The sequence below is a fragment of the Fistularia commersonii genome, chromosome 19 (genome assembly GCF_037954325.1).
Source record: "Fistularia commersonii isolate RoL2024-O1a breed Wild chromosome 19, RoL_Fcom_v1.0, whole genome shotgun sequence".
NCBI lineage: Eukaryota > Metazoa > Chordata > Actinopteri > Syngnathiformes > Fistulariidae > Fistularia > Fistularia commersonii.
In genome coordinates, this window is record NC_141302.1 from 2,395,001 (window position 1) to 2,520,000 (window position 125,000).

General features: G+C 44.6%; 7 protein-coding genes and 2 long non-coding RNA genes across 20 annotated transcripts in view; 8 read left to right on the top strand and 1 right to left on the bottom strand.

The window, feature by feature from the left end:
• Positions 1-14,413, top strand: part of znf219 (zinc finger protein 219) — an 18,205-nt gene extending 3,792 nt beyond the window's left edge. The window contains exons 2-5 of the mRNA XM_086165646.1: positions 7,936-8,008; positions 8,222-10,451; positions 10,584-10,724; positions 11,745-14,413. Coding sequence (XP_086021772.1) covers positions 8,225-10,451; positions 10,584-10,724; positions 11,745-12,817 — 3,441 coding nt within the window. The 5' untranslated portion in view covers positions 7,936-8,008; positions 8,222-8,224 and the 3' untranslated portion in view covers positions 12,818-14,413. The remainder of the gene's footprint in view (positions 1-7,935; positions 8,009-8,221; positions 10,452-10,583; positions 10,725-11,744) is intronic.
• Positions 14,414-43,924: 29,511 nt separating this feature from the next.
• Positions 43,925-57,430, top strand: btr12 (bloodthirsty-related gene family, member 12). The gene is made up of 8 exons (XM_086166270.1): positions 43,925-44,014; positions 48,858-49,321; positions 49,401-49,592; positions 49,679-49,774; positions 52,598-52,831; positions 53,689-53,836; positions 54,126-54,152; positions 56,754-57,430. Exons 1-8 carry the CDS (start codon positions 44,008-44,010, stop codon positions 57,290-57,292), a joined length of 1,707 nt encoding a protein of 568 aa, XP_086022396.1. The 5' UTR covers positions 43,925-44,007; the 3' UTR covers positions 57,293-57,430.
• On the bottom strand, positions 56,557-57,979 carry LOC147223399 (uncharacterized). Of its 2 annotated transcripts, XR_015107620.1 has the most exons (3): positions 57,595-57,822; positions 57,458-57,512; positions 57,076-57,344 (listed from the first exon to the last, which is right to left on the bottom strand). It is a non-coding gene; the product is annotated as an uncharacterized LOC147223399 (long non-coding RNA). The 2 variants fall into 2 exon arrangements; XR_015107619.1 differs by having other exon boundaries at positions 56,557-57,344; positions 57,458-57,979.
• Positions 57,980-58,100: 121 nt separating this feature from the next.
• Positions 58,101-65,166, top strand: LOC147223400 (E3 ubiquitin-protein ligase TRIM39). Of its 2 annotated transcripts, none has more exons than XM_086165648.1 (7): positions 58,101-58,174; positions 59,854-60,617; positions 62,604-62,699; positions 62,773-63,003; positions 63,071-63,218; positions 64,191-64,217; positions 64,290-65,166. In XM_086165648.1, exons 2-7 carry the CDS (start codon positions 59,856-59,858, stop codon positions 64,841-64,843), a joined length of 1,818 nt encoding a protein of 605 aa, XP_086021774.1. In that variant the 5' UTR covers positions 58,101-58,174; positions 59,854-59,855; the 3' UTR covers positions 64,844-65,166. The 2 variants fall into 2 exon arrangements, with proteins under 2 accessions (XP_086021774.1, XP_086021773.1); XM_086165647.1 differs by having other exon boundaries at positions 58,107-58,174; positions 59,786-60,617.
• A 618-nt stretch (positions 65,167-65,784) lies between these two features.
• LOC147223401 (E3 ubiquitin-protein ligase TRIM47-like) lies at positions 65,785-71,600 on the top strand. 3 transcript variants are annotated; one of them, XM_086165650.1, is made up of 4 exons: positions 65,785-66,103; positions 68,127-68,709; positions 70,113-70,343; positions 70,421-71,600. In XM_086165650.1, the coding sequence occupies exons 2-4, from the start codon at positions 68,182-68,184 to the stop codon at positions 70,448-70,450; spliced, it is 789 nt and encodes a 262-aa protein (XP_086021776.1). In that variant the 5' UTR covers positions 65,785-66,103; positions 68,127-68,181; the 3' UTR covers positions 70,451-71,600. The 3 variants fall into 3 exon arrangements, with proteins under 3 accessions (XP_086021776.1, XP_086021777.1, XP_086021775.1); XM_086165651.1 differs by having other exon boundaries at positions 65,785-66,003; positions 67,957-68,709; XM_086165649.1 differs by having other exon boundaries at positions 65,792-66,003.
• A 6,355-nt stretch (positions 71,601-77,955) lies between these two features.
• Positions 77,956-78,918, top strand: LOC147223402 (uncharacterized). The gene is made up of 4 exons (XM_086165656.1): positions 77,956-78,009; positions 78,083-78,171; positions 78,276-78,393; positions 78,577-78,918. Exons 3-4 carry the CDS (start codon positions 78,291-78,293, stop codon positions 78,789-78,791), a joined length of 318 nt encoding a protein of 105 aa, XP_086021782.1. The 5' UTR covers positions 77,956-78,009; positions 78,083-78,171; positions 78,276-78,290; the 3' UTR covers positions 78,792-78,918.
• Positions 78,919-80,999: 2,081 nt separating this feature from the next.
• On the top strand, positions 81,000-82,755 carry LOC147223403 (uncharacterized). The gene is made up of 2 exons (XR_015107560.1): positions 81,000-81,500; positions 81,578-82,755. It is a non-coding gene; the product is annotated as an uncharacterized LOC147223403 (long non-coding RNA).
• A 2,056-nt stretch (positions 82,756-84,811) lies between these two features.
• On the top strand, positions 84,812-104,617 carry LOC147223404 (uncharacterized). 4 transcript variants are annotated; one of them, XM_086165655.1, is made up of 13 exons: positions 84,812-84,943; positions 85,467-85,533; positions 86,075-86,129; positions 87,534-87,666; positions 87,852-87,954; positions 88,027-88,115; positions 88,220-88,337; positions 98,852-98,915; positions 100,077-100,287; positions 100,558-100,646; positions 100,751-100,868; positions 101,765-101,944; positions 102,116-104,617. In XM_086165655.1, exons 1-8 carry the CDS (start codon positions 84,845-84,847, stop codon positions 98,857-98,859), a joined length of 672 nt encoding a protein of 223 aa, XP_086021781.1. In that variant the 5' UTR covers positions 84,812-84,844; the 3' UTR covers positions 98,860-98,915; positions 100,077-100,287; positions 100,558-100,646; positions 100,751-100,868; positions 101,765-101,944; positions 102,116-104,617. The 4 variants fall into 4 exon arrangements, with proteins under 4 accessions (XP_086021781.1, XP_086021778.1, XP_086021780.1 ...); XM_086165652.1 differs by lacking the exons at positions 98,852-98,915; positions 100,077-100,287; positions 100,558-100,646; ... (1 more) ...; positions 101,765-101,944; positions 102,116-104,617 and adding an exon at positions 92,368-95,202; XM_086165654.1 differs by lacking the exons at positions 98,852-98,915; positions 100,077-100,287; positions 100,558-100,646; ... (1 more) ...; positions 101,765-101,944; positions 102,116-104,617 and adding an exon at positions 94,319-95,202.
• A 7,623-nt stretch (positions 104,618-112,240) lies between these two features.
• On the top strand, positions 112,241-121,925 carry LOC147223405 (uncharacterized). Of its 5 annotated transcripts, XM_086165526.1 has the most exons (14): positions 112,241-112,376; positions 114,595-114,805; positions 116,174-116,200; positions 116,231-116,337; positions 116,850-116,916; positions 117,000-117,155; positions 117,225-117,313; positions 117,427-117,525; positions 120,064-120,159; positions 120,246-120,349; positions 120,432-120,540; positions 120,623-120,758; positions 120,835-120,861; positions 121,296-121,925. In XM_086165526.1, exons 1-14 carry the CDS (start codon positions 112,353-112,355, stop codon positions 121,847-121,849), a joined length of 1,806 nt encoding a protein of 601 aa, XP_086021652.1. In that variant the 5' UTR covers positions 112,241-112,352; the 3' UTR covers positions 121,850-121,925. The 5 variants fall into 5 exon arrangements, with proteins under 5 accessions (XP_086021652.1, XP_086021648.1, XP_086021653.1 ...); XM_086165522.1 differs by having other exon boundaries at positions 116,174-116,337; XM_086165525.1 differs by lacking the exon at positions 112,241-112,376 and adding an exon at positions 112,439-112,539 and having other exon boundaries at positions 116,174-116,337.
• Positions 121,926-125,000: the final 3,075 nt, after the last annotated feature.

The following is a 125,000-nucleotide window of genomic DNA, read 5'->3' on the forward strand; positions in this document are numbered from 1 at the left end:
GGGGCGGAGGGCGCGGCGGCTCCGGTCCTGGATCTGGAACCCGGATCTCGAGGGATCTTGAGGGTTTTCTCGGCCAAATGCTGATATTAAGGGATCTTTGTCTGATTTGAGGGGATCGTCAGGGAACTCGTGACCAAATATGGCGGCGTCGCTGATTTCTCAGAGATCCCTTAGTGATTTTAAGGTATCTGACGCTCATTTTAAGGGACCTCCGATTGGTTTTAAGAGATCTCTTGTTGACGTTTGGTGGTTTGGAAGGATTTCTTGGTCATTTATAGGAGTCTCTTGGGGAACTTGAGGGAATTAAGGGATATCTTATGGATTTTAAGGGATCTCACCATGATTGGGAGATCCCTTAGTGATTTTAAGGGAGCTCTTTAATGATTTTAAAGGCTCCCTTGGTGATTCCAACTGATCTTTTGGTTGATTTCGAAGGATTTTTGGACATTTAAAGGGGTCTATTGGGGAACTTGAAGGAATTAAGGGATCTCTTACGGATTTTAAGGGATCTCACCATGATCTGGTGATCCCTTAGTGATTTTAAGGGATCTCTTAGTGATTTGAAGGGATCTGACGCTCATTTTAAGGGACCTCCGATTGGTTTTAAGAGATCTCTCGTCGATTCTCGTTGATGTTTGGTGATTTGGAAGGATCTCTTGGTAAATATAGGAGTCTCTTGGGGAACTTGAAGGAATTAAGGGATCTCTTATGGATTTTAAGGGATCTCTTAATGAATTTAAGGGAGCTCTTTAATGATTTTAAAGGCTCCCTTGGTGATTCCAACTGATGTTTTGGTTGATTTCGAAGGATTTCTTGAAAATTTAAAGGGGTCTCTTTGGGAACTTGAAGGAATTAAGGGGTCTCTTACGGATTTTAAGGGATCTCACCATGATTGGGTGATCCCTTAGTGATTTTAAGGGAGCTCTTTAATGATTTTAAAGGCTCCCTTGGTGATTCCAACTGATGTTTTGGTTGATTTTGAAGGATTTCTCGGAAATATAAAGGGGTCTCTTTGGGAAGATCACGCTGATATTAAGTTTTAATATCAGGTTTTAAGGGATCTCTCCGTGATTGGGAGATCACTTCGTGATTTTACGGGATCTCTCCGAGTCTTAGTGGACCTCTTCATGTTTTTAAGGTATCTCTTGATGTTTTGGTGATTTGGAAGGATTTGCAGGTGATTTAAAGTGATCTCTTCAGGGAACTTTAGGGATGTTCTTATCTGGGATCTCCTGATGAATTTAAGGGATCTCTAGGCCAAATAAAGAACATCAATTTCCTTTCAGGGATCCTTTGCTGATACTCAGGGATCTCTTGATGAATTTAAAGGATTTCTTGGTGATTTTAAGGGATCTCCTCATGATTTGAAGGGATCTCTCGCTGATCCCAATTGATGAAGAAATTCTTGGTGATTTTAACCTCGGGGGAATTTAAAGGGATCGCTTGCAGATTTTAAGGGATTTCTTAATGGCTGTAAGGGATCTCTCGGTGATTTAAAGATATCGTGGTGTTTTTAAGTCATCTTTTGCAGATATTAAGGCATCTTGGTGAGTTTAAGGGATCCTTTGGTGAGATCAAGTTATGTCTTGCTGATTTAAAGGGATCTCTTCACGATTTTAAGGGATCACTTGCTGCTTTACGCCACATCTCTTGTTTCTAAAGGTGATTTTGAGATTTTTAGCTGTTTTTTTCTCATCATCTCCTCCTCCTCCTCTTCTTTCAGTTTTGCATTTTTTTCTTCTCCACGTGATTTTCAGCGCGAATTCCTTGACATTGACTCCATTCTCCCGTCTCTCTTCTGTTCCCTCTCTCCTGTTTCTTCCATTTTTGTAGTTTTCCTGCAACTGCCTTGTAGTTGTTGGAATTTTTCCTTGGAATTAGGGGCCGAATTCCTCGGGACCGTACGTCAAATTTACATTGGCTTCCTCCCCGCCTCCGCCGACAGCGGAGACGGTCCACGTGTCCGTCTGGCAGCTCGACAGCGTCGGCGCCTCGGGTTCGATAATCCCCGAGCGTCAATCAGACGTCTTTAAGCTCCGCCCCCTCTTTCACGTCACTCTTAACAGTTGCTTTTCTTTTTTGGACCAATTCTTCACACAAGGGGGAAAAAAAAAATGTGGCCAGTTTGTGTGCATGTGTGTGTGTGTGTGTGTGTGTGTGTGTGTGTGTGTGTGTGTCGGGGGCAGCAGAAAGTTGGAATCGTAGCAGCGAGCGAAGCAGGAGTTCAGGGAAAGGTGAAGTAAAGGAAATGAACACCGTCTGCGGCGAAGCTCGCCACGTGACCACGCAATACAAACTAAATACTAGTGGACCTCACAGGGCGCTACACACACACACACACACACTCCAACCCCCCCGCCGCCGTCGCCACCATCGCTCTATTTAATACACTCCGGTCAGACGCTCTCACACACACACACACACACTCATCTCCGAGGAAACATCAGCTCAATTCATCTCCGGAGGCCCCTGCTAGTAGAAGGTCCAGGCCTGAGACGCTAAAGATGATTGTATTTATGACGGGCACACACACACACACACACACACACACACACACACACACACACTCAAAGGCAGACCCAGCTGCAAAGCCTCAGCCGCTCTCGAAGCCGAGGACGAAGTACTCAGGTACACACACGGCTGTTGACCGACAGGAAAAAGTACTGCTCGAGTACAAATACGTACATCGGCTGAAGCTTTTAAAAGTAAAAGTACAAGTTATGAAAGCTGTGTTATATCATGAAACAGCGTTTTAAAGTACTACTTTGTTCACACGGAGAGTGTTTTCTGGAGTGTACTACATGTGGGTGTGTAGCTTGGTACTATTTAGGTAGCATTTGAAGTATTTTCCATAAATACCAGGAAGTAGTAACAATAAAAAGAAGAGAATACCGTATTTTCTGGACTATAGAGCGCACCTGAATATAAGCCGCAACGGCTAAAAAAAAACAATAAATATATGTGTACATTTACAGGCCGCACTTGTCTATTAGCCGCAGTTTTAAAATGAGATATTTACATTTTATTTTCACTTTTAATTAAATATATAATGGGAACACCTCGCTATCCGCGCACTAAAACCATGTTTGCCATGCTAATGTTTGAGGCTAAATGTTTTAGCGACGTGAAGCTCATTAGCCCCCCGAAAAATCCATAAATTAGCCGCAGCGTTGTTTGAGCGTGTTAGAAAAAGTAGCGGCTTATAGTCCGGAAATCACGCTATTCAAATACTTGATTTTATTCTAAATTATAACTGCGTTAGCGTCCAACGGAGTACAAGTACCTCAAAATTGTACTCGAGTACACACACACACATTCACGGGGGAATGTTCTTTCCTTCGCCGTCGCTGGCGGACGCCAACCGACGGTGCACGTGAAGGTTGGTGTAAGTCAGAGCGAAAACAAAGCAGATATAGGACTTCCTGCCCACACACACACACACACACACACTTGTGCACGTGCACACACACACACCATTAGGTGAAAGGGGATCCAGGCTCATATTTACAATTATAATGTGTAACTTGCCCACATGTTCAGGCCTGCGCCTCCACAATAAAACAGTGCGGCTCAGTGTGTCATCCAACGCACACACACACACACACACACACACACACACGGCCGCCGTTTGAACCACTCCCCCGATCCCCCTACCAGCCCCCCCTCTTCAAAAAAAAAAACTTGTCCGAACATATTGTGCTCCTACTCCCTCTGCAAGTATTTATCATAGATGTGATGTATGACTCAGCAACTCCCCTTCCTCTTGTGTGTGTGTGTGTGTGTGTGTGTGCACGTGTGCGGGCACATACGCATATCGTAAAGCATTCAAAGAAGCATGTCTTTTTTTTTTTATTCGTAACAAAAAATAAAAGGGGGAAAAGTCAGTCTCCGCCATTGAAAGGAAAATAAACCCTGGCAAAGTTTAATTGGCTTAGTTTTTAAAAGATGTTACCCACGCGGTTGCTGGCGCAACCGCGTCGCCGCGGCGATTCCCTCCTCGCCAAATCGTCACGCAAAACAATTTTCAGGGTTCCGGATTCGACGCCTAATCATTTTAAAAACAATTCTCCGTCACAATCGGAGGTCTTATTTGGAGATGGAATTGCGTTGGCACTGTTAGCGTTAGCATGAGCGCAGGGAAAATCATTTGCAGGATCAGACCGGCTATTAAAAAGCAGAGAAGAATGCAGAGATACTCCAAATAGTACCAAACTGATGTATTAGCTTAGCACGGTTCACCCAGGAAGCTACTGTATCCCAAATAAGGAGACCAGATCTTCCCAAGCTTCCTGTCCGGAACTACGACTTTAGCCTCTTCCTCTTACCTCCCTTCCCCGATGGTTAGCGCCCACTTTAGCTGCTGAAGTATTTGGTGTTGTCATGGTGATTTGTCGGTAGTTTAACTCTTGCCTCGGTGCGCTAGCGGAGAGAGATCCAGCTAGCCTGTTAGCTGGGCATACCTAGCTTGCGACAAATCCCTAGCGGCCACCAAGCTAACATCTGACACCAGGTAGCTGTCCTTGGGGTCAAAGGTCAGTGGCGCTTGGGATCAGGCTATTTCCTGGTGCAGGGGCTGGTTAAGGGTGTCGGATTACCGGTGAAATCAACAGATTTGCATTTAATCCCGTTAACCGCGCACTCCATATCTGCTAAGTTCTCCAAGCGCAGTTGTTTTCGACGTTTTGTTTTAACAAGCTTTTTCTCTCCGCTGCGTATCTTTGCATTTCGGCCAAAGCGCGATAAAACAAAAGCTCGTGTGGGGCGAGATAATAAGCTATTAAACCGTGTGATACATGGTTATTACATGTTTTAATTGGAGCGTCGCTTATAACGATAATTATTCAAGGACCGGAAAACTGCTCCAGATCTTTCCGTTCATTTAAAGTAAATACAAGACGTCTCCACAGGAAGTGGACAAAGGTGGCCCTACCTGCCGCCATCCATCCCCCGACGCCGTCGTCCTGTTTCCTCTGTGGACAAACACACACACACACACGCGTTGAAGTGTTTGTGGACACCATTATGTCAACAAGTGTTCGACTTCACACAAAAATCGTGAGTAAAAAGTAAACGTCACGATGACGACCACCTAAAGCGGGCGGGATTAAGATGGGATCTCCCCTCCTGACGCTAAATGCTAAACGCTAAACACCAGACGTTCACCCACAAAGGCCAGAGGTCCTTGCACTTAGCATGTTAGCGATTAGCACCCATTCATGTGTGAAGTCAAGAATTAGAATCAGAATTGCTTTATTTGCCATGTTATTTTGCAACTACAAGGAATTTTCTGTGGTTGACTGCTGTAAACAGACAACATGCAAACAGAGTTCACGAAAAAAAAACAACACTTACCGGAACACCGCGGCAGCCATCTTGGATCTAGGATCCAAGATGGCTGCCAATCGCCACCGAGGCAACTCACGTCACCTTTTTTTTTTCTGCTTTTTCCACACCTGGAGCTCCTATGCTTCCGCTCCACCTGATGTTTATGTAAATATGAGCCTGGATCCCCTTTCACCTAAAGGTGAGTGTGTGTGTGTGTGTGTGTGTGTGTGGGCAGGAAGTGCTACATTCGCTTTGTTTTCGCTCTTTCTTACACAAGCCTTCACCTGCATCGTCGTTGGCAGACGCCAAACGACAGCGAAGGAAAGAAAATTCCCCCCACGTATGTGTGCGTGAACTCGAATACAATTTTTGAGGTTCTTGTACTCTTGTACAGAATTTACTCAAAAAAAAAGAACACGCGCCGCGGCAGCCATCTTGGATCCTAGATCCAAGATGGCTGCCAACCACCACAGCGGCAGCTCACATTTTTTTTCCTCTACTTTTTCCACACCTGGATCTCCTCTGCTTCCGCTCCAGCTGATCCCAGCGTGCCCCTCGTCCTCCTCCACCCCTCCACCCCCCCAGCGAAGCCCTCCATCTTCCCCCAAATTCCCTCTAATGGCGTGACGGCTAGGCCGTCGAGAAAGAGAGAGAGACACTGTCATGGCGGAACAATGCTCGGCGGCGGCGGTGATATTCATATGATAATGCCATCGGACCGCCGCGGATACATTAAGACCCCCCCCTCTTCTTCCTGACCAGATGTATATTTCAGTGTTGACTGTCTCTCTTCCCATCAAATCCACGTTGGCAATCACATTAAACCCCTTTCATTCAGAGCTCCGTCTCTCTTTCTGCGCTGCTGCGTGCCTCCCTCTTTTTTCCCTTTTCTTTTCTTTTCTCCCCTCCCTCCCTCGCTCCTCGCCATGTTGGCAGGACCCAATCTACCAGCTGATATCAGCATTCCCTGGAAGCCGGCCAACTGGCAACACTGCAGGAGAGAGAGAGCGAGGGAGGGAGGGATGGAGGGAAGGAAGGAGGGGAATGAAAGAAAATTAGTGAATAATAGACGGAGGGAGGGAGCGAGAGAATGAGAGGGGGATGGGAGGAGAATGAATCAGGGAGAGCGAGAAAGACAGAAGTGAAAGGAAGACAGAGGGGGGAAAGAACAATAATAGTGGATTAAGAAAGGACCGTGTGTGTGTGTGTGTGTGTGTGAGAGTGTGCACGTGCATGTGCACGCGTCTGATTGATGTGGTGTGATATCCCTGTGAGTCATAGCCGAGCTAAAATGTCAACCGGCTACACGGCAATCTCTTTGTCATCGACACACACACACACACACACAGCAATCCTGCAGATCATATGTGACGGTGCCGCCATGTAAACACAAATATGGACGACACACCTGCGCACGCAGACGCTCCCCATTGTTTTTGCCACAATGATTAATGACATTTTTGTGCAGCGGCGGCGGCGGCGGCGGCCTCTCCTGTGCAGAAAAAGAGAGAAATAATAATAATAATAATAATAATAATGAAATAAGTGCATCTTGAACTGGTGTTGCCCGGAAAATGCACAGCGCCGGGCGGCGTTCACACTCATCTTCGGCGTGTGTGTGTGTGTGTGTTCTGCTGCAGCAAACAGCTGACATCCGTTGCGTTGCGCACACAGATGACCTCCGGGGGTCAAAGGTTGCACACATCTAACACACACCTTCATAAGTGTCCGTGTGTGTGTGTGTGTGTGTGTGTTCATGCTAAAAAGCAGCAGCTACTGTGCAAGCGCACAGGAAGGGCGTGTGGGGAAGTCAAAACATCGCGCACCCATCCTGTTTGGGACAGTCCGTGTCCTGTGGTCGGTGCCCGCGTACACACACACACACACACACACACACACACACACACACATAGAGCAGGAAGCACATTCCCGACTAGTAATCCCGTCGCTGCAGGAGTTGTAAAGCGCGCGGGCGGCGGAAACAGGTGTGCACCTGTTTGGACTTGGAAGCGGCGGGATGCACCTACAGACCGCCGGGGATCAAACGTGCGTCTGCCTCGTTCTTTAAATAAAAGAAACAGACAAAAATATGAATCCCCCCGGTGGCGGCGGGGTCCTAATGACTCCCCGCTATTAGATTTTATACCTTCAAAGGTTCTTGCTGCTTTTTATTTATCTCTTTCCCCCTCGGTGAGCTTGAAAGGTATTTTCTGTAGCTGCCGAAGCTAACGTGCTAACCCGCTAACACTGCACCGGGGTCACGCCGTCTTAGAAACAAAAAAATGGGAGGCGGTGGGGGGGGGGACTTCGAGCCACACTCACACACACACACACTCACACTCACACACACACACACACACACACTCCAAAGTGAAACAGGAAGCATCTGGTGTCCAGCAGTCGGAGCTGTAAAGTGTTTTCTTCTCTTTCTAATGAGAATAAATACTGTTGGTTTTTTACATATGTATGCGTGTGCTTGATAGGTTTTGTAGTTTTTTTTTCTTTTTAACGAGAATATTTTTGTAGTTTATTGCGCACGTGCGGAGCGCGCACACGCACACGCACACACACGTCTCAAGATGCAATGATGTGCCTATTTTGTTTCCACAGAAGGTTGAAGGAGGAGACGAGCCCCCCCTCAGCACAGACACTAGAGAATGGCATAACACCGCACACACTGCAGGTAACACACACACACATACACACACACACACACACGTACAGACACGTGCATCCAGGGCGCCATTTTCATGATTCCTCTCCTCTATTTTGGCCTCTTTCCAAATTCCGCGAAGGTCACATGACAGCGAGAGCTAATTATGCGCAACATGCTAATCTAACCTTTCTGGGGTTCCGACTGTGTGTGTGTGTGTGTGTGTGTGTGTTGTGGCTCCAGAGAATGGATTCTCCGCCCGAGTGTGTGTTGTCCCTCTCCTGTGAGCCGCCCCAATTGCCCCCCACCTTGCCGTCGCTGGACCACAGCCCCCGGTCCTCCTCCCTCCACGCTCCCGCCTCTCCGGAGGTCCTCGCCGCCCGCAGCTCGGCGCCGTCGCCGTCCTCGCCGGACACCACGCCGTATTTCCCGCTCTCCCCCTTCGACGACAGCGGCGCGGTGGCCGCCGCCGATGACGATGAGGAAAACGAGCCGGACGGAGCCCCGCCGTCGCCGACCCCGGCGGTGGCGCTGTTCCCGGGCGGCGGAGGTCCTGACGCCGGGCGTCTGGGCTCCTCCCCGCCCGCCACGCCGTCGGCGCCGCCGCTGGGCTTCGGCGCCCTGGAGCTGGCCCTCTCCTCGGGCCAGGGCGGGAGCTGCAACGACGAGCTGGACCTGCAGCTGTTCCAGAGGGACACCGTAACCAGGGCGACGCACGGCGCCGGCCCGTCGCTCAGGTTCCCGTGCCACGTGTGCGGCAAGAGGTTTCGATTCCAGAGCATCTTGTCTCTTCACGCCCGCGCTCACAGCCTGGATCGCTGCCGACGCGCCTCGGCGCTCTACCGGACCGCCGCCGCCGCCCCGCCGCCGCCGCCGCCGCCGTCCCTGAAACCCGCCATCAAGGCCCCGCAGAACCACCGCCGCCACGCCGGCCAGCGCTTCCTCCCGGGGACCCTCATCCATCACCTCACGGAAGGCGAGGAGGACGACGGCGAGGTCAAAGCGCTGGACGCCGACCTGCAGGCGGAGCAGAACCCGCACTTCCTTCTCGACGCGACGCTCACGCCGCCGCTCGCCGAGGACGCCCTCGCCGCCACTCCTTACGCGGAGATCCGGGAATCGGTGACGGCGCCGCCGGCGCCGGCGTTCCGCTGCCACGCCTGCAAGGGGAAGTTCCGCACGGCGTCCGAGCTGGCGCGCCACGTGCGCATCCTGCACAACCCGTACAAGTGCACGCTGTGCGCGTTCTCCGCCAGCCAGGAGGAGATCCTGGCGTCGCACCTGAGGGAGTGCCACGCCGCCCCCGAGGAGGCGCCGTCCCTCCTCCCCGCTTTCAATTCCAGGCCCGTCGTGGCGGCGCCGGACACGCCGGTGCCCACGCCGTCGCACACGCCCGCCCCCAGCGCGCCGCCGCCGCCGCCGCCCACGCCCACGCCCACGCCGTCCGCCTCGTCCCCGTCGCTCCCCGCCTTCCGCTGCGACACCTGCGGCCAGCGCTTCACCCAGTCCTGGTTCCTCAAAGGCCACATGAGGAAGCACAAAGACTCCCTGGATCACAAGTGCCAGGTTTGCGGCCGCGGCTTCAAGGAGCCCTGGTTCCTCAAGAACCACATGAAGGTGCACCTGAACAAGCTGGGGCTGAAGGCGGGGCTCGGGGCCCTCGGGGGGCCGGGCGGCGCCGAGCAGCACGCCAAAGGCTCCGGCGGGAACCACTCGCTCAACGCCCTCTACTCCAGCCTCCTCCTGGCGCAGCGCGGCGGCGTCAGGGGCGCGCACGGGAGAGCCGAGCGGGACGGCGGCCGGGCCGGGATGAGCTCGGGCAAGTCGGCCATCTTGGGCTACCTGGGGCACCCCGGCGACGGGGGCGGGGCCAGCTGCATGGAGAGGCTCCAGGCCGTCGCCCAGGTGGCGGAGATGGGGAACGGCGGCGCGGACGGCGGCGGGAGGGGAGGCGCCAGAGGGAGCGGCGAGGCGGCGGACGGCGGCGATCAGGCCGGGTGGTGGCAGCTGGTGGCGAGGAGCCTGGCGGCGGCGCAGCAACAGCCGCCGCCGCAGAGGTCGCACCAGCGGGGACACTCTTTGGGGCCCCGCGAGCAAAGCAGGGGCTCCGTGATAACAGAGGCCGAGCAGCTCAGGGGGTTCAGCGGAGTACGGGAGGAGGCGGCGGCGGCGGCGGCGGCGGCGGCGGGAGGCTCATGGGAGTGCCCCGACTGCGGGAAGCTGTTCCGCAGCCTGCAGCAGGTGGTCGTTCACGCCCGCGTTCACAGCCAGAAGCATCTCAAAGGCGAGGAGGAAGGAAGCGGCGGCTGCAGAGGACGGGGAACGCTAGCTGATGATGTGCGGCAGGAAATCCAGCAGCGCGGCGGCGGCGGGTCCCGATCCGAGCCGAGGCCGGATTTGAAGACGCACGGCGGCGTGCCGCACCAGACAGGAAGCGGCGCGGCGTTCCAGCCGACACCATCCGGCCTCAAAGGTACTCCCGTCTTCCTAGCTCGCGCTGCTCGCGTTAGCGTCCCCGTCCGTCCTCCATGATTCGCCGCCGCGCTCGCCAGCTGCTCGTCCCCCTGCCTTTTAATCAAATTATTTATTTTTTCAAAACTCGCAGGAGAGAGCGGCGTGCTAACCGCCGCGTCGTCGGCGCCCGCCAGGGAGCGCGTGCGGGGCAGGGGGATTAAGGACTGCCCCTACTGTGGCAAAGCCTTCCGCTCGTCGCACCACCTCAAGGTGCACCTGAGGGTTCACACAGGTGAGATGGTTTTTCCCAAATTTAGCGCCCCCTCCCGCTAGTGGGCTAGCAAGGAGTCGCGCGGCGGCGAGGGCGCACGCTGCAACTGTGCACGTCGCAGGGAATTAGTCCAACCCCCCCCCGCCGCTCCTCATGGCGCGGCATCAGGACACATATTTATTTTATATTTAGCCTTTTTCATCTTTGCCGTCATTAAAACACGCCGCTCATTTTTAGCCTTCTTTCTCCGACCCAGAAGTCGGACTAATTAGGTCGCCTCGGTGGGGGGGTGGAAACTGGGTCTGGAATGTACCATTTCCGGGGACGGGGGGGTGGCGGTGAAGAGACGTGAAGTGGGACGAGCTAATAGCTATCCCTAGCGTAGCGGCTAACCTTTTTTTCGCTACTTGCAACGCACGCTCAGGGGAGCCGTGAAGTGGGACGAGCTAATAGCTATCCCTAGCGTAGCGGCTAACCATTTTTTTCGCTACTTGCAATGCACGCTCAGGGGACCGGTGCGGTGCTGCTAGCTTAGCATGCACCGCTAACCCCTACCCCCCCGTGCACGTCTCCAGCAGATATGGCACGACGATGGGAGGGGCGTGCGAAAAATCCAATTTTCATAAAAAAAAGGGATAATTATGTTTATAACCGAGGAAGGTCACGTGACCGACATTAACCCCGCCTCCTTTTCCGTCCTCCGACCCGCAATCACGGGCCGCCTTGACCCGTCACGCGTCGGACGGCCACGTGCATTATTCATGATGGCGGCGCCCGCCTCATCAAGTGATTACCGCCGTATAAAGTGACGGCGCCAAATCATCATAACAACCCCCCTGATAGGCCGGCCGCTCTCCAGAACGCCGCCGCGAGTCTCGTCCCCTGATTCCGCGACCCGCCGGATCATCGCAACGGCGTCCGTCCTTGATTTCCCCGTTCGATTTCCAACGCGGTTGAACGCTGCCACCTCCCCTCGCCGACGTGTTACTGCACCGCCGCGTCGGAGAAGCTCACGCCGCCGTGCGGTCCCGCCCCCTCCAGGCGAGCGGCCCTACAAGTGCCCGCACTGCGACTACGCCGGCACCCAGTCGGGGTCCCTGAAGTACCACCTGCAGCGGCACCACAGGGAGCAGCGCAACTCCCTGTCGGGGTCGTCGTCCGGCGGCGCCGTCAACAGCGTGACCTCCGGGGCCTCCAAGCAACGCCGTTCCCACGCCAACCACTGCCAGGGGGGGCGGGGCCAGGCGGACCCCCCGCCGTCCTCCGGGGCCGGACAGCCGTCGTGGCTCCTGGGGCTCCCGGAGCAGCAGGAGCATCGCAAGGCGCTGGCGGCGCTGAGGGACGTGGATTTGGAGACGCAGTACAGGTACCTGTCGGGCGTGATGGGCGCGCTTTACCAGGGCGGCGTGGAGGGAGGGTGGATCCGCGAGTCCCCGCCGCCGCCGCCGCCGCCGCCGAGGGCCCTCAAGGTGTCCAGACGCAAGCCGCTCACCACCAGCCGCATGGTCCCGCCGGGGCCGGCCGCTCCGGAGCCGCTGGATCTGTCTCGCCGTCCCTCTCCGGGGCCGGCGGGAGGCGAGGACTCGGATTTCGGCGGCGGCGTTGGCGAGCGTTCGGTGAGGCTGAGCCAGTGCTCGGAATGCCCCTTCCGCACCTCCTCGGCCGAGCTGATGGCCATGCACCTGCAGGTCAACCACACCAGTAAGTCCAGGCGCAAGAGGGGGTCCGCGTCCGTCGCCGGCGACGATGTCCCCAAGTCGCCGAAACTCCGCCACCGCCGCCACCATCATCATCATGCCGAGGCGGACCCGCTCGGAGGATGGAGGCAGGAAGTCGCCGCCAGAGGATGGAGCTCCAATCAGAAGCGGACCCCAAATGGATTCGGCGAAGTGGCGGCGGCGGCGGCGGCGGCGGCGGGGGATGGCGACGCCCCCGACTCCGACCCCGCCGCGGCGTCCCACGGCGACCCGGAGGACGAAGAAGAGGAGGAGGAGTCCGAGGAGAACCTGGGGAGCAGCGGGCCGGAGGATTCCCCCGGACCCGAGCCAGAACCCAAGACCTCCGCCAGTCTTTCGCCGGCGTCGGCCGAGGAGGAGCGAGTCCCGACCAATTAGAAACCTGGATTACAACCAACCGGAAGGAGGCGGAGCTTCACCTCCTCCGGACTTCCTTCCTTTTGAGACCGTCCGGTCCAGACCGGGATACCGGAGGAAGACGTCTTTTTTTTTTTTTTTTTTTTTTTTTTTTCCCTCTCCTGTCGGTTTTCGGTCAGTGCCTGTTCTCGTTTGTCGTCCCCCGAACCCGAACCCGACATCCGAACGTTCTTTTTCTTCACCGTACAGTACACGTGTGGTTCTAGGGTGTTGTGAATAGTCCAGTCGACGAGACGCGGAATTTAAAAAAAATATCTAAAAAAAAAAAAAAAAAAAAAGAAAAGAGAGCGAGAGAGAGAGAGAAAGAGAGAAAATATTAAAAATATTATACGTCGTGTGAAAAAAAGGTGATGAAAGAGAAAAAAAAAAAAAAGAGTTTAAAAAAAAAAAAAAAAAAAGAAAAGGAAAGCGGGGGGGGGTCGTCGATGGAAATGCAGTGTTTACATTGGTGCCGGATGCGGGTCAGGGTTGCCGTGGCAACGCGCAGGAGCAAAATGGGGGGGAAGAAAAAAAAAAACACACACACACACACACACACTCACGGAGTGTGACGAACCCCCAGCTCCTCTTCCAGACCTCCACCTCCGAATCCCTCGTTCTTCTTCTCCTCCTACTCGTTACTTTAAAGAGACTGAGACAACTGTGTCAATTTTGGAAAAATAAAAGAAAAAGAAAAAGAAAAAGAAAAGAAAAGAAGCGCTCTCCTCCTCCTCCTCCCCTCGCCATCCCAGAAGACGCCCTCCTCTTCCTCCCTCCACAGAACACTAACCACTTAGACGTCCCAGTAGAAGATGTGTAGCTTCTCGCAGGGAAGGAGAAGAAAGATGGTGGGGTTATCAATAGAAGCGATATTGATTATCTCCCTGTGTGTGTGTGTGTGTGTGTGTGTGTGTGTGTGAGAGAGAGAGCTAAGACTAGGCGGAATGTCCAAAACAGAGCACTGTGCAAAGTTTGAGTTTCCAAAGTAGTTTTTTGATTGTTTGACCTTTGACCCCACGCACACACACACACACACACACACACCTTCTCCTCCTCCGCCTCATCCAAGAGGATATAAAACACAAATCAACCCTTCGAACCGGTTGTTAAAAAAAGTTCGACCCCTTAGCCCCGCCCCCGTCGGTGAAATCAACAAGCGGCGTGCGTCTATGTGTGTGTGTGTGTGTGTGTGTGTGTGTGTGTTTAGAGCACCTTATTTTTTTCTTAGCGCTACCAGTCCCTTCGTGGTGTCTCCTGAACGACGAAGCCGCCGTGCCTTCTGTTTCAAGCACTTCCTGGTGTGTTTTTGTATTTAAAAAAAAGAAAGAAAAAGAAAGAAAAAAAAAACTTCACCGAAAGCACTTAGCCTCCTCCTCCTCCTCCTCCTCCATCGCTTCCATCCCATAATCCGCTATTTATCCGACGCTCCTGAAACCAAACCCCCGGGATCGGAGGCGATCGATCCCCGTCCGAGGCCAAAACACGTCCAGCGTGACGCTAAAAAAAAAAAAAAAAAAAAAAAAAGATCCTGAAAGGAAATTAAAAAGATAATTAAATTAAAAAAAAAAAAAAAAAAAAGGATAATTGATCTTTCTCTTTCTTCATCCTCTCATCTTCCACCCGCCACCTCACGCTTGCTCTCCCTCTTCTTTCTGTCCGTCGGTAATCCGTCTTTTAAGGTGACTATCTGGTATCGAGGCCTTTTTCTTTTTTTTTTTTTTTCTTATTAGAGGGGTGGCGGTGGGGGGGGGGGATTTCTGTCGGTGTGTTTGTCCTCCTCCTCTTTCTCCTCCCCGAGATGGAAAAAAAAAAGCTCTTCTTCTAATGATAACGATGATTGTTTTGGCATTAAGGTTTAAAAAAAAAAAAAAAAAAAAAGGAAAAAAAAAAAAAGAAAAAAGAGACCCGTGTCGTTGAATGTTGTACAGATAGCTCTAGAGGTGTCGTGGTGTTTCTCCTCTTTTTATTTCTTCCTTTTTTTTATTTTCCTTTTTTTTTTTAATTTGATTTTTTTTCCTGTTTTTAAAGAGAGCACAAACCCGAGCGATGGTCCCCTCCGCTCCTCCCGCCGGGGGCCCGAATGTATTAAAAAAAAAAAAAATGGCTTAAAAAAAAAAGGTTCAAAATCTCAACCCCACTCTCCAAATTATATTGATCCAAATTAAGCCCCGCCCCTTTTTAGCGTCCGTCAAGATTCCTGTCAATCACTTCAATCGGTGGTACAAGGCACCCGAGGGTAAAAAATAAAAAAAAATATGGATGCTCGCCAGTTCCGACCGGATGCCGCCGAACATCTGGGGAAAAAAATAATTTTTGCACAATTCGGCACGAGAAGCTACACCATCCGGTCTGGAGGCTTGGGGGTCAAAGGTCACGCTGGGTTTGGGCTCTCGTGTAGTTGACTGCCATTGCAGTGAGGGAAAAACAGATCTAACATAGTAGTGACTAATATGACTTTGTGGACAGATTACAAAAGATGAAAAAAAAAATAAAATAAAAAAAAAAATAAATAAAAAAGTAAAACACATTAGAAATAAATAAACACAAATAAACATCTGTGTGCCTCTTTCTTTGCCTTAACCTCTGCAATATCTGGGGGTTTGGCGCCCTCTAGTGGCCAGAAGATGGTACTGCATGTCAGTGCAAAGCGCTTGTTGCACCTGTGTGCGTGTGTGTGTGTGTGTCGGGGGAGCATATACATCTGTGTTTGCTCTCCACGGGTAGAATAACTTAGCTGTCACCATGGCAACGTGGAAACAGCCACAGACAGGTCCAACTGTCTCCCTCATAGCCAAACAACCCCCACCCTCTTGTAAATAAAGTGGGACAAAATCAAACATCCACACCTTGCAGACTCCATGTTTTTGTGTGGGGGGTTTAAACTCACCAGAGGACACCTCCTCCTCCACCTCCTCCACCTTCTCCTCCACCTTCTTCTCCACCTCCTCCTCCGCCTTTTCGCACTAATTATAAACCCGCTCAACTTTGATGTGTAAAACACACACGGGAGGGCGCGCGAAGGCGAGGAGGGCCCCTCGCAGCGCCGCCGCTCCGCTCGTCTATTTTCAACCATCTTATTATTCAACGATTTAATGAGGTTTTTTTTTTTTTTTTTTAAAGGCTAAATATAGTCCGGCGAGGAAGCGGCGGCGGGGGGGTCGGACCTGTCAGTCAGGTGTGTGACGGGAGGAGGGGGGTGGACGGATGATAGTGCGTGATCAGACGTGTGAGGTTTAGGCTAAATATGCTAATGATAATAAAAATAACTTCATTTTATCCGAACACACACACACGCTAAATTGGGTCGCAGTGTTCTCGACTATCTTGTTTTTGTTGAATTGGAATAAAAGATGATCTTTAGTCGTTAAAGGGTTAAAGTTCATGAAATATGTGTGAAATGTATGAGTTAAACATTCAGTCATCGGTTGGTTCACCTTCTGAGGCCGGGGAGCCAATCACAGCTGACTAGAGGTTGAGGACGGAGAACATGGAGAACCCAAGCAAGAGAACATGCAGAACCTCAGGAGGAGAACCTGGAGAACATAGGTAGGTGAACTTGGCAAAGCCAGACAGAAGACCCTGGCGAACCTTGGCAGGGGAACCCAGGTAGGAGAACATGGAGCAGGAGACATTGGAGAACCTAAGTGGATGAAGCCTAAGAACCTTGGGAGGAGACCTTTAAAAACCTAGGAGAACCTGGAGACGTAGGTAGGAGAACCTGCAGAACCTAAGTAGGAGAACCTGGAGAGCCCAGGCAGGAGACCCAGAAGAACCTCGGACCACCAGGAACCACTAGGTGGTGCTGTGGCAGATAAAGAAGGACATCAAGAATACAGAAGAAAACAGAATTACTTTATAGTATGACTTAATCATATCGTGCTGAACAAAAGATGCTAGTTTTGCATGCTAGCTGTAAGCGGTGTGGAAATGGCAACATTTCTCGAAAAGTTCTCTAGAAGTTGCACGATGAGACCTGAAAAGCCAAGGGTTCTGATGCCAGATGAGGCTGAAGAACCCTAAGGGTGGAGAACCGTGAGGGTGGCCATACCTTAGGATGGAGAACCTGAGAGGTGAGCATACCTTAGGGTAGAGAACCCTGTGGGAGGAGAACCCTGGAGGTGGCCATACCTTACGATGGAGAACCCTTGAGATGGGCATACCTCAGGATGGAGAACCCTGGAGGTTGCCATACCTTACGATGGAGAACCCTGGAGGTAGGCATTCCTTAGGGTGGAGAACCTTGGAGGTAGGCATACCTTAGGGTGGAGAACCCTGGAGGTGGACATACCTTAGAGTGGAGAACCTTGAAGGTGGGCATACCTTAGGGTGGAGTACCCTGGAGGTGGGCATACCTTAGGGTGGAGAACCCTGGAGGTGGGCATACCTTAGGGTGGAGAACCCTGGAGGTAGGCATACCATAGGGTGGAGAACCCTGGAGGTGGACATACCTTAGAGTGGAGAACCCTGGAGGTGGGCATACCTTAGGATGGGGAACCCTGGAGGTGGACACCTACCTTCACAACTTCTACGCCCGCTTCGAGAACCCCAACCACAACACAGAGGTGAGTCACAAAACGACGGTACCGCCCGCTGACACCCTGCTCACTCCTCTTCTCTCCCAACAGTATCATCAGACCAGGTACGTCGAGCGCTGAGAAGGATCAACCCCTGCAAGGCAGCACAAGCTCCTGGGTCAGGCCCTCAGAGCTTGTGCCAACGTGCCGGCTGATGTTCTCACTGCCATCTTCAACCCCTCCCTCAGCCAGAACCACCGTCCCCACTGGCTTCAAGAACACAACCATTGTGCCCCAAGAGGAACCCACCCACCTGCAATGACTACAAGCCGGTAGCACTCACTCCGATCATCATGTAGTGCTTGAAGAGAGTGGTCCTGGCTCACATTCAGAACAACATCCCAGAAACCCTAGACCCCTGGCCTAACAGGTCCATCCTGACCCCCATAACCGCCACCCTCCGCTCTCCCACCTTGAAAACAAAGACTCCTACTTCAGGATGCTCTTTGTGGACTACAGCTCTGCATTCAACAAGGTCATACCCAACAAACTCACACACAAAATGTCCACCAGAGGCCTGCACCCCACCCTCCTGGACTTCTTTACTGGCCGACCCCAGTCTGTCGGGATAGGTAACAGGACCTCAGCCAGCATCATCATGAACACCGGCACTCCTCAGGCACGTGTCCTGAGCCCCATCCTCTACACCCTGATGACACCAGGAGACACCGCAGTGATAGGATGCATCACCGGTGGAAATGAAACGGCCTACAGGATGGAGGTGGCCAGCCTGGTGAAGTGGTGTGAGGACAACAACCTCACCCTCAACACGGACAACACCAAGGAGATGATAGTGGACACGAGGAAGGAGAGGAGACCTCATCAGTCACTCTAACTCCATGGTCTTGTGGTTCAGAGGGTGAGCAGCTTTAAATACCTGGGTGTCCACATAAGTGAGGACCTCACCTGGTCCCTCAACACCACGCAGGCGGTCAGGAGGACTCAACAGCAGCTGTACCTCCTGAAGAGCGTGAGGAGGTTCAGCATGTCATCTAAGATCCTCAGCAACTTCTACATCTGCATTGTGGAGAGCATCCTCTCGGCAGCACCGCCTTGGTGAAGACTTCAGAAGATCACCAGAACCCTACTGCCTTCTCTGCAGAGCATCTACCTCCGCAGGAGAGCTGCCTCCTTTGCCAAGGACCACGCCCACCACCAAAACAAACTGTTCACACTCCTACCCTCCGGCCGGAGGTACAGGAGTGTGAAATGTAGAACGATACGATTAAAGAACTTGTTCTACCCGACTGCCATCAGACACTAACAGCTGACACTCATCCACATGTAAAGTCTACTGCCACTTCATTTGTACTCACACATCTTATTGCACTGCCATTGTTCTATTGCACTGTTCATATTCGTATCTATAATCCTATTTATAACAATGTTTACACTCTTCTACCAGCACATATCCTAATGCACTGCAGACAGCAAAGTATGAATTTCACTGTACAGGGAGACTTGTTTCTACACGACACATGTGACAATAAAAGCTTTGAATCTTGAGTCTGAGGGTGGAGAACCCTAAAGGCAGGCATACCTTAGGATGGAAAACCCTGGAGGTGGACAAACTTTAGGGTGGAGAATCCTCCAGGTGCTGAATCCTGAGTGTGGACATAGCTTAGGATGGAGAACCCTCACCAAGGGTGGAGAAATCTGGAGGTACACATACCTTGGGGTGGAGAACCCTGGAGGTGGACAAACTTCAAGGTGGAGAATTCTGTGGTTGGAGAACTCTGAGGGGACACACCTTAGGATGGGGAACCCTGAGGATGAAGAACCCTGGAAGTGGTCATACATTAGGATGGAGAACCCTGTGGGTGGCAAACCCTGTGAGTGGACATACCTTAGGGTGGAGAACCCTGTGCCTGCAGAACCCTTCGGGTGGAGAACCTTGGAGGTGGAGATGCATTAGGAGGGAGAACTCTGGATGGAGAACCCTGTGAGTGGACATACCTTAGCTTGGAGAACCCTGTGCATGCAGAACCAACCGGGTGGAGAACCTTTGAGGTGGACATAACTTAGGTTGGAGAACCCTCAGGGTGGAGAAACCTGAAGGTGTACATAAATTAGGATGGAAAATCCTGTTGGCGGAGAACCCTGTAAGTGGACATACCTTAGGGTGGAGAACCCTGCTGGTGGAGAACCCTGTGCCTGCAGAACCCAACGGGTGGAGAACCTTGGAGGTGGACATACCTTCGGTTGGAGAACCCTGCATCTGCAGAACCCTTTGGGTGGAGAACCTTGAAGGTGGAGATGCATTAGAAGGGAGAACTCTGGATGGAGAACCCTGTGAGTGGACATACCTTAGGTTGGAGAACCCTCCGGGTGGAGAAACCCGAAGGTGGACATACCCTCGGGTGAAGAACCCCTTTCCTCCAGTCACATCTCCCAGGGTGCAGTACCGACTCTGACCGCTAGGTGTCGCTGCCGTGCTTCACAGCACAGAGAAGCCGGATTTGAACGTGGGAACTCCAGGGAAATGAAAGAAGAGTTCTCCAGCTGAGGAAGAGGGGATGAAGAGAGAGAGAGAGAGAGAGAGAGAGAGAGATGGGTGAGAAAGGTAGAGAGAGAGAGAGAGGGCGGAGAGATGGGGTAGGGAGGGAGAGAGATGGAGGGTTAAAGAGAGAGAGGGAGGGAGGTGGAGGTAAAGACCCGGCGGTCTGATCAGCTTCTCTCCTGGTTTTTCCTTCACTCCTCTCCGTCTCTCCAGGAGAACGGTCTGATCCGCTCGACGCGCACACAATCCCCGCAGGACACTTTCCGCTTCCTCCACCTCCGTTTTATTTTTTTTAATTCCTCCTCTTTTTTTTTTTTTTTCCTTTTTAAAAATATTGCTCTTTCTTTCTTTCTTTTATTCTTTCTACCTCCCGTTCTTCTCCCAGCGGTTCTGACCGGAGCCGGAGCGCGCAGGCGCAGTGGGCTCTTCTTCCCCCCTTCCCCACGCCCCCCCCCCCATCAACACCACCACCACCAACACCCCACGCCGCGGATCCACGATGAGCGAGGTGAGTGACTGCAACCGTGTACGCGCACACGCAAACATCCACCGCGTCACTTTGGTTTTTCGTCTTTTTTTTTTTTTTGCCCCCCCCCCATCCATCACTCATCTTCCTCACTTGTGTGTGTGTGTGTGTGTGTGTGTGTGTGAGAACGCGCGGCGCGTCCACGCGAGCCGCAGCAGAGATGCGGAAGTCAATAAAGAGGGATCCACCAATCACCTCACTTCCTGATTTTTTTTTAAATTTTTATTTATTTTTTTATTTTTAGGCGTGATTTTGCATAAAAAAGAGGCGATAAAGAAGGTCGTGACGCCACGTGACTTCCAGCCAATCAGAGCTCTGAGAAAAACTTTAAATTCACATTCATTCTCCAACTCACTGCAGTGCGTGTGCGTGTGCGTGTGCACGCCTCCTCCAGTTCTCTCCTGTATAACTGAGCTGCTGTGTTGATGCAGGGTTGCAGCTACACTGTGTGTGTGTGTGTGTGTGTGTATGATCTTGTTTCTCACACTCTCAGACATGCCAGGGTTTCCATTCACACACACACACACACACACACACACACACACACACACACACATGCATCAGTGACGTCTAGGAGGTTCCCCGCGGTGCCGTTCCTTTTCCTGTTGTCCGCCGGGTCCCTGAACGCCTCGCGTAATTTTATCTATTTTTATTTTTATTTTAATTTATTCTCAAGTACCAGGTGACCTTTACACTGGTATTTCATGTTTGTGTGTGTGTGTGTGTGTGTGTTCGTAACATATGCGGTAAAATTCTCAGTCATAATTTATTATTCAAACTCACTGGCCTGAGTAAAAAAAAGCGGAAAACAGGATTAAAATAAATTATTTAAAAAAAGAAAAAAACCTACCACTAAAATATTCTGAAATGTAAGGGTTAAAATGTTATACTTTGAAAAAAGGAAAGTCATTACAATGAAGAGAAAATTGTTTGCGTTTCAAGAAAGTAATGCAGGAAAGAGAAAGAAAAGAAAAAAGTAGAAAAATAAAAGGATAAAATAAATTATTAAAAAAAAAACACGACCTTTAAAAATATTCTGAAATATCAGAGTTAAAATTATGTATTTAAAAAAAAAAGTTAATTCACTAAAATGAGGAGAAAATGATTTGAAAGCGTTTCAAGAAAATAATACAGGAAAGAGAAAGAAAATAAGAAAAAAGGAAAAAAAAGAAGAAAAATAAAAGGATAAAATTGAATTATTTTGAAAAAAATCCTACCCTTAAAAATATTCTAGAATATCAGGATTAAAAAGTAATATTTTTAAAAAAAGAAAAGTTATGAAAATGAGGAGAAAATGATTTGAAAGCGTCTCAAGAAAGCAATGCAGGAAAAAGAAAGAAAATAAAAGTGAAAAAATGGAAAAATAAAAGGATAAAATAAATCAGTAAAAAAAGAATCTTACACTAAAAAATATTCTGAAATATCAAGCTTAAAATTTAATATAAAAGAAAGGGAAATTCATTAAAATGTGGAGAAAAATTATTTGAAAGCTTTCCAAGAAAATAATGCAGGAAAGAGAAAGAAAATAAAAAAAAAGCAGAAAAATAAAAGGATAACAATAAATTATTTTGGGAAAAAAAATCCTACCCTTAAAAATATTCTGAAATATCAGGGTTAAATTTTAGTATTTTTAAAATGAGCAGGAAATAATTTGAAAGCATTTCAAGGAAATAATGCAAATAATGCAAATAAAAACTATTCATCAGAACCTCCTGCGGCGGTCCTCTCGCTGGGAGCCGGCGAATCAGAACCATCTGCTGCCCGTTGCTACGGTAACAGAACCCCATTTGGCCTCGGTATAAAGAACGTCTTAGAGATAAACTGCCAGCACGGCGTTCAATCGGAGATAATCGATCGGGCCTTTTCCAATAATCCTCGTCTCACAGGATTTCAAGATCAAGAATCGCCGCAAAAACAAATTGATCACCGATTGGAAATTTAACAGAGAGTTTGGCTATTTTAATCAAGCACGCGTTTGTGTCTGACGTGACAGGTTATTGATCGCGGTTAACCGAGGTTTAGTTGTTAAAGTGTTTGAAACGAAATTATTCAGAGTAAAAACAACAAAAGTTGTGTCCGTGTGCAGTTCCGCCCGTGGCCACTAGGGGGCGCAATTCCACATAATGCAAACAACGCTTGTGGTTTTTTGTGAGGTTTCGTGAGACAAATCAGAATGAACGTTAAATGGTGAAAATAAAAATATTTACAGTGACGTGCACGTCATGACGCGCACGCTGACGTGCACGCTGAGGTGCGTGGGTGCTCCGATGCGGCTCTAATCCGCCGTCCTCCTTTTAGCGTCATTTGGACGGATTCAAGTTGAACCCGCGACCCGGCGCATCTGCGCCGTCTCCAAGGCACTAAATGGACACTGGACACGCAAACACACACACACACACACACACACACACACACACACACACACGTGCACAACAAACGTAGCCATATAGTGTGTACGTTACATAAGACACACGTCCCAGATGTTGCACAGAGAGCCCCAGGAGGAAGTCGCTAACCTCATTAGCATGTTAGCATGTTGACCTTTGCCCTTTTTCCCTTTAACAATGAGTGCAACACTTTTTAACAGTTAGCTAATATTATCAGTTTCTTTACAGAAGAATGGAGAATTATAATTTATTGTAAGACATTTATTATGTATATTCCTTTTTTTTTGATAAACAACCTCAGAAAAAATTGACTTTTAATTCCTGCTTAATTAAAATAAGTTTAATCAAAGTAGTAAAAGTCAAAAGAAGAGTATCTTGGGCTTTCAAAAAGAAATCAAATATTTGTCCCGCGATGGATCTATATATTTTTACATACTGTACTTGATATACTTTAAAGTACCTGAACAGACGAAAAATATTTGTGAATCATCGTCTCTTATTAGCCGCCTTTGCTTATTTTAACACTTTAGCGCCATTTTGCAACGGCGTTTCCACGGTATGATAGCCGTTAAACACGCTTTATCAAACGCTGGTTAAAACTTTTTTATTGATTACTATTACTATTATCAATTGCAATCCTGCAAAGACCCAAAAATAAAGATCATTTATTTCACATATAGCACAGAAAGCACCAGAAATAACACATAACACATATTTCTGGTGAGCATCTGAAGAAGAGCCTATTTTTGTAAAAATATGTAAAATAAATTATCTTTATTTTTGGAGCACTCTTGGTGTGAGGATTTTTTTTTTCCAAACCTCGATGACTCACCAACCCCCCCACCGTAAAGTTATTTAGCGTTTTTTAAAACATTTTTCACATGTTAATCATTTGCGAATAAAGCATTTTTAATCGCTGTGATACGGCAGCAACGCCGTTGCAAAATGACATACATTCAAGCGTCAATATAGGAGATATTTTCCGCTTGTTCAGGTATTTTAAAGTGTGTCAAATATGTAAAAATATATAGATCCATTGCGGGAAAAAACATTTAATTTTTTTTAAAGAGTTTTTTTTTTTTTGCGGGATCGCCATTGATAAAAACACGCGGTAATAAATAAAAAAGTGGGAATCAGCGGTTGATAAAATGCGACAATAAAAATTTATAGACCCATTGCGGGAAAACATTTTATTTTTTTTTTAAGGATTTTTTTTTTCTTTTTAAATGTTGGGGTCTTTGCGGTATCGCCAATGATAATAACACACGGTAATAAATAAAAAAGCGTGAATCAGTGCGACAAAAGCCAGAGATACCCTTCTTTTGATTTTTACTACTTAGATACAATTTCTTTTATTTAGCAAGATTAAAAAAATACCTCATTTTCGGCGCGTGGATTTTTTCCAAACCCAAATTCGGTCGACGTTTTTTGATCCCGAACCGTTTTTTTTTTTTTTTCCTTTTTTTTTTTCTCACCATGGATGCTCCCATTGAAATCAACCGATGGCAAAGGAGACTCTCCTCCTCCTCCTCCTCGGGCTGAAATCTCCTCACCTACTTTCTTTTCACGAGCTTCTATTCAAACCCCCCTCCTTCCATCGACCGCCCTTCGCTAAAGGCTTCTCCTTGGCAACAGAGCTCGTCGGGTGGCGTATCCACGCTCGCATCCGGCAGCTAACATCTGCACGGCATGCGGCGGAGCAGACGGACTCGAAACCGGAGTGTGTTTGTGTGTGTTGGTTTGAAATTTGGGGAACATGGAAGGATAAAAAAACGTGGGGAGGAAAGAGGGGAAGGGGGGGGGGGTGGGTGTTACATAATTCGCTCTTTGGCGGCGGTTCCACTTCTGACAGCTGTTTGGTGGATTTTCCCGCTAAGACGCGGGGAAAAAACAAAAAAAAAAAATCGAAATAAGGGGAGTAAATCCCGAAGGGGCCTCGTGTAAACACACACACACACACACACACACACACACACACACATGTGCACGCGCACAGTATGAGAAAGGTAGAGTCTCATTATGGTTGTAATTAACACTTAGCAGGCGTCCCAAGTGCAAAAAAAGCAACCCTCTCGCCGCCAAGCTGACAGGGGATAATTAGCGTCTCCGAGGCAGGAGGTCGGCGAGAAACGCCATTTTTCTTTGTCCGTCCGACTCTCGGTGTCAAACCAACATCTTTTCTCCCCCGACAGCATCCGGGATGTCTAAAAATCCCCCCCCCTTTTTTTTTTTTTACTCCTTCATGGAGGTATAATCCTTTTATTTCTGTCTATAAATACATTTCTGCTGAGCTTTTAGCAAGTGCGCTAAAAGCCTCGGGTGTGCGTGCGTGCACGTGTGCGGTAAGTGCGCCAGAAAAGGGGGTGTTATTTTTTTATTATTATTTTTTTTTTCCTTTTTTTTTCCTTTCCTTGAGGCGTTTCCCCCCCTGCCCGGTGTCACGCGGCGAATCAATCGATCTGATCGGTTTGATAATTATATTTTAATGTTTTATTTTACTGTTTATTATTCTAAGGTGCTGCAGGGATGTGCGCACCTCCTCCAGGCCACCAGGGGGCGCTGTGTGTCTCGGCCCGAGGTTTATACTGCTTAATCTGTCAGTTTATTTTTTAAACCTCTTTTATTTATGTCTCTTCTATTTTATATTTATATAAAAAAGTTGATGTTGCAGTGCTGTGACAACGAATTTCCCTTATCGGGATCAATAAAGTAATACCTTATCTTAAACAGGAAGTGGTGAAAGTACAGTAAATTAATTAAAATAATAATAATAAGTAAATAAATCTGTTGAATAATGATAATCCAAACTGCCTCAGGAAAGAAGTTTGTTTCTTGGATTTGTTGAAAAGTTCAGAAAAATACATATTTCTATTGTTATTCAATTATTATTTTGAAATCCATAGTTAGCCGCCATGCTAACAAACCCAGCATTAAACTGCATTTGTTTTAACACAAAATTCAAGTCAGCGATTTTTTTTTTTTCTCTTGTTTTTTGTTTTAACAGAACCGGATTCGCATTTGGTTTCGTAACATCCGACGTCAAGTTCCGCTCAAACAGGCGCGCGGAAATGAAGAGGTTATAAAACATCTTTTAAAGACCCTTTATTTTCCGCCTGGTCGTGCACTTTGTGAGCTTCCATATTCCGTGTCCAGCCCCCTCGCACGCCACCCGCCATTATCACCCCCCCAACTCACATCCGGCCCCGGGAATCCTAACTGAGTCGCTCCGCGGACTCACCACACACACACACACACACACACACACACACACACACACAGACTTACGTAAAGCCATTAACTGAGCGTTGTGCTATATTTAGCGGGCAGGTACTTGGTGTTTTTCAGCTTCGCCGTGGCCGGAGAACAGAGGGCGGCGGCGAGCCGGAGGGCCGGGGGGCCGCCGAGCGCTGGCAGATGGCGGGGCGGCGAGGCGGCGGCGGCGGCGGCGGCGGAGGGGGGGAATCGTGGCTCTGAAAACCAAAGTGACGGCTAAAAGCTAACATTATTTTCCGCTCCGTTGTTGGATTAAATCCTAAGCTTCTTGTGTTTTTAGCATTTTTTTTTTTTTTTTACATGTCCAGCAATATGATGCAAGTGTTGCATTTAAGGGGTCTGGGAGATTATTCAATACCTAAATGGAACAAATCGTGCGGCGTTTTAATCTTTGCGGGCTGGAGGTCGTCGGGCTTTCGGGCGGCGAAAACGGCGGTGGGATTAGCCCTTAATCCCGTGTCCATTAAAGCGCTGTCTTACGGATTGTATTACATCGGGAAATCCGGTTTTAATCCTAATTAGATTAGGAGGCAAAGTTCGTTAGAACCCAGGGGAGCCCGAGGTGGAGCGCTAGCGGCGGCGGCGGCGGCGGCCGACTCCCGCCTCGGTATGGCGGGCGTCCTCACAAGAGGGATGAAGGAGGAGGAGGAGGAGGAGGAAGGGCGGCGTAGATGAGATGCTAACAAGCCGGTGGGTGTAAAGCAGAAGTGCGGCGGAGAGGAGATGAACGAGCTAAAGTGGCGGACGTTATGTAAAGAGGGAAAGCCGAAAACGAACAGATAAAACGAAGAGTGGATCGCAGGAACAATCAGCTCTTAGCTTGCGCCGACCTCCCACACCTCCACTCCAGGTGACTGCAGATATGTAGCATCTTAGCTCCAAACTAGCTGCTGCTAGTTTGCACGTTTCTGTCTCTGGAGGAGGGCTGTCGAAGCCGTTAGCCGCAAACGGCACCGGCTAACGAACAATCGGGTTTTTCGACAAAGGGAGTTAGCATGCTAGGCTAACCGGTGAACGATCACAACTTATTTCGCACCCCGGCTAGTGAACATCCGCGTTTTTCGGTAAATGGAGTTAGCACGCTAGGCTAAACGGTGAACGGTCGCCACTTATTTAGCACTTCGGCTCACGAACCCCCGAGTTTTTTTGCAAAGGAAGTTAGCGCGCTAGGTGAACTGGTGAGTGGTCACAACTTATTTCGCACCTCGGCTAGTGAACATCCGCGTTTTTCGGTAAATGGAGTTAGCACGCTAGGCTGAACGGTGAACGGTCGCCACTTATTTAGCACTTCGGCTCACGACCACCCGAGATTTTTAGCAAAGGCGGTTAGCGCGCTAAGTGAATCAAACGGTATTCACGTTTGTTACGTAACATCCGATGTCAAGTTCTCCTCAAACAGGCGTTCAGAAATGACGAGGTTATAAAACATCTTTTAATGTTAGCACGTAAGGCTAACTGGTAAGCGGTCGCCACTTATTTAGCACCTCGGCTATTGAACACCTGAGTTTTTCATCAAAGGGTTAGCACAGTCGTCAAACTTGTGAGTGGTTACCACTTATTTAGCACCTTGACACCAGATTCATAGGGCTTTACCCAAGATAGCAAAACACGCTAACTAAAAAATGGGCCACTAGCCTTGCTAACGCGGCTGTGAGGTCAAGACCGCATGACAGTTGAGTTGTGAGTTTGCGTCGGAGATTCAACCTCGAACCGTCCGTCCAATAGCGTCTCATTTTTGGGGGCGGAGCCTATCCTGCCTGTTCTTGGTTGAAGATCCTGGTTCACCACTTCTATTTCCTCCACTCACGTCAAATGTACGTCTTCTTCCCGCATGTGTCTGCAATTCCTGGGCGCGCAGAAAAACGGCGTAAACTCCACGCGTGGGTCATACCAACATTCACCCCCCCAAAGCTTTCAAATTCGGGCCGGTTTCGACTCTTGGCTAGCGGTTAGCGGCGCTAACACACACAAACAGCTGTTAGCCGCAGGAGAGGTGACAGAAACAGGAGTGATCAGGACCCCCGACGGGACACACACACACACACACACACACAATCCAGGGGAAAACAACCCTTAAGCCAAACAATCCGGATCGTACCATTTCCTCCCGGGAGGGGGGGGGGAGGGGGGGATGGCGGCCATGACGGGGATCCGCTCCGACAACTGGCATCACTATCGGACCTGATATAAGTAATTTAATATTACAGTCGCGGCGTGAAGAGGAGGAAGAGGAGGAGGAGGAGAAGCTAAGGAAGAAGAGGAGGAGGGAAGGAAGAAGAGGAGGAGGAGGGAAGGAAGAAATGTGACAGGGAGAGGAAAGAAGAAAAAAAAAAGAAAACAGCTGAGAGAGGTGTATTCCCCAGAGGAGAGCCTTGTTGTAAATGAAGTGCATCGCAGTGTGTGAGGAGAGGAAGAGGAGGGGGGACTCTGTGTGTGTGTGTGTGTGTGTGTGTGTGTGTGTGTGTGTGTGTGTGTGTGTGTCCATTTGGACTCCATTTTCTTTTCCCTTGAATTTTCTCTCTCTCTCCCTTTATCTTTTTTGAATGGACGGTGTACCTTCCAATATTTCACACCTCTCCTCCTCCTCCTCTCTCTTTATCTCTCTCTCTTTTTTTTGTTTTTCTCTTTTTTCCTCTCCTCTCCCTCCATCCCCTCCAGCCTCGGCTCCCCAGGGCGTCCAGTTAAACGCTGCAATCTGTCTCCGTCCTCCTTTCCCTCCCTCATCCCTCCATCCCGCCGGCTTCCACTCCTCTTCTCCCGCCGCTCATGAATAACGACGCTAACTACCGGCGCGCCAAAAGAAGGGGGGGAGGGGGGGGGGTTCCCTGACGGCGAGCCCAGTGTGTGTGTGTGTGTGTGTGTGTGTGTGTGTGTGTGTGTGAGAGGGACGTAGACAGGACAGGATTATTACCGAGGTCGATGTTTACACTTGAAAAACAGAGATGACATCCCGGTTATTTCATTTATCATACTCCTAATTGGCCCACACACACACACACACACACACACACACACATCGTGCACACACATCACCACAACCCTGCACCCTTCACCTCGGATTACAGATTAAAATCCCGTTATTCCCATTAAGGGCGATAAACGTAGACGGCCCTCCTGCTTCCTGCCCTCGCCGGGCAAACTAATGGACGCCGTTACGGCTTTTTAAAATTTATTTTTTACATTAATCACATGTTTTACGGGCGGAGGTTTTCCCCGGGAGGTAATCCGGGGGAAATGAAGACGTGTCGAGCGATTTTTAAATGACATGGGATGCAGAAGGAGGGTGAGAAGGTCCAGCCCTCGGCTGCAGACACCTGCTTTCCCTGCTGATTTAATGCCACCATTAGATGGGAGAGTGTGTGTGAGTGTGTGTGTGTGTGTGTGTGTGTGTGTGCAGGGAGGACCTGTGATTTGTGATTCCTAATACGCGGCCACTTCCTGCTTACGGACCAATTGCGGCTGCCGGCTTGCCAAAGTTGCGGTTCCATGGCGAATGTGGACGACTGTGGAATTTTGGATTTCAATTATAATGATAAATTTTATTTTATAAAGACACGACAGGAAGTACTCAGTATTTCACTCCAACACAACAAAAACAACCAATTTATTATTTTATTCAATATTATCTTTTTTTTTTTTTTTTGATGATAATAAAATGATTACTATTATCTATATATTGTTTTGGTTGTTGTTACAGTAAATATTGAAATTATAAAAAATATTATAAGTAGTATTATAATGACGACTATTATTATCCTACCTAACTATAAGGATTGTTATTACTATTTTAATTGTTGTGAGGATTAACATTCTAAAAATCATTATTAATAATTATAATTAATAATAACGACTACTATCATTTTAACTATAATGGTAATAATAATAAAAATCACACTAATTGTTATTTTTATTACAATTATTATAATTATAAAGATCATTATTAGAATTATGATTATATTTTATTCAATATGATCAAATTGTATTGGTAATAATAAAAAGGATTATTATTATATTTATATTGTGTGATAGTTATTGTTACAGTAAATATTAAAATTCTTAAAAATATTATAAGTAGTATTATAATGACTATTATCCTACCTAACGATAAGCATTGTTTTTACTATTTTAATTGTTATAAGGTAAGTATTAATATTATAAAAATCATTATTAGGATAATAAAAATGATGATTATCATTTTAGCTATAATGGTAATGATGGTAATAATAATAATCATAACAATTGTTATTATAACTATAATTATTATAATTATAAACACCATTATTAGAATTAGAATAATTATATAAATAATTGTATAAATACCACTGATACTATCATCATTATATTATTATTATTTTTATTATTATTTTACATTATTATGCTACTTCATTAGCCCTCCAGAAAGTGAAATAGAATAATAAATAAAAGGATGAATATTGTAGTATTTTCCTGCAGGAGCTTCACGCTGAGCGGAGATGATGCTTCGCCTCATCACATCCCGCCTGCCAATCATCTTCCTCCTCTTCCTCCCTCCAGTCTTCGCTCCCTCCATCCAGACACATACTGTACACACTTCCAGTCACTGAACATTAGCTTTCCTTCCCCGGCTCCCCCAGCTTCTGATTGGTCGCGAGCACCGTGCGCGCACACACACACACACACACACACATACATACAGGAGTTGCACACATCACACCCACACAATAAACAAGCTCTGATAAACTCCCACACCAATCAACACATCAGCAAACACATGCATGCCGGCATAGGTTCACACACACACACACACACACACACACACTCACACACACACTAGTTATTTGCGGGGCAGGAGTGACGGGCAGCTCCTCGCCGACCTCCTCATGCTCTGCTGGAGACGGCGTTACACATGGGTCATCTGCTGGGTGTATCATAAAGTGCAAAAAGGACGGAGTAAAGCAGTCATGGATGCAAACACACACACACACACACACACACACAGACTTGGACACACACTTTTTTAGCCCCCCTTTATGATTGGATGTGATGTTGCATAAAGGCAGAATCTGTCGAAAACTCCATCCACGTTGCTCCGTGACAGATTCCCTCACACCATCCACTGACTCACTGGTCCACAGCAGTGACACACACACACACACACACACACACACACACACACACACACACACACAGAGCGTGGCGAGAGGAGGGGGCCCAGCTGGCACAGAGACTCTTGATTTTAACTTCATTTCCTGAGACGAAGGCGGGGTGGGAGGTGGGAGACACACCGCACCGACGCCAACAACACAACACACACACACACACACACACACACACACACACGCATCAGCAGGCGGAAACAAACATGGGCGACGCTGACGGCGCCGCACACATGACAGGAGGACACGCCCCTAGAGACCCTGCATGGCCGGCCTGGAAGGCTTTTAAATTAACCATGACTTCCAGATTTTAACGAAGGCCTGGTTATTCTCAAACTGTGTGTGTGTGTGTGTGTGTGTGTGTGTGTGTGTGTTTTGGCGCTGAGATGTCACGCAAAGGAGGGCATCTTGTATGTTTTCGTGGGGCGGCGGAGGGGGCAGACAAACAAAATGGAGGACTAATGATGATGTCATGCTTGTCTGTCAAATTGAGGAGCGATGTCATACCAGGAAGTGATGTATCGCGTTTGGCCACTAGGGGGCGCTGTTTCACCCCCGATGATAATGGTGGTAGATTTTTGAGGCGCTGCCTTGCTCAAAGGTTGTGTTTTTTTTTTGTCTCCCACCCCCCAGCTGGCGTCAGGCAACCCGGCCAACAGCAGCCAGGCCACCGCCGCCGACAAGGAAGGTACAATATCATCATTTTTTAATATTTATTATTAGAAATTGCTCCGTCCGGCCGTCTGATGGCGATTAAGATGTGACCCCCCTCCTCCTCTTCCTCCTCCCTCATTTTCTTTCTGTCCGCTCTGCTCTCCCTTTCCGCCATCTGGAACGCGACAACCCTGACATTGTGATTTGTGAAGGTCGCCTCTTTTTTTTGTTTTGTTTTTTATTTTTTTTTTTTGGAGGGGGAGTTGTTGGCAGGAAACCCGCTGTTTGTCAGCCAGGGTGAGAAAAAAAAAAACAAAAGTCGCTGAAATCCACGGCTCGAATTGCGAGGCATCTCATCGGCACGCAGCCGATGTTCTGCAGAGGCTGCGTCTTTGGATGCAGCAGAAGGATACGACCCCCCCAAACACACACACACACACACACACACACACACACACACACACACACACACACACCTCGCCTGCGTCAAATCTGCAGCAGTGCGGCTGACGGGTTCGAAGAGAAACTTGAGCTCTGCGTCGCCCCCTAGAGGACGGGAGGGGTAGTGCAGCCAGCGGCGACAGAGCAAGGCTTTTTTTAGGGTGTTAAATATTAACGCAGAGGAAACCGCTAGGCGAAGATTACAGAAGCAAAAATAAATGCTTGGTTTGTCAGAAAAAAAAAAAAAAAAAAAATTCAAAACACACCGTCTCTCCTCTGCCGCAATTACATGTATCAATAAATAAGAAATTAAGACAGAGTTAATCCAGTACGTTTAGATTAAAAAGCAATAGTTAATGTCAGGTTAAGCTCATGTGATTATCGATATTTATAATATTTACGGGGGGGGGGGTTCCTAAAATATTAATTACTAGAAATGTTTCAACAAAAAATCGACATGTATGATTAATTTGATGAAATTAAGACGGATCATAATAAGCACCGTTACGACTTGTTAGTCATTAACTAATCATTCAAAACTAAAAAATAAATTGTGAAAAAAATAGGTTTGTCTGTGTGGTGGATGGGGGGTAGCTTGTCGCCGTGGGAACACGAACAAGAACAAGAGAAGCTGCGGGAAAAAAATAAATAAAAAGCTGTCGGTTAGAATCTAAAGAAACGTACGGTTGCCCGGCAACCGACGGGAGGCGGCGCTAGGGGGTTATTAGCTCTGAAAACACCTAATAAAATAGCGATGAACCACCAGGTGACGATAACGGAAGCAAAAAATAAACGCTTGCTTTGTCAAAAAAAAAAAAAACAACTCATACATCCGCCGTCTCTGCTCTCCAGAGAAGGCGACGGCGGCGAAGCCCCAGGAGCCGGAGGAGGAGATCGACATCGACCTGGAGGCCCCGGAGACGGAGAAGGCGGCGCTCGCCATCCAGAACCAGTTCAGGCGTTTCCAGAAGAAGAAGAAGTAGTAGCGGGACTGATGGCGCGGGTTGGGGGGGGGAGGGGCTTCACGCAGATGTACAGGATTATAATAAGCTGAGCTGTATGGGTGGGGGGTGGGAGGGGTTAATGATGCAGAATTTATTGTTAACTTATGCAAAGTGACATGAAACGCCTTTTTTTGCATGAAAGACGGGCGGGTGGGATCGGGGTGGGTGCTACGATCTAGCATGAAGAAGAAGAAGAAAAAAAGAAATTAAACCAATCACCGTAACGTCCCCCGCCCACCGCCCACGCGTCAACCTGCGCCGAACGTCCCGACAAACCCGACCCCACACACACACACACACACACACACACACACACACACCGAGCCCCAGCAAAAGCACAGAGACGGCGCCGCCGAGGATGAAAATAACCCCCCCCCCCCCCCCCCCCCCGCCGCCATGCAGATGTTGGTTTGCTCCGGCCTTTCAGGTGACAGAGCTGGTGGTCATGGAAACTAGCTGCTAACCCGGGGGGGGGGGGGTTAGATCAATAGATGGCGAGAAAACAGGCGAGTCGTCGGCGACGATCTCGGCTCGACAGGAAGTGAAGCAATCAGTGTTAAAAACTCACGCCGCTTAAACCGAAGCACGTCGTCAACGGCAACCGCCCCCCCCCCTCCCCCTCCCTCCCGTGACGGTGGACCTTCATCGTCTGGAATATTATTGGAAGTTAACCTATTGTTTTTTTTTTCTCCGCATTTCGCCGCCGCCGTTCTCGTGCGTCCGGTCGCCTTCGCCTGTGCATCCCCGTTTCAAGTGGGCGTGGCTTAGCTGGCTTTGACGGACACCTGTGTGCACCAATCAGCACGCTCCATTTATATATATATTAAGTAACGTAAAAGGCGCCTAAGATTGAATTGCTATGTGACACAGTAGTGTAATAAACTGCTTATAAATGCGTTATAAAAGTTTCATTAATCATCACCTTGTTTCTCCTCCAGCCGCAGTTAACTACGAGTTAATCCAGTACCCTTGGATTAAAAAGCAATAGTTAATCTCAGGTAAAACTAAACCACACCGTGTCTAAAATGGGTGACACTATTATCAATATTTATAATATTTACAAGGGGGATTCCTAAAATAAAAACGACTAGAAATGTTTCTACAAAAAAAACACTGACACGTATTAATGAATAATAAAATTAAAAGGGATCATAATAAGCAGCGTTACGGCTAATTGGTCTTTAGCTAATCATTCACAACTTGTTTGCCGTTCAATAAAACATAAATATTGGGGAAAAAAATAAGTGTGTGTGCACAAGCGGGGGGGGGGGGGGGGTTAGCTTGTTGCCATGGGAACCTGATCAAGAAACTGCAAAAAAAAAATTAAAAAGTTGACGGTTAGCATCTAAAGAAACGTACGGCTAGGGAGTTATTAGCACTGAAAACAGCTAATAAAGCGCTAATAGCCAGTAGGGATGGCGACCCCCGACAAAACCCCTCAACCCCATTTCCTCTTTCCGCTTTCTTATCATGATCTCATTTTACCGCCGCCGCCGCCGCTTTCCCCCCCGAAGGCGTCTGATCCCGACTCAACGGACTGATTGTTGGCGATGAAAGGATAAGCTGGAGATGATGGATGAATGGATGGATGGATGACCTTTAACGCCGTCCATTAGCCCCGCCCCCTCCCCGACCCCGAAGCCATACTTCTCACCGGAGCGCCCCTCGGCGACCGCGTTACCAGGACGGAAGCGACCGCCGTCCTTTCAGGGAGGCATAAGCCAATCAGGAAGTCCCGCCCCTTAGCACGCCGCTCCACCGCAGCTTTGAGTGGCTGGTCGCCATGCCGACGACCACCCGGACTTCCTGTTTGTTTGTTGGGTTTTCAGTTGCGGCGGCCGGAGACGCTTCCCTTCACTTTCTTCTCTGCACTAAATAAAAGCTTTGAGCTCCAACGCCTGTGGCGTTTCTGTCGGCCGCGCCTCCGAACACCAACATCTCCATCTAAATTATTATTTATTATATTCATAAATAACTATTGCTCCAACCTTAAGTGGTACATTTTCATAAAACATTATTAAATATATTGAATTTTATGTAAGACTAATGTAAAGAAATATTACATCATATTAGAAATAAAAACCATATGATATTGTATATATCATGTAATATGGTATAAATATTGCCTTTATCACGGTAATTATTAATATATGATGTGATAAAATATGAAGAATATTCGTATTATGTAAAATAATATTCATGTTATATTAAATTGGACATTAATATATAATGTAATAGTATACGTTATATAGCATGCTATACATGTGTAATGTATAATAATAATGATAATATTACATTTCATCATTACATTACATTTCATTTACTTATGAGATAAAATGGGACAATGTAAAAAAAGAATGTTCATTCTACATAATATTAAAAGATCAGATGATATTATACAATGTAATATATGACAACAAAGAGCAAGGCCGTCAATTTTATCTTGAATCAAAATATAATATATAAAAAAAACATATAGTCATAAATATATACATATAACATGTATGTAGAATAAAAACACTAACATTACATTATGACATAATAAAATGTAATATTTTCTGTAATACATGTTTTTTCTTAAGAATAGGAATTTATAATTACTTTATTGTTCAAATAATATCGATGTTGATATAACATTAAATAGTCATAATTACGATCATCAATTTAAAGCAATTAAAGCAATATAATGACGAGAAGCTAACGTGTCAAACGTACGGCTCGCGGGCCAAATGCGGCACGCCAAGTCACTTTATGTGGCCCGCGAGAACTCGTTAAAAAATCTGATTTTCTTAAAATAAATAAGTCAAACACGTGCATTGACTATAAGCTACATTTCCAACATTTTTCATGCCCATCATGTGACCTGCGAGGTGATGGCATCCCAACTTGTGAATCCACATCTATGCGATGTTTGTGGAATTGAGAAACACAAATGATTCCTAAATGTCCAGTAAGAGAAAAGTTGATGTAGATGGAAAGCTGTTTCAAGAAAGATACATGTTTGTGCCTCAAGGAGAAAAAGCGGTATGTTTTTTTGTGTTGAGTACCATCTACATCTGCATTTTGACACCAGTATGCTAAAGTTAGCCTGCCAGAAAAGTAACAAGTTGTCCAAGAATCCAAAAAAGTTAGCATTTTGAATTTGACTAAGTAATAAATTTGAGTTATTTAACATTAAGGAGATGTAAAAGTTATTTTATATCACATTTACACAGTTATTGTTATATGTAGCTCTTTGAGAGCAACTATGATGCTAATGTGTCCCTCGATGAAAATGAGTTGGACTCATTTACTCAGCACTCGTTTGGAGAGGTGGTTCAGAACTCCATTAAAAAAAACCCTGAATTTAGAGAAACTTCTCCAGAGTCCCGAAACGCCGAGACCTCCTTCCATCGCATATCTGCCGCAAAATCTTCGCGTTCAAACGGACGCGGCGGGACGTCGCCGTGACCCCGGAGTCCTGCGAGGAGGCTAGGACGCCGCAAGCGCTAACCCACCCTCCCCTAAGGAGTCGGTCCCAATCTGGGCCCCCTTTGGGTGCTGCTCCAGTTCAGGCTGCCGGGCGGCGACCGAACCGCGGCGGCTTCATTACGCCGCCGGAAATCAGGAATTTGGAGCACTCAATTATACCGGCGGGTAAATGGGACGCTAGGCTACGTCTCCGTGAGTCCCCTTGACCCACATGACTGCGTCTCAAGGGTGGCGGTTATTTCATCGTCTTGACGTCGATTCACCAGAAACCTCGTCCTCACGCGGGGACCTCGAACGCTCGGAGGTCAACTTGTAACCCAAGAGCGTGTTTCGCTCTGTTTCAAAGTATCCGCTATCACGCCCGCGGCTTCCCGACCGATCGGCCGATCGATCCCTTCGCGGGTCGCCGCTCGATTTTCCGCCACCGGAGAGGAATCGATGAAGCCGTCAGCGAGGCCGATCGATAATCAGTCAGGCCGAGGGGGATCAATGAGCTAAAATAAAACACAGAGAAGCTTCGAATTCCACAGTCCGATGACAGGAAGCTGAGGACGGTTATTACACCGTCATTCACCCCTTATAACACGGTAATAAAGCTTCTTGGACGAAAAGAACTCAAACTCACAAATATACAAAGATGGGATTATATCAGATTACAGGACCGGGGTGGCGGGGAAGCAGGTGTAATCCGCGGCGCTGCGCTTGCTAGGTTAAGCTGCCTAAACCTGGACGTTATCTTTTTTTTTTTGCAAAATGCAAAAAAAAAAAAATAAATTAAATGGTTATATTTATTCAGGGATTTGTACTATAAAGTTATTTTCCACAGTGCTTCACCATTTTTAGTTAGTCAAAATCGCTAAAAAAATTCACATTTACTGTTCAGATTTGAAGTTGAGACGTGCCCACTATTTATTGCTCAATGATTCTGCTAACTGTGCTAGCATGCTATGCACTGAGACCGTAAATACTTTTAATATATGAACTAAATGTCCATACTTTAGCTGATTTATCTGATGTTATACGTCAACAACTGTAATGTGTTTCTCGTGTTTCTCGTAATCATAAGGAGCGGGATTAAAAAAAAAAGCTCAATCTGATCATAAACGTTAAAAAAAGAATTATCAAATTCGAGAGATTTATTGATTAAAATTTTTTTTAAAACACTGTTTACTGATTACAGACCGGTCCATTTGCCATTGGCTGTTTCCAAGCAACGTGGGACTTCTTTGTTTACGAACTAGTGATTCGCGTGAAATGCATTTTTGATGCTGTCAATTCATTTTTCAAGAATTTTAATTTCCTCTTATTCGAGGAAAAACATGATTGACCAATGAAATGCTTAGTTAGTTCGCTTAGTTAGCAGACGCTAGGCTAAATTCAATACACACAAAGCCGCACCAGCAAACCCAGACACATGACAAAGACAAAAGATGCTAACCTGGATGCTAAAAAACCTATGCTCACAGTTATAGTGTCAGGCTAATATTAGCATCCAGTTCAGTTAGCATCGCCCAGATAGCTTCCCAGACACTAGCCTCCATTCAATGTGACACAAAGACAAAAGCTCTACTGCCGTAGCGATACAGACATAGCATGTGGGTATGCTAATCAAACACACACGCACACACACACACATGTGAATATATATGTATGTTATTAATCCATCTCTCAATAACTGTTTTATGGCTAAAAAAACATCTTATTACACAGAAATGCAGTATAAAGAGCTACATATAACTCATGTAGCCACAATAAATGCTGTTGCTGAAGAAACAAACCAAGAGTGCGCAAGTGTCCGTCTACTGAAGCTACAAATGCAGCACATATAACCAAGCAACATAATACCCTCATAAAATTGCAATGTTATTTAAGTTAAGATATGATAGTGATTTATTGATCCCCATAGGGGAAATTCATTGTCACAGCAACGCAACAATAACCAATAATAAAAATATGAATATAAAGCAGAGGAGACAACAGAGTGACAACAAAAGCAAGGATAAAAAACATAAAAAGTCCGAGAACGCAGGGTGAGACTTTAGTGACATCAACAAGTATATGAAAAAAAAAGGAAAATAGAAACATTTTTCTTGCCAAAAATTTGGGTTATTTGTACAGAAAATCCATCCTCCTTTCTTTCTCCAAAAAGAGTTCAATTGCTCTGTCGTATATAATATCCGTGCGCTGTAGCTCCACCAAGAAGTCCTTTTCTATCGCATTGAAAGCTAACGCTGAAAGTCAAGCCTGTCCTGTCGTATTTCCATCTTGAAAATGGCTTTGACGATAAATCTGCAATTCCTTCTCTTCCTTCAGCCATCATGGGTTGACAAATTATCTATCAACACAACTATATCAGAGTTTGTGCAGCTCAGCGCAGATTCAGCTTGCCTGCTCTGGCTAGTACACTCTCTGACTGTCCAATCAAAGGGCTTGTGACACGCTGACATTACCGTAGCCTTCTAGAAGGCCTTGGTGTTGCAACTCAAAATCGGATTGGTTGAAGCAACAGTTTCAACAACACTTATTTTTTCCCAGAGCCCCTGTGAATCTGATTCTGCAGGCCTCCAGGCAAATTTCTTTGATTTTGACCCTGCCTGGCAACAAATAATGGCAAAAATGTGATTGGTTAAAATGCTTGATTATGAAAATACACGTCTGGGAATACAGCCAGGGAAAAGCTATGAAAGGAAGAGCAAGTATTCTTGGACAAATATAAATAAAATCAGTCTGTCATTCAGATATTTTTTGAAGACCCTGGTGGCCTATAATGTATATATATATATATATACCCTTGTTTTTTGCGGGGGTTACATTCCAAAAAGAACCCGTGATAGGCAAAATCCTTGAAGTAGAAACCTTTATTTTTTTTCAGAATTACTAAACAATTAAATACTCTATTATACGTTGCTGCTGTCGTCCTCATGTTTTTTTCTTCCTTCTTTATGGAACGAACGGAAGATTCATTAATTCCGTAGTGCCGACCTACAGCCGCATAGCTTTTACCTTCCCTTAGCATGTCCAGATGTTTAACTTCATCTGCGATAGATAGCATCTTCCGCTGCCTTTTGGGCCCTTTTGTCGGTCCAGAGCGTTTTGTCAACATTATGGGTTTTCGAGAAACTCAAAATCGCAAGAGAATTTGCACGTACGTCATGTAAATTCGGCAAGCTGTTTTACGTACGTGTACATATTAAACTGCAACGTTATTGACGCACAGGTAGAGAAGAAGCGGAGTGACTTTTTTAGCCAATCAGAATGCAGAACACGATGCACCATGCAAATCCGTGAAGTAGCGAAACCGTGAAAAGTAAACCGCGTTATAGCGAGGGATCACTGTATACACATGTATCCATACAAATATGTATGAAAATATATATACACATATATATGTGCATATATATATATATATGTGTGTGTGTGTGTGTATAACAGCATCATGTGTCACACACACTTCCATTTCTCCGTTCTACGAGACGGAACCCTTCAGTTTCAATATAGCATGGAACTCATTATTTCAAGATCCAGACGGAGCGAAGCAACGGCGAGACGGACGTGAATCACTTCCCGGAGGGTCCCGGATAATTCCTGACGTTTTCCTCCGCCGCCCCCGTCATCTTTTTTGTCGCAAGTGAATCTCTGATGTTTATCCGGCGTTCGCATCGTCGTTGCATTTCCTCCCGGCTCGCCCACGCGCGTCACGCCACGTGCTCTCCGCCGTTCTGACGGCTGAAGCCGTTTCCACACATGGCTACGTTTACGGTCAGACATCATCATCGTCACGCCGCCTGCATTCATCACGCGGCCATTTGTACCCCCGCGAAGGAGAGGATAGGGTTCTACAAATCAAAAAAATTGGTGTTGAGCTATTGATAGCTCAGTCGTAATCGCCAGTATTAGTTAGCTCAGTCGCTAATCAAATCTGCAAATTCTCTAATTAAAGTTGATGTAGCTCCGGGTGCGGTTCGCATGTTGGCCACTGGGGGCGCTGTTACGCAGTGTCTACTTCCTGGTTCGTAATAACAATAACAATAATAATAATAATAATAATGATAATAATGCCTGTGCTGGTTGAGTGAGCAAATGGGTTAAACAGTCGGATGAAGACAAGTTGGAAAAACAAGGCTGACAGGACGGCTCGGTGTGTCAAGCTAATGTTAGCATGCTAGTGCTACAAATGACCATAGCATTTCTATGAGAGACAAGCGGCTAAAGCTGTTGTTTTTGTTTTATTCCATCCAAAAGGTAGAAGAAAATATGGATTGAACAAGGTGGGAAAGTTCCAGTTGTGTGAACAATTACATCTACAAGTATTATTGTGGATTTTTATTCATAGAGTTTCACTTTTACATTTTTTTTTCTGGTAAAAAGCCTCAGTCCATAGTGAGATTTCACTGCCATAGTTTTGTTGTTGTTTTTACTTTCACTTGGCTGTATTACATTACATAGCGATGCATTTATTTGATTCTATTTCATTTGTTTTAGCATAGTTTATTTTACTTCAGATACGTCTTCCATACTGAGCCGCAGATTGTCATACCGCCCAGTTAAAATGTGTTTAAAAACTAACTACAGTTCGCCGCAGTTCTTGTCGTTTAAAAAAAAACGACAAGAACTGCGTCAAATTTACAAGTACGCATGTAAATGTATTGAATAATTTAAATCATTAAAAAATTATTAATAATTCAATAATTTATCTATTAAATAACAGAAAAATTTGAAAATAATAATAATCACATGCTGAATTATTATTTGTGTAAATATATTATTTACAATACAAATATTCATTATTTTGTACATATTTTATTATCATTATATATGATATATATGATACTGTTATTGAAAATATAATATTACTGCGCAGTCAAAAATAATACAATAGAACTTTATTAAAATGTACAAAAGAGAATAACAATAATAATCAAATTACTATTATCAATATTATTTGATTTATACATTATAATATATATAATTTACACATTTTGTTATTATCGTTATTATTATTATGTCACTCTCATCCGTGCATTTCTTCACTCAGAGTCCCTCTGAGCTGCTTCCATTGTAGGAAAGGAAAAAGAATGACTTAATAATTGTTTGAGGAGATTAGTAAATGGTACTTTGTTGGGTTCACGGATTAATTAAAAAATAATAAGCATTAGCGTGTTTGCATTAAAGGACGCTGTCAAAAACACGCCGATGAGCAACCAGAAAATTCATTTCCGTCTGTTTCCCCTCTTTCATCCTTTCGGTTCCGTCGCAATAATCCGATAAAAGCTCGGGGGGGGGAGGGGGGCGCCGGAGTGCCGTTGGGCCGGGCGTCGCCACGGCAACCCCGGGAGGTTCGCAAAAAAAAAAAAAAACACCCCCCGCATCGTGACGCTGGAAAGGGGGGCTCGGGCGCCGATACCGAGAGGACGAGGAGGCGAGATTAGGACGGGATGTGGAAAAGGGGGGGTGGGGGGGGGGAAGGTGCGACGCCAGGGAGTTCAGAATGTGAAGAGCGAGGGAAGAAGGGGGGGGGGAAGACGAGAAGAAACCCAGTGCGGCAGCTTCCAGCGGAGATCTGCAGGAAGCTGGAGGAACGGCGAGGAGAGGAGGGTACGCCGGCTATTTTTAAACCCCGAAAGAGCACATTTGGACGGGGCTGTGGAAAATAAAACGGAGGCAGAGCGAAGGGGGAAGAAAAAGAAAAAATAAAAAAAAAGGGGGAGACGAGACAGAAGAAGAAGAAGAAAGACAAGAACATCGGTAGGGGCGGGAATAGTGGAAATCTGAGAAAGGGGGGAGGGAAAAAAAGGGGGAGGAAGAAGGAGGAGGGGGAGGAATACATTTACCTTTACTGACACTGCGACAGAGAGAGAAAGCAGAAATCCCCAACAGAAGAAATCGCAGCACCGTAACGTCATGTGACACCGTCTCTGCAGTCGGTTCGCCGGAGGGATTCACCGCATATTATAGTATTTAAACACACACACACACACACACATGCACGTGCACGCGGTCACGTGTGCAAACACGGCTTTGCGAACTCGATTCGCCGATGTTTTTGCTGGGATGAAGTTGAAAAATTGTTCATGCAACGCCGATACTGCTGCTCCCGCGGGGGTGCAGCGACCTCCTGAGGTGTCCTGACCTTTAGCCCTCGCTTCAAGGAGCACACACACACACACACACACACACACACACACACACACACACACACACACAAACCATTCTTCGACCATCCACATGCAGTTTTGCTGCATTAAATATTCGCTAACTGAGTTTTTTCTCAGGTATTACTCTGGGTGTGTGTGTATATGTGTGTATTTGGTATGTGTGTGTGTGTGTGTGTGTGTGTGTGTTGGTTTACGCTTTTTGATTGACGGCTTGACCAAGAAGATGAAGAAGGAGGAGAAGGTGAGTAACAGAGATGCGGTGATACTTGCGGGGGTGGGAGGACAAGGTATCAGTGTCATTGAAGATCCGGCCACAGCTGCGCGTGTGTGTGTGTGTGTGTGTGTGTGTGTGTGTGTGTGTGTGTCAGGGCAGGGTTGGCGGTGTGTGATTCAGCAGAAGTGTTGTCCCTGTCTAGGTGTCTGCAGGGGTTCGTTCACTCACATCAAGTCCGGCGCCTTCGGATGAAACCGCATCCCGTCGTCCGGGCGCCGCCTCGGCCTTCGGCTCAACGCTGCCCCCTGGTGGCCGGAGGGAGGAACTGCAGCCCGCAGCCACCTGCGTTTTCTCAGAATCGAAAGAAAAAAAAAACAAGACTAAATCTTTGGATCCACAAATCCGTTGCAAATCTTGGGTTTCCCGCTAAAACGTCAAGTCACTAATTCACACACTCATTCAATCACTCAGCAAACAAAAACAATAACAACGTCACAGGAAACCCGTCCCGTTACGGTAAAGTCACCCGATCAACCAACTTCCTGTCTGGACGCCTGCTGTGCGCGACCCCCTTCCTGCAAACACTGATACCCAGAGAAGTGCTGAGTACTCGATAAGGTTTCTAGAATCATTCATTAAACCTTTTGAATATTCCCATTCTGGTGAAGTGAGGTTGTGAAAGGGTGTGTGCATACATATGTGTGTGTGTGTGTGTGTGTGTGTGTGTGTGTGTGTGTGAAGGCGGGGAGGGGCCTCTGGGTGAGTTTCAGGAAGAGTCATACACCTGTCGGCGGTGGACTTAGAGCAGAAGAGCGAGGCGCTGAAGAAGAAGGAAACCATGCAGAGTGAGTTTTTGAATACTTGTTACACAGTAGAGAGTATGTGTGTGTGTGTGTGTGTGTGTGTGTGTGTGTGGGGTTCCAGGAAGAACTTTCTCGGGTCACAAGGCCGAATTTCTCAGCGGGTACTGATAAGGTTAACATAACAACAGACGGCGGAGCTGTCTAACTGCCGATCGTGGTGAAGGTTAAAAGACACACACACACACACACACACACACACACACACACACACACACACACACACAGGTGAGCGACCCAAAAAGTAAATATTGAGAATACTCAAAAACACCAGTGTTCTGTTCTGAAATGTACTTTAGGAGCTCAAATATAAACATTGGAGTTTATTTTAAGGGTTTGTTTGTCTAAAAAAATGGATTAAAAATCAAATAGTTGAACTTTAGACTGTGATTAAAATTGAAAGTGTTTGTTTCAGAAAAACAAAAAAAAAGAAGAAGGAAAAATTGAAAATACAGAGTTTATGGTAAAAAGTTTAACTTTATCAAAAGTAGATAAAGTACACTAAGGTGTGTGCTGAGCCTGGGGAAGTGTGTGTGTGTGTGTGTGTGTGTGTGTGTGTGTGTGTGTGTGTGTGTTTTCTTTTAAAACTGAAGCGGCCGGTTGGACGTCCAGCGTGTCCGCATTCCTCACATACCGTCTCACGTACAACACGCATAGTCGTGCGTGTGTGTGTGTGCGTGTGCGTGTGTGTGTGTGTGTGTGTGTGCTCATGTATTAGTAGTGTTTTGTTTTTTAAATCTACCTCCAGCTTATTGCTACATTTTGGGCAATAGGGGGGCAAAACAAAAATAAACCTCCATGATTGTGAGGGTTTAAGTAGCTCTGAGCGGTTTTACGACGCCGGAGGTTAATTTCCGCCACAAAAACTTTTATTTTTAATTTTCTTTATTGAACATAAATAGTATAAACAGATAAACATGTGTACAAATAAACATGGCAAGGCAGAATCCATGAGGAAGCAAAGGACATTTGTTCTGTATTTAATCACTTAAGGTTTGTGAGAAATGTGTAACGCTAGACAAAAAAATAAAGTAAAAGAAAATAAATAAAAAAATTGATAAATTAAAAAAGAAAAAATAATTGCAAGGGAAATGTAACATTTATATATTGTAATTATAATTAAAAGTATTATTTTACAATACTTACTGTAGATTGTAATAATTTATTTGTATATATGTTCAGAACTGTGCAATATTTTATTTCATAACAGCTACATGTACAATATTTTTTCACACTCTTCTGCACACCTTATCTTTCACTTGGTACTTAAGACACATGTTAGTTTATTTATATTTCTTATTCTCCTTTTTTTCCTGTTTATACAATTTTCAACTATTATTTATTATTGTTATGTTTTTCTTGTAACTCTGGCACAAACGTTTCCTTCGGGATAAATAAAGTTGTTCTTCTTATTATTCTTATTCTTATAATATGTATTCAACTTGGTGGTTCACAAGGAATATAAAATGTATATTTTTCAGTTTTGGGATTTTTCCATAATTTTTAAGGATTTTTTATATGATTCAAAATCGTTTATAAAGAACGTAAAATTTGGGGAAAACTTTTGCATTTTGTTTTTGTGAATGAAGAACTTGTCCAGGCCTAAAATAACATTGATACAGATTCATCTCTTTTGTTGCTTAAAAGTAAACCAAATGTTTTATCATCTCTTGAGAAGGAAACTGGTGGCGATGGAAAATTGTCTTTAACCCCTTTTTTGAGTTTTAGCCTTGTACTTTTTCACATGAGAAAATTAAACGGTCAGTGGTTTCAATGTTGTCTTCACAAAATAAACAAATATTATCTTCAATATTAAAGCATAACCTCAATAATTAATCATAATTTTGAAGTGGTATGGGTAGAGTCAGAATCATAGTTTGCGGCGTGGCAATCGATTCCTTATCAAATTTATTTAAAATATAATTTTTGTTTTGACGTCCAGGGAATAAGTTTTCTGTATTTTCTGCATTTTCTATCCAGAATTGAGATTGAAAGTGAGAGTGAAAGTTGGGGTAACTGTGGTTGAATGGTTTGGTGCCGCATTAATATTTTTGGTCAGGAATACAAATTGTTGAGTTTACGAAACTTTATGAATTCTAATGTGGGAGAGTTAAAACTGTGTTTGGTACAGAATTGTTCATAGTCTCAAAGACTGTCATTTTCATCCATCAAGTCAATTATTGATCATATTCCTTTCTCAAACCATTTCTTGTAAAATAGAGATTTGTTGCTTTTCTATTATTCCATATTATTGTATCATGTGGTGAGAAATTGTGTACATATTGAGGCAGTCCAAATCTATCACTTTCAGCCCTCCTTCACTTGTTTCTTTCAATATAAATGTTTTTTTTTAGATAATGTGGTCTGCTCCTCTGGATAAAGTTGAAATTTATTTGGTTAATAGATTTTATGAGTTTATTTGGAGCAGCATTGGAATACAGTGGGTATATAAATCTAGATAAATATTCCATTTTGGTCGAATATATCCGCCCTAATATTGATAAATCTCTTTGGAGCCATATATTCAATTTAGCTTTACTTATATTGACTTTATTTCCGGCACAAAAACATCACGAACGGCATTTAATTTCCTACGTCAACATTTGTTTTTTCGGAAAACTTACCAGGAAGTGGTTGTCGGAGATTGTCACTTCCGGGTGACGTTAAACGCAATTTCCGGCCAACCGGAAAAGGATCCCGAGCCTCGAACCAATCATCGTGCAGACAGCAGACCACGTGTCCTGGTCCGATCGAACATGAATACATGAATACAACATATAGTTTTTAAATATATCAAAACAAAAAAATAATATATATGTATATATTTTTTTTCTTTTGAAGTGGGTGTCTTTTGCCTTGGGGGGTAGAGTCAGATACATAGTTCACTTATCAACTTTATTTAAAATATTATTTTTGTTTTGACGTCCAGGGAATACATTTTCTGTTAAATATTTTCTAATAAAGGAGTTGCTGCATTTTCCGTCCAGAATTGAGATTTCTATCCAGCACCAAAAGGTCGCATTAAAAGTACGACGTATTTAATTTATTATCCGTTAAAAATATTATATGGCTCTCACTGATTCTTTTTTTATTTTTTATTGAACATAAATAGTACACACAAATATACATATGTACAAACAAACATGGCAAGGTAGAAATGAATGTCAATGAAACAACCAGGGATGAGGAAGCAAAGGACATAAGGATATTCGTTCTGTACGTTATCAGAAGTTAATAGAGTTAACGATTTGTGAGAAATGTATAATGCTAGACAAAAAAAAAAGAAATTAAAAGGAAATAATTGAATAAATAGATTGACAAATAAAATTAAAACAAAAGGGGAAGAAGAAAAAAACTTGCAAGGGGAATATAACATGTAATTAAGTTGGCGGTTCACAGGGAATCTCAGACATCAAACTGTATATTTTTTGGTTTTTGGATTTTTTCATAAGTTTTAAGGATTTTTTATATAATTCAAAATCGTTTATGAAGAAATTAAAATTTGGGGAACATTTTTGCATTCTGTTTTTGTGAATGAAGAACTTGGCCAGGCCTAAAATAACATTGACACAGAGTTCATCTCTTTTGTTGCTTAAAAGTAAACCAAATATTATGTCATCTCTGGAAAATTATCTTGAACGCATTTTTGAGTTTTAGCCCAAAAGCCCTGTACTTTTTCGCATTACATGAATATCTTGAGTTGAATTCCGTGACGTGGCTCGTAACTCAATTTGCTCGTACATCAAATTAAATTTCCCCATTAAGATAAATTAAAATGCCTTTAATCCGTTGCAGAACCCCAGTTTTGTTACATGTTTTCAAACAATAAAAAGGGATTTTATAAACAACAAATACATAATATATTGTCATATTATATGAATAATATATAGATATAAATATTTTTGTCATAAGCAACAAATTATGTATAAAAACATGACAATACAGAGAAAAAGATAATTTATTTAAGGGTATTTACCTTGAAGATCGGACAAAGATGCAGGCATCTTGTGCACCGTTAAATAATTAAACTTACTGGCTGTACAAGTCACGCTACCATGTTTTGCTAAATGCACACTTTTTTCCTCCATCCATCTACATACTGGACTGGCCGCCAGTCAATCATAGGGCCACAAATACAGAAAAACAACCATCACGCAATCCTTCCGGGCAGATTTTTCCCAATTTTTCCAATAAACCTGCATGTTTTTGGACTGTGGGAGGAAACTGGAGAACCCTGAGGAAAACCCTGCACCACCGCGCCGAACCGCAAAACATAATTTAGCAACGGATTGAATGTTGCTCCTCTTTTTTAAAATGATCAAACCTTCCCCGACTAGCTTTGATCGACTCCTGCCTTCTGGCAGACGATGCTCTCCGTCATGGTATCTCGCCAACAACAGCTTCTCCGTCTCATCACGGACGAGTCCACAACAAGCATACCTTGCTCGTGCTTTTCCGTTATTAGCGGCGCATACGCATTTAAAATGGCGCTTCACAAGCAGTTGGTTTTAAAAGCTAATCCTGCTAGCTCTTATCACAAATCAAAAAATCCACAGATCAATCGCTCTTATCTCAAAATAAAAAACTCGTCAATTGATGCAGAAATTAAATCACTAGCTTTGGTATCTACCTGGGTTCTCCGGGTTCTCCGTCTTCCTCCTATCTACTAAAATCCCTCTGTTGGAGCGAATAAGAGGTTGAAGGCCCTGCGATTGACAGGAGATCGGTGCAGGTTAAGCTCCGCCTCCTGCCTCCCTGCTTGGATTTAACCGGACGGAGCGATGTTCTCGTACCGAAAGGAAACCGTTCTATATGTCCATTCTCCCAGGCGTCGGTTCCCCAGGAGGCCAGGGCCTCTCTGAGGACCAGTTCAGCTGCTCCATCTGCCTGGAGGTGTTCGTGGAGCCCGTCTCCACCCCATGTGGTCACAGCTTCTGCAAAGCCTGCCTACAAGGCTACTGGAACCACAGCAAGAAGTTCCTCTGCCCCATGTGCAAGAAGAGCTACAACAAGAAACCAGAGATGAGCGTCAACCGGGTCCTGGCTGAGATCTCCTCGCAGTTCCAGGGTCTGATGGTGTCCGGCGGTGCGGGAGGAGCCGGCGGGGCCTCGTCGGGGTCCACCTTGAACCTGAGCTCGGACTCGTGCTCCAGGGGCTCGGACACCGGCGAGTTCGCCCAAGCCGGGGAGGTGCCCTGCGACGCCTGCATCGGAAGGAAGTTGAAGGCGCACAAGTCGTGCGTGAACTGCCCCGGGTCCTTCTGCCAGACCCACTTGAGGCACCACAAGAAGGTCGGCCATTTTGTCTTTTGTTTTTTTGGGGGAGGAGCTTCAGGCACCATAAGGGGACCTTCATGTCCATCCCTCCCAGGTGAAGTCGCTGACGTCCCACCGACTGATCGAGCCCACCTTCCACCTGGAGGAGAAGATCTGCCGGAAGCACGAGCGCTTGCTGGAGGTCTACTGCCGCACCGACCACATGTGCATCTGCACGGCGTGTGCCGAGAGCTCGCACAAGTCCCACGACATCGTCTCCGCCGACCACGAGTGGAAGAAGAAGACGGTAAGGCCCTGCAGATCAGCCAGTCGGATCGTAGAATGGCGTTCTAGAAATCTCCGGAATGACCTTGTCTATTTCGCCGTCCGCAGAACAACCTGGGAAAGAAGCGGTCGGAGCTGAAGCACCTGATCAAGGAGCGAGTGAAGAAGCTGGAGGAGATCAAACAGTCCATCAAGGTCATCAAGGTGAAGTGTGTGCATGTGCAGACCAATAGAATCCATTGTTTGCCGCTGACATCACACCCTTAGCTCGTTGCTAGCTGATCCTCAGCTGGGCGTCGGGGCTGTACATGCTAGGTGTTAGCATAGTTACCACCGACCAATTTGAAATCGTCGTCAACCTATGATGTCAGTAATTTTGTGGACCGTAAGGCGCGATATCAGTGAGCGGATGTATTTTCATACATAAGGCGCATGATAAAACATACAGCACATAAAGCCAAACAAACAGTCGAACTTTATTTATTACTCTGTTTGCTCCTCTTTACTTGGTTCAGTTCATCTGCTCGCTTCTTCCGCTTCTGTAATCTGTTCGTACTGTTCTCTGATCAGTTTATGGTTGCTAGCGATAGCGGACACATGAAGTTGGTGTGAGGTTGGAACCACGTTGTGTTCCAGCGCTACATAACTAATTGTCTAACGTTCTCTGACGTCGCAACTCATATTCAACCAAGGACCGACGTCAATACAACGTCCGACAATCAATCAAGCAGAGTGGCTAGCCAAAGCGCTAACCAAAGTCGCGCGATAACATTTTGATTTTTGAGTGATTTCTGTGGTACGATGCGTTCCAAATAGAATTGGTTGGAGGTCAGTAAGCACAACAAGAATTCATCCATAATAATAAATCCTATATTAATCCCTGTGGAGAAATTAGTTCCCTGCGATGAACCCATCATGGTTTAGCGCAGGGGTGTCAAACTCATTTCTCATGGCGGCCACATACGGCCGAGGTAGATGTCAAGTGGGCCGGACCATTAAAATAATAGCATATTCAACAATAAATAACCAAAATATCATGTCTTTCCTCTGTTTTGGTGTAAAGAAGTACAACGAAAATCTTGGAATTCAATGACCAATCCCTTTACAAAACATTTCATGAAACACCTCATATTTCCTTAGACAAAAGTGCAATTTACTTTTATCATTCACATGGATGAATTGCAATCATGTGATCATGCGATTCCACTGATCGCACAAAGGCACAAAACTTTAACAAGTAATTGGTATTGAAAAATATAGTAATGCACTTTAAGATTAAATGAGACTTATAAAGAAAGGGATTTTTAAACTATTTACACATGTGCATATAAAATCTAAATTGAATCCCTGCCTTCACCTTACAAACTAAAAAGAGTGCTATTAAATGTGTAAGGATTGGAGTATTTACCTGTCCTGTAAATGTGTAAACTTCATTCATGAAACATAAATACACATACAACACATACTGAAAATGTATGGAGTTGCATGAACAGTAGAATTCCATCGTACTCTTTAGTAGTGAAGCTGGTGACTAACTTTAAATTGCACATTTTCGCTAGCAATTAGCTAGCTGGCTTTTACCGCTGCTTCACTGATTTCTCAGCTGTAGGTGAAAGTGGACGCTGTTTCCTCAGACCCGCCAGCAATTCGTCGATCTTATCTCTTCTCAGTTTCTTTGCAAGCTGTCATATTTTTCGCTGTGATGAGTCTCGTAGCGGCGCCGTATATTATATTCTTTAAATATCGAAACTTGTTGCAAACACGCCAAGCACAAAGGTTTCCCGTGCGTCTCCGTAAATAAATAGGACGTAGTCCGTTTTTCTTTGAAAATTCTACACTCTTTAACTACTTGTCTCTGTTTTGATAACGACATTTTGGCTAATGAGGGCGTAGCAGGAGGTGGAGAACAGGGTAGAAACAACATCATAACAAGCAGCAGGTGGTGCGTTGATAACGTCTGCTGATTGGTCCGTCTCAGTGATGTGGACTGTCTTCTACTCTGACCAAAATAGTGCGGAAAATTCTTGAATTGTATTTAATTAAGATAAGATAAGATAAGATAAGAACAACTTTATTAATCCCGAAGGAAATTGTTGTGCCAGAGTTACAGAAAAAATAACAGTAATAAATATTAACCCTCTCCAGGCAGATGTTGCAGATTTGCGACAGCTAAATGCTACTTAGCTAATTACGCCACAACTTAATTTGAGCCTGAGAGGGTTAAAAAGAAAAGGCAGAATCAGAAATAAAATAAACTATAAACTATAAAGTGTCTCAGTGAAACTATAAAGTGTCTTAGTAAACAAGTGATAAAACTATAAGTGTCTTAGTAACAAGTGAGGTAAGGAGTGCACAATCGCATGATAAAAGGAAAAATTGTAGTGTACTGTTATGAAATGAAATGAAATGAAATTTAATGTAAATTAAAAAAGATAAATCCTTGTCTTTTATGCATTTTTTCACTTTCAAAATTATCCTGCGGGCCCGGTCGAACCCCTTTGCGGGCCAGTTCCGGCCCGCGGGCCGTATGTTTGACACCCCTGGTTTAGCGTCAGGGGAGCAGTGTCTTACTCAACAACAGGAATGTTCCATTCCAAAGACGATCGCTCCACCTCCTGCGCCGATTTCTGAGAAAAATTAAGGATTTAAATTGCATCTTACAGTGTGAAAAATACAGTAATTCGCAAAAAAATCGGGTGCAGACTCAGGTCCGAGGCGACCCGACCGGTGCGACGGGTCGACGCCTCCAGTTTTGTCACGCGAAAGTCCACAGGGATCAATGCTTGCGATCCGAGCATACGCCCGATAAGCCTACAAGAGTACAACAAGGATCCAGTTACAAGTGTGTCGCAAGTCAGAGTGTTTTGTATGCACGGCCGTATCAGTGCGCGCGAGTCGCGTACACACACACACCTAACCCGTCGGTCCGGTCGAACGAAAGGTAAACAAACCCGTCTGGTTTCGAGGCCTCGACTAGAAAGGGAAACAGGTTGAAGGCGCCGTTGCTCTCCTCCCCCGTCCTTGTAGGCCAGCGCTCAGAAGGAGCTGCAGGACAGCTGGCAGGTGTACGCCGAGCTGCAGCGCCTGGTGGAGCAGTGTCAGGCCGAGCTGGTGGAGCTGATCGCCACCCGGCAGCGCGAAGCGGAGCGGCACGCCCAGGAGTTGGCTCGCGGCCTGGAGAACGAGCTGAGCCAGCTGAGGAGGCGGAGCAACGAGCTGGAAGCCCTCGCCCACAGCCAGGACAAGGTGGTCTTCCTGCAGGTAAAAAACGAGCTACCGTCCGAAACCCCTGCCGACTTAATAATAATAATAATAATACATGGGATTTTTATAGCGCTTTTCATGACACTCAAAGACGCTTCACAAGTAAAAACAGAAAGAACAGAACATACACAGAATTATTGGGAAGAAGTCCATAATTGCAGAGTGTGGCGATGAGCGCCAGTCCAGAGACAAGCTGGAGGAGCTTCGCCGGTGTGCAGCTGAGTGTCGTGCTGCTGTGAGGAGGCAAGTGTTGGAGCTGGATGTCGGAGATGGATTTTTGGTGGAGGGAGAGATGGTGGAGCAGGAGGAGCAAGAAGATTTCGGCCGATGGAAATGCCGTCTTGCTAGGCGCCATCGGGATCCGGAATTTCGAGAGGCTAGCCGGCTAGCTAGCCAGCCGGCCAGCCAGCTCAGGTCGCCGTCGGGATCTGGAGTTTTGAGAGGCTAGCTAGCCAGCCTGCTCAGGTCGCCGGCTAGCTAGCTAGCCAGCCAGCTCAGGTCACCGTCCAGATCCAGAATTTTGAGAGGCTAGCCGGCTAGCTAGCCAGCCAGCCAGCCAGCTCAGGTCGCCGTCGGGATCTGGAGTTTTGAGAGGCTAGCTAGCCAGCCAGCCTGCTGAGGTCGGCAAGCTAGTTTGGTAGCTTGCTGGAGATTGTCCAGGTGAGCCTTTGTCTTTGGTTTGGTTGATTGGTTGGAGAGCGGGAAGCGGCAGCCAAACGCGCCAGCGTCCTCCCGCCCGCCATCTTGCCAAAAAAAAAAAAAAAAACAAACACAAAAAAAACTTAGCTGCGAGATAACGACAGAAATCTGAAGCGTATCGGTCCAGATTATCATCCCCTTTTCTTCCCGTGCAGAAACTGGCGGCGCTTCCGCCGCTGCCCGAACCCTCTGATTGGTCGGCGGTCAGCATCAACACCGACCTCTACCTGGGGACGGTCCGCTCCAGCGTCGGCGGCCTCGTCAACAAGTTCCAGGAGGAGCTGAATCGACTCTACATGAAAGGTATGGCGGGGAAAGTGACATCGTATAAAACCCATCCCTATGTTTTCAAAGAAAAACGAAAATTACAGTTGGGCGACCAGACACACACACACACACACACACACACACACACACTGTCGCAGGATGGCAGGCCAGATGGAGACAGTGCGGATGACGCAGCTCATCCATTTGGAATCAGAGATGCAGCGGCGGCGGCGGCGGCGTTTAGTGGCCTGGATCTGAGCAGAGTGTTTACAGCCAAGCAACCATCTGCTCTCAGTTTCACTCTCTCCCTCTGTTTCGCCCCCAGAGCTCCGGAAGGTGCAGAACTATTCCAGTGAGTGACACCCGTTTGTTTTATTTTTTGCAGCTGTTTGGCCTCATTCCCTTAAACGTGTTCCAGACTTGGCCACTAGGTGGCGCCAAATCACACTTTTCATTTTTTTTTTTTTTTTTAAATATCTTTAATTAATTTGTTTTAATACTTTATTAAATTATATATATATATGTTTATAAAATTGATAAAATTGATAAATTTACAAAATATTTGTATATGTATATATACAAATATTTTGTAAATATTTTGGTTCCATTTTCAAACATTTATTTCTTTATTTACCGTAATTTGCAGACTTCAATGTTTCTTTTTTAAATAACTTATTCATTGATGTTTGAATACTTTATTGAATTATGTATATCTATACTCATTTAAAAGTTAATATGAATTAATTTCGGTTCCGTTTTTAAACTTTAATTTCTTTATTGACTGCAATTTCCACACTTTCCCCTTTTCAAGATTTCTTTTAATATCTAATTCATTTATTTTTGAATAGTTTATTGAATTCTGCATATCTAAAAACATTCAAAATCTAATTTTAATTAAATTTTTCATTCCGTTCTTAAACTTTAATCTTTTTTTTTTTTTACTGTTATTTCCAGATTTTCCCCCTTTCAAAGTTTCTTTTTTAGATATCTTATTCATTTATGTTTGAATAGTTTATTGAATCATGTATATCTATACACATTCAAAATCTAATTTTGATTAAATATTTCGTAGTCATTTTTAGAAATTTTATTTCTTTATTTAATGTAATTTCCGGACTATACGCCGCTACTTTTTTCACACGCTTCGGGCTAAACAATGTTGAAGCTAATTTCTGGATGTTTTGGGGACCTAACGACCTTCACGCCACCAAAACATTTAGCCTCGTAACATCGGACCGGAGAAATTACCGTTTAATTCTGAGGCTGTTTAATTCCGACACTAAAGAAGACGACATAAATGGTTTTAGTGTGCGAGAGGAAGACCAAGATAGCGATCGGCTAGTCCAGCAGTCGGAAACCTATGGCTCGCGAACCATATATGGCTCTTCCGGTGACGACAAATGGCACCCAGACAATTTTGAGTTGCAAAAAAAAACAGTTTGGAACTGATTTTAAAATACTTGTGATATTTCTTCATAATACTGTGCCATTAAAGTAAACAGAAATTAGATTTGAAGATAAAGTTCACGTGTCACCCGTCGGTCGGGTCGGGAACCCATGGCTTCCGAGCACGTCCGGGTTGTTGCAAAGGTGAAGAAATCAATTTTATTAGATGGCCAACTAGTTTATCCTTATAACAGAAAAGATGGCAAAAAGAAAAAAAAGACAATGATTACCGTGCATTCCAGGCTGCGTGTACAAAGGAATTTTAATTTGGATCTGCATATTGGATCTAATATGCAGTCATAAAATCGCATAGATGAAACAATCAAATATAAACTTCGAACAAATCCATGCAGCACCAGAAGTCGCATTAAAATTACACGTTAAAAAAATTCTATATAAATTCTATAAAAATTCTAGATAAATATATCTCATCTTTCGATGAAATATATTTAGAAATATTTGTCTTTTATGGCTCTCCCGGTTAAAAAGGTTCCTGACCCCTGAGCTAGTAGGACGAATCCGGGATAGAAAATGGATGGACTTTTCCTCATGTTATTTATTATTCATCTTTTTCATCAACCTGTTACAGGCACTGGTTGGGGGAAAAAAGCATTTCCAGTACATATTTGTGGATGTAACCGGTATCAATTTAAGTAAAAAAAATGTTTCTGTGTAAAGACCTCATGTTAAGACACCTTAACACTTATATTTATTTGCTCATTTTTAGCCGCTGCGGCTTATAATATAAACCAGGGGTCGGCAACCCGTAACACCCAAAGAGCCATTTAGACCCGGTTTCCTCGGAAAAGAAAACACCGGGAGATGCAATTACTTTTTGACGTCTAAAATAAAGGTACCACTGTATATATTGCTTTTAATTACCTTTACACTTTGTATAAACAAGTGTGTAGTGTGTTGCTTCTAAAATTCACAAAGTATCACAGAGAAAATTAAATTTTATTTATGTAATGAAGTCATTTTGAGCTTTGGGCTTTCAGAGCGTGTAGCAGAGCCTTGACCTGGATTTTAAAAATAAATCGGGAAAAAAATCGCTGTGTCCGTAAACAATAAAAAATAAATATTTGCAAAATATCTTCATAAATATTTCTTTAACCTGGTTTACGGGACTTCTGCTCCTGAACTTCTGCGCGCAGCATCTGCAAATCGGGACTTTACCGGCTTCCGCCAGTGTGACATTATTTTGAGCGGCAAAAAATAATAAATATAATTTTATTCAATATTTCAAGATCTCAATAATCTTCCAACTAAAGGTTAAAAAAAGGAATTAACACAAATGAAATACACTTCAATTAAATATTTATAATTTATTTTCCCAAGCCGCTCGGAGCCGCGGTGTAAAGATGATGAGCCGCGGGTTGCCGACCCCTGATCTAGAAGTTGCGGTAAATAAATGGCGTTATAGACAAACAGACAAACAGGTCGACTGGACTAATTCGAAACGGTTTAGTCGATTATCAGTAAATATTCCTCTTCCTCCCCCGGACAGGCGAGGTGATCCTCGACCCCTCCACGGCCCAGAGGCACCTGGTCGTGTCCGACGACGGCCGCCAGGTGAGGTACGAGGAGCGCAAGACCGCCAACACCGAGGGCCCGAAGCGCTTCAGCCCCGCCCTTTTCGTCCTGGGCAGGGAGGGCCTGTCGTCCGGCCGCCATTACTGGGAGGTGGACGTGGGCCGCAAGACGGCGTGGACGCTGGGCGTCGCCGGCGCCTCGGCCCGCCGCAAGGGCGACATCAAGCTGAACCCGGAGGGCGGCTTCTTCTGCCTGTGGTTGAAGAACGGCGAGGTGAAGGCGCTGGCGGCGTCCCGCCTGCCGCTGATGCTGCCGGCGGCGCCCGGCAAGGTGGGGATCTTCCTGGACTACGAGGCGGGCCGGGTCACCTTCTACGACGTGAAGGCCCGCCTCCATCTCTACACCTTCGAGCACAGCTTCGGGGAAAAACTGTTCCCCATCTTCAGCCCCTGCCTGGCCCAGGACGGGAAAAACACGGCGCCGCTCGCCATCACTCCCGTCAAGCAGGCCTGAAAAGTTTTGAAAAGACGACTTTTCCAGACGGGGAGGCGTTCAGACAAGGTGCCTTTAAGGAGACACTTCACTTTAAGGGATTCAGGAGGCAAGATTATGATTTTAATTTGGATATTAAAAAAAAAAAAACACAAAGATGTACATGAACAGCGTTGTTTTTTTTACCTTTCAATAAAGATTCAAGGACGAGCCATTCCTCAGCAGAAGCTCAGGATGCCTCCTGCGGAAAAAAAAATAATATGTGTCAAATTTAGCGACAGTTAGCACGACTGCTAAATGCATTTTTGCTTCACTTCCTGGACCTGTGTTTCGCGGTGACCTGTGATTGGGCGACAAATTCGGGGTTGAGACATTTAATATTTGGGTTGAACCTCCCAGGACTTATCCCATGACGCAAACACAAGCGTATGCTAGGCTGTGACGCATGTTGATGCTAGCATTAGCTGTCTCTGTTAGCATACAGACTGTCATAAGTATCTTCCCGGTTGTAAACAGGCTTTGTCGCTTTGCGGTTCGACAGACTGCAGATTGTCGACCGCCACGACTCTCTGGTGTCGTTTTACCGGGGAATTAAGGGCAGCCAATCACAAAGGGAGGAATTCACGCGGGCCTTAAAGCAGTCGATGCTCGCTAACTCTTCGGGTCAACGTCCTTTCTGAAGTCTGACCGGCCCCTCCCGACCTGAACCGAGAGTATAAATTTGTATCTGGGGTAAAATGACAGGGTGGGATGGAGGGCAGGGGGTATATTTTGGGTGCTAGGTGTGTGTGTGTGTGTGTGTGTGTGTGTTTTAAATGCGGAGGGGGGTCCGCAGGGGAAAGCGTCCGCGGCCGGTCTCATGTGTCAGTGTTGAAGGGGGAGCCTCCAGACAGCTGCTCTCTGGTGAGTGTTTCCATATATCTGCGTTTTTACATCTTTTACCTCCACATCTGCTACTCTGAAAATCTCCCTGGGGAAAAACCGCTTATATGTACAATATGTGTGAAAATACGTCCATATATAGTAGATTTGGTTCAATCTCGGAGATGTCCGGGGTCCAGGGCGAGCAGCCGTCTGCGCTCGTATTTTTGGAAAGATGTTAAGCCACCGCGCTTTGGATACCAGGGCCGGGATATCAACGTCTCGTTTTAGCAGCGCGACTGCGTGCTAATCGATTACAACGCCATAAAAAGCTAAAATCACAAATGTATGACGTTTTGGATGAGGGATAGTGAGTTAGAGCTAGCGGGGTTAGCTGTCAAAATATCGGTCTGAGATCATCCGGAATCCGTGTTGTTGTTGCACCTTTTGTCCACCGGAGGGCGCTGTAAACCACCCGCTGCATTCTGAGGACAGGAGATGGTCAGGTGATTATTAACCTATAATTTACAGTTAGAAAAGAAATTTAATCTCAGCTGATAAAGTCAAATAATGATAATTTTGTCTATATATCGCTAATAATTACAAATCTGTCTGAGCAGCATGCATTACGAGAGTGTTATTTCTCATTTATCAAGATAAGATAAGATAAGATAAGATAAGAACAACTTTATTAATCCCGAAGGAAATTGTTGTGCCAGAGTTACAGAAAATATAACAGCAATAAATAATAAAAAGAAAAAGGCAGAATTAGAAATAAAAATAAACTATAAACTATAAAGTGTCTCAGTGAAACTATAAAGTGTCTTAGTAAACAAGTGATAAAACTATAAATGTCTTAGTAACAAGTGAGGTAAGGAGTGCACAATAGTATGATAAAAGGAAAAATTGTAGCGTAGCTGTTATGAAATGAAATATTGCACAGTTCTGAATATTGCACAGATTATTACAAGATTATGAGTCATCCTTAAATTCATAAACAGCAGGTAGTCGATCATTATCGAACTTGATAAACAGATCGTATCGACACGTTGTAAATAAGAATAAGAACAAGAACAACTCTATTTATCCCGAAGGAAATTGTTGTGCCAGAGTTTCAAGTAAAAACATAACAATGATAAATAATAGTAGGAAGGGGGGGGAATAAGAAATACAAATAAAACCATAAAGTGTCAAAGTCAAGGCTATAAAGTGTTTTAACCCTTGTGTTGTCTTGCGGGTCAAAACTGACCCACTACCATGTTTAACTGTAGAAAAAACACATCAACCTATTTTTTTCCAACTTGAAATTTTACGACTTTTCCTAAGGAGACCCCCTAATTAGAAAAAGGTTTTGTTTATGTTCCCATGTGGGCTGTCCACCACTAGGGTACAAAGATTGTCTTATGGGTCATTTTTGACCCGTCGGACAAGGGGAGTAAACACAATGTTAAGATCGCACGAGGGTTAAGGTAGCATCCATTAGCCTCCTCCGGTTAGCTTCTCGGCTACGGCTCATTTCATAACCACTGTAACTTCATGCAAAACCAACCGTGTTTAACCTGCCGTGCATGCAGAACGAGCGCTGAATAAAACCACGCCATCTAACCTCCACCTCCACCTCCACCTCCACCCTCCTCCTGGTTGTTACGGCAGGTTCCACGCCCTGCTGCTGCGGAGGCGGTTGCTCGCGCTGACAATGACCCTGCCTCTCCGCCGTGCAGGAATGGCCGCCGCCGGGAACCTTTCCGAGGAGCAGGTGCACTGCTCCATCTGCTTGGACGTCTTCACCAACCCCGTCTCCATCCCTTGCGGACACAACTTCTGCCAGAGCTGCATCCTGGGCTACTGGCAAACTAGCGCGCTCCACCAGTGCCCCATGTGCAAGAAGTCCTTCTACAAGAGGCCCGACATCAGCGTCAACACCGTGTTGCGGGAGATCGCGCAGCAGTTCAAGGAAATCCGAGGGGCGGCGGGTTCGGGGAGCGTCGTGGAGGACAAGGAGAGGCTTCTAGGGGAGGAGGTGCAGCAGTGGCAGGAGGAGAATGGGGGCGGTAGAGGGGAGAAGGAAGCTCGGAGAAGGCAGGAGGAGCTACCGCCGCTGATCCCGCCGCCTCAACCCGCAGCTGAACGCCCGCCTCCATCCTCGCCCGAAGCATCTCCGCCCCCATCGTTCCCAGCGCCCCTCTGGGAGGAGGTCCTCTGCGACGTATGCCTCGGCGAGGGCAGGCCGCGGGCGGTCAAGTCCTGCCTGGTGTGTCTGACGTCCTACTGCGAGGAGCACCTCAAGTCCCACACCGCCAGGTTCACCAAGCACAAGCTGATGGAGCCCGTGGCCAACATGGAGGACCGGATGTGCCCGAAGCACGAGAGGTTGCTGGAGCTCTTCTGCAAGAAGGACCAGACCTGCGTATGCGTCCTCTGCACCGAGACCGACCACCGCGCCCACTACACTGTCCCCGTGGAGCGAGAGTGGACGGAGAAGAAGGTGGGGAGATGGTACCTCCGTCAAGCATGGGCTGGATGTTTGAGAAAGAAAAAAAAAAAAAACGGCAGGGAAGTCGTTCCAGGATCACGGCAAGATTACACTACATTACATTGCAATCATTTAAGATAAGAACAACTTTATTTATCCCGAAGGAAATTGTTGTGCCAGAGTTTCAAGCAAAACATAGCAATAATAGATCATTTTTATTTATTTCTCCTTTATTTAACCAGGAAAGTCCCATTGAGATTAAAAACCTCTTTTTCAAGGGAGTCCTGGCCAAGAGGCAGCAAAATAATATAATTACATTTAAAATGAAATTAAAATAGCATACAAATCATATAAAACAGTTACAAATCTGTGAAGTCGTCTCAAGTGCTCTCAATCTGGACTTAAAGCCGTTCAATGAAACAAGTTCCGTTAGTTTCCAGTCCTTTTGCAACATGTTCCATGTAGAGGAGGCAAAATAGACAAAAGCCTTTTTTCCCAGATCCTTCGAACGTAAACCATAGGAATCAACACTTCTCTGTGTGATTACTTTACAAATGTAAGACGGCAACAGTCCCAGCATAGCCTTGTAGATGAACGTGCACCAGTGAATAAATCTCCTGGTGTACAAAGAAGACCATCCCACTCGAGCATACAGGTCACAGTGATGGGTTAAGGCCCGACAGTTCGTAACAAACCTCAAAGCGGCATGATACACCGAGTCAACCTTACTCAAACACTGATAATAGTAGGAAGGAGGGAGAATAAGAAATACAATAAAATATAAAGTGTCAAAATTCAGGTTAAAGTTAAGGCTATCAAGTGTTTTAAGGTCCTTCGGCTGAAGGAAGAGGAATTAAAAGGTCTGATAGCCTCAGGTAGGAAAGACCTCCTGTGGCGTTCAGTGGAGCTCCTTGGTGGTATCGGTCTACGCCTGAAAGAGCTCTGACAGGACATCAGTGTCCATGCAGGAGGTGATGGACGTCGTCCATGATGCTGAGGAGCTTCCTCAGCTTCTCCTCTTCGACACCTGCACTACAGACTCCAGCTCCACTCCCAGGACAGATCCAGCTCTCCTGATGAGCTTGTTGAGTCTGTTAGCGTCAGCTGTCTCGATCCTGCTGCCCTCGCATACAACAGCGTAGAAGATGGCGCTGGACACCACCGAGTGGTAGAACATCTGCAGCATGGTCCTGCAGACGTTGAAAGATCTGAGCCTCCTGAGGAAGAACAGGCGGCTCTGAGCCTTCTTGAAGATGGCATTGGTGTTCAAGGTCCAGTCCAGTTTATTGTCCAAGTGGACACCCAGGTATTTGTAGGTGTCCACAATGTCCACTTCTGTACTTCTGTACTTCTTTAGCAGACGCTTTTATCCAAAGCGACTTAAAAAAATTGCAATTCAATAACCGAAAATCCAAAGTACCAGTAGTTGTTATTCAGATGTCACCATATACATACATACATTCATTTCTTGTTTTATTTTTTGTTTTTTGTTTTTTGTTTTTTTTTGGGGGTGCGATTAGTGGAGTTAGTGAAGAGGCACGTTTTCAGATCACGGTGGATGATGGGCAGCGGTTCATCCCCACCCAAGATGTGCCTTATTATTTCTATGTTTTTTAAATGTTAAAACTTATTTTACTTGGGGTGAAAAAAAACAACAACTAAAATTAGACAAATTAGCTTAAAATCGGCTGCTCGGATGATCGATTACGGTAAACCCTTGTTTATTGCGGGGGTTACGTGCTAAAAAATAACCCGCAATAGGCGAAATCGGCGAAGTAGTCACCGCTGTCAGCAAAGGTTTCATAAAGTGCTTTAGCTTCTGTGCAGATAACGCCAATTTTCCAATTTTCCTCCTTCTTCATGTCACGAACCAAAGATTCATTTATTCCGTAATGTCGCCCTACAGCCTCCTAGCCTCTACCTTCAATCGGTATGCCCAGAAGTTTCACTTTTTCTGCGAGTTAACATCTTCTTGTTAACTCCGGTGTTACTTCGCAGGCGCAGCTGAAGCAGACGGAAATGGACGTCCAGCAGATGATCCAGGAGCGGGTGAAGAAGGTGGAGGAGATCAGACAGTCGGTGGAGCTCAACAAGGCGAGCCAAGTCTCATTATCGACGTATTGATGAGGTCGGATTCCGAGGTCACTGAAAGGTCGCCTGATTTCAGGCCAGCGCCCAGAGGGAGGTGGAGGAGAGCACCAAGGTCTTCTCCGAGCTGGTGAGCTCCATCCAGCGGACGCAGGCCGAGCTGGTCCAGGCCATCCAGGAGAAGCAGCGGCGGACGGAGAGGCGAGCGCAGGAACTCGTCGCCGCGCTCGAGGAGGAGATCGGACGGTTGCGGAAGAGGAACGCCGACCTGGAGAACATGGCCCGGACGGACCACATCCACTTCCTGAAGGTCAGGGCTCCGACGTTTCTCTCGATTCGCGTCGGGTTGCGTCGTCACGCCGGTTTATGTGTCTCAGAACTTTCCGGCGTTGAGCACCAAGCCGTCCGTGAAGGACTGGTCCGAGACCAGCGTTCCCACCGACGCCTGCGTGGGCATGATTCGGAGGGCGGCGTCCAGGCTGGAGGCGGCGCTGGACCAGATGATCGACAAGCTGGCTGAAAGCGGTGAGAAGAGATGGAAAAAAAAACCAAAAACAAAAACTGTGCAATATTTCATTCACTGTGGAATATTCAGAAACTGTGCAATATTTCATCTCATAACAGCTACACTACAATTTTCCCTTCTATCACACTATTGTGCACTCCTTACCTCACTTGTTACTAAGACACTTTATAGTTTATCACGGAGACACTTTATAGTTTATAGTTTATAGCTCATAGTTTATTTTTATTTCTAATTCTGCCTTTTCTTAATTATTTATTACTGTTATATTTTCTGTAACTCTGGCACAGCAATTTCCTTCGGGATTAATAAAGTTGTTCTTATTCTTATTCTTTTTAAGGCTTCCGATGTGTTCGAAAGCGCTTTTTTTGTTGTCAGAAAGCTAAGACCCTCTGCGGGGAAATGAGTCCACTTCTAGCTATGACCATTTTAGCTAGGTCTGAATGGAACCGCCTTTTTTTGGGGCGATTTTCAGTCCCGAGTTCTCTCGTCGATGTCAAATCCTTTGTTTTAATTTTCAAAAAACAGCCATTACAACACTCGTGCTTTTAGAAAAGCAAACGGGCAAAAGTTAAACAGGGTCCTCTGAAGGTATCTGAGGCTACGCTGACATGAAGATCCAATCCACTCAAGTCAATGCAGATCATTTCACCCGTGAACAATCTTAGATGAACCTTCTATGTAGCTTGAGGGAACATCTTTGTGTTTATGTCGCCACCCAGTGGCCACAAGTTGTATTGCTATGTAATGTCGACACGTGAATTGCGAAAGCTGTCGAGTCACCTTTTAATTTACATATTTAACGGGTCACCTTAGTCATCGTTGCAAAAGTCGCCACTGGATCTAAAAAGAGCCGAGGTTAAAGCCAGGTTAGCCTGTCGCCACCTTCGAGGGCGTCGTCGGCAAAGGAAGGACCTCGCGGGAAAGGAACCCATGCTAATTCCGCTGACCTTCTTGTCTGCGCTCCTTTCCAGAGATAAAGAAGATCCTGAAATATACAGGTAATGTCACTGTCGCCAGCCTTGTAGCTCCGCCCCCAGAAGGAAACTAACCCTTGCCCCTGGGTTCTGCAGCGGACGTGAGGCTGGACCCCGACACCGCAAACCCCTGGCTGCAGCTCTCGCAGGACCGCCGGCAGGTGAGGCACCTGGGCGCCTGGCAGGACCTGCCCGACCACCCGGACCGCTTTGACACGGTGGTCATCGTCCTGGGCCGCGAGGGCTTCACCTCGGGGAGGCACTACTGGGAGGTGCAGGTGGGGGAAAAGGACGACTGGTACCTCGGTGTGGCCAAGTCCTCCGTCAACAGGAAGGGTAGGATCTCGGTCAGCACAGCCCAAGGCTACTGGGCTCTGGCCATGAAGAAGGGCCAGGGGTACCGGGTGTCCACCTCGCCGCCGATAGCGCTTGCCGTGGAGTCCAAACTGAAGCGGGTGGGCGTATACGTGGACTACGAGGAGGGCCAGGTGTCGTTCTACGACGTGAGGACTCAGACTCACATATACACCTTCCACGACACCTTCGCCGAGAAGATCCTGCCCTTCTTCTACCTTTACTGCTGCGACAAGGCCTCCGACACCTTCGTCATCTGCCCGGCCGGCGAGAAACGGCTCATCAAGCAAAGCTAGGAGGAGCTTCGGAACCGGACGATGAAAACGGGGACGGGGAAAAGTGTTTTTATGACTATTTCTTCGACCCAGATTGCTGTTTTCGGGGAAAGCGCCGCCGCTCTCTGGCGGGTTGGACGTCCATCCCGAGCGCGCTTTGCAGCACATGAAGTGAAGAGTCTTAGAATTAGTGGGCGGAGCCTCTTGTGTCCGCAACTACTGGAGCTTAAATGCATGAAAGAAGAATTTTAAGTGTTATGCTGAATGGCGGCATGCTGATCCGGTGACGAGACGTGGTTACTGCCTTCACGAAATGAAAATAAAAACCGTCAGTGTCCCGCCGAGTCGTCCCCGTTTTCTGGTTTCGTGAAATCACAACACAATTTTCAGACCGCCAGCAGGAGAGGAGCCGCATCGCTGCCCCCTGCTGGACACAAGAGGAACTGCAGGCTATTAGAAGTAGCTGGAGTTTACACCGGGACGTCGTCCACACACTAAAACTTCCCGTCCCGCAAATTCTCCACAATCCACGATCGTATTCGGTTATGTCGAGCTCGTATTTTGAAAAAATGATCGAAAATGAAAATTCCAGAACCCGGAATAATAAAACCCCTGCCTGTCCGGCGCCATGGTTTGCCGTTCAACGTGATTTTCCATAAAAGAGCCGGTTGGGTTGATTCTCCAAAAGCAAAGTAAGAAAAGAATTTTTTTTTTCCTCATTTGTATTAAATTAATATTGTTATAATCATGCCTGAATGCCAAATGTACAAATAAAGATTTATCGGTCCCAACAGTCCCTGGGGTTAAAGTGCGAGGGTGACGTTGTCCGGTGGAAACTGACCTTCGAACGTTTTACGTAAAATGACCTCAAAGTATTCGATACGGATTTTCCCAGTTGAAGAAAATACCGAGATAAAGGTCGGAGTTGTTTTTTTGGTGTGGGAGGTTTCAGAGTGGGGAGCGTTTTTTTTTGTTTGTTTTTTTTTCTTCCCCCTTGCAAGCACTCCGCCAGATGAGCCAGAGCGAGATTATGACGTTTCATCACATGCTTTTGTTTATGGGTTTATGAGAGTCCAGGAAATGACAGAGTGCAGCGGGGCCGTCCCTGCTTCCCAGCAGCCGTGGGCGGCGTCCGAAGGGAACGCACCGACCGGACGACTCGCACCAGAAAACACACTCCGGTGAGTTCTCCGCTTTGAGGGCGTGATATTTGTAGGGGCGGCGGGATTAACGGCGTTTCTCTGCAAGCGCAGGAGGAGCGTTTCTGCTAAAGGACATAAGGTAACCTCACCGACAAGCCCTTTTTTTTTTATAAGTCGAATGAAAATGCTTTTCACGTAATCCATCTAGGGCGGCGTTAATCCCCACCTGCGATTGTAGCTCGGGATTGTCGTGTTTTTTCAAAAATCTGACCTCAATCTGACCTAATCCCGGCTCCGTGATGGCTCTGATATTAGCGAGGGATATCGTGGACATTTGGGTTTGCGTCACTGCAAGAAATGGTTGCGAAAATACAACAGAGAAGGCGTGGATATTTATGCACCAGTGTAAATTGTTTAAAGCAGGGGTTCTTAACCTTTCTGACCCAGGACTAACCCTTGTGTTGTCATGCGGGTCAAAAGTTTAGCTGTAGAAAAAAAAATATTTTTTTCCAATTTGAAGTTTTATGACTTTTCCTAAAGAGACCCCATAATTAGAAAAAGGCGATACTTCTTTTTTGTTTATGTTTCCATGTGGGCTGGACACCGCTAGGGTACAAAGACTGTATTATGGGTCATTTTTGACCCGTAGGACAAGGGGAGTAAACACAATGTTAAGATCGCACGAGGGTTAAATATAATTTTAGTATATATTATTATTAATTTAATTATATTATTTAATATATATACACTGAATAGGTTTATAATTATCTCACTCTTGGTTTGATTTGTATTCAATTCAATTCAATAAACCAAATCCACTTACAGTTTACCGAGCAAAAACCTTGTCGACTAAAATAAAATAAAATGGTCTTCTTACTTTGTGCCACACGTCCGGCTACGAGCTAGCTAGCTTTCAGTGCACTTTTAGAGTTGCCAGTCAGCGACACGATCCATCTTTTCTGCATCTGCATCTTCTTTTCTCTTGAAAAATTCCACCGGCTTTCCCACAAGCGTCGGATGCTCGGTCTCTCGGCGCCGCTGTAGTTTTGACGTTTTAAGTGCTTCGTTAGACAGCGTTAACACACACTCCACACACTGGGCGCTACCTCCGTTTACGAAGCCGTACTTCATGAAGTCGGGATTGTACTCGTGCAAAAATTTCCTTTTTGGCGGGGGGGTCGTCTTCATTTTTTCGTTTTAAATATTTCTCCATCTTGTTTGTTTACAGCTAGCTGAGTGTCTTTTTGCATTACATTACATTACATTGCATTTGGCAGACGCTTTTATCCAAAGCGACTTACAATAGAGGACATAGGGACTGCAAATACACCTGCAAATACAAGATGCACAGGAAATATACAGAACAGTAAGCTTGGGTTAGTGAGGTTTTTTTTTTTTTGATAAAGACATACACACACACACACACACACTGCATAGCCTAACTTGCTGCCTAACGTGATCTGGGGCAACAGCGCAGTAAAAAGTCCTGAAAGAGAAAAGTTGTTACCTGTTTCTTGAAGGTTGAGAGAGATGATGCTCGTCTTGTTGCTTCCGGAAGTTTGTTCCACCACTGAGGTAGTAGAACTGAGGACAGTTTTGCCAGAGATCGCTTAGAGCGAGCAGAAGGCGCTGCTAGTAGGTTTGTATTAGAGGAACGCAGCTCTCTGCCGGGAACATAAGGTCTTATCATTTGGTTCAGATATGCTGGACCTGTTCCTGAGGTGGTTTTGAATGCCAGGGTCAGGACCTTGCGCTTGATCCTGGCAGCTACTGGATGAGCAGAGGTGTAACATGAGCCCTTTTGGGTCGAGTGAAAACCAACCGTGCTGCAGCATTCTGTACCATCTGCAGTGGTTTTCTGCAGTCTACCATCTGCAGTCTTCTTCTCCTTATTTATGGAGCTGGTTAAAGTAACAACTGACTGATGCATTAGCGCCACTACATGGTCGGGAGTTGTTATTGTACAAAACAGTTTTTTTTGCGGTCCACTAGGTGGCGCTCGGGGCCCAAGTTTGGCCCTATGGTTAAGAATCACTGGTTTCAAGGCATCGAGCAACCGAGCCACACTTCCGACCCATCCTGAACTCGGCTCCGCCTTCATCTGCTCACACAAACTCCCGTCCGTCTCGTAATTTGTGTTTTCTCTGCATCGTCGGCGCAAGCTTTACGGCCCCGATCCGCGAGCGTTCCCGCCCGCGAACGGAGCGTCACCATCCCATGTCAACGTCCGCCGAGTGCCGCATCTGCCTGGGCAGGTTCTCCCGGCCCGCCGCCCTCCCCTGTCAGCACGTGTTCTGCCTGGCCTGCATCGGGGAGTACTGGAGGGCCCGAGGGGCCTGTCAGTGCCCCCTTTGCATGACCCTCTTCCCCACCAGGCCGCCGCTCCAAACGCACCGGACTCCGGGTGCGGGCGCGCCGGCCGAGGAGGCGCAAACGGCGCCGAAAGCCTGGGAGGTCCCCTGCGACTTCTGCCCGGAGAGGCGACGGGCGGTCAAGTCCTGCCTGGTGTGCTTGGCCTCGTACTGCGACGCCCACCTGGAGCCGCACTACCTGGAGGAGGAGCTGGGGCGCCACGTGCTGGTCGGCGTCCTGAAGAACCTGGAGGACTCGGTGTGCAGGCTGCACGGCCAGCCGCTGGACAGGTTCTGCAGGAGCGACCGGGCCTGCGTTTGCGCCATGTGCGCCAACACGGATCACAGGGGCCACCGCGTCGTGTCCGTCGACAAGGAGGCCACCAACAAGAAGGTGAAAATCGGACGAGTTTTCCGAAACGGAGTGAATGTGGTTTCTGTGAGCGGCCTGCAATTACACCTCGGCGACACTAGGTGGCGGTGTTTGACAGTTTTTATACTCTTATAATTTTTATACTCTTTATACTTTTATACTCGTTTTTAATAGTAACGTTCGTCTGTGAAATTGTGATATGGACACTGTCTGCTTATTAACAGTAGAAAAAGGAAAAAAAAAAAAAAAAAACGTCTCAAATTGCATCAAAAAATAACTATTAACATTTAAAGTGGATCAATTTTCCTGAAAAAAAAAAATCCTTATTTAAACTTTAAACATTTTTGGACCGACTGAACCATTTGATACTGAGAAATAAAATCAATGAATAGTAATAATAATAATAAATTCAAATCGGTCAGCAACATGAACGGAAGAGCACGCTTTAACCTACCAAACAAAAATGAATAGAACAATTTGTGCAGATTTTTCCTCTTTAATCAAATTGAGGACGTAAGGATTAATGGCGTTAATGAGCAGGTTTGAAGCCACAGCAGAGCCAAGTGCTAAAAATGTTTCATCATATTTCCTCGTCTTAGCTTTCGGGTGACTTTCGCTTCGCTCATTATCGCCGTCTCTCACCGCCTTTCTTATCATCCCTGTTAAATATTTTTCCGTGGTTTCTCTTGAGGGTTTGTTCACTTCATATTTCTTGCTCTGTGCGCACGCTCGTAGAGCTAATGCTACACCATTAGCATGTTCCCCATTATTTGAGAAGCTATGGATTAAGATAAATTCATTTGCCACATGAGCCCAACAATAACAATATCAATAAATATGAATATAAATAGAAATAGAAGAGACAATTAAAAGGACAGAGACAATAACAAAGAACAACAAGGACGAAAATAACCGACAGAATGACGACAGCGAAGATAAAAATAGAGAACAGAACGTCGGGTGTCCGAGTTTGAAAATGCATAGATTCAAAAAAAAAAAAAAAAGGTTTTCATTTCCGTGTGAATCTGTTCTTAATGAGCAGAGTAACAACATGGAGAAGGAGCTGCACTGGCGTAAAGTCCAGCAGACTGAAAACAACACAAAATGGAAATACAATAAAAAAGAAAGCTGCTCTGTAACCGAAGCGGTCAAGAGAGAATTGAATATCTAAAAGCGCGTAGCCTATCGAAAGCGGTTTTCTCCGAATAATCTCTCAAAAAACTGAAATCATTCTTGAATTCACTTCGGTTCCCGAGAGCAACGTTTCTCCTTGAGCATCGTTCCACCCTGCCTGATTTATTTACTCACAAGAAAGTACATGAGAGGGGAAAACAAGGCGTTACTTGACGGCCCTGAAGCTAAATGCAAACCAAGACTGGATTTCCAGATAAATTGCACAACACTTTTTTTTCCTAAATCCACAGATCAAACTCAAAAAGAGGCGGTTGAAACTGGAGCGAGCGCTTCAGGAGAGGCTGAGCGAGGCCGAGACGCTCGGGATCTCCGTCGGCCCGGCCGGGGAAAACCTCCGGGATTCCCGGGCGCAACGTAAAGAGCTCCTGGGCGGGCTGGAGGAGGAGATCTCCGAGCTGCGGAGAAGAAAGCTGGAGCTGGAGCAGCTCTGTCAGACCGAGGATAGCCTTCGCTTCCTGCAGGTTGGCGTCGCAACGGACATTTTTTTTTCGCGGTCCCTCCAGACGGAGTCCATTAACGGAGTCCCGTTTTCCCACAGAGATTTCTACACACCGCTTTGCGATCATAAGGGGATGGACGGACACCGGGAGGAGCAACGGGAGAATCGCAAACCTTGTATTTATCTGTTAATAGTACTCACCAGTTGGTTGATCACTTTCAGGTGAAGGAATGAAGCATGCTTGCACTGATGAACACCGGCGAGTACTTTCTAGTGGGGAAAAAAAAGACAAAAACAAAACATGACAAATATAAATGTCCTTGTCACATGTACTCTGACACTTTTACAAGGGCTTTTTTTTTACTAGTCTACCTTGGGAGAACTTTGGTTTGGTACAAAAAGAGTTGCTTCAGTGACAATCAAACATTTGAGACGATAAAAAAGCCAGAGAGATCATCCCAGACAATGAGACGGTGAAAACAACTCAAAAAGAGAGAACTTCATGACAGTAAATGTGCAAAATTCTCATAAAAACAGCAAAAAACTCGGCCAAGTGCCGTCCCGTCTGCCACCCCAGCAACACCTCTTTCCCTTGTGGTGTGAGATGGGACTCTTCTAGAGGTGGAACTCTTCCAGAGCATCCGGGCCAGACTCTCCGTCCACCCCGAATACCCGTCCTTGAAAACCAAGGACCCCGAAACTCAATAACTACAGACCCGTCGCCCTGACGACTGGCGATGAAGTCATCCAGGCCTTGTGTTGTCCCACCTCATACCCACCCTGGACCCCAACATACCTTGTATTTGACTGGCTGATTTAAGAGTTTCTGATTCAAACTTGCTCATTGATAAGCTTGATGGACGACAGGACAAATGATTACTTGTGCCTGTTAATTTTACACAAGGGAATTCTTTACCTCCTCGCCTTTTGTTTTTTTTTTTTTTTTTGCCTGCACCAACAGTTCCTCGAAGCTGGGAGGGGTGACACCCCAAGATAGTCCGACCAACATGAAATTGTAGATGCATGTTTTATCTTGATGGTTCCCACCTCTTCCAACCCGCTGCCAATGCTTTTATCAAGTTTGTACCGAAAACGAAACTTGACTTTCCGGAGACGTCTTTATATTTAAAGAAGAAAATGTATACAGGAAGTCGATGCTATTGCAACACACTGTGTTTTTAATCAAATTTCCTCTTTAATAAAAAAAAAAAAAGCGTTTTCACTTTTCATTCCTTACATTCCTGGTGAAAAATAAAAATAAAGACGTTCATATTTAAGTTTATATGTTTGTCGTTATCCCCCCCCCACCGCTCTTGTTTATTCTTCCAGATGAGTGTTTTCCATGTTTGTCTTAGGAGGAAGATGAATGCAGCCTCAGGGCGGCACTGGCCCGTGCCTCTCCAAGCCTGCCTTGAGGGGACACGGAGCAGTGTCTCCCTGTGCCGGTCCCAAGCCCGGATAAATGCAGAGGGTTGCGTCAGGAAGGGCATCCGGCGTAAAACTTTTGCCAAAACCAAATATGCGAGTCAACCAAAACTATACCATACCGGATCGGTCGCGGACCGGGTTAACAACGACCGCCATTGGTACTGATGACCTACAGGGTACTAATGGAAATTGGGCTACTGTGGGTCGAAGAACAAGAACAAGAAGAAGAGGAGGAGTGCGTGTTTGGAAGCAGAGAGAGAGGAGGAAAGGAAAGAGTCTGGGACTGAGAGTAGGGACTTTGAATGTTGGGACTATGACAGGAAAAGGTAGAGAGTTGGTGGACATGATGCAGAGAAGGAAGGTGGATCTACTGTGTGTCCAGGAGACCAGGTGGAAAGGTAGTAAGGCTAGAAGCTTAGGAGCAGGCTTTAAGTTGTACTATTATGGTATTGACAAGAAGAGAAATGGAGTAGGAGTTATCTTGAAGGAGGAGTTTGTTAGGAACGTCCTAGAGGTGAAAAGAATGTCAGATAGACTTATGAGTCTGAAACTGGAAATTGAAGGTGTGATGCTCAATGTTGTTAGCGGCTATGCCCCGCAGGTGGGATGTGAATCTGAAGAGAAGGAGAAGTTCTGGAATAAGTTAGATGAAGTGATGCAGAATATTCCCAGAAATGAGAGAGTGGTCATTGGTGCAGACTTCAATGGACATGTCGGTGAAGGCAATAGAGGGGATGAAGAAGTGATGGGCAGATTTGGTATCCAGGATAGGAATGCAGAGGGACAGATGGTGGTAGATTTTGCAAAAAGGATGGAAATGGCTGTCGTGAACACCTTTTTCCAGAAAAAACAGGAACATAGGGTAACTTATAAGAGCGGAGGTAGGAGCACGCAGGTAGACTACATCTTGTATAGACGGGGTAAACTGAAAGAGATCAGTGACTGCAAAGTAGTTGTAGGTGAGAGTGTAGCCAGACAGCATAGGATGCTGGTTTGTAGGATGACTCTGGTGACAAAGAAGATGAAGAGGATAAAGGCAGAGCAAAGGACAAAATGGTGGAAGCTGAAAAGGGAGGAGTGTTGCATGGTTTTCAGGGAGGAGTTGAGAAAGGGTCTGGGTGGTCAGGGGGAGCTTCCAGATGATTGGACAACAACAGCTAGTGTTATAAGGGAGACAGGTAGAAGAGTACTTGGTGTGTCATCTGGAAGGAAAGTAGATAAGGAGACTTGGTGGTGGAATGAGGAAGTGCAGGAGTGTATACAGAGAAAGCGGTAAGCGAAAAAGAAGTGGGATACTGAGAGGACTGAAGAGAACAGACAGGAGTTCAGGGAGATGCGGCGAAAGGTAAAGATAGAGGTAGCAAAGGCAAAACAAAGGGCTTATGATGACTTGTATGCTCGGTTGGATAGTAAGGAGGGTGAGAATGATCTATACAGGTTGGCGAAACAGAGAGATAAAGATGGAAAGGATGTACAACAGGTCCGGGTGATAAAGGACAGAGAGGGAAATGTATTGACAGATGCTAGAAGAGTGATGGGAAGATGGAAAGAGTACTTTGAAGAACTGATGAATGTGGAAAATGAAAGAGAGGCAAGGGTAGAAGGGTGATTATCGTAGACCACAAAGTAGCAAAAATTAGTAAAAGTGAAGTGAGGAAGGCATTGAAGAGGATGAAGAGTGGAAAAGCAGTTGGTCCTGATGATATACCTGTGGAGGTGTGGAAGTGTCTAGGAGAGGCAGTGGTAGATTTTCTGACTAGATTATTCAACAGGATTTTAGAGAGTGAGAAGATGCCTGAAGAATGGAGACAAAGTGTGATGGTGCCTATTTTTAAGAATACAGGAGATGTGCAGAATTGTGGCAACTATAGAGGGATTAAGTTGATGAGCCATACAATGAAGTTATGGGAAAGAGTAGTGGAAACTAGACTGAGAGCAGAAGTCAGCATTTGTGAACAGCAGTATGGCTTCATGCCTAGGAAGAGTACTACAGATGCAGTATTTGCGTTGAGAATGCTAACAGAAAAGTACAGAGAAGGTCAGAAGGAGTTGCATTGCGTTTTTGTAGACCTAGAAAAAGCATATGACAGGGTGCCAAGAGAGGAGCGCTGGTATTGTATGAGGAAGTCTGGAGTGGCAGAGAAGTATGTTAAACTGGTGCAGGACATGTATGCTAGCTGTGAGACACTGGTACGGTGTGCTGTAGGGGTAACAGAAGTTCAAGGTGGAGGTGGGACTCCATCAGGGATCAGCTCTGAGCCCCTTCTTGTTCGCAATGGTGATGGATAGGCTGACATATGAGGTTAGACAGGAATCCCCATGGACCATGATGTTTGTGGATGACATTGTGATCTGTAGTGAGAGCAGAAAACAGGTAGAGGAAAATCTAGAGAGGTGGAGGTATGCTCTGGAAAGGAGAGGAATGAAAGTTAGTCGCAGCAAGACAGAATATATGTGTGTGAATGAGAGGAACTCGGGTGGAGCGGTGAGGCTACAGGGAGTGGAGATCAAGAAGCTGGAGGATTTCAGGTACTTGGGGTCAACAGTCCAGAGCAACGGACAGTGCGGAAAAGAGGTGAAGAGACGGGTCCAAGCAGGTTGGAATGGGTGGAGAAAAGTGTCAGGGGTACGAAGGGATAGAAGACTTTCAGCCAGAATAAAAGGAAATGTGTACAAGACAGTGGTGAGACCAGCCATGATGTATGGACTAGAAACTGTTACAATGACCAAAAGACAGCAGGCAGAACTAGAGGTTGCAGAAATGAAGATGTTGAGGTTCTCTTTGGGAGTGACCAGGATGGATAGGATCAGGAATGAGTCTATCAGAGGGACGGCACATGTTTGATGTTTTGGAGAGAAGGTCAGAGAGGCCAGACTGAGGTGGTTCGCTCATGTACAGAGAAGGGATAGAGAATATATTGGTAGACGGATGCTGGAATTGGAGCTGCCAGATAGGAGGTCTGGAGGAAGACCAAAGAGAAGATTTATGGACGTAGTGAGAGAGGATATGAAGGTAGTTGGTGTGAGAGAGGAAGATACAGAGAATAGGGTTAGATGGAGAAAGTTGACTCGCTGTGGCGACACCTGAAGGGAAAAGCCGAAAGAAGAAGTCTTAGGAGGAAGATGCACAGCTCTGAATTACTGGGAAGCCCAGTAACTAAAAGATAATATTACAATATTAATACATTTTCTATTTGTAATTTCTGGGAAAATTGCATTCTATGTGTTCTGCTTCTTCTGCAATGGACGTCGATGTACTTCGCTTTCGGCAGCATGTTTAGATCTTTCAACCGAATCATCTGCTGGATGCTTCATCAGCAACACGGCGCGTCAGCTTTCGTTCGATCATGCTTTCCGCTCTCGGCAGAAATACCAAGTCCTAACTTTGCTGTGTCACGACTCGTTTCACGGACACCCGTTCGGGCGAGTTTCTTCTCTTTGCTGGCGCTCAGCAGTTTTATCTGGATTCAAAATAGGGTTCAAAATAGCAAGAATCAGCTGCTGTATAGCATTTCTGTCCAAGTTGACCCCCTGGACCAGGGCTCGGCAACCCGCGGCTCTTTCACCTTGACACTGCGGCTCCGAGCGGCTTGGGAAAATAAATTATAAATATTGAATTGAAGTGTATCTCATTTGTGTTAATTCTTTTTTTTTTTACTTTTAGTTCTAAGTTGGAAGATTATTGTGATCTTGAAATATTAAATAAAATATTTATTTCCAACGGAACATTTCCATCCGTCAAGACAGGGAAACCTACTGGAGAAACCAGGCGACGGCCATGGAGTCAGCCTCCAAAAACAGCAACCTGCGGCAGCTTTTCAATCTGCTCCGCCAAGGGAAAGCAGGCCCCGCAAGCGCCGCTTCCTGGTTAAGGATGCGGCCGGGAACGTCCTATCCACTGAAGCTGACTGCCTCAGTCGCTGGAAGGAGCACTTCAGTGAGCTCCTAAACCATCCTCCCCTACCAGAAGCCCCCACCTCCACCACCCACCCACATGTACTGGACACAGTGTGTATAACAGCGTATACTACAGTGATATACGCGCATTACCATTATGCTATGATGGTAAGTGTAATAATAATAATAATAATAACAGTAATAATAATAATAACAATAATAACAATAATAATGATAGAAAGAAAAGTCCAAAGAGAGAGAAACGACAAGTTTCTGTTGTCGCGATTAATATTTTGATTTTGAATGCAATTCTTAGGTAGGGAACATCCGTGACCATTCTGGAGAAAAAGGGAACCTTCAAGGTAAGCAAAAATGTCAGGGTGTGTATGTGTGTGTGTGTGTGTGTGTGTGTGTGTGTGTGTGTGTGTGTGTGTGTGTGTGTGTGTGTGTGTGTGTGTAGTCTTTGTTTAATTTTTTCTTCTGCTAAAACGAAACTGAAGTTGTGTGAGGGAGAGGATAAAAGAGCAGGAGGCGAAAGCTTGATGCTCACAGAGAGGAGCGACAAGGTAAGAGTGTGTATCTGTGTGTGTGTGTGTGTGTGTGTGTGTGTGTGTGTGTGTGTGTGTGCGTGTGTGTGTGTGTGTGTGTGTGTATGTGTGTGTGTGTGTGTGTGTGTGTGTGTGTGTGAGAGAGAGACTTTTATGTGGAGTAAAAACTGTTAGATGGTGTTCAAGTGTTACGAATTATACTAACAATTATACTACTACTACTACTAACAACAACAGTAATGATAACAATGATAAGTATGGTACAATAATAATAATAATATTCATATAGCATTTATAAGCAAGCTAATGTGTATGAAAGCACAGAATCATGTTGTCACAACAGACTTAATCAACATTTGACTTTTTCACTTTTTTCCTCCTTTTTATGTAAACACATTTCAATTTTAAAGCGCTGATTTTTGCCTTTATGCAGATTTTCCTCTCGTGTTATTTTTTTTAAATATTTGACTGGTTTGGCCTTCGCCTGGGGTCGATACGGGGGTTCAATTGTTAACAGCATAACATAACAACAACACAACAACATAAAAAACAGCAGCGTCCAACAGCGTCCGTGCTGCAATGACACCAGTGGCCGCTAGAGGGCGACAAATCGCAGAGTTGGCTTCTGCTACTCACTGCCTTCACTTGCCAGAATGAGACATGAATGAATCAGATCATTGATAGACGTTTATTCGGGAATTTATATCAGCGGTTCATTACCTTTTTTTGTACCAGGAACCAGTTTCGTCCCTCAATATGTTTCTGCGGACCAGTTAGAGGAGCAGGGGTTCATATTTTGTCAGTTCACACTATCTAATCTGAATTCAACGATGACACTTTTCTTTCCAAAAAATTGCAAGGGCTTGTCTTTTAGCGCTAGGTGTTTTTTTCTGAAATGGTTAAGCAGTTTGGAGGGTTTCAGAGTTTCATTAATTCAAATAATTCATCGCAGGCGCGGAGCTTGCGTATCACCTGTTGCGATGAACCTGTAACTTAGCTTGATATTTTCTTTTAAATGCAGCTTTTCTTTTTGCTGGCAGCCCGCTTCCGCGGTCACATCGTTTGCTCGTTTTCTCCCGATAAAGCTCACCAGAAACTTTTGTTTCTGGCTCATTTTGTCAACGGCTAGCTTGTGGCACCTGATGTATGAAATGCCGCGACAGAGTTAAGTACGGCAACAAGGCGAAGGCGGAAACAGTCGTTTTTTTAAGTCAAGATCGAGAAGGTCTGATGTGAAAACTATAATTTGGACCAAGAAATTTTATTTGTGGACCAGTACTAAATAATCCAAGGACTGGTACTGGCCTGGGGACCCAGGCCATATATTTGAATCACTAGAGAAACAGGATGACGTGACTTCTGTTTTAATCTGAGTGTGTGTCTCTAGGCCGAGTGCATCAAACTTCCGAACCCAACAGCAAGCAGGGGAGAGAATGAAGAAGGTGGAAGGAAGGAAGCTAGAAGACATGGAAGAGCTCAACAAGGAAATGGGAAAACTGGTCATGACCCAGAAATCTCAGGTTTTTTAAAAACTTGCAAATGCACTCTTTCCAAACAGGCCGACTTATCAATCGTGTTAAACCTACGACTCGGGCCTTAAAGCAAGAATCAGAGCGTCCGTTCATCCACACATTTATATATACACACACATACTGTATATATAAATAAATGAATAACAGAAGCGACATGATGACACTGGTCTGTGTGTCCAGCAGATTTCTGATACCAGCGATCAAGAGTTGCCAATCCCTGCAGCGTCAGGCCAAACTGCTCCTGGAGCAGAGGAAGCCCCAAAGGCGGAGACCAATGCCCCCTGTAGGTGCAACCCGATGGTAAAAAAACCTGATCGGGAGCCGCCAACAACACTCGCCATTTTCTCCCTCCGTAGGTTTTGAGACTCGGCCTCGACCCCTTCAGAGCGGCGCCACTTCGGGAAACGTCCGCAAACAGCTCAACTCCAATGCCAATGAATGGAAGGTAAAGCGGATTCATGATTTGGAAGAACGTGACCCTGAATCCGTCTGCGTTAGCTCACGTGTTGCCACCGTACGTCACCGTTCTCCGGGCTTCTCCTCCTCTAGGTGGAGGAGGACGCCATGAAAACCAAAAAGCAAGAAGAGAGAAAGAAGAAAGAGGAAGGAAGGAAGAAAGGGGGAGACATGGAGGAGCTACACGATGAGATGGGAAAACTGGCCATAGGTTTGTGTCTCCACAGATTACATCATTTATAAAGAATACATGTATGTGTGTGTGTAAGTGTGTAAATATAAATATGCGTACACACATATATAGATGTAAATGTATGCGTGTGTGTGTGTGTGTGTGTGTGTGTGAGTGAGAGAACCAGTTTGAACTGATATTCTTGTCCTGCTAAACGGGCAGATTTTGCAGGGGGGGCGAGGAGGAAATGGGAAGGCTGCAGAGATGATGAGAAGGGCCAAGTGATCACCCAGAAGTCTCATTCAACTTCATTGAATATCCTCATGGGAAACGTCCAGCAAGAAGGAAGGAAGAAAGGGGGAGGCATGGAGGAGCTACACAATAAGATGGGAAAACTGGCCAAAGGTTTGTATCTCCACAGATTACATCATTTATAAAGAATACATGTATGTCTGTGTGTGTGTAAATATGAATATGCGTACACACATATATAGATGTAAATGTTTGCATGTGTGTGTGAGAACCAGTTTGAACTGATATTCTTGTCCTGCTAACACAATCTAAATGGGCAGATGTTGCAGCGGAGACGAGGATATGGGAAGGCTGCAGAGCTGCTGTCAAGTGCCAAGTGATCACCCAGAAGTCTCATTCAACTTCATTGAATATCCTCATGGGAAACGTCCGGTCTCTCACCACGAAGATGGGTGACCTAATCAAGTTGAAAGATACGCTGCAGCAGTACGGGGGCTGCCATCTGATGTGTTTTACCAAGACTTGGTTTAATCAGAAAACACTGAGTTCAGATGTCGAATTGAAGGGCTTCACTCTCATTCGCGCAGACCGGGATGCAGAAAAGCCCCAAAGAAGGCAAGGTGGAGGTGTGTGTGTGTATCTTAATAACCAATGGTGTGACCCTGAGACAATCCAACCTGTAGAGCAGTTCTGTAGCATGGACATCGAGCTCCTAGCGTTCACCATCCAGCCGCATCACATCCCATGGGGGTTTTCACGTGTCGCTGTCATTACTGTCTATATTCCCTCCGACACTATTGCTGATAATGCTGCTCATGCACGTAAGAAGATTCGCAACATTTGGTCTAGACTGAGACAAAGCTGCTCAGATACCCTCTTTCTTATTTCAGATGATTTCAGTTGTGTAAAACAAGACATAAACCTGCCCAACTTCACACAGTATGTAAGATGCCCCACAAGAGGAAGAAAGCGTCCGAACCTCTTGCACTCAAACGCTGTAAATGCATTCACCTCCAGCTGCCTCGTCCCTCTCGGCCAATCTGATCACCGCCTCATATATCTACAGTCAAAAAACGAAACTGAAGCAGCATCTAATCAGCCAAGAGATCATGTCGACACCTCAGACTAGGACGTACCATGCAGTCCGCAGAGGTTCGAATACACATAGATTAGAAGACAAAAAAATGCAAATAATTTTCAAACAATATTCGGTTGAATACACTGTAAATACGCAGTAAAAGAAATAGAAACAAAAACAAGAAGATAAAAAGATCAGTACACTCCATCATGCAGATGATGACTGAGTCACAAAGGGTCAAAACCAGGATAAAGCCATCGATGAGTTCTGGTTGTGGGGGAGTTTTCCATATTTAACTACCAGGGTTGGGGGCTGGTCTGAGCTGCATGGGCTTGTTGTTTCCATGGGGGAGGTGTTTTGCAGACACTAGGTTGAATGGGGTTGTTGTGTTATTGGGTGTGTCGTCAGGGGGAACAAGGGTACAACTTCTGGGGACTTACCTGGATCAAAAAGTGAATCGGTACAGCTCAAATCCAGAATGTGTGAAACAAAAGAGATCTATAACATTAAATATATATCTAGAAGTAATAGTTCTGATAGTGTGGTTTGTGATTCAGTGTTATTAAATGTGCTAATTGGGTAAATCACTGTTGTAAGCAGGGTGGCCACTGTTCTTGGGAATATTGCTGTTTGGTTTACCACTGCACTGCGCGCCCATCCGGTGTCCTGCACTGTGCCTTTTGCTACTGCTATACTTGAATATGCGCTTTGTGAGATCAATAAAGTCGAATAGATCAATCCACCCGTCCATCCCATCCCTCCATTCATCCACCTTCTTATTATATCCATCCAGCTATCTATCATCCATTCATACACCCACCTACATGTGAGAGCACAAAGATTTCTTTTATTTCCTGAGTTAGCAACCTGCTCCTTTCCTCTCACCCGCTGTTCATAAGTATGTAGTACCACATTCCACCACAGGATGGCGTGAAACCAACTGTGATAAGTTTGCCGAGACGCGGTCACAGCATGAGTTCAGCGCTGTGTCGGCGGCAAAGAGGTCGGACGCCAGTCATGTGGCTAACGTCGACAATAAAACCCGCAAAACCTACACACTGAATCATCATCATTCACGTGTGCAACATATACATTGTATGAACAAGTCTGGCCCCGCCCCCACCCCCAGCATTGGATGGGATTGGCTGAGCACCTGATTATTACATCGGCGCAGGACAATGAAAAAAAGCTCCACGACAGAGTAACAACACTCAAAAGGAGCTGCACTGGCGTAAAGTCCAGCAGACTGAAAACAACACAAAATGGAAATGCAATATAAAAGAAAGCTGCTCTGTAACCAAAGCGGTCAAGAGGGAATTAAATACCTTAAAGCGCGTAGCCTATCGAAAGCGGTTTTCTCCCAATAATCTCTCAAAAAAACTGAAATCATTCTTGAATTCACTTCGGTTCCCGAGAGCAACGTTTCTCCTTGAGCATCGTTCCACCCTGCCTGATTTATTTACTCACAAGAAAGTACATGAGAGGGGAAAACAAGGCGTGTTACTTGACGGCCCTGAAGCTAAATGCAAACCAAGACTGGATTTCCAAATAAATTGCACAACACTTTATTTTCCTAAATCCACAGATCAAACTCAAAAAGAGGCGGTTGAAACTGGAGCGAGCGCTTCAGGAGAGGCTGAGCGAGGCCGAGACGCTCGGGATCTCCGTCGGCCCGGCCGGGGAAAACCTCCGGGATTCCCGGGCGCAACGTAAAGAGCTCCTGGGCGGGCTGGAGGAGGAGATCTCCGAGCTGCGGAGAAGAAAGCTGGAGCTGGAGCAGCTCTGTCAGACCGAGGATAGCCTTCGCTTCCTGCAGGTTGGCGTCGCAACGGACATTTTTTTTTCGCGGTCCCTCCAGACGGAGTCCATTAACGGAGTCCCGTTTTCCCACAGAGATTTCTACACACCGCTTTGCGATCATAAGGGGATGGACGGACACCGGGAGGAGCAACGGGAGAATCGCAAACCTTGTATTTATCTGTTAATGGTACTCACCAGTTGGTTGATCACTTTCAGGTGAAGGAATGAAGCATGCTTGCACTGATGAACACCGGCGAGTACTTTCTAGTGGGGAAAAAAAAGACAAAAACAAAACATGACAAATATAAATGTCCTTGTCACATGTACTCTGACACTTTTACAAGGGCTTTTTTTTTACTAGTCTACCTTGGGAGAACTTTGGTTTGGTACAAAAAGAGTTGCTTCAGTGACAATCAAACATTTGAGACGATAAAAAAGCCAGAGAGATCATCCCAGACAATGAGACGGTGAAAACAACTCAAAAAGAGAGAACTTCATGACAGTAAATGTGCAAAATTATCATAAAAACAGCAAAAAACTCGGCCAAGTGCCGTCCCGTCTGCCACCCCAGCAACACCTCTTTCCCTTGTGGTGTGAGATGGGACTCTTCTAGAGGTGGAACTCTTCCAGAGCATCCGGGCCAGACTCTCCGTCCACCCCGAATACCCGTCCTTGAAAACCAAGGACCCCGAAACTCAATAACTACAGACCCGTCGCCCTGACGACTGGCGATGAAGTCATCCAGGCCTTGTGTTGTCCCACCTCATACCCACCCTGGACCCCAACATACCTTGTATTTGACTGGCTGATTTAAGAGTTTCTGATTCGAACTTGCTCATTGATAAGCTTGATGGACGACAGGACAAATGATTACTTGTGCCTGTTAATTTTACACAAGGGAATTCTTTACCTCCTCGCTTTTGTTTTTTTTTTTTTTTGCCTGCACAAACAGTTCCTCGAAGCTGGGAGGGGTGACACCCCAAGATAGTCCGACCAACATGAAATTGTAGATTTGTGTTTTATCTTGACGGTCCCCACCTCTTCCAACCCGCTGCCAATGCTTTTATCAAGTTTGTACAGAAAACCAAACTTGACTTTCCGGAGACGTCTTTATATTTAAAGAAGAAAATGTGGACAGGAAGTTGATGCTATTGCAACACACTGTGTTTTTAATCAAATTTCCTCTTCAATAAAAAAAAAAAAAAGAAGCGTTTTCCCTTTTCATTCCTTGCATTCCTGGTGAAAAATAAAAATAAAGACGTTCATATTTAAGTTTATTTGTTTGTCGTTATCCCCCCCCCCACCGCTCTTGTTTATTCTTCCAGATGAGTGTTTTCCATGTTTGTCTTAGACGGAAGATGCACAGCTCTGAATTACTGGGCAGCCCAGTAACTAAAAGATAATATTACATTACAATACATTTTCTATTTGTAATTTCTGGGAAAATTGCATTCTAAGTGTTCTGCTTCTTCTGCAATGGACGTCGATGTACTTCGCTTTCGGCAGCATGTTTAGATCTTTCTAAGACTCGTTTCACGGATTCCCGTTCGGGCGAGTTTCTTCTCTTTGCTGGCGCTCAACAGTTTTATCTGGATTCAAAATAGGGTTCAAAATAGCAAGAATCAGCTGCTGTATGGCATTTCTGTCCAAGTTGCCCCCCTGGACCAGGGCTCAGCAACCCGCGGCTCTTTCACCTTTACACATAAATTATAAATATTTCATTGAAGTGTATTTCATTTGTGTTAATTCATTTTTTTTAACTTTTAGTTCTAAGTTGGAAGATTATTGTGATCTTGAAATATTAAATAAAATATTTATGTTATATTTCATATATTGTATTTATTATATTATATTATATTTATATTATATATGTTATATTAATATATGTTAGATTTATTATTTTTGACCGCTCAAAATAACGTCACACTCGCGGAAGCCGGTATACCCGCCGGCCGGTAAAGTCCCGATTTGCAGATGCTGCGCGCAGAAGTTCAGGAGCAGAAGTCTCATAAACCAGGTAGAATAAATATATATGAAGATATTTTGCAAATATTTATTTTTTATTGTTTACTGACAGTGATTTTTTCCCGATTTATTTTTAAAATTCAGGTCAAGGCTCCGCTACACGCTCTGAAATAAAATTTAATTTTCTCTGCAATACTTTGTGAATTTCAGAAGCAACCCACTACACACTTGTTCATACAAAGTGTAAAGGTAATAAAAAGCAATATATACAGTGGTACCTTTATTTTAGACGTCAAAAAGTAACTGCGGCTCCCAGTGTTTTCTTTTCCGAGGAAACCGGGTCCAAATGGCTCTTTGGGTGTTACGGGTTGCCGACCCCTGGTCTAGACGGTGCTCTGTTCTAGCAGTCATGGCCTCCGCCACCAGAAGAGCACGCTGGACAATCATCTGACCTGCTTCATCTGCATGGACGTCTTCAAAAACCCACTCCTTCTGCGAGAGGTGGCCGCAGTTTAACTTCAAAATACAACGTCAGGGTTTGCCCGCTGCGCAAGCAGCAGCTCAGCAAAACCCCGGCCGTCGGCATCATCCTGAAAGACATCGTCCAGCAGCAGGCGAAGGAAGCGCCCGGCGACACCTTCGCGGCTTGAATATCAAGGTCTTTGAGCAACCTGATGATGGAGGAAGCCACCGATCCTCGCTATGGAGCGTTCATTGCCAGCTCAGGGTATCGCAGTTTCATGGCTCATTGGCCTCTTCAACTGCCTTCTCCTGGGGAATAGTAGGTTCTAAGATGTTCGCAGGACCAAAGTACCAAAGTAGTTGCTGAACAATGTGAACCAACATTTTCCAATCTCGGCTTGAGTATGGCGAGGGGATGGTTTGGTTTATTCTGACCTTCTGGGATGAATGAGGCTGCCATGGTGGAATCGGTCGCTCTCAGGGGTAAGGAGTTAACCACATACCTCTTGTTCTCCAGTGCTGCCACCAGACACTTCGACACCTGGTTGTGAGTCCAGGTGTAACATCTTTGTGTTGCTGGTCTTGCGAATGTGTTTGAGAGTCGCATGGGATGGACAAAGGGCACAGGTTGGGTACTCGCTGTACGACTGGGGGAGATTTTTGGGCGATGGGAGTACATCGTAGGTAACTCGAAGCTGAGGGGATTTGCCTCCATCTCCCAGAGCTCCATCAAGCTGAGCTTTCCTCTCTCAAGACCTTTCCATTTCATCCCTGTTTAGCAAGAGAAATAGTGTTTGCAGTTTCTGAGAGAGCACTTGGTGTGTCATCTGGAAGGAAAGTAGATAAGGAGACTTGGTGGTGGAATGAGAGCACTTGTACTCTTTGCTGAGGCTTGTGACGGACAGCTCAAGAACTCCTTTGGCATCGAAGCTGATGTTGGTCAGATCGCGTGCAACACCAAGCCACTTCTTCACGTATGAAGTCATCGCTCGTTCCATCTTGTCCACAGATGTTTTCCGGACCTCGTTGATGGTAAGTGGCCACATAAGCCGAGGAAGAAGCCCGAATTGCAGCCACCAGAGCTTGGGATTTCCCGGTAGTTGCTGATGTTTTCCAGACCGTCGGTAAAATCCTGCTTTAGCTGTTGCACTTGCTCTTTGTCCCCAATGATGGCATTGTACCATCTACCCAAACTTTGAACAGATTCCTCGTTCACTGTTGGTATTGGGTCATCCCAAATGTAGACGCTCATGTTTTTGAGCTATCTATTGATATGCTTCGAGGTTTGCTCGGCTTGATTTTCATCTGGGCCCATGTGTGATGTTCTCATGCAATAATAATAATAATACTAGTAATAATAATGATGATGATAAAGAAAACTCCAAAGCGAAAGAAACGACAAGTTTCCAAAGTAGATAACATCTGTGACAACTTTGGGGAAACAGGAACCTCCAAGGAAAGCAAAAATGTCAGGGTATGTGTGTGTGTGTGTGTGTGTGTGTGTGTGTGTGTTACGTTTCGTTTTTTTTCTTGCTTTCATTTTTTTTTTTTTTAGAAACTGAAGTTGTGTGAGGGGGATGATAAGAGCAGGAGGCTCGATGCTCACAGAGTGGAGCGCCAAGGTAAGAGTGTGTACATGCACACACACACACCGTGCATGTGTGTGTGTGCCTATTTTTGCGTGCAAATCTTAACTTTTATCGTTCTTTACATTTCTGCTACAAAGGCATGTCAATCTGGCCAGAAGTGATGTCCTTCAGATTGATTTTTGCCCCCAAAATCAGTCACCGATTCCCAGGACTCGTCCCCAAACCTGGTGTCTATTTTATCCTTGTTGGTCTCAGCCCATTAGCATCCTGCTTATTTCTGTTTATCTATTTTATTTTTGTCATTGCTATTGTAACTCTGTTTATGTGCTGTCGTTTAGTTTTGATTGTCTATTTTTCACCCTTGCTCTCTTTTTTTCCCATTCTTTTGGCCATTCTTGTTGTTCTCTCTGCTGTCTATTGATTTGTGGATGTCTTTTGCTATTTTCTAACTGTCTTCTTATTGTCTCTCTTGTTATATTTATACTCATATGTCTTGACACTATGACTGTTACGCTGATGTGACAAAAGAATTTCCCCAATAAGGGTCAATAAAGTTTATCTTATCTTATTTCAGATATTTTCCTTCCTCCGGAAGTTGGTTTGATCCTCAAAGTCCCGTCGAGAAAAATGTAAGTGAACCGAAATGTAAGTGTGTGTGTGTGTGTGTGTGTGAGAGAGAGATAAGTAAAAGTGTTATATAGTGTTCAAGTGTTACAAATTTAACAACAATTATACTACTACTACTACTAACAATAAAAATAAAAATTATTATCATAACAGTAATAATAATAATAGTAACATAAATAGTAATAATGATGATAACAAATATATAATTAACAACAATAATAATAATTATATCGTTTTTATATTATTATTATTATGCATTTATAAGCAAATTAATGTGCATGAAAGCACAGAATCGTGTTGTCACAACAGACCTACTCTGCATTGGACTTCCCCTCTTTTCCACCTTTTTATGTAAACATACTTCTAATTTAAAGCACCTATTTTTGCCTTTCTGCACTTCTTCCTCTCGTGTTTTTTTTTTTTTAATATTTGACTGGTTTGGCCTTCGCCTGGGGTCGATAAGGGGTTCAATCGGTAACAGCATAACATAACAACACAACAACATAAAAAAACAGCAGCGTCAAACTGCAATGACACCAGTGGCCGCTAGAGGGCGACAAATCGCAGAGTTGGCTTCTGCTACTCACTGCCTTCACTTCCCAGAATGAGACATGAATGAATCAGATCATTGATAGACGTTTATTCAGGAATTTATATCAGCGGTTCATTACCTTTTTTTGTACCAAGAACCAGTTTCGTCGCTCAAAATGTTTCCGCGGACCAGGTAGAGGAGCAGGGGTTCAAATTTTGTCAGTTCACACTATCTATTCTGAATTCAACGATGACACTTTTCTTGCGAATCACCTGTTGCGATGAAACTGTAACTTAGCTTGATATTTTCTTTTAAATGCAGCTTTCCTTTTTGCTGGCAGCCCGCTAGGCTTCCGCGGTCACATTGTTTGCTCGTTTCCTCCCGATAAAGCTCACCAGCAACTTTTGTTTCTGGCTCATTTTTGTCAACGACTATCTTGTGGCACCTGATGTATGAAATGCCGCGACAGAGTTAAGTTTTTAAGTCAAGATCGAGAAGGTCTGATGCAAAAACTAAAATTTGGACCAAGGCATTTTTTTTGTGGACCAGTACTAAATAATCCAAGGACTGGTACTGGCCTGGGGACCCCTGATTTATATGATGTTAAAAATGCTTTTTTATTTATTTTTTTGCACAGCAATCAATAAGAGTCCTGGTAAATCCAGGATCCACGGCTGAACTTGAGCCAGTTTAAAGAAAGAAAGAACAAAAGAAAGAAAGACCTTTGAATTGTCACAATCACTTTTTCATAGAACACAACATCAGCTAAATTGGACCACTGATAGATAGATATGTATATTTGCATTTATATATTTGAATCACTAATGAAACAGGATGACATGACTTCTGTTTTAATCTGAGTGTATGTCTCTAGGCCGAGTGCATCAAACTTCCGAACCCAACAGCAAGCAGAGGAGAGAAAGAAGAAGGTGGAAGGAAGGAAGCTAGAGGACATGGAAGAGCTCAACAAGGAAATGGGAAAACTGGTCGTGACCCGGAAATCTCAGGTTTTTTAAAAACTTCCAAATGCACTCTTTCCAAACAGGCCGACTTATCAATCCTGTTAAACCTACGACTCGGGCCTCAAAGCAAGAATCAGAGCGTCCGTTCATCCACACATTTATATATACGCACATATATATAAATAAATGAATAACAGAAGCGACATGATGACACTGGTCTGTGTGTCCAGCAGATTTCTGATACCAGCGATCAAGAGTTGCCAATCCCTGCAGCGTCAGGCCAAACTGCTCCTGGAGCAGAGGAAGCCCCAAAGGCGGAGACCAATGCCCCCTGTAGGTGCAACCCGATGGTAAAAAACGTGATCGTGAGCCGCCAACAACACTCGCCATTTTCTCCCTCCGTAGGTTTTGAGACTCCGCCTCGACCCCTTCAGAGCGGCGCCACTTCGGGAAACGTCCGCAGACAGCTTTACTTCAACCGCAAGGAACAAAAGGTAAAGCGGATTCATGATTTGGAAGAACGTGACCCTGAATCCGTCTGCGTTAGCTCACGTGTTGCCATCGTACGTCACCGTTCTCCGGGCTTCTCCTCCTCTAGGTGGAGGAGGACGCCATGAAAACCAAAAAGCAAGAAGAGAGAAAGAAGAAAGAGGAAGGAAGGAAGAAAGGGGGAGACATGGAGGAGCTACACGATGAGATGGGACAACTGGCCATAGGTTTGTATCTCCACAGACTATATTATTGATAAAGAGGTGGAGAAAAGTGTCAGGGGTTCTATGTGATAGAAGACTTTCAGCCAGAATAAAAGGAAAGGTGTACAAGACAGTGGTGAGACCAGCCATGATGTTTGGACTAGAAACTGTTCTTCTTCTTCTTCTTTCGGCTTTTCCCGTTAGGGGTCGCCACAGCGAGTCAACTTTCTCCATCTAACCCTATTCTCTGTATCTTCCTCTCTCACACCAGCTACTTTCATATCCTCTCTCACTACGTCCATAAATCTTCTCTTTGGTCTTCCTCGAGACCTCTTGCCTGGCAGCTCCAATTCCAGCATCCGTCTACCAATATATTCACTATCTCTTCTCTGTACATGACCGAACCATCTCAGTCTGGCTTCTCTGACCTTCTCCCCAAAACATCGAACATGTGCCGTCCCTCTGATAGATTCATTCCTGATCCTATCCATCCTGGTCACTCCCAAAGAGAACCTCAACATCTTCATCTCTGCAACCTCTAGTTCTGCCTGCTGTCTTTTGGTCATTGTAACAGTTTCTAGTCCATACATCATCGCTGGTCTCACCACTGTCTTGTACACCTTTCCTTTTATTCTGGCCGATAGTCTTCTATCACATAGTACCCCTGACACTTTTCTCCACCCATTCCAACCTGCTTGGACCCGTCTCTTCACCTCTTTTCCGCACTCTCCGTTGCTCTGGACTGTTGACCCTAAGTACCTGAAATCCTCCAGCTTCTTGATCTCCATTCCCTGTAGCCTCACCGCTCCACCCGAGTTCCTCTCATTCACACACATATATTCTGTCTTGCTGCGACTAACTTTCATTCCTCTCCTTTCCAGAGCATACCTCCACCTCTCTAGATTTTCCTCTACCTGTTGTCTGCTCTCACTACAGATCACAATGTCATCCGCAAACATCATGGTCCATGGGGATTCCTGTCTAACCTCATCTGTCAGCCTATCCATCACCATTGCGAACAAGAAGGGGCTCAGTGCTGATCCCTGATGGAGTCCCACCTCCACCTTGAACTTCTCTGTTACCCCTACAGCACACCGTACCAGTGTCTCACAGCTAGCATACATGTCCTGCACCAGTCCAACATACTTCTCTGCCACTCCAGACTTCCTCATACAATACCAGAGCTCCTCTCTTGGCACCCTGTCATATGCTTTTTCTAGGTCTACAAAAACGCAGTGCAACTCCCTCTGGCCTTCTCTGTACTTTTCTATTAGCATTCTCAACGCAAATACTGCATCTGTAGTACTCTTCCTAGGCATGAAGCCATACTGCTGTTCACAAATGCTGACTTCTGCTCTCAGTCTAGTTTCCACTACTCTTTCCCATAACTTCATTGTATGGCTCATCAACTTTATCCCTCTGTAGTTGCCACAATTCTGCACATCCCCTTTATTCTTAAAAATAGGCACCATCACACTTTGTCTCCATTCTTCAGGCATCTTCTCACTCTCTAAGATCCTGTTGAATAATCTAGTCAGAAAATCTACCGCTGCCTCTCCTAGACACTTCCACACCTCCACAGGTATATCATCAGGACCAACTGCTTTTCCACTCTTCATCCTCTTCAATGCCTTCCTCACTTCACTTTTACTAATTTTTGCTACTTTGTGGTCTACAATAGTCACCTCTTCTACCCTTGCCTCTCTTTCATTTTCCACATTCATCAGTTCTTCAAAGTACTCTTTCCATCTTCCCATCACTCTTCTAGCATCTGTCAATACATTTCCCTCTCTGTCCTTTATCACCCGGACCTGTTGTACATCCTTTGCATCTTTATCTCTCTGTTTCGCCAACCTGTATAGATCATTCTCACCCTCCTTACTATCCAACCGAGCATACAAGTCATCATAAGCCCTTTGTTTTGCCTTTGCTACCTCTATCTTTACCTTTCGCCGCACCTCCCTGAACTCCTGTCTGTTCTCTTCAGTCCTCTCAGTATCCCACTTCTTCTTCGCTAACCGCTTTCTCTGTATACACTCCTGCACTTCCTCATTCCACCACCAAGTCTCCTTATCTACTTTCCTTCCAGATGACACACCAAGTACTCTTTTACCTGTCTCCCTGATAACACTAGCTGTAGTTGTCCAATCATCTGGAAGCTCCCCCTGACCACCCAGACCCTTTCTCAACTCCTCCCTGAAAACCATGCAACACTCCTCCCTTTTCAGCTTCCACCATTTTGTCCTCTGCTCTGCCTTTGTCCTCTTCATCTTCCTTGTCACCAGAGTCATCCTACAAACCACCATCCTATGCTGTCTGGCTACACTCTCACCTACAACTACTTTGCAGTCACTAATCTCTTTCAGGTTACCTCGTCTATACAAGATGTAGTCTACCTGCGTGCTCCTACCTCCGCTCTTATAAGTTACCCTATGTTCCTGTTTTTTCTGGAAAAAGGTGTTCACTACAGCCATTTCCATCCTTTTTGCAAAATCTACCACCATCTGTCCCTCTGCATTCCTATCCTGGATACCAAATCTGCCCATCACTTCTTCATCCCCTCTATTGCCTTCACCAACATGTCCATTGAAGTCTGCACCAATGACCACTCTCTCATTTCTGGGAATATTCTGCATCACTTCATCTAACTCATTCCAAAACTTCTCCTTCTCTTCAGATTCACATCCCACCTGCGGGGCATAGCCACTAACAACATTGAGCATCACACCTTCGATTTCCAGTTTCAGACTCATAAGTCTATCTGACATTCTTTTCACCTCTAGGACGTTCCTAACAAACTCCTCCTTCAAGATAACTCCTACTCCATTTCTCTTCTTGTCAGTACCATAATAGTACAACTTAAAGCCTGCTCCTAAGCTTCTAGCCTTACTACCTTTCCACCTGTTCTCCTGGACACACAGTATATCCACCTTCCTTCTCTGCATCATGTCGACCAGCTCTCTACCTTTTCCTGTCATAGTCCCAACATTCAAAGTCCCTACTCTCAGTCCCAGACTCTTTCCCTTCCTCCTCTCTCTCTGCTTCCGAACACGCACTCCTCCTCTTCTTCTTGTTCTTGTTCTTCGACCCACAGTAGCCCAATTTCCATTAGTACCCTGTAGGTCATCAGTACCAATGGCGGTCGTTGTTAACCCGGTCCGCGACCGATCCGGTATGGTATAGTTTTGGTTGTCTCGCATATTTGGTTTTGGCAAAAGTTTTACGCCGGATGCCCTTCCTGACGCAACCCTCTGCATTTATCCGGGCTTGGGACCGGCACAGGGAGACACTGCTCCGTGCCCCCCCAAGGCAGGCTTGGAGAGGCACAGGCCAGTGCCGCCCTGAGGCTGCATTTTGGACTAGAAACTGTACAATGACCAAAAGACAGCAGGCAGAACTAGAGGTTGCAGAGATGAAGATGTTGAGGTTCTCTTTGGGAGTGACCAGGATGGAGAGGATCAGGAATGAGTCTTTCAGAGGAACAGCATGTTAGATGTTTTGGAGAGAAGGTCAGAGAAGCCAGACTGAGGTGGTTGGGTCATGGACAGAGAAGAGATAGAGAATATATTGGTAGACGGATGCTGGAATTGGAGCTGCCAGGCAGGAGGTCTCGAGGAAGACCAAAGAGAAGATTTATGGATGTAGTGAGAGAGGATATGAAGGTAGTTGGTGTGAGAGACGAAGATACAGAGAATAGGGTTAGAAGATTACATGTATGGATGTGTGTTTGTGTGTTTGTGCGTAAATATAAATATAAATATAAATATACGTACACATGTGTATATATATATATATATATATATATATATATATATATATATATATATATATATATATATATATATGAGAATGAGATGAGAATAACTTTATTTAACAATTTCCTTCGGAATAAATAAAGTTGTTCTCATCTCATCTCTCATATAGATGTAAATGTTTGCATGTGTGTGTGTGTGTGTGTGTGTGTGTGTGTGTGTGTGTGTGTGTGTGTGTGTGTGTGTGTGTGTGAGAGAGAGAACTAGTTTGAACTGATATTCTTGTCCTGCTAAACGGGCAGATGTTCCAGAGGGGACGAGGAAATGGGAAGGCTGCAGAGCTGATGTCAAGTGCCAAGTGATCACCCAGAAGTCTCATTCAACTTCATTGAATATCCTCATGGGAAACGTTCGGTCTCTCAACAATAAGAAGAAAGACCTAATCAAGTTGAAAGATAAGCTGCAGCAGTACGGGGGCTGCCATCTGATGTGTTTTACCGAGACTTGGTTTAATCAGAGCATACAGAGGTCAGATGTCGAATTGGAGGGCTTCACTCTCATTCGGGCAGACCGGTTTGCAGTAACGCCCAAAAGAAGGCGAGGTGGAGGTGTGTGTGTGTATCTTAATAATAAATGGTGTGACCCTGAGAAAATCCAATCTGTAGAGCAGTTCTGGTGCATGGACATCGAGCTCCTAGCGATCACCATCCAGCCACGTCACATCCCATGGGGGTTTTCACGTGTCGCTGTCTTAACTGTCTATATTCACCCCAAAGCTAATGCTGCTAATGCTGCTAATGCACGTGAGAAGATTCGCAACGTTTGGTCTGAACGGAGTCAAAACTGTCCAGACACCCTCTTTCTTATTTCAGGAGATTTCAATCATGTCACATTAGAAAGAGACCTGCCCAACTTCACACAGTATGTAAGATGCCCCACAAGAGGAACAAATTATCTGGACCTCTTGTACTCAAACGCTGTAAATGCATTCACCTCCAGCTGCCTCGGCCCTCTCGGCAATTCTGATCACAGCCTCATATATCTACAGTCGAATACCGAAACTGAAGCAGCATCTAATCAGCCAAGTGATCACCAGAGGGTTTGAGGAAACACAAACATCTCTGTTGGTCACTTTAATCGGAATTCATTCTCCTCAGCTGTTTCTTCAAACCGTTGGTCCGCCGCCATCACATGACGGTAACCTGGAGAATGTGGAACAACGCGCCCATTAAAAATAACCTGTCCGGTTTTCTTTCATACCGGGCTTCGCCCAGAATGAAATCCTCCACGTCGATGCTTCCTGGTGGTGTTTCTGGCGAGCTTTTAAATTAGCGGCCAAGCCTCACACCATGTTTTTAATCCGATTTCCTCTCCTCTCCACCCCTTGTTATTATAGATGAGATGCATGTTGGTTTGCGTGACCTTTTGTTTGACCCATGTTTGCGCGTTACCTTAGTCTGGGGTATTGTGTATATTAGTGTGTATCAGAATCCTTACATCCTTAAATTCCTTACAAGTACAAGGAATTTGCTTCGGTTTACGGTACCAAACAGACAACATGGAACAGGTATTGAATGAATTAAGAGTGACATCTGGGTGATGGTGGTTGGTGGTGCAAAGTGGCAAGCTGTGCAAAGTAGTGCAATGGAGGGCTCGGGATCGTGTCGATGTTATTGATGAGGCGGAAACTGTTTTTGTGGCAGGTAGTTTTGGTCCTGATGGTCTGTAGCCTCCTAGCCGAGGGGAGTGGTTCCAAAAGTGGTCCTGTCTGGAAGCATATTTGTTTAGTCTGTAGTTTTGTGTATATTAGTGTGTGCTGTAAGTGTGCACGTTACTTTAGTCTGTAGTTTTAAATTAGTGTTTGCTGTTGGCGTGCATGTTACTTTCTGGTCTGCAGTATTGTGTATATTACTGTGTATTTTGTGTGTGCGTTACTTTAGTATATAGTTTTGTGTATGCTTTTGACCAAAATGCACAATTTTCATTTATCAGCAAATACTATGAATTGGTTTCGCTAGCCGCTAGCTAACTGTAGCCTCGTGGCGGGACTACTGTGTATTGGAGCCGAGTGTCGGTTTGGAATGTGTGTAAATGTACGTGTACGGAGGGGAAATGGGAGCAATTGCTATACTGGTTTTGCAAATAAGGAAAACTGTGATTAGTTTGCCGAGACGCGGTCACAGCATTAGTTCAGTGCTGTGTTGGCGGCAAAGAGGGTGGATGCCAGTCATGTGGCTAATGTCTGTGTTACAGATGACAATAAAACCCGCAAAACCTACACACTGAATCATCATCATTCACGTGTGCAACATATACATTGTATAAACAAGTCTGGCCCCGCCCCCACCCCCAGCATTGGATGGGATTGGCTGAGCACCTGATTATTACATCGGCGCAGGACAATGCGAAAAAGCTCCACGACAGAGGGTTTGAGGAAACACAAACATCTCTGTTGGTCACTTTAATCGGAATTCATTCTCCTCAGCTGTTTCATCAAACTGTTGGTCCGCCGCCATCACATGACGGTAACCTGGAGAATGTGGAACAACGCGCCCATTAAAAATAATTTGTCCGGTTTTCTTTCATACCGGGCTTCGCCCAGAATGAAATCCTCCACGTCGGTGCTTCCTGGTGGTGTTTCTGGCAAGCTTTTAAATTAGCGGCCAAGCCTCACACCATGTTTTTAATCCAATTTCCTCTCCTCTCCACCCCTTGTTATTATAGATGAGATGCATGTTTGTTTGTTTGTTCTAAAGAACATGACTGATTTTTACACCCTTACACGGCCCATTAAAAGTTGGATTCTGGAGCACCAAACATGCTCACGCTAACAATGCCAGACGGGTATTTTGCCATTCGAGGTTACCCAGAGATGGCCCCCAGATGACCAAACTAATAATATCACAACAATATCACTTTCAACTTGCAAAATACATATTTTATTGCCTGTTTATATATTGTATAGTTATTTTATTGCCTAATGGTACATTTCATATATATTTGGACAGTTTTATATTTGTAGTGTCTTCCCAGGACTACAGATGGAAATTAGCTATGAGCCACAATCTGGTACAAACATCTCTCCCTCTGTGCTGAATGGAATTGTACACTGTCCTAATAAACTTTTTAAACTAAAACCAAACGACTGTATGTGTGCATGTTACTTTACGGTCTGTCTTCTTCTTCTTCTTTCAGCTTTTCCCGTTAGGGGTCGCCACAGCGAGTCAACTTTCTCCATCTAACCCTATTCTCTGTATCTTCCTCTCTCACACCAACTACCTTCATATCCTCTCTCACTACATCCATAAATCTTCTCTTTGGTCTTCCTTGAGACCTCTTGCCTGGCAGCTCCAATTCCAGCATCCGTCTACCAATATATTCTCTATCTCTTCTCTGTACATGACCGAACCACCTCAGTCTGGCCTCTCTGACCTTCTCTCCAAAACATCGAACATGTGCCGTCCCTCTGATAGACTCATTCCTGATCCTATCCATCCTGGTCACTCCCAAAGAGAACCTCAACATCTTCATTTCTGCAACCTCTAGTTCTGCCTCCTGTCTTTTGGTCATTGTAACAGTTTCTAGTCCATACATCATGGCTGGTCTCACCACTGTCTTGCACACCTTTCCTTTTATTCTGGCCGATAGTCTTCTATCACATAGTACCCCTGACACTTTTCTCCACCCATTCCAACCTGCTTGGACCCGTCTCTTCACCTCTTTTCCGCACTGTCCGTTGCTCTGGACTGTTGACCCTAAGTACCTGAAATCCTCCAGCTTCTTGATCTCCACTCCCTGTAGCCTCACCGCTCCACCCAAGTTCCTCTCGTTCACACACATATATTCTGTCTTGCTGCGACTAACTTTCATTCCTCTCCTTTCCAGAGCATACCTCCACCTCTCTCGATTTTCCTCTACCTGTTGTCTGCTCTCACTACAGATCACAATGTCATCTGCAAACATCATGGTCCATGGGGATTCCTGTCTAACCTCATCTGTCAGCCTATCCATCACCATTGCGAACAAGAAGGGGCTCAGAGCTGATCCCTGATGGAGTCCCACCTCCACCTTGAATTTCTCTGTTACCCCTACAGCACACCGTACCAGTGTCTCACAGCTAGCATACATGTCCTGCACCGGTTTAACATACTTCTCTACCACTCCAGACTTCCTCATACAATACCAGAGCTCCTCTCTTGGCACCCTGTCATATGCTTTTTCTAGGTCTACAAAAACGCAATGTAACTCCCTCTGGCCTTCTCTTTACTTTTCTATTCGCATTCTCAACGCAAATACTGCATCTGTAGTACTCTTCCTAGGCATGAAGCCATACTGCTGTTCACAAATGCTGACTTCTGCTCTCAGTCTAGTTTCCACTACTCTTTCCCATAACTTCATTGTATGGCTCATCAACTTTATCCCTCTGTAGTTGCCACAATTCTGCACATCCCCTTTATTCTTAAAAATAGGCACCATCACACTTTGTCTCCATTCTTCAGGCATCTTCTCACTCTCTAAGATCCTGTTGAATAATCTAGTCAGAAAATCTACCGCTGCCTCTCCTAGACACTTCCACACCTCCACAGGTATATCATCAGGACCAACTGCTTTTCCACTCTTCATCCTCTTCAATGTCTTCCTCACTTCACTTTTACTAATTTTTGCTACTTTGTGGTCTACGATAATCACCTCTTCTACCCTTGCCTCTCTTTCATTTTCCACATTCATCAGTTCTTCAAAGTACTCTTTCCATCTTCCCATCACTCTTCTAGCATCTGTCAATACATTTCCCTCTCTGTCCTTTATCACCCGGACCTGTTGTACATCCTTTCCATCTTTATCTCTGTGTTTCGCCAACCTGTATAGATCATTCTCACCCTCCTTACTATCCAACCGAGCATACAAGTCATCATAAGCCCTTTGTTTTGCCTTTGCTACCTCTATCTTTACCTTTCGCCGCACCTCCCTGAACTCCTGTCTGTTCTCTTCAGTCCTCTCAGTATCCCACTTCTTTTTCGCTAACCGCTTTCTCTGTATACACTCCTGCACTTCCTCATTCCACCACCAACTCTCCTTATCTACTTTCCTTCCAGATGACACACCAAGTGCTCTTCTACCTGTCTCCCTGATAACACTAGCTGTTGTTGTCCAATCATCTGGAAGCTCTCCCTGACCACCCAGACCCTTTCTCAACTCCTCCCTGAAAACCATGCAACACTCCTCCCTTTTCAGCTTCCACCATTTTGTCCTCTGCTCTGCCTTTGTCCTCTTCATCTTCCTTGTCACCAGAGTCATCCTACAAACCACCATCCTATGCTGTCTGGCTACACTCTCACCTACAACTACTTTGCAGTCACTGATCTCTTTCAGGTTACGTCGTCTATACAAGATGTAGTCTACCTGCGTGCTCCTACCTCCGCTTTTATAAGTTACCCTATGTTCCTGTTTTTTCTGGAAAAAGGTGTTCACTACAGCCATTTCCATCCTTTTTGCAAAATCTACCACCATCTGTCCCTCTGCATTCCTATCCTGGATACCAAATCTGCCCATCACTTCTTCATCCCCTCTATTGCCTTCACCGACATGTCCATTGAAGTCTGCACCAATGACCACTCTCTCATTTCTGGGAATATTCTGCATCACTTCATCTAACTCATTCCAGAACTTCTCCTTCTCTTCAGATTCACATCCCACCTGCGGGGCATAGCCACTAACAACATTGAGTATCACACCTTCGATTTCCAGTTTCAGACTCATAAGTCTATCTGACATTCTTTTCACCTCTAGGACGTTCCTAACAAACTCCTCCTTCAAGATAACTCCTACTCCATTTCTCTTCTTGTCAGTACCATAATAGTACAACTTAAAGCCTGCTCCTAAGCTTCTAGCCTTACTACCTTTCCACTTGGTCTCCTGGACACACAGTATATCCACCTTCCTTCTCTGCATCATGTCGACCAACTCTCTACCTTTTCCTGTCATAGTCCCAACATTCAAAGTCCCTACTCTCAGTCCCAGACTCTTTCCTTTCCTCCTCTCTCTCTGCTTCCGAACACACACTCCTCCTCTTCTTCTTGCTCTTGTTCTTCGACCCACAGTAGCCCAATTTCCATTAGTACCCTGTAGGTCATCAGTACCAATGGCGGTCGTTGTTAACCCGGTCCGCGACCGATCCGGTATGGTATAGTTTTGGTTGTCTCGCATATTTGGTTTTGGCAAAAGTTTTACGCCGGATGCCCTTCCTGACGCAACCCTCTGCATTTATCCGGGCTTGGGACCGGCACAGGGAGACACTGCTCCGTGTCCCCCCAAGGCAGGCTTGGAGAGGCACGGGCCAGTGCCGCCCTGAGGCTGCATTATGTTACTTTACGGTCTGTAGTATTGTGTATATTAGTATGTATTATGAGTGCAAGTTACTTTAGTCTGTAGTTTTGTGATAATTAATATGTACTGTCCATGCACACTATGGACACAGTGTGTATAACAGCGTATACTACAATAATAACAATAATAATAATAGAAAGAAAACTCCAAAGAGAGAGAAACTACAAGATTCTTTTGTCGCGATTAATATTTTGATTTTGCAATGCAATTCTTAGATAGGGAACATCCGTGACCACTCTGGAGAAACAGGTACCTTCAAGGGAAGCAAAAATGGCAGGGCGTGTATGTGTGTGTGTGTGTGTGTGTGTGCGTGTGTGTGTGTGTGTGTGTGTGTGTGTGTGTGTGTGTGTGTGTGTGTGTAGTCTTTGTTTAATTTTTTCTTCTGCTTAAATGAAACTGGAGGTGTGTGAGGGAGAGGATAAGAGCAGGAGGAGGAAGCTTGATGCTCATAGAGAGGAGCGACAAGGTAAGAGTGTGTATCTGTGTGTGTGTGTGTGTGTGTGTGTGTGCGTGTGTGTGTGTGTGAGAGAGACTTGTTTTGTGTTGTAAAAACTATGTCAGATGGTGTTCAAGTGTTACGAATTATACTAACAATTATACTAATACTACTACTAACAACAATAATAACTGTGATAATAATAATTAAGGTACAATAATAATAATAATAATAATAGAGCATTTATAAGCAAACTAATGTGTATGAAAGCACAGAATCGTGTTGTCACAGCAGACTTTCTCTGCATTGGACTTCCCCCTTTTTTCCACCTTTTTATTTGGACATACTTCTAATTTAAAGCGCTAACTTTTGCGTTTCTGCACTTCACCATAAATAATGCATACCCCGCGCTGAGGTCGTACATCACTGTTGTGATTAAACTTCGGTAGGAATCTTGATATCTTCTTTTAAATGCAACTTTCCTTTTCGCTGGCAGCCTGCGACGCTTCTGCGGTCACATCGTTTGCTCATTTCCTCCCGAAAAATCTCTCCAGCAACTTTTCGTTTCTGGATCATTTTTTTTCGAGTACCAGCTTGTGGTAGCTGATGTGTGAAACGGCGCGACAGAGTTAAGTGTGGTAGCAAGGCATGGGCGGAAATAGTCGCTTTTCAAATTCTGATGAAAAAACTATAATCTGTACCAAGAAAGATTTTCTTTGTGAACCAGCACCAAATAATCCAAGGTACAGATCAGAGGTTGGCGACCTCTGATTAATATGATGTTAAAAAACTTTTTTTTTTTTTAAATCAAAATGAGTCCTGGTGAATCCAGGATCCACGGCTGAACTCGAGCCAGTTTAAAGAAAGAAAGAAAGACCTTTTTATTTTCCCCTTCAGTATGTCCTAGAACACATCAGCTGAATTCGACCACTGCGTTTACATTCTGAGAAGTTATGGGTTCATTGTTTTGCTCAGAAACATTTCAATTTTGCTAAGGGGAGCGCGCGACTCAAAGTAGGAATATCCGGTTCTGAGGACGACAGCTCTACGAGTAAAACCACGAGAAAACAACGAGAAAAAACTGCCAAACAATAAATGTGCAGCCTGTATTGAGTCTTCAAAGGAGTTAGGAACGGAGTTGGACTTGCAACAGAGCCGTAAAAGAAAGATGCTGTTTTCCATATATTCAAGATGTCGGAGCTGCACATCTGCCACTGTGGTTGGCGTAAGATAACGACTTACCGAGGCCTGAGGATCCACCAGGGGAAGATGGGATGCACGCCTAGAATCCCTCGAAGGCCACAGCTGCTGCTCGATGAGCTTCTGCCATCCTTCAACCTCTTAAGGTCTCAAGCCCCATTGGAAGAGGCTTTCCGGGAGCGTTACATCCCTTCAGTGGGCGGTGAGTTGACCTCCGACCTCTGGCCTGCATGTGTGTGTGTGTGTGAGAGAGAGACTTTTATTTGGAGTAAAAACTGTTAGATGGTGTTCAAGTGTTACAAATTATACTAACAATTATACTACTACTACTACTACTAACAACAATAGTAATGATAACAATAATAATTACGGTACAATAATAATAGTCATATAGCATTTATAAGCAAGCTAATGTGTATGAAAGCACAGAATCATGTTGTCACAAAAGACCTAATCTACATTTGATATTTAGGTTTTGAGACTCGGCCTCGACCCCTTCAGAGCGGCGCCACTTCGGGAAATGTCCGCAAACAGCTCAACTTCATCGCCAATGAACGGAAGGTAAAGCGGATTCATGATTTGGAAGAATGTGACCCTGAATCCGTCTGCGTTAGCTCAGGTGTTGCCATCGTACGTCACCGTTCTCCGGGCTTCTCCTCCTCTAGGTGGAGGAGGACGCCATGAAAACCAAAAAGCAAGAAGAGAGAAAGAAGAAAGAGGAAGGAAGGAAGAAAGGGGGAGACATGGAGGAGCTACACGATGAGATGGGAAGACTGGCCATAGGTTTGTGTCTCCACAGACTATATTATTGATAAAGAGGTGGAGAAAAGTGTCAGGGGTACGAAGAGATAGAAGACTTTCAGCCAGAATAAAAGGAAAGGTGTACAAGACAGTGGTGAGACCAGTGATGATGTTTGGACTAGAAACTGTTACAATGACCAAAAGACAGCAGGCAGAACTAGAGGTTGCAGAGATGAAGATGTTGAGGTTCTCTTTGGGAGTGACCAGGATGGAGAGGATCAGGAATGAGTCTTTCAGAGAAACAGCATGTTAGATGTTTTGGAGAGAAGGTCAGAGAAGCCAGAATCAGACGGTTCGGTCATGTACAGAGGAGGGACAGAGAATATATTGGTAGACGGATGCTGGAATTGGAGCTGCCAGGCAGGAGGTCTGGAGGAAGACCAAAGAGAAGATTTATGGATGTAGTGAGAGAGGATATGAAGGTAGTTGGTGTGAGAGAGGAGGATACAGAGAATAGGGTTAGATGGAGAAAGTTGACTCGCTGTGGCGACACCTGAAGGGAAAAGCCGAACGGAGAAGAAGATTACATGTATGGATGTGTGTTTGTGTGTAAATATAAATATAAATATAAATATAAATATACGTACACATGTATATATATATATATATATATATATACGTACACATGTGTGTGTGTGTGTGTGTGTGTCTGTGTATATATATATATATATATATATATATATATATATATATATGAGAATGAGAATGAGATGAGAACAACTTTATTTAACAATTTCCTTCGGGATAAATAAAGTTTTTCTCATCTCATTCTCATCTCATCTCTCATTTAGATGTAAATGTTGCATGTGTGTGTGTGTGTGTGTGTGTGTGTGAGAGAACTAGTTTGAACTGATATTCTTGTCCTGCTAAACGGGCAGATGTTCCAGAGGGGACGAGGAAATGGGAAGGCTGCAGAGATAATGAGAAGGGCCAAGTGATCACCCAGAAGTCTCATTCAACTTCATTGAATATCCTCATGGGAAACGTCCAGCAAGAAGGAAGGAAGAAAGGGGGAGGCATGAAGGAGCTAAACAATAAGATGGGAAAACTGGCCATAGGTTTGTATCTCCACAGACTATATTATTGATAAAGAATACATGTATATGTGTGTGTAAGTGTGTAAATATAAATATACGTACATACGTATATAGATGTAAATGTTTGCATGTGTGTGTGAGAACCAGTTTGAACTGATATTCTTGTCCTGCTAACACAATCTAAACGGGCAGATGTTGCAGCGGAGACGAGGATATGGGAAGGCTGCAGAGCTGATGAGAGGGGCCAAGTGATCACCCAGAAGTCTGATTCAACTTCATTGAATATCCTCATGGGAAACGTTCGGTCTCTCAACAATAAGAAGAAAGACCTAATCGAGATGAAAAATAAGCTGCAGCAGCACGGGGGCTGCCATCTGATGTGTTTTACCGAGACTTGGTTTAATGAGAAAACACTGAGTTCAGATGTTGAATTGGACGGCTTCACTCTCATTCGGGCAGACCGGGATGCAGAAAAGCCCAAAAGAAGGCAAGGTGGAGGTGTGTGTGTGTATCTTGATAACCAATGGTGTGACCCTGAGACAACCCGATCTGTAAAGCGGTTCTGTAGCATGGACATCGAGCTCTTAGCGTTCACCATCCGGCCGCATCACATCCCACAGGGGTTTTCACGTGTTGCTGTCATTACTGTCTATATTCCCCCCAAAGCTAAGGCTGCTAATGCACGTGAGAAGATTCGCAACGTTTGGTCTGAACTGAGTCAAAACTGCCCAGACACCCTCTTTCTTATTTCAGGAGATTTCAATCATGTCAAAGTAGAAAGAGACCTGCCCAACTTCACACAGTATGTAAGATGCCCCACAAGAGGAGCAAATGATCTGGACCTCTTGTACTCAAACGCTGTAAATGCATTCACCTCTGACGGCCTCGGCCCTCTCGGCAAATCTGATCACCGCCTCATATATCTACAGTCAAAAACCGAAACTGAAGCAGCATCTAATCAGCCAAGAGATCATGTCGACACCTCAGACTAGGACATACCATGCAGTCCGCAGAGGTTCGAATACACATAGATTAGAAGACAAAAAATTGCGAATCATTTTCAAACAATATTCGGTTGAATACACTGTAAATACGCAGTAAGAAATAGAAACAAAAACAAGAAGATAAAAAGATCAGTACACTCCATCATGCAGATGATGACTGAGTCACAAAGGATCAAAACCCAGATAAAGCCATCGATGAGTTCTAGTTGTGGGGGAGTTTTCCATATTTAACTACCAGGGTTGGGGGCTGGTCTGAGCTGCATGGGCTTGTTGTTTCCATGGGGGAGGTGTTTTGCAGACACTAGGTTGAATGGGGTTGTTGTGTTATTGGGTGTGTCGTCAGGGGGAACAAGGATACAAATTCTGGGGACTTACCTGGATCAAAAAGTGAATCGGTACAGCTCAAATCCAGAATGTGTGAAACAATAGAGATCTATAACATATAATATATATCTAGAAGTAATAGTTCTGATAGTGTGGTTTGTGATTCAGTGTTATTAAATGTGCTAATTGGGTAAATCACTGTTGTAAGCAGGGTGGCCACTGTTCTTGGGAATATTGCTGTTTGGTTTACCACTGCACTGCGCACCCATCCGGTGTCCTGCACTGTGCCTTTTGCTACTGCTGTACTTGAATATGCGCTTTGTGAGATCAACAAAGTCGAATAGATCAATCCACCCGTCCATCCCATCCCTCCATTCATCCACCTTCTTATTATATCCATCCAGCCATCTATCATCATACACCCACCTATACATTGCACTGCGCACCCATCCGGTGTCCTGCACTGTGCCTTTTGCTACTGCTGTACTTGAATATGCGCTTTGTGAGATCAACAAAGTCGAATAGATCAATCCACCCGTCCATCCCATCCCTCCATTCATCCACCATCCAGCCATCTATCATCATACACCCACCTATACATTGTATAAACAAGCTTCTACCTATCTATCTATCTAACTGTTACGGGTGGTTCAAAGACTCAGGTGCGGAGCATCAAGACACGACCAGGACTCAGAAATTAGTAACAAATATTTAATGGTTGCCAAAATACAACAGAAATGGAGCCAAACAAGAACTGAATAAGGGACAAAGGACGACTAGCTAAACTAGCGAACAGGCTAACAAACTGAGGCGACTAGCTTTAACGCTAGTGGACGGACCTAAGTGGCGATACAAACAAACGTTATCAATTATCGACCGGGCCACGAACAAAAAGGCGAACGAACGAACTAACAAATGTAATAATACAAGGATTCCTAATCTATATACTCAACCGGTGGGAAGGCAGTGAGTGAGGCTGGGGATTCCGGTGATCTTAGTTGTGGGCTGTGACGTTCCGGCGATGAGTCATCCGGTGTGCGCGGCTTTTAAGCTGCATCAGAAGGGTGTGGCCAATCAGCTGCAGCCACCTGTCAGCCTCACCGTCACACCACCGCACGCGCCCACCCGGCTTCAGAGAATGGTGGGTGTGACGTAACTCTATCTATCTATCTATCTATCTATCTATCTATCTATCTATCTATCTATCTATCTATCTATCTATCCATCCATCCATCCATCCACCCACCCACCCATCTATCTATCTATCTATCTATCTATCCCTCTATCTCTCTATCTCTCTATCTATCTATCTATCTATCTATCTATCTATCTATCTATCTATCTATCTATCATCCATCCACCCACCCACCCACCCATCTATCTCTCTATCTATCTATCTATCTATCTATCTATCTATCTATCTATCTATCTATCTATCTATCTATCTATCTATCTATCTATCTATCTATCACAGCTCATCGCCATGGGAAAACACAATGTTTTTCCTTGAGTGACTTCCAGTAGGGAATTCCACCATGGAGGTTGGTGAAAAGTTTAAGAGTACTACAGATGCAGTATTTGCATTGAGAATGCTAATAGAGAAGTACAGAGAAGGCCAGAAGGAGCTGCATTGTGTTTTTGTAGACCTAGAAAAAGCATATGACAGGGTGCCAAGAGAGGAACTCTGGTATTGAATGAGGAAGTCTGGAGTGGCAGAGAAGTCTGTTAAACTGGTGTAGGACATGTATGATAGCTGTGAGACACTAGTACGGTGTGCTGTGGGGGTAACAGAGAAGTTCAAGGTGGAGGTGGGACTCCATCAGGGATCAGCTCTGAGCCCCTTCTTGTTTGCAATGGTGATGGACAGGCTGACAGATGAGACAAACAGAACATATGTGTGTGAATGAGAGGAACCCAGGTGGAACTGTGAGGCTACAGGGAGTGGAGATCAAGAAGCTGGAGGATCTCAGGTACTTGGGGTCAACAGTCCAGAGCAGTGGAGAATGTGGGGAAAAGGAGAAGAGACGGATTAAAGCAGGTTGGAATGGGTGGAGAAAAGTTTCAGGGATACTATGTGATAGAAGACTATCAGCCAGAATGAAAGGAAAGGTGTACAAGACAGTGATGAGACCAGCAATGACGTATGGAATAGAAACTGTTACAATGACCAAAAGACAGCAGGCAGAACTAGAGGTTGCAGAGATGAAGATGTTGAGGTTCTCTTTGGGAGTGACCAGGATGGAGAGGATCAGGAATGAGTCTTTCAGAGAAACAGCACATGTTAGATGTTTTGGAGAGAAGGTCAGAGAAGCCAGACTGAGGTGGTTGGTTTCATGTACAGAGGAGGGATAGTGAGTATATTGGTAGACGGATGCTGGAGTTGGAGCTGCCAGGCAAGAGGGCTCGAGGAAGACCAAAGAAAAGATTTATGGATGTAGTGAGAGAGGATATGAAGGTAGTTGGTGTGAGAGAGGAGGATACAGAGAATAGGGTTAGATGGAGAAAGTTGATTCGCTGTGGCGACACCTGAAGGGAAAAGCCGAACAGAGAAGAAGAAGAAGGTTGGTGAGAAATTTAAACAAGTCTTTTCACCAGCAGCCCCCCACCTAATTTTCTTAGTCCACCCTAAACTGATAAACCTCATAATACCATTAACAAGACGCGACAACTCGAGAATCCGTACAGAATCACACTTACACATGACATCACCTTCGTAAAGGCGAGTCCAAAAACACCGGCCGGGCTGGGAAAAAACTCAAGGACTCCCAGTCACAGCAAGGAACAAGGAGAACTCCTCAGAGAGCGGAAGCAGGAGAAGAAACATGGAGCTGGAGAAGCTCTGTCAGACCCAGGATAGCCTCCACCTCCTGCAGCCTGGTACCACGGCGGACGGACAATTCTTTCACAGTCCCTGTCTGTTTTCTACACACTTCGCAATAAAGGGATGGACGGACACTAGAAGGAGCCGACTTTGAGACTACTGGGAGAATAGAAGAATAGCAAACTTAGTATTTATCTGTTAAAGGTACTTACCAGTTGGTTGCTTTCAGATGATGGATGAATGAATGAAGCATGTTTGCACTAGCGAGCAGCAGCGAGCACTTTCTAATGGGGACAAAAAAAAGAAATAAACAAGACATGAGAAATATAAAATTCACTCATGAATCACCGTGTGTGTGTGTGTGTGTGTGTGTGTGTGTGTGTGTGTGTGTGTGTGTGTGTGTGTGTGTGTTCTAGATGTCCTCGTTTAACCCTTGCAATACTACCGAGTACCCCTAGGCGGACCCGTATCCCTAGTATAAATACCCTGACGTCGGAGCTCCGTCACACCGACCTGTGACCGGGACAGAGCGCTTTCCCTCCCCGGCGACGCGGGGCATTTTTCCGGGGGAAAAAAAGAAGTCCACGCCGCTGGAAGTCCGAAAGCTAACAGCTAGATTTGTACGGCGGTACCACGGAGCAACTTTGCTAGCACAACGGTCGCTCGCTTCACTCTCGCCGCTTAGCTAAGTCGACGGGTGGCAGTTTGCGATTCTTTAGGATAACGATTTTAATTGTTCATAAATTCTTCACCAGTTCGCGGCCGCTGGGTCTACGGCGGAGGTTTATCCTCGCTGTCACCCGGACTAAGTGACCCGCAGCGGTGTGCTTGGATAGGAGATAAACCAGCAGCTATCCTCGCCAGTAGCAGACGAAGCTAACGACCGACCGTCAACGATCGGTGTAGCTAACAGCTATGTTAGCTGATAGCCGACCGAGCTAGCGGCTAAGGAAGCAAAGAGCTAATGGCTAACACTCAGAACAGGAAGTGTTTACTTTTTTGTTTTATCTCTTGAAAAACGATTAATGTCTGTCTACACTTGCAATAATGTGGTAGATTTATTTTTTTTCTTTTCGCAATAACCTGTTTAGGTCAGCAAAAAATCCAATGGATAGATATTGTGGAAGAAGAATAAGAATAATTTTATTTAGCTCGAAGGAAATTGTTGTGCCAGAATCTCAAGTAAAATATAACAATAATAGATAATAGTAGGAAGGAGGGAGAATAAGAAATACGAATAAAATATAGTGTCAAAGTTAAGGCTATAAAGTGTTTTAGGGTCTTAAAAAGTAAAAAGATTTGAATATTCCCTTCGGCTGAAAGAAGAGGAATTAAAAAGTCTGATAGCCTCAGGTAGAGGGATTAAAACTGCTCAATGATCACAATTGAAACGTTATATTTTGTCATATTTGTTCTATCTGATCAAGAAATGTACAGTTCTCCCCTGAATATACCGCAGAGATATGAATTAAAGAAGTGCACGTTCATAAATCTTTTTCCAGATTTCTTGTGTATCTTTGTGTGACGTCTGATTTCTGTTCATTCCTCCTATGAGCAGGCTTAAAAATGACACTACTCATCTTGTTTTATATCGATTTGATCATTTATAGCCTGTGTTTTGGTTGATTAAAGATGAACTGTAAAGGTAATTTATTGTTTTCAAAGCAGGATAGCTTTAAACCATCCTTCCAGAGGATGTGTGTTAGTTATGACTTCTCTCTTTTGCCTCAAACATAGAAAGTAAACTTGTATACAAGAGTGTCTCAGACGGATAAACTCGGCATTGAGTGATGATGGGAAAAAAAAAAATCACAACTCAGTGTTTGAACTTTGCAACCCCAGTAACATAAAGGTAATATACACTGCTCAAAAAAATAAAGGGAACACTTAAAAAACACATCCTAGATCTAAATGAATGAAATAATCTTATGAAATACTTTGCTCTTTACACAGTTGAATGTGCTGACAACAAAATCATACAAAAATGATCAATGGAAATCAATTGTATCAACCCATGGAGGTCTGGATTAGGAATCACACTCAAAATTGAAGTGTAAAAACAAACTCCAGGCTGATCCAACTTTGATGTAATGTCCTTAAAACAAGTCAAAATGAACCTGTGTTGCTTCCTGAGTGGACACTGATTTCACACAAGTGTGATTGACTTGGAGTTACATTGTGTTGTTCAAGTGTTCCCTTTATTTTTTTGAGCAGTATATATTTTTCTCTTTGTAATTTCTGGGATAATTGCATTCTATATGTTGAGCCTGCAGTCGGCCTCCCCCTGCAGGACTACGAGGAGGGCCTGGTGTCCTTCAAACCCGACCTCCAGTTCCCACATCGTGAGCGAGCTCCACGACAGAGGGTTTGACGAAACACACACATCTCTATTGGTCACTTTAATCGGAATTCATTCTCCTCAGCTGTTTCTTCAAACAGTTGGTCCGCAGCCATCACATGATGGTAACCTAGGTAACAATCTGTCCGGTTTTCTTCATACCGGGCCTCGCCCAGAATGAAATCCTCCACAACGGTGCTTGTGGTGTTTCTGGCAAGTTTTTAAATTAGCACATCTACCCATGTAAGGAATTATTGAGGGTACGCTTTAATAGTGAAGATAATATTTGTACATTTTGTGAAGATAACATTGAAAGCACAGACCATATATTTTTCTCATGCGAAAAAGTACAAGGCTTTTGGGCTAAAACTCAAAAATGGATTCAAGACAAATTTCAATCGTCACCAATTTCTTTCTCAAGAGATGACATGACATTTGGTTTTAAGCAACAAAAGAGATGAACTCTTTGTTAATGTTATTTTAGGCCTGACCAAGTTCTTCATACACAAAAACAGAATGCAAAAGTGTTCCCCCAATTTTATGTTCTATATAAGCAATTTTGAATGATATAAAAAAATCCTTAAAACTTGTGGAAAAATCCAAAAACCAAAAAATATACAGTTTAATGTCTGAGATTCCTTGTGAACCACCAAAAATACATATTATAATCCCCTTGCAATTTATTTATGTTTTTTTTTTTAATTATTTATTTACTTATTTATTCATTTTCAATTATTTTCTTTTTCGTCTAGCATTAAACATTTCTCACCAACCTTTAATACTGTTAACTTGTACAGTTAAGGGATTACATTCAGAACAAATGTCCTTATGTCCTTTGCTTCCTCATCCCCCGTTGATTCATTGACATTCGATTCTACTTTGCCATGTTTGTATGGACATATGTATATCTTTTTATACTATTTATGTTCAATTAAAAAAAAAAACAAGCTCTTAAATTAGCGCCCAAACTACACACCATGTCTTTCATCGAATTTCCTCTCCTGTTTTTATAGATGAGCTCCATGTTTGTTTGCCTGACCTTTTGTTCGGCGCAGGACGATGAATAAATGAACATGAGTACATGGTGTGCACATTCGTGTGTATTCAGAGTTATTTGTATTTTAGCATATGATAGTGTGTGGTGGTGTGTTTTGTCTGTGCACACATTACCACACAGTGTGTATTATGGTGTGCATTTATTTGTATTACTGGTGTGCATGTTATGGTGCACTTAAGGTTAACATCTATATTATATTTGTGTGTATTAGTGTGTATTGACACTGTTTTTGTGGCAGGTAGTTTTGGTCCTGATGGTCTGTAGCCTCCTGGCCGAGGGGAGTGGCTCCAAAAGTCGTCCTGTCTGGAAGCAAATTTGTTTAGTCTGTAGTTTTGTGTATATTGGTGTGTACTGTAAGTGTGCACGTTACTTTACGGTCTGTCGTATTGTGTATATTAGCATGTATTATAAGTGCAAGTTACTTTAGTCTGTCGTTTTAAATTAGTGTTAGCTGTTGGCGTTCATGTTACTTTCCGGTCTGTAGTATTGTGTATATTACTGTGTATTTTGTGTGTGCGTTACTTTAGTCTATAGTTTTGTGTGTATTAGTGTGTACTGTAAGTGTGCACGTTACTTTACGGTCTGTAGTATTGTGTATATTAGCATGTATTATAAGTGCAAGTTACTTTAGTCTTTAGTTTTGTGTATATTAATATGTACTGTCCATGCACACTATGTGTACAGTGTGTATAACAGTGTACACTACAGTGAGTATCCCTGTTTGTATTACTGTGCATTACAATGTGTTTTTCAGTGTGTTGTATTACAGTGTGTTATTGTGTACATTACAATGTGTATTACATTAAGTAATGTGTATTACAATGTCTATTTCAGTGTGTATTACAGTGAGTATTACAGTGAGTATTACATTGAGTATTAAGGTGTCTATTTCAGTGTCTATTACAGTGTGTATTGCATTGAGTATTATTGTGTGTGTGTGTTCTTTGAACACAGGGTGTTGTGATGCGTGTAGTGCAGTAGTTAGAGGGCAGGTACACGCCTACCAGGCTACCTTGGCCTCGTGGATACGCCCTGGCACTTTTCAACCTCCGCCCCACTGCCTTGTGGGTGAGTCTGGGAGAACAAAAGGCTAAGGGAGCAAACCCAGACAGAATATCGTCGTGCCGGTGGCAAAGGAAAGGCCGTGCTCCTGAAAACTGGAGCTCCGTCAGCCCCCCTGCAACTCCTGGAGGGTGCCGGTTGTCTTGGACTCTACCTGCCACCGCATTGCGGCCTCCTGCGGTGAATGTTCTTCCATCGTCTCCGAATCCTCAGCGGTGGCGAGGGGAAGATCCTAGCGGCGCATTCTGCTCCAAGCCAGTGTCCATCAGGCACAGTCTCACTGGGTTTGGGGTGAGTCTTTCCCAGGGATGCTGTACCTTGTGGCATAACCAGATTTGAAAGTCTTGCCGCCACCCTGGAGTGCAGGCGAACCATAGCCAACACACTCCAATACACTCTCAGTCCCCTGCCAGCAGTCACATTTGTGCATGAGGGGCAAAGAGATACAAGAGCTTATCTACAACAGCACAGTATAGACAACTTTGCACAGCCAGTGCCTGGAGAATGATGGCAGATGTTGCTTCACATTTCCTCCAGATCGCTAGCACCACCCTGGAGCTGACCTGGTGCTCAGGTCCCCATCTGCCAAGAAGGTCTTCATAATCAAACGTAAACTAATAAATCATAATTATTATTGCGATTATAAAAATAAATGCAATAATAACAATAAATGTAATAATAATAATCCTGATAATAATAAAAATTACAATAATAACAATAATAATAATGATAATCATAATAATGATAATCTTAATAAAAATTATAAACATAACAATGATAATAATAATTGTAATAATAATGACCATAATAATAGTAATAACTGTAATAATAACAATAATCGTAATAATAATGATAAACATAACAATAATAACAATAATAATAATAATTGCCATAATAATATTGATAATAATCGTAATAATTATAATAATTGTAATAATAATAATCGTTATAATTATAATTGTAGTAATAATAATCGTGATAATAATGATAAACGTAAAAATAATGATAGGTGTGATAATCAAAATATAACAATAATAATATTAATAAGCATAATAATAATAACAACAACAACAATAATGACAATAATAATAAACACACTAATAATGATAAACATTAAAAATGATACATGTAATAATATGAAATATAACAATAATAATAATAAGCATAATAATAATAGCAACAACAATAACGATGATAATAATAATAATGATAACAATAATGATAAGCATAGCACTAGTACCCGTAATAATAACAATTATAATAATAATAATGATAATAATAGTAATGGTAATAATAACGATGGTAATTGTAATAATGATAATGATAAGCATGAAAATACCACTACTACAAATAATAATAATAAACGTAATAATAATTACAATAATAATAATAATAATGATGATAATAAGCGCAACAGTTATTACCGTAATAATAATAATAACACCAATAATAATAATAACAATAATAATAAGGATGATAAGTGGAATAAAAATGATAAGCATAATAATGATTAAAAAATGGTAAGCATAATAATTTTGATAACAGTAAAATAATGATAATAATTATGATAGAAAGAAAACTCCAAAGAGAGAGAAACAACAAGTTTCGTCGCGATTAATGTTTTGATTTTGGAATGCAATTCTTAGGTAGGGAACATCCGTGACCATTCTGGAGAAACAGGAACCTCAACGGGAAGCCAAAATGTCAGGGCGTGTGTGTGTGCGTGTGTGTGTGTGTGTGTAGTCTTTGTTTAATTTTTTCTTCTGCTAAAACGAAACTGAAGTTGTGTGAGGGAGCGGATAAGAGCAGGAGGCGGAAGCTCGATGCGCATAGAGAGGAGCGACAAGGTAAGAGTGTGTGTCTCTACCTATGTGTGTGTGTATGTGTGCGTGTTTTTGCACGCACACTTTCACGTTTATCTTTCTTTCAGTTTCTGCTGCAAAGGGACGTCAATCTGACCGGAAGTGATATCCTTCAAATTGATATTTTCCTCCAGAATTAATCACTTCGGTAAACTGAGCCTTTCAGAGATTTTACTTCCTCCGGAAGTTGGTTTGACCCACAAAGTCCCGTGGAGACGCGCGTCCGTGGACGGAAAGTGGAGCGATTTTGAGAGGCTGAGCTGAAAACATACAGTTTGATAGAAAATCACACGCACACACACACGCACAGGGGTGTGTCGTAATGGTTCGGTTCAAAAACAACAGCGCCCAGCTCGTCCTGTTCGGGTGTGCCTGTGTTTTTTTTACCCACAACATTAATTCATTTGTGTGTGTGTGTGTGTGTGTGTGTGTGTGTGTGTGTGTGTGTGTGTGTGAGAGAGAGAGAGAGAGAGAGAGAGACTTGTTTTGTGTAGTAAAAACTATGTTAGATAGTGTTCAAGTGTTACGAATTATACTAACAATTATACTAATACTACTACTAACAATAATAATTGTGATAATAATAATTAAGGTACAATAATAATAATAATAATAATATAGCATTTATAAGCAAACTAATGTGTATGATAGCACAGAATCGTGTTGTCACAGCAGACCTACTCTGCATTGGGCTTCCCCCTTTTTTCCACCTTTTTATTTGGACATACTTCTAATTTAAAACGCTGATTTTTGCGTTTCTGCGCTTCTCGTGTTTTTTTTTTATATTTGACTGGTTTGGCCTTCGGCTGGGATCGATACGGTGGTTCAATTGGTAAACAACATAAAAAACAGCAGCGTCACAGAGTCCGCGTTGCAATGACACAAGTGGCCGCTAGGGGGCGACAAATCGCAGAGCTGGCTTTTGCAACTCCTGAGAAATGAATGAATCAGATCATTGATAGACATTTATTCAGTCATTGATATCAGCGGTTCATCACTTTTTTTGTACCAGGAACCAGTTTCATGCATCAAAATGTTTCCGCGGAGCGCTTAGAGGTGCAGGGGTTCAAAGTTTCCCAGCTCACAGTATCTAATAAGATAAGATAAGATAAACTCTATTGATCCCCATAGTGGAAATTCCTGTGTCAGAGCAGTGTAACTTTATAATGTCAAAAAAATAAAAAAGTAAAATAAATGTGAATAAAAATATAAATATAGAGACAGAAGACAAAAGATAGCAAGACATTCATGAATAAAAATACAGCAACGATGATACTTTTCTTTCAAAAAATTAGTCTTGTAGCGCAAGGTGTTTTGTCTGAATATTGCAAAGTAGTGTGGATTGTTTCCTAGCTTCATTAGCTTCATTAGCTAGCCATTCACCGTAAATAATGCATACCCCGCGCTGAGGTTGTACATCACTTGTTGTGATTAAACCATAACTTCGGTAGGATTCTTGATATCTTCTTTTAAATGTAACTTTCGTTTTCGCTGGCAGCCTGCGACGCTTCTGCGGTCACATAGTTTGCTCATTTCCTCCCGAAAAATCTCTCCAGTAACTTTTGTTTCTGGATCATTTTCTTTCGAGGACTAGCTTGTGGTAGCTGATGTGTGAAATGGCGCGACAGAGTTAAGTGTGGCAGCAAGGCGTGGGCGGAAATAGTCGCTTTTCAAATTAAGAACCTGAAGGTCTGATGAAAAACCTATAATCTGTACCAAGAAAGATTTTCTTTGTGAACCAGCACCAAATAATCCAAGGTACAGATCAGAGGTTGGCGACCCCTGATTAATATGGTGTTAAAAAACTTTTTTTTTTTTAAATCAAAATGAGTCCTGGTGAATCCAGGATCCACGGCTGAACTCGAGCCAGTTTAAAGAAAGAAAGAAAGAAAGACCTTTTTATTTTCCCCTTCAGTTTGTCCTAGAACACATCAGCTAAATTCGACCACTGCGTTTACATTCTGAGAAGTTATGGGTTCATTGTTTTGCTCAATAACATTTCGATTTTGCTAAGGGGAGCGCGCGACTCAAACTAGGACTATCCGGTTCTGAGGACGACAGCTCTACGAGTAAAACCACGAGAAAACAACGAGAAAAAACTGCCAAACAATAAATCTGCAGCCTGTATTGAGTCTTCTAAGGAGTTAGGAACGGTATTGGATTTGCAACAGAGCCGTAAAAGAAAGTTTTTCATATTTTCAAGATGTCAGAGTTGCAGATCTGCCACTGTGGTTGGAGTAAGATGACGACTTACCGAGGCCTGAGGATCCACCAGGGGAAGATGGGATGCACGCCTAGAATCCCTCGAAGGCCACAGCTGCTGCTCGATGAGCTTCTGCCATCCTTCAACCTCTTAAGGTCTCAAGCCCCATTGGAAGAGGCTTTCCGGGAGCGTTACATCCCTTCAGTGGGCGGTGAGTTGACCTCCGACCTCTGGCCTGCATGTGTGTGTGTGTGTGTGTGTGTGTGTGTGTGTGTGTGTGTGTGTGTGTGTGTGTGTGTGTGCATTTGCATGGAGGAAATCACTTCATTTGTGGTCCAGCGCAGAGTCTGGATGGAGAACTGAGAAATGTCATTTGCCCTTCGTAATGATAGTAATGAGAATGATAATTATTCTAATAACGCTAATAATAATAATAACAACAATAAAAATAGTAAATATGTTGACACACACATGCACAGACACACACCCATGCAACCCTTTGTAATGATAATAATACTTATTATAATGACGCTGATAATAGTAATAAAAATAGTAAATATGTTGACACACACATGCACACGCACAGACACACACCCATGCAACCCTTTGTAATGAGAATAATGATAATAATAATAATTATAACAAAGCTAATAATAATAATAAAAACAATAGAAATAGTAAATATGTTGACACACCCATGCACACGCACAGACACACACCCATGCAATCTTTTGTAATGATAATTATGATAATAATGAAAATAATAATGACACTAATAATAATAATAACAACAATAAAAATAGTAAACATGTTGACACACACGTGCACACGCACAGACACACACCCATGCAACCCTTTGTAATGATAATAATGATAATAATAATAATAATAATAACACTTATAATAATAATAACAACAATAAAAATAGTAAACATGTTGACACACACGTGCACACGCACAGACACACACCCATGCAACCCTTTGTAATGATAATTTTGATAATAATAATAATAATAATAACAACAATAAAAATAGTAAACATGTTGACACACACGTGCACACGCACAGACACACACCCATGCAACCCTTTGTAATGATAATTTTGATAATAATAATAATAATAATAACACTTATAATAATAATAACAACAATAAAAATAGTAAACATGTTGACACACACATGCACACGCACAGACACACACCCATGCAACCCTTTGTAATGATAATTATGATAATAATAATAATAATAATAATAATAACACTTATAATAATAATAACAACAATAAAAATAGTAAACATGTTGACACACACGTGCACACGCACAGACACACACCCATGCAACCCTTTGTAATGATAATTATGATAATAATAATAATAATAATAATAATAACACTTATAATAATAATAACAACAATAAAAATAGTAAACATGTTGACACACACGTGCACAGGCACAGACACACACCCATGCAACCGCAACAAAGGGGAAAATGAACCACATCCTGGTTAGGCTGGGCGTTCACATGTGAAAACAGCATAAAGGAAAAACACGTTTCATCCGCTGCTCTTTGTTTCAAACAGATCAGATGCACTACCCTGCTCAGTTAGTTTTGACAGGCGCTCGCACTCCCCGAACTATTTTGGGATGCCTTCCGGACTCCGGAAGTAACCAGACGATAGTAAATCCGTCGCTGGAAGAGCCTGGCACTCTGGACTCTGGCCAAATCAGTCCCGTGATTCCAGAGGTATGTCGATGTCTTAGAACCCTGTCCATTATTTCATTGCGCAACGCATCCGTCACTCCGTTCATTTAAGCAGCCTCAAAAGTTTAGGTGTGAGAAGTGGCCTGACGTAGGAAGCCCGTCACCCTGACCGACTGTAGTTACACCGTCTGCCACCAGGGGGCGCTGTCGCCTCACTATTTGGCAAAAGTCAGAGTCTCGACTTCTGCAGTCCTGGGACGGATCGTTTTTACCACAATTGTCAGTGTTTTTGCAACCAGATATTGTCGTGATGAACAAGCGAGCGGTTTTATTTTGAAAATCTTCTGCATTTATTGTCGTAGTCTTACTTCCTGCCGCAAAATTGACCTGCTCCTAGTCGTGCACACATGTACTGTTGCAGGGGAGGCGATGTTTCACACATGTACATTATTTTTGGTTGATGGAAATAAATATATTTGTATTTATTTCTTGAATCACTAGAGAAACAGGCTGTCTTGTCTTTTGTTTTAATCTGACTGTGTGTCTCTTGACAGAGTGCATCAAACCCCCGGAACAGCATGAACACTCAAGCGGCGGGAGTCGCCCCGTTACTCAGAAGACGTAGGCGCCATTTTTACTCGGTTCAATATGTCTGTATGATTTGTCGGTGGCGTGAAAAGCAGCATCTACATTTGTCTCTGCAGTGATTCAGTTAGAGCATTGCCTTCGTGAAAATCCCACCACCGCAGAAGAGAGGACCACCAGTTTCCCCTCCAGTCCGCAGATATGGCGGATTTCTGAAACCTTCGATCAAGAGTTGCCGATACCCGTGGCAGAGGAAGCCCCGAGCATCGCCCCCTGTAGGTGCCGCCCGATGGCAAAAACCTGATCGGGAGCCGCCACCGACTCTCCGTTTTCTCCCTCCGTAGGTTTTGAGACTCCTTCTCGTACCCTTCAGAGCGGCGCCACTTTGGAAAACGTCCGCAGGGCACTTGAGTTCCCCGCCGAGGAACAGCAGGTAAAGCCGATTCTCGATTTTGGGGAAGTTGACCCTCCGTTTGCTCGCTTGTTGAGTTTTAGGAGTTTTAGCTTCATCTGATGTCACCATTCTCTGGACTTCTCCTCCTCTAGGTGGAGGTGGTCGCCTCGGAGAGCCCGAGAACCAATGGGAAAGCAGCGGCGGAGAAGAAAAAGAAGGTGGTGGAAAAAAGGGAGGCGAAACAACTGAAGGTAGGACGGCGACCCGAGCAGATCAGAAATAAGCAATAACTTTCAGTAATCTATATTTTTCTAACTCTCCTTTAACTGATAAGTGACATCTAGGATTCAAAATGGCTCCGGTACATTTTTAGCAACAGTTAGGCTAGTGATTCAGTTAGTGCTATGGCTACTACGACAATTTTCGTTTCTAATATGACTTCCTGTAGCACTCTATTTTTATTTTTTTGTTAATTTCACAGTGGGATTGTGAGAAACGTCTTCTCTTTTTTTTAGATGCAGAGAAAAAGACAATAAAGCTGACTTTAACTTGACTTTTTACTAATGAAATAATACAGTGCTACTTAAACACCATACAGTACCTGCAGTAGGCGGACAGGACGGGTTTCGGAAGCGTTCGGGGAAACAACGCTAGCTAGCATTAGCGGACATCCCAACCTGCAAAATCTAATTTCAGTGAGATGATTCACACACACACACACACACACACACACACAAACAACAGAGGGTCACCATAATGTGCTAATTTCTTTGAAATAGAACAAATACAACAAGAGCGATGAGTATTTTTAGACATTTTGAGCATGTCCTTTCTATCTTTCATTCTTCAAATCTGCAGCGAACACCCGCCACCTGTCTAAATCTGTTTATTTTCCTGCTATTTTTGCAGGGTCTTATTGTATTGAAATGCTAATTGCTATGCAATTGAGCAATTTCCGTGACACTTCAGGCTCATAGCACTCAGTGTTAATAAATTTGTTGATTGTAGAGGTCGCAAACAGTACGCCGCGCCAGGCTGTCATTGTTTTCCACTGGTATGAGACAAGGTAATGCTTTCACGTAATCTGAGGTGAAGCAGAGTTTATATTTTGCTTTTTTTTGGAGCACTCAGCCTCTGCAGTGACTGAACTGATAACGTTGGTTATGACTCAAAATGACTCAAAGCTAGCCCGCACTGAAAGCTTATTGGTTTATTTTGCTGAGTACCGTATTTTGCGGACCATAAGGCGCACTGGATTATAAGGCGCACTGCATTATAAGGCGCATGATAAAACATAGGATATATAAAGCGAAACAAAACAGTCAGTTTAGTCCAACTTTATTCACGTATTTCACTCGTTCACTAACCCACCGTTCAATTTTGTCCTCTCACTGGGTTCCCTGGGAAATTCTTGAATTCTTGACTCTTGAGTTTGAATTCCGCTTCGAATTCTTGTTGAAATCTTCTTCGGCAACCTTTAACACCCAAAGAGCCATTTGGACCCAGTTTCCAGGGAAAAGAAAGTTAAAGTTAAAGTTACTTTTTGACGTCTAAAATAAAGATACCACTGTATATAATGCTTTTTCCTATTTTTCCCACCTGTGGTTGAAAGTCTTGTCAAATTGACGGCGTCTTGGCAGGTATACCGGCTCCCGCGACTGTGACGAATATTTTGAGCGTCGAAAAACAATAATATAATTTTATTTTAATATTTCAAGATCACAGCAATCTTCCAATTTAGAACTAAATTAAAAAAACGGGAAGTAACACAAATAAAATACACTTCAATTAAATACTTTAATTTATTTTCCCAAGCCACAGACCCTGGTCTTGGTCAAACTCTGGCTGCAATTATATTCGGCCTGCAAAGCCATAACAAATAACTATTAGGGATAGTCGAGATAGTCTACAGTACATGTATCGCTAATTCTACAAATTCCAGAATTTTCTGCTGGTGTTTTGGCACGAAAATCACAACAGAACCCATAAACGCCCTCTCCTCTGTTGACAGTAGTCATAGCAACCTTATGCTAATACTAGCACCCTGCTACTTCGGCAGAAAACAGGATTTTGCATGTGTGCGATATTAAGTTATATATTGTATAGTATTCAGCTATGCTTGGTTCATATTTAGTTTTTAAGCAAAACTTGTTTGGGTCCATTTGAAAATGTTCATTGTCATATCTGGAGGAAGATAATCAATAAATATCAATGTTAGCCCGCGACTTTGTCCCAGTTTTGAATTTTGACCCACTGTGTATTTGAGTTTGACACCCCTGGTCCGGGTTATGGTGGCTTGTTGTGTAAATGGAAGAGTTGAGCTGCAGAAGCGAGTTCTGAGGCGGTTAGACCTCCCGTCAACACTGTTCTCTGATTGGCTTATCATCGCCAGCGACACCTGAGGTCAATAAGCACAACAAGAATGCATACTTAAGGTGCTCGGATGTTTTTTAGAAAATTGAAGGATTTCAAGTGCGCCTTACAGTGCGTCAAATACAGTAAAACCAATCAGGATGCTCTTTTTCTTTCTTCAGTTCACGCTGTCTCTGTTCTGAAATCGATGCACGATGCAAGCATTAATGTCTCACGTGCACACCTTTGCTCGCTCGGTCTAGATTTCGGGATATTTTATCCAATTCGCGGGCATCAGGAAGCCGCTATCTATACATGGGAGACTCCTGGGAGACTTGGGATGTCTGCGTTAGCCGCCGCTCCGCTAATGCTTGCTCGCTAATGCTCGCTAGCTAATGCTCGCTAGCTAACGCCGCCGCTCTCCTCCGGCGTTCCAGCTGAAGTGCGCCAGAGACAGAGCCGTCCTGCAGCAGGGGATCCACATGAGAGAGCAGAGGATGGCCGAGGTCCTGCTGTCCATCGAGGCCTTCATGGTGAGCGACGGGTCGTACCATTAGCGAGGGTGCAAACAAATGGAATCAGCAAAAAAAAATTCAAACCCATCTTCACATTTTTCCAGGGCAAGTTGGACGACGAGTGCAATGAGATCGACGCCATCTTCTCCGAGTTGATGGAGGTGGTGGAGGACGCCAGGCAGAAGGCGCTTCAGCCGCTGAAGTTGAGGTAAGTGACGCGACGCGGCCTAGCGTAGCACAGCGCGACAAGCATTCAGTGCTAACATTAGTCTGTTTTTGAAAAAAAAAAGGAAACAGAAGGTGGAAAAAGACGGGCAGGAAGTGATCCAGAAGATAGAGGAAGAGATTGAGGAGCTCCAGAAGAAGCTGGACAAGCTGGCCTTGAACCCAGACTCTCAGGTGTGAACCACAAAGAGCTTTTTCATGTTGTTTCACACAAACCGCAGCCGAGAACTTTTAAGGTGGTTTCCGCTCTGCTTAGACTTCCGCTCCCACGACCCTGGACCACGAGGGCTTCGTAGATGTCGACACGTCGTTGGCCTTCGGCACGTTGAGGGCCACGATCGTCGCCATGATGGAGGAGATCCAGGAGAGCCTGGACAAGCTCTCCTCCTTCGGTGGGTGGAGCCTCCGTTCCATCATCCATCGCTGTTTCCATCAAACGCCTCAAATTCATTTTGTACGTTTCCACAGAGCTGGGCAGGATTCAGGCATTCCAAGGTTTGTGTCTTCTCACCTCATATGTGTGTGTGTGTGTGTGTGTGTGTGTGTTTGTGTGTGTGTGTGTGTGTAGAAAGAGCAGTTATTATCACCATCCATCCATCCATCCACCCATCACCATCCATCCTTCCATCCATCCATCCATCCATCCATCCATCCATCCCTCCATCCATCCCTCCATCCATCCATCCATCATCCATCCATCCATCCATCCATCTACCTGGCTACCAATGCATCCATCGACACATCTACTATATGTATCCATCCATCTATCATCCATTAGTACACCATCTACCTACCTAACACTCAACTGTATATCCATCCATCGGACCTACCTGCCTAACTGACTACCTGTCTACCATCCATCCATCCATCCATCCATCCATCCATCCATCCATCCATCCATCCATCCACTCATCCTCTCCCTCTTGCAGTGGATGTGAAGCTGGACCCTTCCACGGCTCACCGCTGCCTGGTTCTCTCTGATGACGGGAAGGAGGTTGACAGCTCGCAGGCGTATCAGGTCTCCGACTCCCCGGCGAGGTTCGACCTGCACGCCAGCGTCCTCGGCGTCAACCGGCTGACCTCCGGGAGGTTCTACTGGGAGGTGGAGGTCAAGGACAGGAAGGGCTGGGACTTAGGCGTGGCTCTCCGCGGCGCCAACCGCCGAGGGAGGCTCTCGCTGAACCCCAGCGGCGGTTTTTGGGCCATCGTTCACTACGAGGGTGAAAAATACGCTGCGCTAACGGATCCCCCCGTTAGCCTCGCCCTGAGGGCCCGGCCTCAGAAAGTGGGGGTGTTTGTGGATTACAAGCAGGGTGTCGTGTCCTTCTACGACACGATGGCCGATCGCCACATCTACTCTTTCACCCGCTGCTCCTTCGGGGGTGAGATCAAGCCATACTTCAGCCCCCACCTGAGGAGGGACGAGAACAACGCCCAACCTTTGGTCATCTCTGCGGTGAGGGCACCAGAGAGAAGCTCGTAGAAGGTGGTTACGTCAGTAAGCGCTTGTGTGTTTGTGTCTCTTGCAAATGGAATAAAATAATTATTTTCTGGTAGCACAATTGTTGCAATTCCATTATTTATTCACGCATCATACTGAGTCACAACCATTCACTCGCTCGTTCACATGCCATAGTCACATTTCTAATAGAGACATACAGCTATGCACTCCATCATACACATGCCATATAAGGTCATACAACCATTCACCCCCTCATTTACATTCCATATAAGGTCATACAACCATTCACCCACTCATTCACATGCCATATAAGGTCGCAACTCCATTTAGGCATTCAACAGAGACATACAACTCTGCACTCCCTTATTCACATGCCATATAAGGTCATACAACTCTGCACCCCCTCATTCACATGCCATATAAGGTCATACAACCATTCACCCACTCATTCACATGCCATATAAGGTCGCAAATCCATTCAGGCCTCCAATAGAGACATACAACTCTGCACTCCCTTATTCACATGCCATATAAGGTCATACAACTCTGCACCCCCTCATTCACATGCCAAATAAGGTCATACAACCATTCACACATCTAATGGAGACAAACAATGATGGAGTCCCTCATTCACATCTTCCATGTTCTTGGACTGTTGTAGGAAACCTGCGGAGATGCTACATATACTGCTCAAAAAAAATAAAGGGAACACTTGAACAACACAATGTAACTCCAAGTCAATCGCACTTGTGTGAAATCATAGTGTCCACTCAGGAAGCAACACACATTCATTTTGACTTGTTTTAAGGACATTACATCAAAGTTGGATCAGCCTGGAGTTTGTTTTTACACTTTAATTTTGAGTGTGATTCCTAATCCAGACCTCCATGGGTTGATACAATTGATTTCCATTGATCATTTTTGTGTGATTTTGTTGTCAGCACATTCAACTGTGTAAAGAGCAAAGTATTTCATAAGAATATTTCATTCATTTAGATCTAGGATGTGTTTTTTAAGTGTTCCCTTTATTTTTTTGAGCAGTGTAGAACGGTTCCCAGGGACCTTCTTGCTGTGACGCGAAAGCGCTAATCATTGCCTGTAGAGTTGGCAGCCATTGCAAAAGTCTTATCTTACACCTTCAACCACATGTGATGACTCGACTAGATGATCACGTGTTCTCAGCGGACGACGGTTTCACATACGAACGAACCCACAAGGACAGACGGTCGGGGCCGTGTGAACATAAAAGGCTAAAGAACAGAGATGCTGCATTTTTATTGGCTCTCAAGTTTGGTTTCCGGTGAGTGTTTCTTCTTAAAGTAGTCAAGAGGGCTTCAGAGCAGGGGAGGCATTTCTCTAGCCAGATACCATGACCTTCTCCCTGGAACTGGTCGTGCTCGGCACCCTGGTCCTTCTTTGCAGCTCCTCGTTGACGTCCAGAGGTCCTTCCCAGCAGCTGGGAGCCGAGGATGCATACCAGAGGTTTCTAAGACATCACATTGTTGACCAGAAGTTTGACAGGGAATCAAAGGATGACTGGACTTGGTGAGTGTGAGGGTAGCCTACGGGGCGTGGAGGCCGTCCATTATCCAGTTGTCATTTGGTATCTCGTTGTAGCAGCCGGACGAAGCTTCTCCAACCCCAATGAAGAGTTGGGTCGAGGTCTGCTGCGAATCTTCGGCCACTTGGGACCAATCTGATCTCCTCTAATCTGACCACAAAGGTCCTCGTCCCTTTGGCCAGAAGGCAGATAGCGCCATCTTTTGACTTTGACATCAAGATGGACTGTCCCAACCCTGAGGAGGTGGCTCTCCTGGGTAGTGCAGAAGTTGCAGTTCCTCACTGGAACTGAAATAGCCCGCTAGACGAATCTCGCTGAAAGTTGCACTCTGTTGTTATCTTGCAGGTACATAGGTACGAGAGATTTGCTGTATAAACACCTGCAGTCCTTCATGGAGAAGAAGGATGAGCCACAGGTGGTGGGCATCTGCAAAGGCGGCGGTCTGCTGGTGAAAGGCAACCTTTACATGAGCAACACCCCCTTGGTTGTGTACGAGCTCAGAGTGGAAAACGACAAAGTCCAGAATGTGGATATCAAGCAAATAAACGTGGTGGTGGCTTGTGACAAAGTAGGTGATGAGTATCTTCCTGTCCACTTTGAGGACAAGAAGAAATTACAGCCAACGCAACCGTCAAAGGTCTGCAAGCAGAAGATGGACGACCAAAACGAAATCCTGACATGAGTGGACCGCAAGCCGCCGACCGTCCACTGGATGTGGTCGCTGCTCACGGAGTTTCACACAAGAATCGCAGCTGCAACGGCGGTTATCTGGTAGCATCTCGACACCTGCAGGCGTCTCTGGCTCTTCTTTTGCTCTCCGTGGCCTGTCATCGTGAAAAATAAAAAAGCTAATAACAGAAAATAATCTGAATGTTTTTTTTACTGCGTGTTCGGTGAGGCAGGAAGTACCGTGCCTCACCCAAAAAATAAAATAAAATAGAATAAAATAAAATGAAATAAAATGAAACTAAATAAAATAAAACAAAACTAAATAAAATAAAATAAAATAAAATAAAATAAAATGAAATAAAATAAAATAAAATAAAATAAAATAAATCAAAATAAAATAAAATATAACAAAATAAAATAAGATAAAATAAAATAAAATAAAATAAAATAAAATAAAATAGAATAAAATAAAATAAAACAAAATAAATAAAACAAAATAAAATGAAATGTAAAGAAATAAAATGAAATAAAATGAAATAAAATAAAATAAAATAAAATAAAATAAAATAAAATGAAATAAAATAAATCAAAATTAAAGAAAATATAACAAAATAAAATAAGATAAAATAAAATAAAATAAAATAGAGTTTGGTATATTGCACATATTTGCAGTGTTAAGGTTAACAGTGTGGCAATAGAGTAACAGACAAAGTGATAAAGTTGGCCGTTTATGTGTCTGGTTTCAAACGTAAAAGGTAGCATTCACTTCAAGTGAACCTGTTTATTAATCTTCAGAGGAAATATGGTTATACAGACAGAGACTTCGGTATTACTTGGGATAGTATGTGAAATTGTCTAATAAGGTAATAAGAGAGCTCTGACTAAAACGTGTTAACTTGTGTATTCCAGGAATAAATCACATGTGACACACTAGTTTCTGCC

Bases quoted from the DNA above. Each gene is read 5' to 3' on its own strand.
- btr12 (XM_086166270.1), top strand. The intron at 49,593-49,678 runs GTAAGGCCCTGC...CGCCGTCCGCAG, and splicing joins ACGAGTGGAAGAAGAAGACG to AACAACCTGGGAAAGAAGCG. The intron at 54,153-56,753 runs GTGAGTGACACC...TCCCCCGGACAG, and splicing joins GAAGGTGCAGAACTATTCCA to GCGAGGTGATCCTCGACCCC.
- LOC147223400 (XM_086165647.1), top strand. From the start codon at position 59,829: ATGACCCTGCCTCTCCGCCGTGCAGGAATGGCCGCCGCCGGGAACCTT. The intron at 63,219-64,190 runs GTGAGAAGAGAT...GCTCCTTTCCAG, and splicing joins CGACAAGCTGGCTGAAAGCG to AGATAAAGAAGATCCTGAAA. The intron at 64,218-64,289 runs GTAATGTCACTG...TGGGTTCTGCAG, and splicing joins GAAGATCCTGAAATATACAG to CGGACGTGAGGCTGGACCCC.
- LOC147223401 (XM_086165649.1), top strand. From the start codon at position 65,888: ATGAGAGTCCAGGAAATGACAGAGTGCAGCGGGGCCGTCCCTGCTTCC. The intron at 66,004-68,126 runs GTGAGTTCTCCG...CGTCGGCGCAAG, and splicing joins GCACCAGAAAACACACTCCG to CTTTACGGCCCCGATCCGCG. The intron at 70,344-70,420 runs GTTGGCGTCGCA...GTTTTCCCACAG, and splicing joins ATAGCCTTCGCTTCCTGCAG to AGATTTCTACACACCGCTTT.
- LOC147223402 (XM_086165656.1), top strand. From the start codon at position 78,291: ATGAAAACCAAAAAGCAAGAAGAGAGAAAGAAGAAAGAGGAAGGAAGG. The intron at 78,394-78,576 runs GTTTGTGTCTCC...CTAAACGGGCAG, and splicing joins GATGGGAAAACTGGCCATAG to ATTTTGCAGGGGGGGCGAGG.
- LOC147223404 (XM_086165652.1), top strand. From the start codon at position 84,845: ATGTTGGTCAGATCGCGTGCAACACCAAGCCACTTCTTCACGTATGAA. The intron at 87,955-88,026 runs GTAGGTGCAACC...CTCCCTCCGTAG, and splicing joins GGCGGAGACCAATGCCCCCT to GTTTTGAGACTCCGCCTCGA. The intron at 88,116-88,219 runs GTAAAGCGGATT...CTCCTCCTCTAG, and splicing joins TCAACCGCAAGGAACAAAAG to GTGGAGGAGGACGCCATGAA.
- LOC147223405 (XM_086165522.1), top strand. From the start codon at position 112,353: ATGCGCATAGAGAGGAGCGACAAG. The intron at 117,156-117,224 runs GTAGGTGCCGCC...CTCCCTCCGTAG, and splicing joins AGCCCCGAGCATCGCCCCCT to GTTTTGAGACTCCTTCTCGT. The intron at 117,314-117,426 runs GTAAAGCCGATT...CTCCTCCTCTAG, and splicing joins TCCCCGCCGAGGAACAGCAG to GTGGAGGTGGTCGCCTCGGA.